Source organism: Adiantum capillus-veneris, chromosome 12 (genome assembly GCF_014529385.1).
Source record: "Adiantum capillus-veneris isolate H3 chromosome 12, ASM1452938v2, whole genome shotgun sequence".
NCBI classification, from domain to species: domain Eukaryota; kingdom Viridiplantae; phylum Streptophyta; class Polypodiopsida; order Polypodiales; family Pteridaceae; genus Adiantum; species Adiantum capillus-veneris.
The window spans coordinates 81,734,101-81,877,709 of record NC_140942.1 but is presented as its reverse complement, the minus strand read 5'-3'; the positions used below and the strand labels follow the sequence as shown (position 1 = coordinate 81,877,709).

At 42.5% G+C, this 143,609-nt stretch overlaps 2 protein-coding genes and 2 pseudogenes across 6 annotated transcripts; 1 reads left to right on the top strand and 3 right to left on the bottom strand.

Annotated features, from left to right (window-relative positions):
* The first annotated feature begins 31,564 nt into the window (after positions 1–31,564).
* PUB26 (plant U-box 26) lies at positions 31,565–33,759 on the top strand. Its single transcript, XM_086525360.1, has one exon. It carries the CDS (start codon positions 31,881–31,883, stop codon positions 33,210–33,212), a length of 1,332 nt encoding a protein of 443 aa, XP_086381486.1. The 5' UTR covers positions 31,565–31,880; the 3' UTR covers positions 33,213–33,759.
* Positions 33,760–71,897: 38,138 nt separating this feature from the next.
* TPR2 (Tetratricopeptide repeat (TPR)-like superfamily protein) lies at positions 71,898–125,899 on the bottom strand. 5 transcript variants are annotated; one of them, XR_015189844.1, is made up of 10 exons: positions 124,606–125,893; positions 124,100–124,220; positions 99,890–100,102; positions 95,464–95,655; positions 94,992–95,192; positions 94,814–94,894; positions 94,597–94,714; positions 72,965–73,138; positions 72,099–72,883; positions 71,911–72,026 (listed from the first exon to the last, which is right to left on the bottom strand). XR_015189844.1 is itself a non-coding variant. In XM_086525359.1 (8 exons), the coding sequence occupies exons 1-8, from the start codon at positions 124,202–124,204 to the stop codon at positions 83,023–83,025; spliced, it is 1,065 nt and encodes a 354-aa protein (XP_086381485.1). In that variant the 5' UTR covers positions 124,205–125,870; the 3' UTR covers positions 82,597–83,022. The 5 variants fall into 5 exon arrangements, 1 of the variants encoding a protein (XP_086381485.1); XR_015189845.1 differs by lacking the exon at positions 124,100–124,220 and having other exon boundaries at positions 71,906–72,026; positions 124,606–125,899; XR_015189843.1 differs by having other exon boundaries at positions 71,912–72,026; positions 124,100–125,891.
* A 2,915-nt stretch (positions 125,900–128,814) lies between these two features.
* Positions 128,815–129,984, bottom strand: LOC147446034 (brassinosteroid LRR receptor kinase BRL2-like; annotated as a pseudogene).
* Positions 129,985–134,071: 4,087 nt separating this feature from the next.
* LOC147446033 (uncharacterized) overlaps positions 134,072–143,609 on the bottom strand; it is a 15,242-nt pseudogene continuing 5,704 nt past the window's right edge.

Sequence of the window (143,609 nt, the reverse complement as noted above, 5' to 3'; positions counted from 1 at the left end):
CTTCATGTGTCTCCAAACAAGGAGTGGTTTACTTCTTATGTGACCACTAAAGATCATGTTCGGCTAGGCAATGGGCAGACATGTGAGATCTTAGGTGTTGGAGATGTTCAATTGAAGTTTCAGAATGGCTCTTCTTTCACGCTGAAGAATGTGAGACATGTTCCTGCAAAGACCTTGATCAGCACAGGTTTACTTGATGATGCTGGCTACGTCACCACTTTTGGACAGAACATGTGGAAGATATCCAAGGGTTCTATGACAGTAGCACATGGAGTAAAGTCTGGAGGACTTTACATGATTTATGTATCAAATGTCTCTAAAAATGTAATCAATGTAACCGAGCAGCCGAACGTTTCTTTGTGGCATAGCCGGTTAGGACATATGTCCAAGAAGGGAATGGAAATCTTGTCTCGTTCTGGTTATTTGCCTTGCTTTTCATTTAATGATTTTGAATTCTGTGAACATTGTCTGTATGGTAAGCAAACACAGCAGCCACATAAGCATAGAAGCAATAGAAGAGATACACAGTTGGCACTTGTTCATAGTGATTTGTGTGGACCTATGCCTAACCTATCTCTAGGGGGAGCTTCTTACTTTATGACATTTATAGATGATTACTCGAGGAAAGTATGGGTTTACTTTCTCAAGCACAAGGATGAAGCGTTTAGTGTTTTCAAAACGTTTGTGACACTTGTGGAGAATCAGAGTGGCAAGAAGCTTAAATGCTTACGCACTGACAATGGTGGAGAGTATGTTTCAAAGGCCTTTCGGGACTTTTGTGAGTCAAAAGGTATAAAACGTGAACTTACTGCTCCTTACAATCCTCCTCAAAATGGTGTTGCTGAGAGGATGAATAGGACCATACAAGAGAAGGTCAGAAGTATGTTGTCTAATGCACAGCTGCCAAATGGGTTTTGGGCTGAAGCTGTATCAACAGCTGTTCATCTTGTAAATATATCTCCTAGCAAGGTTTTGCAGAAGGATTCAGTGCCAGAGATGGTATGGTCAGGCAAAATGCCCTCATACAAGCATCTCAGAGTCTTTGGCTGTGAGGCATATACTCACGTTCCAAAGGAATTTAGGAACAAACTTGAGCCAAAGAGTAGAAAGTGCATCTTTCTAGGCTGTGGTAATTCTGGTGAGATGGGGTACAGACTTTGGGATCCCGAATCCAAAAAGGTTGTCCGCAGCAATGATGTTCACTTTAATGAATCCAAATATCATTCTAAACCAGAGAGGGTTGAGGAGATTAGAAGAGTTGTCTTCCAAGAAGATGGACCTGCACGTGCAAGACAAAATGTCAGGGCTCAAGAGGAGCAAGGACAGGATAGATTGGAACCACAGGTTGTGGCTGAGCCCGAGCCACCTATTGTGCGTAGATCTGGACGTGTCACGCGACCTCCTGATAGGTTTGTTCCATCTATGAACTATGTCATGTTGACTGATTGCAATGAGCCTTCATGTTACAAGGAAGCAGTGCAAATGAAGGACTACGGGAATTGGCAATTGGCCATGCAGTCAGAGATGACAGCTCTGCATAAAAACCAGACATGGAAGCTAGTTAAATTACCATGGGGCAAAAAGGATCTACCTTGTAAATGGGTTTACATGTATAAGATCACTGCTCATGATAGTCAGCCAAAGTACAAAGCAAGGCTTGTTGCCAAGGGCTTTAACCAAGAACAAGGCATTGACTTTGATGAAGTCTTCTCTCCGGTGGTCAAGATGACTACATTGAGAAGCTTTCTTGCATTGGTTGCCATATTAGATTTGGTGTTGCACCAAATGGATGTCAAGACAGCGTTCTTGCATGGTGATTTAGATGTGGAAATTTACATGCAGCAGCCAGAAGGGTTTGTTGAGAAAGGAAAGGAAGATTGGGTATGCCAATTGTTAAAGAGTCTTTATGGCTTAAAACAATCACCGAGGGCATGGTACCATAAATTCCACAAGTTTATGCTTTCTCAAGGCTACAAACGTAGTGAGTTCGATCACTGTCTATATACAAAGAAGGCTAAGGATGGCAGTTGGCTGATCCTTATTTTGTATGTGGATGACATGTTGATTGCTGGCAAGCACTTGGAAGAAATTTCAGCTTTGAAGTCAAAGATGGCAAAATCGTTTGACATGAAAGACATGGCTGAGGCAAGTCATATACTTGGTATGCGCATTGAGAGAGACAGATCAAAGAAGTTGATTGGTTATCTCAAATAGAGTATATTGACAAGGTTTTGCAACATTTCAATATGGAGAAGGGAAAGGCACTGAGTGTTGCATTGCCACCATATGTGAAACTTAGCAAACAAGATTGTTCTGTGTTTGAGGAAGAACAGGCTGAAATGGATAAGATTCCATATGCATCTGCAGTGGGTAGTTTGATGTATGCAATGATTGCTACTCGCCCAGACATTGCATTTGCAGTGGGAGTAGTAAGTCGATACATGTCAAACCCAGGCAAGAAACATTGGGAGGCAGTGAAAGGAATATTGAGATACCTGAAAGCTACAAAGAGTATGCGTATATGCTATGGGAGTCAGGAGCTAAGTGTAAAGGGTTTTACAGACTCAGATTATGCAGGTGACTTAGACAACCGAAGGTCTACGTCAGGGTATGTCTTTACATTGGCTGGTGGAGCAGTATCATGGCGTTCTAGATTATAAGATTGTGTTACTCAGTCTACTATAGAGGCTGAATATGTTGCAGCATCAGAGGCATGCAAAGAATTAATTTGGCTTAATCGACTAGTAACAGATTTGGGAATCAAAGAAGAGATGCCTGTGTTATATTGTGATAGTCAAAGTGCTATACAATTGGCTCGCAATCCAGTTTATCACTCAAAGACAAAGCATGTGGATGTGAAGTATCATTTCATCAGGGAAATGCTCGAGGATAAGCAACTTCAGCTTGTCAAAGTTCACACCACAGAAAATCCTTCTGATCTACTTACAAAAGGACTTCCCTCAGAGAGCTTTGCGCATTTTCGCAAGCAGATAGGTGTAGGGTAGTATATCACTTCTCTACATCTCTTGTATATTAGCTTGTATAGTAGCTTCTCTCACACTTAAAGTACCACATTGGACTTTAAGTGGGAGGTTGTTGGGGTATAAAGCCCAATGTGGTCGCCCAGGTAAGTGGGCGGGCCGCCAGGTATGTACACATATTCTTTTGTTAAAACCTAATAAGAACTCACTATGCTCTACACATTACAGTAGAGCGAGTTCACCATATCGTCGTGCTCTTCTTCTCGCACTCTCTCTCGCGTCGCACTTCCGCTCGTACTCCTTTACTTCCCTCTTCTTTGGTGCTCGACGATGTAGGTCTGGCTCAATTTGTTCACTGGGGGAGACCTTCTCTCCCACCCCCTTCTTGGGAGAAAACGAAGGTCAAGGCGTGTGGTTATTGTTTGGCAGAGAGCGTGTTCGTGGCAAGGGCCTGGTCTCTGTGACTCCATATGGCGCTTTCTGGAGTGTTTATGCGGATTTGATGGTTGTTGTTGCTGGGTTGCTTCTTCATCAGCTTCTCAGGGCGCCCTCTTGGGGTTCTTGGCTCATCTTTAGTGACTGTGGTTTTGATGTTCGTGGATCTACCCACGACAGTGCTGTTGGTTGGGGCATTGGCTCCAAGGGAGAAGTGGTTCGTCGGTGGCAGAGGTGGATCATTTCGTGGAAACCATTGGCTTGAGTTCCCTGTTGTATGCTGGTGCATGGCTCACCATAATAGCTTGGTGCTTTGATTTCTCTGAGCCTTTGTGGTGGATGGTGACCGTGTATCGCTTCGAGGTGATGGAGGTGCTTGACTTGACGTTGTTTCAAAGAAGAAGCCTTTTGCATCTCATTCCTCTAGATGGTAAACTCTCCGATCAGTGACAATGGCAATGCAAGAAATCAATGGCCAGTTCTGAATTTTACTCACTCACTTTGAAATTTAGCTTAGTTGCCGTTTTTCCAATAGTGTCTGTAAACTTTGTTTATAATTTCATTTGATTGAAAGCTAAGGTGTTTCTATTACAAAGTGCAATAGATTATTGTCGACGTATGCGTTGGGCTTGCTTACAACATAATCAAGGCAAGCTAGATCATACTCATAAGCTTTTCATGAAGGCATAAAAGAATATAGGGAAAATTACCAAAATTGGTTGATTGGTGAGCCCATTGGTGAAAATTTATGTATACATTCACATGATCTTCTCTATTTGGTAGGCTATATTTTCATGTTTTTCTTTGGGCAAAACTCACAATGGTGAGTGGATTATATTAACAGATTCAAAAAATTATATATTTTTGCGACGAGTCATGACCACTTCAATGGATCCTAGATACATTGGCTAATGAGGGAGCCACCCCTTGACCATAGATGAGCCCACACATTCACCTTTGCACGTCCGTTAATGCGGCCCCTAGGGTCCTATTCCACTCCTCTGAGTTCCTTTGCTTTCCAATGGCGATGATGGTTACCCTGCTTGCTTGGACTATCTCCGTGAACTTAGCTACCTCCAGGGAGTTCTCAAAGATCCAACCGTTCCTTGTCTTCCAAATGTGTTTAAAGTAGCAATACCTCATGATTTGTGTAGCAATGAGCAATTTTAATTAGCTGCATCATGATAAGTTGGATGGTTCTTGAACCCTTGACCTTAAGAGCACACAAATGTGCACATTCTCTTTCTTCCTCTTTCATTCTCTGTTGAATGGTCTACCACTACAAGTGCCTTCAAGAAGATGTTTATGATTGGGGTTGAGCGATTTCGATATGGACGGTAGCCGTTTTGCCAAAGAAAAATGTTGGGAAATGTGAACAACGATATAGGCCACGATAGGGAGAGGTGAAGGAGATGCTTGGTTTAGCTAAAATAGGAGGCCTTTAATACATGATTGCTCCAAATTAAAGGCATTGCAACCATTTGGAGCAACCACAATACATGGTCAAAGAAGGTCACATATCATAGAGCAACAACTACTAGATGTAGTCATTTGCCATGGACACAATCTTGGGAGATAAAACAAGCAAACAAGCATAATTCAGGCTATAGATTTTAAAAAATACAATTTCAGTTTTTTGTGACGAATTTAGAAAAGATATAACTTGAGAGATGACCAAGGGTAGAGGAGCCAATAAAATGATGGGTCTCGAAACTAAGACAAGGTTTGACTAAATCCATTATCTCTTTACTTGGTTGGCTTAAGCCCTTTTTATCAAATGAGACTAAATCCATCATCTCTTTAATTGGTTGGCTTAAGCCCTTTTTATCAAATGAGACTGAAGGCTACCCCACATAATTGAATTTAGCTGTGAACCACAAACAAGAATCTAATGCTGCCTATCAATTTCAATTGTGTGCAATGCTACCTGGTTTTCATGTCAGCCATGCTATAATCAACACAGTTTGGCTTGCTTTAATCAGTCCAATATGCTTATTAGGTCAGCTAGGTTTTCTTTAACCAACCAACTAATCAGTGCAACATACTTTATTTAGCATAGGAGATTTTTGCCATACAATATGTGCTGACTGGTGACGAGAATGCCTATAGATTGGTTATGCAATTAGGTTTGAGGATTGCAAGGAGCCTAAGATAGTAATCAAGTATGTGCTAGATGGAATTCTTTCAAGAGAACTTCTTTTGGATAGGCAGCTCACATGGTATTTTGTTATCATGCTTGATGAAGCACATGAAAGAAGAATACACACAAATGTGCAGTAGCCCTCTTGGGGCTACTGCAGGACAAGGAGGTGTTTAGGTGAATGAGCCATAGATCCGAGATATAAGGGCGGTAATAATTTTTAGTAGACAACAAGACGACCTTGTGTGATAAGTCACGAGCACACCATCGTGATCTGCAAGCAATGAAGTGGAGCCAAAACCATTGCTCATACGATTAGCCAAAAGGGATTCTTTTCATTTCCCCCCTCCTTCGCCTCCACCTCGAGCATGATAGTAATGACAACAGGATATTGGAGCCAGCTTTTTGAGACTCATAGTGCACAAACTACAAGGTTAATAGGCTAAAGGTCAGATTGGACATGCATGCAGAGAATATTATCTTGAGCTTAACATCAAATATAAGCTTCAAAACTCTTTCTGTACTACCACACACACGCACGCACGCATGCGCGCGCACACAATCTTGTAAGTGTCAGTGATTTTGTGCCCCTAAAGAGGTGACAAATCTAGGGAAGAAGCAATATTCGTTACACAAGTCATGCAAAGACATAAACAGCAAAGTGAGGAGTCAAAAGAAATAGATTTTTTCTCTTTTGACAGGATTAGAAGCCTATTCTTAGAAGAAGGGTTTGCACAAAGTTAGTAGGATACACATTGAGCATTAAAATAGTGGATTACTTAAAATAGATGAATATTTAGGGAGCATATTGGTGACCTTCACACTGGTCATAGTATTCACGATGAGATCGCTAATCAAAGGCTGTTAATGGAGAGAGATGTTGTGCTTGGCAGTTCTTTAATCAATATGGATGCTAAATGAGGTGCCCTTACTTGGCAATGCTTTGGTTGATATGTATGTCAAATGTGCCCCAAATGTGGTAGTCTTATCAAAGTAACTAAAGTTCTTGTGATGATCTTTCAATCCAAAATGGCATCTCTTGGAACATCTTGGTTGCAAGTATGCCCAACATGGCCATGGCAAGGTTATTTTAAACATATTTAGAAGGAAGACAAAGCATAGATACAAAGAGCACGATGAGGAGTCAAAAGCAACGAGGTTTTCTTTTCTAACTAGACTAAAGGCCTCTGCTCAAAATAAGGGTTTGTGCCAAGTTAGTAGGATACACATTGAGCTGGGCTATTTCAAAACGACACATATTTAGGGACTTTTAAGTAGTGGATCACTCTTAACAAAGTGAATAAACTACAATGCCATTACCAAGTAGCAATGTGCTGGAAATCCACCACCCAAGTTGAGAACATTTTGAAACTCCATAGAGTATAAGAATAAATCTTACATCAAGTTTTCCACCACAAAGTTAGTAGTAAAGTATTGCACAACATCACCTTTCATTGAGTATAGGGCCTAACCATTGATTATATCAAATTTAGAGTTTTTGGGATCAAGGATGGCCCACCCTCTGAAGTATTCTGCATGTCCCACGACTTTATCTATTTGTGAATTGATGCAACCTATTGATATGTCTAATGAAGATGAAGAAACATAATGGGGGATTTCCATCTTCTGTTCATCACCACTTGTCAAAGTCTCAATTCCTACATGCATAAGCCATTCTCTCTAGGAAAAATTTGCAACATCACCACCTTCCATACACATGTTATGCATCAATCTGAGGATCTTCACATGATTCCATAATTGCAATCGACAAAGTGTAGCATCAATAATATCGGCACACACTCCCTTGAACACCATTAGTAAGATTTGCTCGAAATCTCCCCCATGAAGAAACACCTTTCCACCAAATGGCTTTCTTGAGCACATGATATCTTGCAAAGACCTTTCCAAAGCCTCATAGGTGTATTGATGCATCATAGGAGCCTCATCCCACATAATCAACTTACATAGTCTAGGCAATTCAGCAAGTTGACCCTGAACAAGTATATTACATGTGATGCAACTATCCATCTTTGAGGGTATCTTGAACTTGGAATGTGTGGTATGTCCCATTTGTAGCAGCAACATTGAAATCAAAAGATGACATGGCCAATGCAACTTCTCCTTCTCCACGCATGTGTGATAACAAACAATTGTACAAATAAGTTTTTCTGGTCCCTGCAGGCCCATCTAAGAAAAAAATAGCCCCATCATCAATAGTCAATGCATGCAAAACTGTCTCAAAAGAAATCCTTTGATCTTCATTCAGAGTCCACTCCAATGCATGTGACATGGACAGCTCTTGCGTTGTATTAAGACATTGCTCTTGGAAACACAAGTTGTTTCCATGAGGCAACACAAGCGCTCATCAGGCATTGAAATTCCAGGATATTCATATAAACTTTGTTCAAATCGACTATGAATGTTATGTAGATTTTTTAATGCATACCCTGCAACAACCGGTGCACATCCATCCAAGGAGTCAATCTCAAATCCAACATGTGTCAATAATCCTCAGACAAAAAATGTTGAAATTTTTACCATAAGAGATGAGGGAAGGAGGGTTCACAAAATAACAAAATGGCCACAAAAAAAAGTCGCAACTGCAAGTCTGTATGTTTATTGCAAACTTCCTCCGTGTAGCCAAACCATTCCACGTCATCCTCCAAGATACCTCTTGCAATGCATGCTGCTTTGAATATTGGGAACAATATACCATTTACAAAATGTAGATCCTCAAATGATTTACATCCTTTACAAAAAGTCAAAGAAAATGGACATAATATGGTTCACCTGCAAAGGGCTACACAAAATACATCCACCCCATAGTGTCCCCATGACTTCTCTTTGTCCAATTTTTAGAACTTGAATTCCACGCCCACTTTTAAGAAAAATTAATGTAGAAAGTATTGTTTGCATCAAGATTTTCCAAGTTGCATGTGACCCACTCTATCAAAGTGGTCTTCTCTGTGCCCTCCCTTTACAAGACATCATTAAGGTTGTCATTATCTTGAATTATCACCATTTGACTAGTCAAAACATGCATGCTCAATCTCTAGACAACTTGTATGTCATTTTGCAAAGGGGATTCAATTTTTTTTCATTAAGCCTCAAACGCAGATACATAGCGGTGCTCCAAGTATATGTCTATATCGTCAATGTTCTCCCTCTTAACGATCTATACTAATGTTTGGAATCTTACAATTGCCTTATCATACCCCTTGTAGATGTACTTGTAGACATACTTGACGGCTGAATTTGTAGAACATACCTCAACATTGATATGTGCATTAGATAGTGTTGACAAAATAGGCACCACCCATTGATTATCAATAGTAGATCCCCTAACCTTTGCTGTAAAGCCATTTTTTTGTTACACATAATTAGGGCAACCATTATTATCCATGAAAAAATAGATGTGGATATTTTTGGATACATTGTTTATCAACCATGCAAGGAGATGAAGTACTGAACTCACCACATGGGCCATTAATGTTACAACATGTCATGCAACACTGGAAAGTGATTTTTATTTGGAAGCTCTCCACAAAACATCTTGTCATAGTCAAATATTGAATGGGGCTTACATTGAGGATCTAGAATCAATAGTGTATGAGAATGTGGCAAGCCTTTCTTTTGGAACTCCACGATAGACATGCAAGCCACCACTTTTCCAAAAAATATCTTTCTTCAAGGTGAACTTCATCATGCTTCAGTGTTTTAGGGACAAAATCTTGGCTGTTATGTCTGGTCGATAAGAGGAAACCTATTCTCAAAGAAATGCCTCATTTATTTCTGGTCATAGGGTTCCATGTGAATGTGATGAACATGTATGACCGATGATTTTTTTTGACCTGTCGTTCAAGGACTAAATCACACTAAGGCAAATGCACCATGCCAACCAAGATGCGTACACTTCTGCCCTCAAATGTCTACTGATTTTTACAAACCGATGCAATTCGACACTCAATGGCACAATATTTTGCCACAAAAGTAAGTACAATTCTGTATCAGCACAAACTTGTAGCCGATATGCATAGTGCTAGCACTCTGTGAGTGGCAGTATTGACTAACCAAGGCATTTAGAGGTCCATGCACATTAGCATAAGGAAGATTGATATGCCATCCATCTTCTTCCTATGGAAAGAGAAGAATATACGATAGTGGCATGTATAACTTGTGTAGATTCAAAATCCTATGCAATCTTCCATGTTGACAATGTATCACAATGTCTCAATGGCCAGTTGTTTGTACATCCCCTTGATTTGGCATAATCGCAACCACCTTGTTGCTAACAAGTATCAAACACTGCTTATAAAGTATTTCTATTCTTGCAAATTCTCATTTTGATCTCCACACCAGGGCTAGCATGCAACATTCTACCAACATTGTAGAAGGCATTCACATACGAATTACATGATTGCATCATCATTGACAATGCTTCAAGAGTGGACATATCCAAACCATCCAAGGTATTCATATGATTTTGAACCTCATGATCGATATCATATACATACGCCTGTGCAAATTTTGGCGCCCCTACTTCATGTGGTAGCAAAGTACCAATTTGATGGTACACACTGTCATGTACACAAAATCAATATCCCCCAAACCTACCTATCAATGTGTCATCAATGGTAGCTCTAAGAGATGTAAATGCCATCACATTGTTTTGACTCCTAATGTTTCTTCTGAAATACCTACTCAAAGCATCACTATTAGTGAGGAGTTATTGCGTAGCCTCTCCAATATATACATTGGTCCTACAAGAGGAAGGGGAACAGTTTCCCACCTTTGCAACAATATCTTCCATATTTGCATTCTTCATTTTGCACGGCCAAAAACTTGCATTGTAAACTTCATAGCAAGAGGACATGGTTGTTGTATGATCTGTAAGTAATGAGGCATGTGTCAGTGGTAGCATAAAAGGGTGAAGCCCTCATATACATGGGTAGTCATGTAGTATGCAAGCAATCCTCCAAGCCACGCCATGTCATGAACATACGGAGCCTACTCCTCACATTTTGAGGTCTATGAGAGGGCAAAAACGGCCCTCATGTCGATGAAACTATTCTCTTATGTCGAAGGTGCATTGCCTTGCCCATTGTTGATGATATCTTCTCGTCATATATCCAAACATGAAAGAGTATGATACTCATCCCTATCCTTGCATGACAATTTGTAGAGCGACTTGTGGAATAGTAACATCACCATGGAGACAACCTTCCACAAATACAGAGGGACTCCTACCATGACCATGGTCATTTTGTTGAGGATGACAAGGTATCTCTCTTGGAAACTTTATACCGTATGTTATATGGCAAATTGGCAATAATAGTCTTATGTAACCTTTTGACATAAACACACATGCAAGGAATGACTAAGAGATTTAGAAAGACAAAGGTACTTGTCCCTTATCTTCATAAATGCTTCGGCCAAGCAATAGAGAAAACACCAATTTCATAATAAGTGCATAAGTTTTTTTTATTTTATTTACTTCCAAATGTAAGCATAAAATACCCTCTATACGTCACAGTATTGATTGGAGTAGTGCATCCCAAAGAGGGAAGATAAGAGTGCACATGAACTCAAGGCTCATCAGATAGATCCTTTCTATAGCGTTAACAAACCTCTTCTTTCATGTGTATTTCCATTTCTTCTTTCAATAAGATATACTGATTCTAATATCCATGGGTTGAGTTAACTATAAAATAATAGCATTGGAGTTCAAGACTCTTGCGGATTTCAATACCTCTCCTCTCATGGGTTCTCTCTTTGATGCCAAAAATGGGTTTTTCATGGGTGCTTGCATGAAGAAGGGCAAGGAGCTTGAACATCCTAGGTGTGGTAGACTGGCTTTGCTAGTTTCCTCTCCCAATGTAGTGGACTAGCTCTCCCAATTCCCTCTCCAAATATTGTAGGTTGGTTCTCTCAATTGACACTTAAATAGTACACTTAGAGTTCAAGAATCATCAGAAAGTCTATTTGTCCTTATGACTATCAAAACCTCCCCTCTCAACGGGTCTTCCTATGGCGCTAGAAAATGTGCTTCTCATGGCTACATGCATGAAGAAGGGGAGGAAGCTTGAACAACCTTTCTATCACTCAAGTGTGATATATTGGTTATTATAGTGTCCTCCCTCAGTGTGAAAGACTGGCTCTCCCAATTCCATCTCCATTTTTATGACCATTTTCGTCTTAAATAGCGCAAGGTTTTTGCACAAACTATTTTACTCTCTCTCTCTCTCTCTCTCTCTCTCTCTCTCTCTCTCTCTCTCTCTCTCTCTCTCTCTCTGTGGCTCATAATGTTATGTTATGTGTGTGCCATGCAGTTTTTTTTGGGGATGCAAGGCTCATAATGTTTTTTTTTGTGTGCATTGTGTGGGTTTGTCTTTGGAATGCAACGGGATTTCTTTTTGTTGTATGCAATATTCATGCAGGTTTGTCGAAGATGAGTTCGCCCTTGTTTGCTTACTATTAAAGGCAGCCATTTTGGAGTTCAATTAAATTGTTTTGTTTTATTATGTGATAAACCCACTAAGTGTCAAGCTGCAAACTTCAATAAGATATAATTTTGAGATTTACCTCAAAATTCTAGATTTGAATGTGAGAAAACTTACAAAATTTAGAGAAGTCTAGCACAAAAACATTCAAATTTAGTCAATTTAGAGAGCACGACAGCATGATGCAACGTAGCGGTGGCACCCAAAGCAATTTTGGAAAGGTGTAGAGAGGTAGCTCATGGCTAAAAATAGGTGAGTGCAAGAGAGGGGGCGGGCGGGGGGAGGGGGCGGGCGGGGGGGATTATGATTGTGACAAGATCACCTTCAAAAAAATCTTAAGGCTTTCAAATGTAGTAACACCAATATATTGTGTAAAAACCTTCAAATATAGTAAATTTGCCTCAAATTTATCGTTCGTAAGTTTTCCTAAGTTTTTGGGAAAAGGTATTTTGTATTTGAGTGCTCGAAAAAACCTAGGTTTAGTGTAACCCCATCCACAAATTTTGAGACTTACCTCTAACTTTCTTATTTGAAGGTGAGAAAATCTACAAAGGTGGCCAAAAGTGGCTGTGTGTGTGTGTGTGTGTGAGAGAGAGAGAGAGAGAGAGAGAGAGAGAGAGAGGGAGGGGAAACGTTTTAGCAGTGTGACAAAATAGATCACTCTATAAAATATTTAAATGGGAAAATTACCAAAATAACCCTCTAATTTGAGGAAATTCCCAAATACCCCTCAAATTTCAAAAATTCCCAAAATACCCTTGTATCTATTTTGGTTGGATTGTTCAAGATTTTCTAATCTTCATTCGTTTTTGACAATTGAGATCCATTTTTGAGTGCTCGGCAGGTAATTTGTAACCAGTTACGATCGTAAAAAAGGCAATTATGTCTAAAAATAATGAAGCAATTCATCTCCAAAGCCAATGTAACCAACTCAAATTGTAGTTTTAGCATCTTGTACGATAGACAATCACTCTTCTTGTGACGACCTACAAAAAATTTTATTTTTCGAGAAATTTACTCTCACAACCAGGGGTATTTTGTGAATTTTGGAAAATTTGAAGGGCATTTTGGGAATTTATGACAAAATATCGGGGGTATTTTGGGAATTTTTGAAATTTGAGGGGTATTTTGGGAATTTCCTCAAATTAGAGGGGTATTTTGGTAATTTTCCCTATTTAAATTGTTGTAACATTGACACTTCGTATCCCAGTGCTTGAAAAAAAGACTAGGTTTAGTGTAATCCTAGTCCTACCTATTTCGGTCCACTCTCAATTCATTAATTAATTAAGCCTCTAGATTCTCACGGAATCTACCAACTCCAAAGGAAAGCACGTACTACTATCATCATCATTGGTGTAAGACCAGTGGGTAGACAGACATGCGAATAACCTCCCAACCATCCTATATATAGGCCCCTGGCCCTCTTCCATATATAGACCCCTTTACTGCATGTGTGTCCGGCACATTGCCCGGGTCGTGCCCATCTAGTCCTACCCTTGGCATGACATTACTCCCCCCTTGGATAAGCGTTTTCGTCCTCGAAAACACAAGTGGTGGTATCTTCATAAGAACACTAATGTTTTCCACCGTGGGATCCCTCATGGATCCAACGGTTCGTTGAATCGGAACCCGGTGCATTGGGAGGTTCAATGAAATCAAGAGTAACATCTTGATTTTCTACATCGTTGTCCCTGTGCAACCGTCTTGGTTAACCGGCTCATAATCAAAAGAGCGTGAAGGCTCCATTTAGAACTCACTTGAGAATGCTAAAAGAGTTATCACAACTAAGAGGTGTTTAAATGCATACCCAGGTTTCAGACTTTCTGAAGGTACTGGAATGTGCAATATAACCTCGGCTCATCTTTCCATGAAAGTACTATGCTGACATACTCATCTGCAGCAACCAAGTCCTTGACTTGTTGTGGTTTTTTGCCAGTAGCCAACCTCATCAAAACTGATGATTAAGGTTGATAACTTGAGAATAACAGGCAGAGACTAAAACTAGCCGTAACATGCATTTCATCATATGAAGCAAACTCCAAACCAGAAAGAAAACCGATCCAGTTGTTTTACTTCTTGCTAGCATATGCACTTAGCATATCCTTTAGCGTGGTTTACTACCGTATGCACTTTGCATATCCTTTAGTACTAAATAGAATTCTTGTAAGCTGCCCATCCTACGCGGGATGAATAGCAACAGTAAGAGTGAGGTGCTTTCCCCCAACCCCTTACAGACAGTCGCCCACGACTGACGACAAACTATGGCTCAATCATTGAGTATCCAGCCATATACTCGATATGGAATGGAAACAACCAACTAGGTTGAAAGCATATTAGAGTTTCAAGCAGTCAATCACGAACACCCATACTCAGCCATCACCTTGTATGGCAGGGTGTAAACTCATACTAAATCTGCAAGAGAGATTGCACTGGCAGTGCAAAAAATTGCAGAAACAATAATGTCCATGAATTTGCATGCCGCTCCGAATAAATTTGTGTTAAACACTAGGGCCCATAACACCTAGTGTGCATGCATTTAACACAAACATATCCGAACCGCAATTCCATGATGAGACTTTCCACGATACATACGTGAAAGTCTTGTAACAAATTTGGACCATAATAGAATGTGACAACCTGATCACACCTAGGTACCAACCATGAGACATTCTCATGAATATAGCATATTTTGCAACAAAAGTTGGATCAGAACAGAATGTGACAACCCAGTCACACCTTGGTACCAACCATGAGACATTCTCATGTACATAGCATACTTAGCCATATGTAGAAATGACCCTCCGTTAAAGTGGTTTCACAGCACTTGTAATCGTAACAAGTTTGTACTTAGTACCCGACAATTTCTGGCCACTGAAATTGCTCCTGATACTGTGTGCTCCAAAATGGTTGAACCAACGGATGCGACCAGTACCTAGGGACTTCGTCGCGACACATTGATAGAAATTTGGTGCCAGTGTCAGTCCCAGAGACTCATATTCTCCACATGTGGAATATGTCTTAAACAAGGATATCAAGAAAAGCGACATCCATCAAGTACGAGCTGGTACTTGTGTATGGAGGTAACTGCAAACACTCCGCGACAAGAGTGAGAGGGATCCTCATTATCATGCTCCACATTGGCTAAACTGAACTCCTTGAGTTCCTAGACCATGTTGTATCCCATGTGACAACATGTGCCAAATTGAACCGTACCACTAGGTTCATAACAGCATAATGTATAGTGGACACTACGGCCCAAAATACTTTGGTTCAATATGCCCTTCGCATGGCTCTGAAACAGTCAAGCGTGTTTGTACGATTTGAAAATACCAAGCAACATTGCACTGGAAACCTTGGGTGTTGCCTGCGCAATCCAACCCCTTTGGTTAACATCTACGTAGTCAAACCCCTTGGTAAGACCCTCTGTAGAAACTGCTCAACTAGCAGGTAACGGTTATCAACATAGTCAACCGTATAGAATCTACGTTGTCAAACCCCTTGGTAAGACACTGTGTAGAAATTGCTCAACTAGCAGGTAACGGTTATCAGCATAGTCAACCGTATACATAATGATTGGAATCAACCAAAAAAGTTGAATTTGTCCACTACCGCATGGTAGATTGCGAAATTCGTTCCTTGAAAGGCTAACTGGGAGAGATCAAACTGTGATAGTCAATGCCTATGGGGTGATGTAGCAGTCACCCTCCGGGTCGTACCCCAAAACAATATGTCCATAGACACTCCGTAGTGCTATAGAGAGAACAGGGAATCCACACAAGTGGACTGCCTAGCTCTGGTGGACAGCCATGCTGTCACAACTGATTGCTGCATCTATACTTCCTTGTAGAGATTAGCGGATGTGAGTTGAAGATTATCAAAAACTCAACTTGAGTGTCGCACTGAAAACATGTAGTGCAAAAATGATACCCTAAACATCCGTAATGACAAGACTCTTGCTTGTCCATTAACGTTGATGTGTACTCCCCTGGGTAGATCTGTTCAATCTGAAGAACAATCACCCAAAGAATGCCAATACTTGGGTCTTACCCTTGGCCTGACAGTGACTCTTAGCCTGTGTGGCTCATAGCCCTTGTGCCGTTGAAGACAAATTTGAGTAGCATCTTAGCCACGTGTTAGCTGAGAGTTAGAGCACCTTGGCTCAGGCCGAGTCACGAGCAAAACACATATCAAAAGCTTCTCAGAAGATTTTCATGTTTCCCTTCAAGAGAGAGAGAACGAGAGAAGAAGAGTATGCTGGGCTGAGGAACTTTCCTTAAGTTTTTAGAGTGTGTGCCCAAGCTGTGTGCTCTTACGCATCTTATGCCCGACTTGCAGCTTATCGTATAAGCATTCCACAATTTTTCGGTATGACTCATTCATTGAGAGAGATAACAGAAAAACACAACACATCTTGATCTACCTGCCTTGCAGGGTTGTGATTGTATGAAAATGACGTAGCATTGGCACTTTGCCTGTGAAATAAGTTCTAGATTTAGGTTCCTTTTAGTGCTGTTGGGTGTAGATAGCAACCAACCATCAGGTTCAACTATCCGTCACTTAGTCTGTCCTTGACAGAGTTGCGAGTGTGATAGCGGAAGCATAATGCATGAAGTCCATGCCACCTGCTTAGCATGCTTTGCATGCAAAAGCGTAAGCCCTTGGCTAATATGACGGTCTCAAGCGGAAGAACCAAAACCATAAGTGCCTTGCACAGTCTGCATTGGTAGTGGGACATCATAACGGGACATCACCACACCTAAAATGGGAACAAACTGCTGGTCATACCAGTTCCCCAAACTTGTGTGCCAATGCCCTTGATTCCAAATTAATGGCAGTATCTCGGCACAAGGGAGAAGCCGTGCTTCATGTAAAATTTCCAAAGCACTTTGCTTTGCACAATGACAATAATTGCCAAGTAAAGTGTAAACATGGAAAAAAAAAACAAGAAAAACTTAAACTTGGCTAACCTGGTAGTTGTTGCTGCAGCAACCAGTTGTCATGAGATTCCAAAGGGAAAGCTCGCGTAAAGGTGGCTCATAGCCAAATCTGCCGTGCGAGAGAGAGTGCTAATAGCCAACTGATGTGGCTGCAAATAGCATGACAAAAATAATTGACCTTGTCGAGAGATTACAACTGAAATTAGCCAGTTTAACTATGTCTGGCCTCCTTGCCAATAAATGCTATTAGCGACCGATGACATAGCAAAAAGAGTGGAGCTTGTCGATCATGCAGAAAATAGACCTTGTCTACTTGTAGATCTTTTGGAAAAATAGAATTATATGTGCGTGTGCGCATCTCATACATACTTGAGTCTAGGAATGATAGCCGTGATCAAACATAAGCGCCCAGCGCATACCATAGGTATCAAGCACATAAACAAATGTCAACTGTTTACCTCATTAAGCACACCTGCCGATGAAGGCTGCCGCCGTAAGAATTGAATGAGTTCCTAATGCGAATGGCCTTGCCCAATTCGCTACCCCAAACTTAGAGGTAGAAAAAGAAATGCAACAAACAGTCGGCCATGCCGATTAGCTTTATGTCCGCCAACAAATTGAGCAATAGGCCATGCCTTTGCAACAATTATAGTATCAAATTGGAACCTCAGACAAACATGTGTTAGCAAGGTACTCTCGAGAAGCCCTGCTTCTAATCAACATTTGATGTACGTAAGCCATGCTTGAGTCGGATGTACATCTAATCATTGGCCCTTGCCAACAACAAGTTGAACAAATTTTAAATGCATAATGGAACTGTCACAAGCCGTGCTTGTGCCTGGAGTGCCAAAAGCACGCACACGTTTGCTGCATACAAGAACTACACAGTATATGTTAATACTTGCTGAAACCAAATAAAAACGACTGCATATCTCAGCACAGGAATCATCTTGCCGAGGACCTAAGAGATGGCCTGGCCAATCTCCTCAAATCACTAGCAACATTGTTGTCGCTGTGATCTTTTCATCTAGGGTAAGACTCCACGCTTAGATCCTTTTCGAGGACATTTCCGAAGTCGTTTCGTGCAAACAAGCCAGGGTCGGACAGCCTGTTGTCCATCACGGATCCTTGACATGTCCTTGTTGGCTTCCATGCATGCTTTGGAGTTCCTGATGATCATTCGCCCTAGATGTGATTTGGTAGGTGTAGAAGAAGCCGTGCTTCTGATGCAAGCAATTTCAGAAATTTTCTTGCAGACCATCCTGGGCATGCTCGCAGAATTGGCCTTGCTTGAATGCCAACCTGTGACGTAATTTTCTGCACATAAAAAGTGCAGAAAACTCTGATGGGAAATCCGTCCAAATTGCCTCCCGAGGCCTTGCTTGATCTGAGCGCATCCAATTTCTGCAGATCCGTGGGACAATCTCCTTCAAATTTTGGGAGGGTTGTCCAAAATTGGGCATCCCTAGTGTAAACTCAAGCAAAAAAAACCATGGCGCAGCTCACAGACAACGCAAAACAAGACGTTGCAAGGGCGCTCTGCTTATCGACCTGCAGGTCCCTAGCCTATGACGGCTTTTGTAGATCAGGAAATTGCGCTCTTATTGAGCCCAGTTAACGGGATTTTCATGCAGGTCAAGTGTAGACCTTCCATCCCTACAAGGACCTGTTCCCGCTGATCGTCGTTCTCTGTCGAGCCCGCCTTGGGAAGGTTTATGATATCGAGAGCATGCAATCTTTCCCCGTGGTTCCTTAGCCATGCATGGCGCTCTTAGGGGTTTTCCTTATTGCCTTCGACGCTTCTTCCTCCTTTGCATGCCTTTGCATGCCTTCACGGACTCATCAAATCCACCATGGAAGATACTTCATGCTGCCCTCCGTGCCTTCTTCCCTCCTTAAGGCGAGAGATAGAGAGAGAGAGAGAGAGAGAGAGAGAGAGAGAGAGAGATCGAAGATCCATGGCCTCCATGCCCCCTTCTTCTTCCTCCCCCTTCTTCCCTGAGCTCTGATACCATTGTAAGACTAGCGGATAGACATACATGCGAATAACCTCCCAACCATCCTATATATAGGCCCCTGGCCCTCTTCCATATATAGACCCCTTTACTGCATGTGTGTCCGACACATTGCCCGGGTCATGCCCGTCTAGTCCTACCCTTGGCATGACAATTGGGGCTACTCCCTCTTCCGTCTGCCACACCATGTAGCATGTGCAACCCCACCTCCCCACCATCGACCTTACTCGCACGAACTGTGTGTCTTATCTCTCGATGTCTCTCTATGTGCTTAGTCAGGCATGGGACATGGCGTCTCTCTCTCCCTCTCCTTCTCTGCTGCCAAGTTTGCTCCCTCTCGCCGTTCGCTCCAAGAAAGACCTGTGTAACACAAAGCAGTTCTTTGTATGGTTCCAGGTTGACCGCACAAACAAACGGCTCTGTCTCCGTTTCTTTCGGCACCTCCCTGGTATGGCAAGACTACCATTCGCTCTTGTAGATAGCAGCTCTCTCAGTCACCTGCACCCGCGATATGCTCCTCGCTTAAGCATTCCTCACAGCGCATTGGGCAAGGCTTTCCTTCACACCAAATCATCACAATGACGTCTCTCTCCCCCTCCGCTTCGCCTTGAAACTCATAGACGTCGCCATCATTCGTCGTCCTTTGTTGGGTTTGCACAATCACCACCTTTCTCTTGCCCGTTTAAACTGGGAGCACTGAGTTGCTAAGTGCATCCCAAGAGGTGCTTGGCGATGGCATCCCTCCCTCTCAATGCACATAAGCTAATGGTCTACATCACGACATGCTTCCTTGCTCTGCCGCACATGCTCTTTGAGTTATCCGCTGCCTCGTTGGCATTCTCACATAGTTTTACACAATTACCTTTGGGTTATGCCACCTCCTTGCACCTGCTAATCGAATCACACACACACACAAAGGATATTGTTCCGACACCTGTTAGTCGCCTGTACTAACACGACCAGGCTCTGCCAACCAAACAAAAATATATCTATCCCCCCTGTTGGCCAAACCCCCCCCCCCCCCCTCTCTCTCTCTCTCCCCGTGTGGCACCTCCCCTCTTTTTCACAACCGAGAGATCCTCTTTTTCACAACCGAGAGATAAGAGCATCTCATAAGACACCTCTTAATGAGGCCCTTAAAAAAGATTGGCCTACAAATTTTGAGACTTGCCTCTAAATTCTAGATTTGAAGGTGAGAGGACATCTACAAAGATTATAGAATTTAGTGTAAAAACCTTCAAGTATAGTAAAGATTTACCTCTAGAACTTCTCTTATGTAGGTTTTCAAAGTTTTCTAGGAATTATTGTGTATACGAGTGCTACTCTAAAACCCGTGTTTAGTGTAATCCCACCTATAAAACTTGAGACTTACCTCCAAATTCTAATTTTAAGTTGAGATCACCTACAAAGTTTAGAGTAAAATAGTCTTCAAATATAGTAAATTTACCTCTAAAATATCTTGTACATAGATTTTCCAAGTTTTTTTGGGAATAAGTATTTTTTTTCCCAAGTTTTTTGGGGAAAAAACTCTAGGTTTAGTGTAGTCCAACCTACATTCTATATTTGAAGGTGGAAAAACCTACAAAGTTTAGAGAAATTTAGCGTCCAAACTTTCATACATGATAAATTTTCCTTTAAAATCTCGCAAATGAAGGTTTTCCAAGGTTTTGGAAAAAAGCGTAGTGTATCTAAGTGCTCGAAAAAAACTTAGGTTTAGTGTAATCCCACCTAAAAAGTTTGAGAATTACCTCTAAATTCTAATTTAAATGCAAAAAAACCCTACAAAGTTTAGAGAAAACTCAAATTTCTAGACTTAAAAGATGAGAAAACCTACAGAGGTGTAGAGAGGTAGCTTGTGGGAGGGGGAGGGAGAGAGAGAGAGAGAGAGAGAGAGAGAGAGAGAGAGATATTTTAGAATTGGGACAAAATAAGCCACCCGAAAAAGAATCTTAAAGCTTTAAAGTGTTGTAACATTGATATTTTGTTGAAACCACATGGGGAATGCCTCTAACGGGTAGAACGTGTCTTTGAGCAATCAAGAGACGTTGAACCCACCACTTTTGAACTCATAGGCTATGCATCTTCCAAATGAGCATCCTAATGCTTGAAAAAGGGTTAGGTTTAGTGTAATCTCACCTACAAATTTTGAGTTTTACCTCTGAAGTCTAAATTTGACGATAAGAACACCTACAAAGTTTAGAGAATTTAGTGTAAAAACCTTCAAATATAGTAAATATTTACATCTAGTATGTTGTCGCGATCTTGTGAGCAAGTCTTTTTGGAGGGTATATGCTCAGATACCGGGCAAAAGGTAAAGCAAAACGAGTGTCCCTGAGAAAATGGCGAAGATAGATCTGCGTGGCACGAGTTGAGTGAGACGACGTGATTTTTTTTTGCAGGGAGGGCGGCGCAGGGTCTTTTTTTTTAATTGTGTGTGGCTGCAGTTCAGTTGGCGACGCGGACACGAACTGCGCAGGAGGGACAGTTTCTCTCTCTCTCTCTCTCTCTCTCTCTCCTCTCTCTCTCTCTCTCTCTCTCTCTCTCTCTCATTTGGAGGGTGGTGCAGGCGGGGTGGCCCTGCGTTCGCGAGCCATGCGGGGAGGGACACACTCTCTCTCTCTCTCTCTCTCTCTCTCTCTCTCTCTCTCTCTCTCTCTCTCTCTCTCTCTCTCTCTCTGGTGTAGTGTCGCTGGTTGTGCGCAGGCAGGAGCTATTGGTGCGCTACCGGCTCACGCGTTAGACGTGGGGAGACGACGGAGCATCTCGCCCCAATGCATGCATGTTTGTCTTTTTGCCCGGGATGCAAGTCACGGCAGGGATGGTCGAGGTGGGCAGACAATAGCAAGAGGAAAACGGGGGGGGGGGGGGGGGGGGGGGGGGGGATGGTGCAGAGAGTGAGGTCGCGGTGTTGCAGAGGGTGAGGTTGCTGGCAGGAATCGGCGCCAATGACTTTTTATTTAACTTGGAAGATTCCCTGAAGGAATCGAATCAAGAAAATTAATGCGTTTAGTGACATTCGACCCAGTATCAGAACCTCTCATATGTGGGTTTCCAAAGTTTTCTTAGATTAGAAAAATTATTGTGTATACCTGTGCTCCTCTAAAACCTAGGTTTAGTGAAATCCCACCTACAAAATTTGAGACTTAACTCTAAATTCTAATTTGAAGGTGTGAAAGCCTGCAAAGTTTAGAGAAATTTAGTAAAAAAACCTTCAAATATAGTAAATTTGCCTCTAAAATTTATCGTACATTGATTTTCCAAGTTTTTTGGGAAAAAGTATTGTGTACTTAAGTGCTCAAGAAAAAATCTAGGTTTAGTGTAATCCCATCTACAATTTTTGATATTTACTTCTAAAATGTAGATTTCAAGGTGAGAAAATCTACAAAGTTCTGAGAAATTTAGTGTAAAAATCTTCAAATACGATAAACTTGCCTCTAAAATTTATCATATATAGGTTTTCCAAGTTCTAAGTTTGGGAAGAAAGCATTGTGTATCCAAGTGACTCTAAAAAGCATGATGTATCCAAGCATTGTCCCACTTGCAAAAACTCACTGATCCCACCTATAAATTTTCACACCTATTTGTAAATTCTATATTTGAAGGTGAGAAAACCTACAAATCTAATGTAAGAACCTTCAAATATAGTAAGTTTGCCTCTAAAATTTCTTGTATGAAGGTTTTCCAAGTTTCTGGGAAAAAACGTTGTGTATCGAAGTGCTCGAAAAAAACCTATGGTTAGTGTAATCCCACCTACAAATTTTGAGATTTATAAATTCTAATTTGAATGTGAGAAAACCTACCATAGTTTAGAGAAACCTCAGATTTCTAGATTTGAAGGTGAGAAAACCTACAAACTTTAGGAAAATTTAGTGTAAAAGCCTTCAAATATAGTAAATTTGCCTCTAACATTTCTCATACGTAGGTTTTCCATGTTTTTCAAAAAAAGCATCGCGTATGTGAGTGCTAAAAGAACTTAGATTTAGTTTAACCCCACCATCGTGTATCCGAGTGTTGAAAGAACTTCGATTAAGTTTAACCCCACCTAGAAACTTTGAGAGCAGTTCCTTGGATCATACCACCCTACATCTCTTTGATAACCTACACTAGGGACCCTATTAAAGGGCCCTTGCGATGTACATAGAGGGGAATCAGTGAAAGAGTGTGAGAAAGTTTGGCACCATGGATGTCTTGATTCCTAGAAAGGAATCGGGGAGACACTGCTACACACACACACAGACACACACACACACACACACACACATATTGCTACTTGCTCAAGGATGCATGCTATCCACATTTTTTTATGAAAAGCACAATGCAAAATAGGCATGTGATTGTACGCTATATCAAAAAGAAAAGAAAAAACAGAAGCCTAGGAAAAGTAACCATCAAACTTTTAGCAAGTAAATGAGAAGGAAGTACATGTACATATTGGAAGAGCTGGAAGATGTCCACAAAGTCTCTTAGCCCATTGTCAAAGGTATTTTCACCATTTTTACAATACTTTGGAAAACTTTTGGGCATGTTTGATGGAAAATTTTGGAACCTTGGAAGAAGTCTGTTATTAGCTGATCTTCTTTGATGACACTAGCATAGCTTTGTAGAACTTTGGTCATCAGAAAATGAGGACCTTGCTTTCAAATAGAAATGTGTGGACCCAATATCTAGAAGTTTCTCAGAGGGGAAGAGTATCAAGGCTTGATAAATTTTTGGAGCCACATTCTTAAAAAACTATGGCGTTGTTGCTGTCTCTCATTTGTCTCTTGCTAAATCGAAGTCGAGGTGGTGAGGATAAGGTCTTTCAGAGCAAAACCGCTCCAAAATGGTGTGGGAGGAAAGTTGATGACGAGGCTATGCCAGAGGAGAGCCGATGTTCTCTCTCCCTCCCTTACTCTATGTCAAAGCCATCGGAGGATGTGTTGGGCCAATGCCAGGGAATGTCACCAAGAAAAACACCAAAAACCAGGTAGTCAAGGCTGTATACGCATTGAAGAAGAGCCGATGCACTCTCTCTCCCTCCCTCACTCTATGCCAAAGCCACCGGATGGTGTGTCGAGCTTGAGAAGAGAGCTTTATTAAGCTTGGCTACCCAAATAAGTGACGAGGAAGGAACATCCTTCTCTCCCAACAATAGAACGTGTACGCCATTGGATTCAGACATCAAACTATTATGCTCATAGCTACAATTTAATGATGACCCTAGCCCATCTAACCACTCCCAACTAATCCATATGCATGACTTGGAAATTCAAGGACGTTTTATACTCTTGAATCTCGAGTAGTACATCCTTTACTTGTGTAACCCACACCTCGACATCATGGCCATTAATCATTGCTACCCTATAGTGGTGGGAACTAGGAGTCTGGGGAAAATTGAGCCGTTTCACTAACTTCGGTGTGTGTTAGTTCCACATTGAAAAAGCAAGAGGAGGACTTGAGAGGCCGTAATATAGCACTCATGCACCACTTTGATGTGTGTTACTTCCACATTGGAAAAGTGAGAGGAGGACTCGAGAGGTAGCAATTGCACCATGTGCACCACTTTCTCCTTACCTTGGTTGGCTGCCACATTGAGGCAGTAATACATCACTCATGTACTACTTGAGTGTGCTACTTCTATATTGGAAAATCAAGAGGACTCAAGAGGCATCAATTGCACCATGTGCACTGCTTTCTCCTTACCTTCGGCAATAGATTTTTCCTTGGGAAAATCTTTTTTTCCATGTCCACTCCCTTAACACTTGAAACATAGCTTTTCCTTCTTTGCTTTCTCAAACTCTTCACTTGGTAGATCGTCCCTAGGCCTCTTGGGCTTCTTGGATGCATCAGATACAACTATAATAAATTTTCTCCGCATCAGATGCAACTACTTTAAATTTTCTCTTAATATGCCCATGAGGTGTTCGTGCATTTGCATGTACAGTGTCCAGCACGTGTGTGTTATGCAATTCTTTTTCATTGGGATTGCCATGTATACGTGCCTGCACTATACCTTCCTCAAGTGTCTTGGGATCTTGGGATTTAACATGTTTCTTTAGCTCTAGTGTTAACCCACGGATAAACCTACACACTTGCTGAAAGGTTTCTAGAGCCTTTAGCTTGAGAATCATATCACAATAGTCTGAGATATACTCTAACAATGTTTTATGTTGATGCATAGAGTACTTGTCTCATGCATACCAATTTGTATCCACTTCAAATTCCTTTTTGAACACATCCTTGAAGACTGCCCAAGTTTGTGGTATGATGCCCTTCTCCTTGAGCGACATCCACCATTTATACGCCTTACCCTCTAGTGTTAGACTTGTTTTCAATGCCTTGACTGCATATGGAGTGTGTCTAAGATGGTGGATACCATCCATTTTCTCATGAATATATTCATAGTATCTTTGTTGTGCTCCTTTTCCTATCCTCAGAAAATTGGTGGCTTCGTATTCTTTAGCAAGTCATCCAGCTCTTTTTGAGAGAGAACCCCTCCAAATTGGAGTTTTGCTCCTACAGATTAGGGGTGCTCCCACCAGGTAGGGGTGTCACTGAAACTTTAGTCTACTCATTAACTTGGCACTTGGCCGATTGTTGCATGAATTACACAAGCATATCAAACATCTTAGTGACATTCACATTCAAATGTGCAAAATTAGACTCTAAAACATTCATACGTGTTTAGAGTGCTCTAAACTCTTGGATGTCAAGCGATGTTATCATCCAACCCATTTTTCGTACGGGCACTGTCATAAAATCTAATATCTAGCTTACCCAAATGATTTTCTCATATTAAACTGATCATTTAATATGGGAGAATAAATGGGAGCAAGAGTTAGAATAGAGACATGTGCTTCTAGACCTATCTCAGCAAGGGACCAAAAGGAGAGATGGTTGTATCTCAATACGGGTCCAAAAGGAGATGGTCTACCAAAGAGCAATGTGCAATAAGTGCTTCTAAACTTATCTCAACAGGGGACCAAAAGGAGAGATGGTTGCATCTCAATACGGGTCCAAAAGGAGGTAGTCTATCAAAGAGCAATGTGCAGCTAATGGAGCTTAAAAGACCTTAGGGTTAGCTTCATTAAAGACCTCCAATAGTTAGTGTTAAAAGTCCTTTGACGTCCTTTGACCTTAGGCAAGCTAGGGCTGAGCTTGAGGTGGGAACCCGACCTAAGATTGAGGTGCTTGTCATGCTTGATGACTAAGGTGCTTGAGGTGCTTGTCATGCTTAATGAGGAAGGTGCTTGCGAAGCTTCCAATGCATGGGGGGTAAGGTGCTTGAGTCAAAAAGAGACCCTACAAAGGAGGGGGAAAGCCCCAAAGTTAGGGGAATCTTTGACTTAGCCTCCCACTCACCCAAAGGGCACGCATTTTCTAAAGGGGCACATGGGACACATGTCAGACTCTCCCTGTGCTTAACCACATGGTGTGCTTGAATGCTATTGGTTGGGCTAAAGAGGGGTCCAATGAGCTTCTAGTGCCATCCAAAAAATATCTATATATTTTCAAGCTCTCTCTCTCTAAGGGGTAAGGAGGACACTTGTCCAAAGACTACCCATGTACTCGAAATGCATGTTGCATGTGGTTGGCTAGGGGGAGAGGGGTCCAATGAGCTTGAGGCATGAGAAAAAGGTAGAACTCACCCCAAGCAAGCAAGGGGTGTGCTGGGCGGGTATACACCACACACACATACACACTCATTTTGTAGATTCATTCTCACTTGGTGAAAGTGGAGTAACTCCACCTCCTTCTCCAAGCTTGTGAGAAGTGAGAGCCTACACTAACACTCTTGGCTATGGAATGCAAACCCAACCAAGAGCCATGGTTCAATGTTTAAACTTGCCATCTTCTCCATCTTCATTACTATGCTATTATGTATGCTAGCAAGAAGAGTGATGATAAGTGAGGAACTATTTCTTTCTCCTATGGAATGTTTCTTCTTCCTCTTCCCTACCCTCATTCCCTGCTAGCTCTCTCCACCTTCGAAGGTGTTTGGGGCCTTGGGACTGAGGCTTGGGATAGTAATGCTTTCTACAAAGTTTATGTTATGCTTGTGATGCATGAAGCTTTTTCCATCTTCATTGCATCACCTAGGTCACAAGGAACACAAAGATTGTATTGTACAAAGTCTCTCTTGATGGGAGAAACTAATACAAATGCCTATTGGAGAGGGGACCGGCTCCGTATGAATCCGGTCCTCAACTGTTGTCATGTTCTCTAAACTCTCTCTTGCAAAAGTATTGCTCATGCCAAGTTACCTAAGTACCATGTTTATGTTGCTACCATCAATTAAGTTCACCAGCTATGCTCACAAAGTAATCTCACAAAAGTGCTTCATCTAATTTCCTAATTCCGCTACTCTCAAAGTTCATAGGCCATTTCCATTACAGGCACCCTCCATGAGAGTGGCTGATCGCGGGTCAACAATAGGTGGAACTAGGGAAGGTAATTCAAAATCAATTGTATGTTGCATGTCAACATCCAAATCCATGGCGTAACGTGTTGTTCTAGCAAGAGAAAATAAGTACCTTGTGGTCAAAGTCGCCTGACAAAATCAAAGAGTAACCGACTATAAGCAACCACAAGAGAAATCTATTAGCCATGCTAAATCAAAGTCGTCAATTTATAATACAGTGCCAATGTCGATTTTGATTTCCAAAATTCATCATCCACACAAAAAAAACTTGTCGAATTTGCTTCTTACTTGAACTACAACGTTTGAAAACCGTCATCTTCCGTTCCTTGCTAGATAAGAAGTTGATAGATGCTCTACACCGCAACATGAATTGGGCGAAGATGAGTAGGAAATCTTGGATAATAATCAAAAGAATTTCAAGAGAAAACTTGCCAAAATTCTCAGGCCTCGCCAAAGCATTCTCAAACATCACAGAGATTGTACTCAAGTACCATCGTCATGCTAATACTTTTCGTTGAAGGAGCTTCTGCACTCAAGCTCATTGCTCAAGGTCAGACAGTTGGTGGGTGTGCACACACCCTTGGAATTTTAACAGTTGGGGTGGCCAACCTTTGGGGCACCTTAGTGTCTAAGCAATAGCCTCAAGCTATGGTGGGTGAAGAGCAGTAGTGCAGAAAAAAGAAACAAGCCTCATAACGGTCAACATATAGGTTGACGGCCGACGCTTAAGAAACGGAAAACACTCCTTGCAGTAGTGCGAATCTATCAAGCTGGTCTGCAGCGATTTGATGATGGTCGCCTTGGCCTCCCTGCCCCCACAAGCCCTCGTGCCCATGCCACTTCTCTGTTTATATTCTTCTTCTCCACGGTTTCTCACATGCAGCTTTACTAAGAATAGAGCACGCTCTACTTTGCTTAGAATAACTCTGATACCAATGTGAGACCAAGGATTCTGTAACCTACCTCACCTCCCATCCTCTTGCCCCTTATATAGGCAAACCCCCAAGCTCAGTTCAGACTGGCCCTTGGTCTCTAGACCCTTGGCTTGACACGTTGGGCATCCAACCTCTATTTTTCAAAAGTGATTGATGAGAGTTGAAAACATAGATTTTTTCTTGGGGATTCAAATTCAATCTCATATAATTGAGGCTATCTGTGTCCCTAATTTATGTGATATTCCCAAATAATTAGAATCATTTAAAATCCTACGCCGTTTGTGGAATCATGTCAAGAATTACATTTTTCTAGTGAACGAGGATGCTACACGTGTGTGTCATACCGATTTGATGAATTAAAAGGGTGGCTGGCTCGCAAGAGGAAGGTTTTGGAAGAGCGTATATTGTGTACATGCACCTCGAAAAGGCTTTGTATTATGGTTTCTCCCATCAAGAGAGACATTGTACAATACAATTCTTTGTGTTCCTTCAAGACTAGCTAGTGCAATGAAGATGAAAGCTTCATGCACTAAGCAAAACACTTAGCAAACACAACTTTAATTATCCCCGTTCTTAGACCCAAGACCTCACACACCTTCGAAGATGGTGAGAGCTAGCAGGGTATGAGAGTAGATTGAGAGGAAGAAGGAGTATCTTATGAGAAAGATGTACATCTCCTCACATAATCACTCATATGAGCATAGCTTTAGCTTAGTAATTAGCTTGATAGAGGAGATAAGCATGCATTGAAGCTTGGCTCTTGGTTGGATTTGCATCCACAAGCCAAGAGTGTGTCGATGTAGGTTTCTATCTCACAAGCTTGGAGTAGGTGATGAGCTCTCCATTAAAGCTTGGGAAGAGATACTCTTCTCTTTCTTCACACATGAGATTGTGTGAGTGTGTGTGTGATAATGCCTTGCAAAAATCAGCCCCCTCTCTCTCTCTTGAGCGAGCCCTCTTGCTAATTGCTCTTGCAGGCTCCCCATTGGACCTCCCCAAGTCAAGCCAATGGCTATTAAGCAGCATAAGTGATAGCCTTCTGACATGTGTCCCCCTTTCCCCTTTTGTGAGAGCTTTAGGTAATTTAATAATTAAACTAAACTCTCATTGGACCCCTTTGCCTCCTGGCCAATAGGAATCAGGCAAGCCATTGGGCTCCTGAATGCTCATTGGACCCCTTGGGAGATTGTCCAATAGTCTTCTAGGAGACTTAATTCTCATTGGTTCTTTTATTAAGTGTTTTTAAATTAATTAAATTAGATTTACTTTAGCCTAATTCTCATTGGTCCACCTCCAAGGCCATCCAATAGGAATTGGGCACACCTTGTGGGCATCTGGGCTAGGGAGATGACATGCGTCCCTAATTCCCTTTGTGTAAAGGGAGCCTGTGTGTGTGTGTGTGTGACTTTCTCTCTCATCCCCTAGAAGAAGGGCTCGCCCCCTTCCATGTAGGGATATGCAAAGACTTTTTAGTTACACACAAAGCATCCAATTTCCCCTAGGGTTGACCTTTGGACACAACCTTTGAATTTTGGAACCTTAGCATTTTGGAAGTCTTAATGGGCTTAACCTTAGGGTCTTTTTAGCCCATTGTTGCACATGGCTCTTTTGCAGATGCCCCCCCCTTTGGATCCCTATTTTCCCTCCTTTGGATCCCTACTATGGCCGGTCTGCTAGCTTAACCAATATTCTAGCTTTTTCTCCCCTGGCACTTCCCCACATTAAATGATCAATTTAATATGAGAAAATCATTTAGGAGAATTAGATATTGATTATTATGATATTATCTATAAGATTATAGATTAACCTTACCATCACAATCTAGAGAAGAGAGTCATAGAATTGAGAAATATAGCTATACCTTCTATTTGTGAATGCATGATTTGAAAACACACACACACACACACACACACACACACACACACATAGAGGACATGCATTTTTGGTGATTCAACCTCAAAACCTCTTGGTCAACATGGATTATTCCCAGATAGGCAAGCTAGGCAGGCATGTAAGTTTCAAACGCATGAATTGTAATACCTATAATTTGGGGTATTGTTCATTACTCTCTTAATATGCTCATATTGCACTAGCTCATTCATTCCATATTATTGAGGCTGAGTGCATTCTCATGCCACAAGGGCAATCATCTTGGCCACTAACTTTCAAGTCTCCTACTCTATAGCTCTAGCATTGCCCACAAGTAAACTAGGGCATCATCTTGGCCACTAACTTTCAAGTCTCCTACTAGATAGCTATAGCCTTGCCCACAAGTAAACGTAATTGGTGTCATGAGCAAGTAGTAGAAAGCTTTGGTGCATGGATGGTCACTGTTACTAGTTGGACTAATCTACAGGGATGGCTAAAAGTCTTTGTTTCTCCTTTCCCTTCTCTATCTATCCTTGAGACCCCCCCCCCCCCCCCCCCCCCCTCCCCCGCCCGAGCGCGACATGTGGATTGATGTATGGTCTAAGGTCTTTGTTTTCTTGGCTTTACAGTGTGGGGGGTGTCGTTGCTAGGCGTGGGGAGCTCGATTAATACCTTAAGAAAACAGCTTGTGAGGAAATCTCAAGCCATATAAAATTTTGGTTTTGGAAGGGTGGGTGAATAGCCCGTTACCTAAAAATTCATGCGAGGGATATGAAATATGAGCCACTGGCGACGTGGACGAATAGGAAGAAGCCAGGTGGCGGGGCATATTGCGTAGGCGGTCGCCGTCAAGTCGGCGTCAATACGGGGGGTCGCCGCCACGTCGTCGTCAAGAGGGTCGCCCGTGGGCGTCTGCCACGTGGACCCACCGCGCGCGTGGGGAGGTTTGAACGTGTTTTGGGAGTTTGTCAGTCAAAAGGGGATGTTTGACCAGGGGGTCGGTGTGGCAAGTGGCAGGGGCGTATTCCTTACGTGGACAAATCCGACAAGGCGCACGCGTGTGTGGTCTTCGTCTTCGTCTGCGTCTGGGGGGTCGTTGCGAGGTTGTGAGCCTTTTGTGCGTGCGAGGGACAGACGCCCCCAAAAATATAGCTTCTTTATTCTCTCACTACCCCCCCCCTCTCCTCGCTCTCTCTGTGTACTCATTTCTCTGCCTCTCACAATCTCTCTGCGCATATACATAGGCTCATTGTGCTTGCTCGCCCCAGCACTCTGCTGCATCTCTCGACCCCCCCCCGCCCCCCCCCCCCCCCCCCCCCCTTCTCTCTCTCTCCCCCCTCCCACACAAACACATCTTTTTCTTTGCCTTCCTTGTGCGATCTCTTTTGTAACACTCTTTCAACATGCTTCCTTCCTGATGGCCCTCCTCCTTTCATTGATTCCTCTCTCCCCCCCCCCTCTCTCTCTCTCTCTCTCACACACACACACACACACACCCACACACACCCACACACAAACGCAAGTTTGCTCTAACTGTACTGATCACCCATCCTCGTTGCAAGGAGAAGCAGGTACAATTTTCTCATTCTGTAAGCACAATACACCCTCTCTCTCTCTCTCTCTCTCTCTCTCTCTCTCTCTCTCTGCGCGCAGAGCCACCCAAGCAAATGCCTACACTCCGGCCCCTTACCCCCCTAAACCTCAATGTGCAAATTCCCCTGCACTTCAGGTGCCCCATATCTCTAGAATTGATGGAAGACCCTGTGATTCTCAGCACCGGGCAGACCTACGACCGCTCCAGCATCGAAAAATGGGTGGCCAGCGGGAATGTCACTTGCCCTGTCACCATGCAAAAACTGGATGATTTCACCCTCATCCCCAACCACACTCTCCGCCGCCTCATCCAAGAATGGTGCGTTGCAAACAGGTCTCGTGGCATCAAAAGGATACCCACACCGAAGCAACCGGCCGACCCGACCAAGATCCGCTTGCTCATGTCTGAAGCTGCCCCCACAGGCAGCGAGAATGAGCCTAGCCGCATTTTCGCCTTGCGCTCTTTAAGAAATCTGGCCAAAGAGGGGGAGAAAAACAGGGCACTTATGGTAGATGCAGGAGTTGTTTCTGTCGTGCTTGCAGCAATTTTCAATGATGTGTGCACATCTGATGATGGGGATGAGAAGCAGCATGTAATTAGTCGAGATGGGGATGACGATTCAAATGTGTGCGCGAAGAAACTCGATGTTTCCTGTGTTTGCAGCGATGTGGCCGAAGAGGGACTTGCAGCCATGGTTACTTTGCCTCTTAATGATGCAGACAGGCTCAATGTAATGCAGCCGAAGAAGTTATCATTTTTGTCGGCCGTGCTTCGCCAGGGAAGCAATGAGGCCCGCGTGAATGCTGGGGCCCTCATTGAGATGCTAAGTGATTCGAAGGAGCTCCAAGAGCTAAGAGTAGTGCTCGCTACAACAGATGGGATAATGGAAGGCCTTGTCAGGCTTTTGAAAGAGTTCAACACCGTGCGCTCAATGAAGGTGGGTATAAAGGCAATCTTCTCTCTGTGCTTGAGAAGGCAAGGGAAAGAGAGGGCGGTCGAAGCAGGGGCGCCGGCCGCATTGCTAGAGAAGCTGTCTCGCACGGAGAAGGGAGATACGGAGCGAGCTCTTGGTGCAATTGAGCTCCTATGTACGACAGAAGGGGGTTGTAGAGCAGTAGCAAGTCATGCTCTAGCAATCCCTGTTTTGGTGAAGGTGATTCTGAAGGTGTCGGAACGAGCGACGGAATATGCGGCAGGCTCTCTCCTTGCCATATGTAGCTTCTCAGAGAAATTACAGAAAGAGGCAGTGCAAGCAGGTATCATCAAAGAGTTGCTTCTCCTAATACAGAGTGATTGCACACACAGAGCCAAAACCAAGGCTATGAATCTGCTGAAGCTTTTAAGAGCGTCGTATGATCACCACATGATGCCAGAATATGGGCGGACTGATGTGGTTCCATTTTAGCCGAACTTCCTCTGCAGGTGGCGTAAGTGTGCCGTACATTTGCAATTGTCTGTATGGGAATGAGTGAGTTTGTATAGTGCGGTATCGGCATAGGAATGTTCTTACTGCTATTTCCATCGAAGAGCTTTTGACATTCAAATACACAATGGGTCTGGTATGAATGGCGAAGCATACGCGCATGTGCGGTTCAAGTAGACACCATTGTGTCTTCACCAACATGATACAAAGTGTGGGCATGCAATGCAGATGAGTGCATACTTGCACATACCATACACTGGTGTGTGTATGCTCTGTGTCTCAATGAAGCATGTATTCTTGCACTCCGCACAATTGCCTCATGGGCGCGATGCTGCAATTTGTTTCCCTCTTGGAAAATGATGCCTCTCTCATTGAGAGCTTTTGTACATTTGTTTTTTCCCAAATACAAAGCCTCTACTGAAGTTTTCTGAGGTTTTGGTTTGTACTTTGTAAACTCTGCAACCAAATTGGTGTGTGTATTAGTGAAATGAAGATGATAAGGATTTTATTTAAAAGAAGGTTCCATGGTGTTGGTGGTGTTGTCAATTGTACAATGTTTCTGTAAATATTGAAATCCTCTTTGCTGATGACATGAGTGTATGTCAAATCCTCTTGGTTCAATGTCATATTTGTGTGTACCTAGCACTATCTAGCATGTCAGGATCAAACAGCCGACGATTTTGGGATCTAGAGCAAGAAGGGACTGGTGCAAAGGTGATACGGTGCTTTGGATGGTCTCTGACACAATGTGTTTGATGGCAAGATTTGGTGGTTTGTCCAGTTGGTTATGAGGGGTGGATGTATTTGCTGTATTGGAGATGGGGGGTTGTCCAAATGGAGCACTCTGCTCCCTTCTAATTGCCTACTTTTTTGAGGAATGGGTGGTTTAAAAGAGGGATACAGTCCCCATTCGGAAGAGCGGTGAACTACAAGCCCCCCATTTTGTGTTTAGGTAGATGGAGCAGTATAGTAGTAGCACCATTTGTGTGTGCAGATTCTCATGTTTACGTACGCATGGTTGCTTGCATGAGCTAGCGAGGTTGCAGAGCTTGCTAGATTTACATTTTATTGTGTTTGTGGTGTATGTGTCCAGTGTGTGAAGGTAGCTCTTTGCTAAGCTTTGATGGAGGCACTGCCAAATGCTCAAAAGTGCAGAGACAAAACATGGTGGCTACGAGCTGTCAAACGGGTTTGAACCCAAGACCTTTGACACGAGGATATGTATCATAATAATAATAATAAAAAAAACATGGTGGCTACTTCAATATTGCACAGCACCAAAAAGGTGATTTGGCTGGGGAATGGAGGTGCCATATTTGGAGAGGGAGGCTTGGGCTTGGGCTTGGGCTTGGGGCTGAGGTGCCATACCCATACCCAAATCTCCTTGGGATTTGGCAAGCTGAGCTGGCTGCCAACTCAGAAATAGTCTCTTTTGGTAGTGGGACGGGGAATGTGTGGGTGTCCTACATGGTGGAATGCTATTGGTTGTCTGTGTGTCCTACATGGTCAAATGCTATTGGTTCATAGTAACTAATAACAATAATACCAGGGGTACGTACACACACACACACACTATGCAACCAAGTTGAACCAACCACAGAGAGAGAGAGAGAGAGAGAGAGAGAGAGAGAGAATCTTCTACAGTAGTAGCGTTTTGCAAGAGAGAGGATTGAGAGTGTGTGTGTGCGCAAGGCAAGCCCCAGGGTGCTACTATATGACAATGTGTGTGCTATATTCAGTCCAACCTCTAGAGAGAGAAAATTGTGTGTGTGCGCCTGTGGAGCTGGGGGTAAGCCATATGGGACCCGTCTGTGGGTAGTGAGTAGAGAGAGGTGGGGCGAGGATCTGTGTACTTTGGAAAATTTTGAAGACAGAGAGAGGATCTCTGAAATTTTGTACTTTGTGTTGCAGTTATGTGTGTGTGTCCCCATTTCCTTGAAGGCTGTTTGGCCTTTTCAACTTTCAACCAGTCTTCAAGCACTTTATTTAATACATATAATTCCTTATAACTTCTTAGCCTAGTTATAAAATCATTTTCTTCTTGTCCTGTTTTCCCTCACCTTCGTTGACCCAGTCAAATAATGCACCCCAATAATTTGACTGTACAATTATATTAAAAATAATAATTCATTTCATCTAAAAATTAATGTAACTTGACAAAAGTTCTTTAAAAAAAACAACACTATGTTTCAACATTTAAAGCACTAGGGAAAATATGTAACTTTCATGATGTGCCTTAATTTTTTAAAAAGTGAATTATATTTGAGGCACCAAAAAATTTGCCTTAATTTGAAAATTTGTTTTTGTTTTTATTTCTCTACAATAAAAAAATTTCACTTCAAACTACTAGTTTGTGTTTTTGTAATATTTTATATTGTGTGGAATTTATATAGAAATTTGCAATATTTGTGTTAAAATTGAATTATAAATCCAAGGAAAGAAATTGGTATTTTTCATTAAAGGTGGTAGTAGATTTTGGACAATTTTCCCAACTCATGTTTATTTGTCAAGTCTTCCTTTTTTTGGGACAGTTCCCAAGCATGTCAAACCTCAACCTCAAATTATGTTGACAGAAGTATCTTCTCTTATTTTAAACCCACCCCAAGCTCATGCTTTCCTTTCATGTTGTGACCAGGCTAGGGCAGTGTGTATACCAAGAGCAATTGTCCATGAGGCATGAGCTTTCCCCTTCAACTGAAAACACAACAGGCCTAGTAACACTACTTTATCCTTATGAATCATGATGGTATGTTTGTAGGCACTAGCTTACTTTTGCTACCGCCCGTTTCGCACATCAAAGACTAGATAGTGATGTGCAAATCACAAAATTGTGTGCGGGCGATGTGGTTAAGGCATGTATATGGGGAAGGCTAGATGGAGAGTTTGAGTCTTAGGTTGAAGGGGGAGGGCCGGCATTACTTATATACCCAAGATTACTTTGTCGTCAAATCTCCACCATAGATCTTGATGCGTATGATAACCACCCTTGATCCCACCCTTCATGCCCATGGAAGTTACCCTCTTGTTTTCCAATCAAGTATTCTTTTAGCCAAGTGTCCTACCCAATTTTTTGGTGTAATTTCTCCTTTCTTTTAACTCATTAAAATGCTTGCTACTTCCAAAACATCCTCTAAGTTTCCAAAGAATTATAAATCTCGAATATTTGATAAGTAAAGGCATCCGGCCAAAATTATCCTTGTTCCCAATTTCCAATATAAAATCTTGATTCTTATTTTCATGTTGGTTTTGTCGAACAACGGGCGATGACTAGGGCAGCCTTGTCTTTTACCTACACGTTAAAAAAAATGGTAAATCAACCAAAGTATATGGATTTCACACTAATTTTTCCTAGTTTTTGTAAGTTTACTACCTATAGGATTACATACTTTACTAGCATTACATACTTACCTAGTTTTTCTTTCTTAAAACATTAGCTCTGTGTGTGTGTGTGTGTGTGTGTGAGAGAGAGAGAGAGAGAGAGAGGGGGGGGAGAGAGTCAACTTTCTAACTTCTTGTGGCACTTCAAAAGCATTCGTAAGTTGTCTCAAGGATCCACTTTGGAGCTCAAGATTGCTCCATCTTTCAAGCAAGATGATGCTATAAGTGGACAAAGGCTTTTGATGATGGTTCTATATTTTCATTAGCCTCTCAAGTCTCTCTCTCTCTCTCTCTCTCTCTCTCTCTCACACACACACACACACACACACAATGCTACAATGACCTTCTCAAGTAATAATTATGTTGTTTTCCCAAAGTAAGGCAAGACAAGTTGATTCTAGAGGTTAGGTACTCATTTGGGTTACAACAATGATGAGAGCTACTCTTTAGCATCATTGCTCGCATGTGTCTTTGATCTTGCTCTTTGTGCATGTGTTGCCTATGGTGCTTGCCCTTTGATGGCTATTGTGATCATACCATTGTTTCTCCTCTCTTGTGATGCCACCTTTTGAAGTATGGCCTCACCTAGTGTCATGATCCGTAGTCATAGTTGAAGGTGTAAGACCCCAAATTTTGCTACTATAACACTACATTAAAACATTGCCCCAGCTTTTTGCCAAGTGTCTTTTGGTGACCTAAATGCTCTCTTGAACATCAAGATGTCATATTTTGGTTTCATCTAAACCAAACATAATTTGTAAACTAAAAAATGCATGCGCATATTGATTGAACTACAATAATTACAAAGACGGTGTACGTAGTGAAAAAATTCCCTAAAATATCATTTAGATGCCCTAAAAAGGGCATCTAAAAAATGCCAATGGAATGCAACTAAAAGCAAACATAGCTTGTTATGGATTCAAAGGAAATAGAGAGTTTTACAATCTTAAGCAAAGAGGTGGAATTTACAAAAAAAGAGAGAAAATAATAAGGTAAGAATGGTTCACTTACCCTTTTCATCTACTCTATTTTAGCCTTTTAATATTGATTAAAAAGTGTACTTGTTTTATAAATTCCTTAGCTTTCTGTATTGGTTCGTATTGTCTACTTTGTCTTTCATGCAACTGGTAGGTCCTTGATTCAACTAAATAGGACAAAAAGAAACATGGTTGGAGAATCACAATGCTATTGTGATGAACTACATTTGGCTTGCAATTGTGAGTAACATGATGAGTGAGAGGAGGTTCATGAAGGCTAGGCAACAATGCATTGATGGGTTCTCACAAAGTTCATGTTTGGATAGAGAAAATGTTCAGTTGCCAAGTTACATTCAACTATTCAAGGTGTCAAACATTTTTGCATTAGGAAAAGTTTGGACTCGAATTTGGGCCTTCTAAGAAATGCCATGTCAACATAGAAAGAGGTAATGGGAAATTTATTTTTTCTTTTTTCATACATGTTTTTAAAAACTTGAATATCTTTCTCATTACAAGGTACGTTTATTAAAAAACTAAAAAAGTAATTTAGTCATGATAACACTTAATTGTCTGTGGCCGCCACGTATTCAATGCCGAATATCTCAATCTTCTACATTTTTGAAAACTAAACTTTGCTTTCTCGGCTCATTCTCCCCCCCATTCCTCCCTGCGTGCTCTTGCGCCTAACTATTGAAACTTCTTTCCTCCATTGCCCTCACCTCCTCCTATAGATAGTTTCAATTAGTCATGTCTCAGTCCACTCTTATAGCTTCTCCACGAAGAAATTCTACAAGGAATCAGAGAGATGTATATCATATGCACATAGAGCTCTCATGAGAGTATGATCCCCTTTGTAAGAAAAACAAATTGAACACCATTTCAAAAGCTTCGAAGAAAAACTTTAGATCACACGGCATGAAAAATGTGGACCTTTGACTGGACGATAGAATGTATCCTAAGCATCCCATCACAAAATCCACTCCACATTTGAAGGATATAACTTGGCTACACCAAGCAGTTGGCCACAAGAAACGATGTTTTGCAGAGGCAGAGGCAGAGAGAGAGAGAGAGAGAGAGAGAGAGAGAGAGAGAGAGAGAGAGAGAGAGAGAGAGAGAGAGAGAGACATTGTATGCAAGGAAAATGTACGCTTACATCAAAAAGTCATGCAATACGTTCAGTAGGTTGAAGGCAGCAAGGAGAACATGAACGAGCTTACTCAACAACTCACAGAAAAAAAAACAGTGCTAGGTCTTCACCAAAGAAAAAGAAGACTAAGGGACATCAAGAACTTGAAGGTTGGTTCATGAGGAATCAAAAAGAGAGGGCAAGCCATCAAGTAAGTGTATCTATGTGTCTATCCTTCGTAGGTTTATATTCGTAAACTTTCAGACAGATACCTACATTTGATATGTATGCCCAGATCTTTGCTTCACCCCGACAAGGAAGTGGAATGCAGCACAACCTCCTCGGCACCTTACGGCCTCATATTGAATCGCAAAAACGTCACTGGCCTCTTGGATGACAAGCGCTATGGTAAGATCGTTTCCAAGAACCTTGTTAACCTTTTAAAGGAGAACCAACTATAGGCACGGGATGTTCAATCAATTTTGGATGAATATGGAATATCCAACAAGGGATACGCTCCAATTTACAAGAATGTGGTGTCATTTGTAGTTTTTATTTTATTAAAAAAGGGTTTAGCATCCTAACTCCTTGTATGCAAGTCTGTGCGGACACATGTTAAAAATATTCATAGAGCACACCTAGCTTCCAAACCCTTTCTCTATGAAGAAAACAAGATGGGAAGTTAACAAGGAGGTGCTGAAAACTATGGGTAGTCCTTTTCACATTGATTCGACATGCAGATTGTTGAAGGGAAGGAAATGGTATATGACAAGTATAACAATATTTTTTATGATCTCATCACTTTGCAAACATACATTGTACAGTTGTTCGATGTTACTCTCGAAGAGTGCAATGGTGTCCTGAAGTTCTTCATCAAGCCAGATGAGTGCGAGCTTGTAAAGGAGACGAAGGTTGAGCGAGTCACAATCACACTCATGAACAGAGCTCTGGATAGAAGCATTGGTCCAGATGATCCCATAAACTTTAGTGTACAATCTGAGAACAACATTTTCCTTCTTGCAACCTTCAAGGTGAGCTAACGTTATATTGAAGCTCAATCAACATTATGATTTACTTGTATGCTTCAGAATGCGCATTCCAAAAAGCTTGAAATTATCTTACCAAGTGCTAGATGAGAACTTTGATATATTATTGAATTGGGTTTTACATCAAACTAAAATCCCCAAAAATTATAAGCCAACAAAGAAATGAAAAGAAGCTGGATGTGGAGAGCATGGGCTCCTACACAATGGAGTGGTAGAGATAGCGGGAGAAGACCTTGAAATGCATGTACAACGTTTTGAAAGGAGAAACAAACAAAAGCCCTTGCTTATGTTGCATGGGAGGGGTTCACATCCTGGACAAACCATATTAAAGAAGAGCGTCGGATAGGCATCTTCGCGACCCCAATTTTTGAGCCATTTTTGATATCCCACTTTTCAGAGTGCACAAATGCACACTGCATGCACTTTGTAGGATAATAGAAAAACTAATGTTTCTCTACATCTGTTGTGCTTCGACCACTTGACCTCTCTCTGCTAAGCAAAGGACAATCTCAGCTTTGGAGACAATCTTCTCAAAGATAAGTTTGCACGGAGAACATGTTAAGATAGAGCAGGATGAAAAGAGGTCTAAGAATGGCCGGGATGTTCCAAAGAAGTTGTCTATTAGTGATGTGAAAGCTCGAATCTTCCTATCAATGCCTACGATTGGAAGATAATGCAAAAGCCATAGTGCACAAGAAAGGCAAGCATTGAGATGCATTATGCGGAAAAATTTGCACAATGTTGTAGTTGATCATGCAAACAATGGTGCAGCAAGTACTTGCAAGGCGAAGGTATAGAAAACCTTGGATGTAATATTCAAGTTTTGTGAATTGAACTCATGGACTGAAGCCAACTATGTGAATTTTCAAAAAGCTATGGAAGCATTCCATAAGTGCGTGGACAAATCAACATATCACTCACTACATAGTAATGCACTTGGTTTGATGATATGCTAATCTTTTGAATTGCAAATATGTATCCTTGTAATGTTTGTGCTTGTTATGTGTACAACACATTATTTGTAATCACATGCCTTGGTTTGCAAGGGAATATGGGAGGTTGGGTATCTGATCTACACATAGCATGGACAAAACCCACTATCAAACACGTACTGGATATTTCAACCACACTCGGCATAGAGGGTATGTAGACAAAGCCAATCGCATAAAGGAGCTACATCAATGGACGTATCAAAAACTTATGTATAGGTCACATCGCAAGGAACAAGTCAAAGACACTTAGATTGGCCATGCATTGAGATTAGCTAAAAAAATACAAAGGAGGGAGATATGGACGTTAGCCTCTGTGGCAATACGCCATGCAAATTGGAAGCTATAGAAACAACACGAGGGAAGAGTTTGGACAATATCATTGCAATTTGTTCCATAACTCCATACACAAACCTTAATCTATCTACAATACTTTATGAAATTTAAACTTAAATGATGGTTGCAACAAATTAAAATACTTTGCAAGATTTTGGTACAAAATTAATCTGACTTTGATGCATAAAATAATTTTTTTTTGACTATTTCTAGTCATTAAGGAAATTAACAAAATACTATGGCCTCTTGTCCTTATCTGAAGGGCCCTCCTCCTTGTATCTTGGTCTTTTTGAGCAACGTATTTCATCATCAATATCTATCGTGAGCACGTTAAGGCGGGCAATCTAGTCTCTGTCATGGATGCTTGAGAGTCATTCGTTGCCTGCATCATCGCCTACATCATCACTAGAAAGCCCTAGAAGAATCTAGAAGGATCTAGAAGATTCTAGAAGTTTCTAGAAACATGGAGAAGATTTCGAAAGAATCTAGAAGTTTCTGGAAAGCTCTAGAAATTTGAAGAAGGATCTAGAAGGTTCTAGAAGAACTAGAAGGATCAAGAAGCTTCTAGAAGCTTGGAGAAGATTCCGGAAGAATCTAGAAGTTTCTCGAAAGCTCTAGAAAGTTGAAGAAGGATCTAGAAGGTTCTCGAAGGACTAGAAGGATCAAGAAGGTTCTAGAAGATTCTAACCTCCTCAAGAAGAACCTAGAAAGTTCTAACCTCCTCAAGTAACCTCCTCAAGCACTAGTATAAATAGGGGTCTTGGGCCACAAGCCCCTCAGTCTTGCCAACACCAATTTTAAGGCTCCTATGAGGAAAGCCCTCTTCTAGTTCTTGTCTTATGTTCAAGTCTTGCCCTTGCAATCAAGCCTTGTCTTGTACTAAATTCATGTAATCCAAGTCTTGTATCTACCTCTCTTAATAAAGTATTAAGTCTTGTAATCAATATTAAGCTTATCATCAAATCCAAGTTCTTGTACATTGTGAGCGCCTCCTCTTTCTCTCTTCTAGCTCTATACGGGCTCATAACAGTTTGGCACGACTACCATCTCTTAATCTTCTCAAGCCATCATGGAGCCGACGATGGAAGGTGTCATCAACGCATTGCAAAGCATCTAGGCTCAGTCACAAGAACTTCGCGAGAGTAACGCTCAACTTCAAGCAGGGCAACCCCTAATCTTGGGACCGGTGTTGCAAAATCTTCAACGTCAAATTCAAGAGCTTCAAGAGACAAGCACACATCAAGCACAAGCTGCAAGATCTAGCTATTCTCAACAACATAAGAAGGAGCCGAAGGTCAGCATGCCTGAAAAATTTGATGGGACTAGATCAAAGTTTAGAGGTTTTCTCCAACAAGTGTGTCTCTTCATTCGAATGCAACGAGAGCGTTATCCAGATGATGCCTCTCAAGTAGGCCTTATTGGGACCCTCCTCTCGGGTACGGCTCTCTCCTAGTTTGCTCCCTTACTTGAAAAAGAATCTCTTCTTCTTCATGACTTTGAAGCTTTTGTGTGGGAGTTCTCTGCAACCTTTGGGGATACTGATAGAGCAAGCGTTGCTGAAACCGAACTTAGAAATCTCCGCCAAGGATCAAGACCTGCATCTGTCTATGCATTTGAATTTCAATAGCTCACTTGTGATTTGACTTGGCATGAGGAATATTTCATTAGCCAATTTTTGTGGGGATTAAAGGATGATGTAAAAGATCTTTTATTGACTATGCCAAAGGTTCACACACTAAACGAGTTCGTCTCTCAAGCAATAGAATGTGATAATCGACTATTCGAGAGGAGACAAGAGAGGCGTCTTGGGGCACCATTGCGACCCCAAACAGAAGTGACACATAATGGCTACACACCTCAACAGGGCCACGAATCAAGCATTGAGCACAGTTTCAACCTCTCTCAGCTCAGGAGAAGCAAAGGCGACGCATTAATGGCTTATGTATGTATTGTGGAGAGTAGGGGCACATAGTTCAACAGTGTCCAAGGAAGAGAAGGATGAAGGTTCATGGTGCAATGGCCTCAACGTGTTCGGAAAACACGGACGTCCAACCCCAATATAGACCCACCGGTTGGACGAAAGACAAGCAAAAAAATGTCTCTTTCTTCCCGCTGATTCCACTTCAAGTTTTATGCTACCAGTCAAGATCCATATGCCGGGTAGGCACATGGATTGTGAAGCATTACTAGATTCAGGCGCAACGGCGTGCTTCATGGACAAAGAATTTGCAAAAGAACAAGGCATACCACTTGTGGAGAAGTCTAATCCAGCAATTGTAGAAGTCATTGATGGTCATCCCCTCGCTTCAGGGGATGTCAGGTATGAAACTCGCCCATAGAAGTAACATTGCAGGAGCATGTTTCAAAAATAGCGTTCAATATTACAAAGCCCAAGCAGTCCAACTGTTATTGGGCTACCGTGTCTTGAATTACATAATCCTGACATCGATTGGAGGGCTCGGAGAATTGAACCATGAAAAATTCAAAAGAAGAATGGAAGGCATAATAGGCCTATATATCTTGGAGCCAAGGTCTTCATGCGTACAACCAAAAAGTATCCAACTTTCTTGATATTTGCAACACCAACCGACACGTCGACAACAAAAATCATGGAGGCATTGCCACGTCAATATCAAGATTACAATGATGTTTTTGAGAAGAAGAATGCAGACCTCTTACCGGAGCATCGACCCTATGATTGTGCTATAGAGCGTCAGGAGGGAACCCAACCCCTTTTTGGCCCAATATACAAGCTATCTCAAGATGAATTGGTAGAATTACGAAAAAATATTGATGAGAATCTTGCTAAGGGGTTCATACAACATTCAAAGTCCCCAGCAGGAGCTCCAATACTCTTTGTAAAAAAGAAGGACGGAACTCTCCGGATGTGCGTGGATTATAGGGGCCTAAACAAGATCATCGTCAAGAATCGCTATCCCCTTCCCTTGATCCCAGAGCTTCTTGAGCGCCTTGGCAAGGCAAGAATATTTACAAAAATAGATCTTCGTGGTGCTTATAACCTAGTCAGAATCAAAGAAGGGGATGAATGGAAGATAGCCTTTCGAACAAGGTATGGCCACTTTGAATATACCGTCATGCCATTTGGTCTCACAAATGCCCCAGCTGTTTTTGGATTATTTTGTGATAATATATTTGGATGATATCTTGATATTTTCCAAGGATCAAGAAGAGCATGAGCACCATGTACGATTAGTACTTGAAAAGCTTCGTGCATCAATGGTGGAATTTCTTGGTTATGTAATTTTTGAAAAGGGAATCTCCATGGATCCAAAGAAGGTTCAAACCATCCTTGATTGGGAGACACCCACCTCGGTAAGAGATGTTCAATGTTTCCTCGGATTTGCAAAGTTTTATCGTATCTTTAAACAGGGATACTCCAAGGTGGTTACAACACTCACAAGGTTGACAGGCCATAATAAGTTTGTCTGGGACTCAGAGGCCGCGAAAGCATTCCATACTCTCAAGCAAGCTTTCACGACCGCACCCATTCTAATTCACGTAGATCCTACAAAGCCTTTCATCCTAGAAACAAACGCTTTAGATTTTGCCCTTGGCACTATTCTATCCCAAGTAGGAGAGGATGGTCGAGTACATCCAATGGCTTTTCATTCTTGCAAGTTCTCAGCTGCAGAAATCAATCATGAAATCCATGACAAAGAGCTCTTAGCAATCATCGACTCCTTCGACACTTGGCATCACCTACTTGAAGGAGCTCCTCATAAGATCATTGTCTATGCAGATCACAAGAATTTGGAATACTTCATGACATCCCACGTCTTGAATCGTCGCCAAGCCAGGTGGAGTGGCATCCTATCAAGGTTTGATTTTCTTATCTCTTATAGACCTGGCCGTCAACAAGCTAAGCCAGATGCCTTATCAAGAAGATCCTACCTTGCACCTAGAGAAGGCGATGCAGCATTTGATCAACAAGAGTCAGTGATTTTGAAACCTGAGCAGCTTAAGCTAAACACCACCATGAGCCAAGCTCCTGAAGATTCTACTTTTCTTTCTAAGGTGAAAACGCAAATTGCCGAAGACCCACTTGCTCAGAATATTAGACAACAACTACAAGGACAAGAGGTTAATGAGGACTTTCAAGAAATTGATGGACTAATTTACTGTAAGGGTCTTCTCTATATTCTGCCAGGACCAACACGCTTGGAGGTACTTCAGCCAACGACATGATCTTTCATCAGCAGGGCATTTTGGGGTTAATGAGACAATTGAGCTTCTCTCCCGTGACTTTTGGTGGCCTCAAATGTGGAAGCTTGTCAAGGAGTATGTAGGCACTTGTGACACTTGCAATAGATCAAAGGCCCCTCGTCATCATCCTCATGGGTTACTCCATCCCTTGCCCATTCCAACCAAACCATGGTCATCCATCTCCATGGATTTCATTGTAGAGCTACCCTTGTCACAAGGATTTGACTCCATTTTAGTGGTCGTGGATCGGTTTACAAAAATGGCACACTTCATTCCAACCACTTAAAACCATCACCAGCGAAGGTACGACCAAACTCTTTCTATAACATATCTATCGTTATCACGGATTACCGGATGACATAGTTTCTGATCGAGGCCCACAATTCATCTCTAGCTTTTGGAAAAGCTTATTCAAGCTACTCGGAGTACAAATCAACCTCTCCTCAACCAATCACCCACAAAGTGATGGACAAACAGAGAGAGTAAATCAAGTTTTGGAATAGTATCTCCGCTTTACTATCAATTATCACCAGGATAATTGAGTCAAGCTCCTACCGCTAGCAAAATTCTTCTATAATAACAATTTTCATGCCTCCACCCGTCACACTCCATTCTTTGCTAATTATGGTCAACATCCCAAACAGGATATTCACAGACATTATCAAGTGAAGAATCCAGCTGCTATTCATCTTACAAAACAATTATCTGCAATTCACAAAGAACTTACAATTCATATCAAAGAAGCTCAATCCAAGTATAAGGAAAGTGCAGATCTCCATCGCATGCAGCATCCAGGATACAAAGAAGGGGATAAGGTGTGGCTTCTCCGACGTGATTTGCGTTCATCTCGTCCCTGTCAAAAGCTTGACTATCGAAGGCTTGGCCCGTTTAAAATTATCCGTCAAGTCAATCCAGTCACCTATTGACTCCGATTGCCCTCATCCATGAAAATCCATCCGGTCTTTCATGTCTCAGTCCTAGAACCTTGTCACACATCTAAGATCCCAGGAAGATCCCTACAACCACCTCCTCCGGTTGAGATTCAAGGACATGACGAATATGAGGTCGAGAAAGTCCTAGATTCTTGAGTTTCACGTGGCAGGTTTCAGTACTTGGTGCATTGGAACGGCTATGATGTTAGTGAACGAACCTGAGAACCAGCACACAATCTACAACATGCATCTCTCAAAGTCCAAGAGTTCCATCAACAACATCCATGGAAGCCCAACTCAAGGAACACCACAGCTCCTCGTGGAACTCATCGCTAAAGGAGGGGGTAATGTCATGGATGCTTGAGAGTTAGTCGTCGCTGCCTGCATCATCGCCTATGTCATCACCTAAATCATCACTAGAAGGCTCTAGAAGATTCTAGAAGTTTCTAGAAACATGGAGAAGATTTCGAAAGAATCTAGAAGTTTCTAGAAAGCTCTAGAAATTTGAAGAAGGATCTAGAAGGTTCTAGAAGAACTAGAAGGATCAAGAAGCTTCTAGAAGCTTGGAGAAGATTCCGGAAGAATCTAGAAGTTTCTCGAAAGCTCTAGAAAGTTGAAGAAGGATCTAGAAGGTTCTCGAAGGACTAGAAGGATCAAGAAGGTTCTAGAAGATTCTAACCTCCTCAAGAAGAACCTAGAAAGTTCTAACCTCCTCAATCACTAGTATAAATAGGGGTCTTGGGCCACAAGCCCCTCAGTCTTGCCAACACTAGTTGTGAGGCTCCTATGAGGAAATCCCTCTTCTAGTTCTTGTCTTATGTTCAAGTCTTGCCCTTGCAATCAAGCCTTGTCTTGTACTCAAGTCATGTAATCCAATTCTTGTATCTAGCTCTCTTAATAAAGTATTAAGTCTTGTAATCAATATTAAGCTTATCATCAAATCCAAGTTCTTGTACATTGTGAGCACCTCCTCTTGCTCTCTTCTAGCTCTATACGTGCTCATAACAGTCTCCTCATTTGCCTCAAACTACAGGGCCTCTTCTATAAGTTGAAGGACTGGCTGCTTATGTTCGAGCAAATCATGTTTTTCGTATTGTACCAACAACTGATGTGGGTATGTGATCCCATCACTACTACAGTTTGCACGAATACCGACACCAGTACCGACGAAAATAAACTAGTTATAAAAAACCCGATCGTCCATACCATCACATCGGTATGGGCATCGATATACAGGGCATCGGTATATGCACTAGAATATAATATGTGTATACCGATATCCATATCGACGTTTATATTGACGCTCATACTGGCGTTTATATGGATATACCGACGCCAAAATTTGTAAAAGTTCTTGAGCAGAGAGGGCTAGTACCTGGTGTTGCATGTACCAAAGCAATCCTCTCTACTCAAAGGAGAGAGTACAAAAGCAATCGTACTCCACCTTTGTTTTGCTTGAAAAGTCCACAGATGTGTGAGAACATATTGACCATGATGAGATCCACAACACATAACCATAACAATACTTGCAAAACATAATCATCATGTAAATCGTAAAATATAACCATAATTGAATTTTGAAACCATAACTATAACCTTAAGCATAACCATAATCATACCCTCAAGAACTGAATACTAAAATTATAATCAAATTCTGAAACCATAACCATGAACTCAAACCATATTTCTAACCAAATTTCAAAAACATAACCATAACCTCAAACCATATTTCTAACCGAATTCTGAAACCATAACTGTAACCTCAAACCATAACCATAAATGAATATTGAAACCATAACCATAATGGAATTCTGAAACGATAACCATAAGCATGACCATAACCTCAAACAATAACCATAACCAAGTTTTGAAACTATGACCATAACCTCAAACCATAACTATAACCTCAAACCATAACCATAATCAAATTTTAAAACCATAACCATAACCATAACCTCAAACCATAACCATAACCAAATTTTGAAACTATAACCATAACCTTAAACATAACCATAATCAAAATGGACATAACCATAAACATAATCAAAACTTAACCATAGTCGAATTCTAAAACCATAACCTTAAACAGAACCATAATCAAAACAGACATAGCCATAAACATAACAACTATTGTTTAAAAGTCTATATGAATCAAAACATAAATAGCTATACATCAACATGTATAAATGAAAATATATACATCGATCAAACTGATCAAGATAATGCCTCCCAGTTGACGTCCTCTCCCTCATCCTGGAGTTGTAGAAGAAGAGGTGATAGTCCATGCTTGAATCTATATTTCTCCTTTCTATCCATCGCAGGACGCTTCATATAGCAAGTTTTTGTAATATAAATACTTAACCATAAGATAAACAATTGAAAAACATATGTATATATTCTATTTAAATAGTGTATGCCACTTACAAACTCATGTCAAAGGGTCTCATAGCCTCCACTCTCAAGATTAGAAGATCCTACAGACTCCAGGCATGCTCTAGTTGCATCTCACTGCTGTTGGAACTTGTTTGAATGCTCATGCTACTCTCGAGCGATCCCTACCTACTCCTTTGTGTCCAACCATACCGCCTTTGGCTCATCGGATTTGTATTTGTCTCATGCTTTAGATCAATGATATGACATCTTCGCAATAGCCACTGCCGTGATCTAATCATTGTAGACTGTATCGTATTTCTCTGTTGGCCTGTACTCTTTATGAATGGCATAAATGATTTAATTCTTTTTCTCTGCATCTTGATAACTGGGGTCACATCGTGGGTCTTGTACACCTTTCTAGAATGAAACTCATGTGATCTCCAAGGTGTACGTGGTGTACCCGTTGGTGTACTATCTACTGAAGAAAGAGGTGGAGGCTCTCTTGGTCATGAAGAAGCATCGACAGCACCACTACCATAACAACCACCATCACCACCTGAACGATGAGATTTGCATCGTCTCGAAGAGGAACAAGAAAGCGCAATCTCCGATGTAGATCGATCAGTTGGTGTAATTGGGACAATGGTCTGAGGTGTGACGTCACCAATCGATATGATTGGAATGCTGGTCTGAGGGGTTGGAGCAGCTATAGCTAGTCTAGAAGGACATGCTGTCCAAAACTACTATGCCATCGCACACTGCTCTGGTGAAAACTCTAAGAAGAAATTCTGCATCTCCTCCGGCGACATGCTAGTTGGAGTAATTGGAAAATTGAAACTTGGAGAGTATGGCTCCTCATCATCTGCCATGGGTGCAAAAATTGATTCGACAACATATATACACTATGTTAGTTCACTTAACCATAAATAAAGATCTCAATCAACACAAATAAACTACAAATCACTAGGAATTCATTATTGGGCAGTAATTAAAATCCATTAATCAAAAGTAGACATTACAAGAGAGTTCTTAACAAAAATCCCTAGTCAATCTCTCATCTTCTATGAGAGCTGATGCACCAAAGATCTCTATCTCTATGTGAACTTCTGCATCTTCATCTCATCAAACTCCACGGCTATATCCATCTTTGCATCTATCTCAGTATCTGATCGCTTATCTTTAGGTTTGGGCACCCGCTCAAGAAGAGCACCGACTTCAAGCTCAGGCTTCTAATCCCGATCACTAGTAATTCGTGCACAAAAGTCAGGTGTCTCTTCGTTCTCAACCTCCAATCCTTCGCAGACTTGTTTACTTCGTGGAGCAACTTGGACGACACAGAGCCAACGCGGTTTACTCAAATCTTCTTCGTCTTTTTCCTTCCACAATGGATCTATAATAAACACAACATGTTCACAATTATGTGAAAGAACAAAAATATTCCAATCTTCCGTCCACACTAGAGTTGACTTGAATCAGTGTAATCCTATCTTTGTGCAAAGTTGTATTGGGACCACTAGTAACAACCTTGAACCACTTCACATCAAAAATGAAAATATCAAGAATTTTGAAGCCAATTTTCAAGACGTCTTGGATATAGCCAAACTATTCAAGCTGGCCAGTCTGTGTATTGTCATCCCTGGCACTACTCCGAAGCTTGTCCTGACAGCACTGTTGAAGGTGACCCTTTGTTCGTCTATCCGTTGCACTCTGAAGTGTCACCCACGTGACCACAAATCTCCTTATTTGTGATACTAGTGGTACATAAAACAATTTGAGACTCGCATTTCATATACTTCATGTGCTTTTTTAAAAAAGTAGATACAATACATACATTCCAATCGCATCCCCTCAACATCTCCTCTTCCTCTTCAGTAATAAATGCTCCATTTTTCTTTGCCTCCGAGATTGTTACATCGAGCAAGGGTCAAGTACCAAAGTCTGACATTTTTTGAAGGTGATCTAGAAAGGGAAGATTTCTAGTGATAATGATTGCACTTGGATCACATCCAATCATCCAAACATTGTTGCTTTTTCACTTCATATGCTGTCTATGTTGTCTCTCATGATCTCTTTTCATAAGATCCAACGCACTAACTCCCTAATCTTGTAAATTGCGTTTCTCATGTTATCTATCAAGCAGTTTTTGATGGAAATTAATAAGATATACTATAAAAATTTGTGTCAATCATGAGACTTAAGACCACTTGGTTTGTCTGTCATCTTTAGTAAAAGTTGTTTTCAAGCATTGGGTGGTCCCAGTAAAAGTTTTGAATGTAGATATGAATTTCTTTACTTGGTGCTCCTTTGCCTTTCTCAGCACCCATGGAGGTTTTTGAATATCATAATTTACATTGGGTTTAAGAAGAGCCTTGCGATCCCTTTTTTGAGTAATGGTCTTCCACAGGATCTCCCCCACATTTTTACAAATATGCATTGGATCAAGCAAATGATTGATAAGCAAGTCACTCCAATATGTAAGGTCGTGAAAAATAGAGAGTCTTTTCATCCTAGGTGGCATAAACCCTCCTGATTCTTGTCACATGTTCTTCCAGTCACTCACCTTCAATGGGTGCATTTATATGGGTTTCAAGGTACTTACTTGAACACTCACCGAAACGTGGCCAATTGTGCATGGTTCACATGAGAATGCCTTGCACATAGGCACATCGTCGACCGATCGGTTGGGATATGTCAACCACATTAATCCTTGTCCACAAGATTTGAAGCTCTTCTATAACTGGTGCCAGATAAAAATCCATGTTCTTTACCTTGTACTTCCCTGGAACAATCAGTGACAATAGCAGATGGATGTTCTTGATAGCCAACCATGGTGGAAGATTATAGTTCACCTAGCAAATAGGCCATGTGCTCCATGAGGGACTCCGAATAAAAATGGGTATACTCAGCCCATTGCCAAACCAAAACAAACACAATGAGGTTCTTCTTTGAATGCAAGCCATCATTCCTCTATGTGCTTCCATGCAAGAGAATCAACAAACACCTGCATCACATCATCTGTTGATCTAGTGTTTTGATGCCATGTCATCAAAGTTGCTATGGACTTGCACCTAAATATACTCTTTATCCTTAGAATGATTATTGTAAAATCTTTACACGGATAAATTTCCCTTGTGTGTTCTCTCTATACCTATTCAATCCGCATTTGGGACATTGTTCCAAATACTACTCATTTTAAAAGAGTACACAATCATTAAGACATGCATGTATTTTATTATAATCCATCCCCAAGTTCGTAAGAAACTGTTTGGTGGCGGGTGGGGTAGGGGGACATGTGATTGCCTTCTGGCAAAATCTGCTCGTTGCGAAATCTGTCAAAACCATTTAAACAATTTAAGAAAGAACTTTAGCTTTTCAAGTAAATTAGTATTACATATTTATATTTACCTGAAAAGCTCTACAACACTCGTGTCAAACCACCCATAAATAGATTGTAGATTAAGCATTGCCAAAGCTGTACGAAGAACAAAAATTTTAGTACCACTAAAAAGCAGCATATGGGCAAGCCTTTTCATCACCACTCCTTCTGCTTAGTCATTCTCATGCCGTCATTGTGGACGGGTGGTTGAGGTTGAGAGGTAGCATTGCCTTGACTGCTGGCGCTTTCTCTAGCTTGGTGTTCAATCATGGGATCAATGTCGAAGAATACATCCAACATCTGTTCCATCTCAACTGCTTGAAAAGTAGCATCGATGGTTGATGGGGTAGAGTCCATCGGTAGTGTTTCATTTGATGTTCGCTTCCTTTGTTGAGTCCGTGTTGAGATTGGAGCTATATCGATATCCAAGATTTAACCGGCTCTCTCTTGACAATGAGATTGATAACGCAGATCTTGTAGCTACTCTACATGAAAAAGGCCTTTGTTGCGTATATGTTGTTCAAAGATATTTTTTTCTTGAAAGATTTGATGCTTACATAGCATACAAGGGCATGCCATCCTATCGTCCATAACTTATCTAAAGATTGCAAAACAAATTAAAAAGTAATAGTAAGTGCACACGCACAACTTGATTGTTATTAGAGCGTATAACATGAGCTTACAGATAAATGTGAACAAAAGGTCCACTAGCCCTAAGCAGACCATAAATGTCTTGGCACGGGTAACCATGATGGCCAAACCAAAAGCCACTAGCCCTAATTGTCCAAACCATAAGCGTCTTGGAACGGCTAATCCTAATTAGCCAAACCATTCGCCGATAGCCCTAATCGGCCAAACTGACAACGTCGTTGCATGACCAGTACTAATTAGCCAAACCAAAAGAAGATAATAATGTAACTCAATTACCTCACAATCTCTAGCCATGCTCGATCCCCGCACACCTCGGTCTAGAGGTGTACGAAAATCAAGACCGCCAGATAATACTTTTATCATTATTGGTCAATGCCTACGTTCATGGGTGCAACATAAGTACACACCCACGTCTACATGAAAGCCTATGTAGATTGGGAAAAAACCCTAATCTTAAAACTCTTATCGATCAACACGGCCATATATTAGCAGCCAAACCAAAAGCCGCCAACCCTAAGCAGACTCCAATGGCCAAACGCTACACTAATCCAATTTGGAGCAGCTAAACCTAAGCGACTTTACATGGCATACCCTAACGTTCCAAATATAGCGATCTATTAAGCGGCCAAACCAAAAGTCCCTAATCCTAAGCCGCTAACCCTTAGTGGCTAGCCTTAAGTAGACTGAAATGGCCAAACAATGCCCATCCAATGTAGAGTGGCTTAACCTAAGCGGCTTTACACAACGTACCGTAACCGTCAAAATGGCTAGTCCTAAACAGACTAAAATGACCAAACGCTACACTAATCCAATTTGGAGCAGCCAAACGTAAGCGGCTTTACACGATGTACCCTAACTCTCCAAATACGGCCATCTATTTAACTACCTCACAATCTCTAGCCATGCTCGATCCCCGCATACCTCGGTCTAGAGGTGCACGAAGATCAAGACCAGCGAGAATACTTTTGTCTTTATTGGTCAATGCCTCTATCATAGGTGTGACATAAATACATACCCACGTCTACATGACAATGCATGTAGCTCGAGGATAAACCCTAATACATAATAGTCTATCCTAAAACTCTTATCGGATCAAACCGTTTGAACATGGTCATCTATTACCTAACCCTTAGCGGTTAGCCCTAAGCGGCTAGCTCTAAGCAGACTGAAATGGCCAAATGTTTTCCTAATTCCATTTAGTGTGGCTTAACCTAAGCAGTTTTACACAACGTATCCTAACCGTCCAAACATGGTGCACCATCTATTAGCGATCAGAACAAAAACTGCTAACCCTAAGCGGCTAGCCCTAAGGAGACTGAAATGGCCAAACGCTACACTAATCTGATTTGGAGCAACCAAACCTAAGGGGCTTTACACGATGTACCTTAACGCTCCAAATACGACGATCTATTAGTGGCCAAACCAAAAGTTGCTAATCCTAAGCTGCTAACTCTAAGCCGCCAACCCTTAGCGGCTAGCCGTAAGAAAGGTAAAATGGACAAATACTAATCCCCTAATCCAATTCGGAGAGGTTTACCTAACCAACTTTACACAATGTATCCTAACCGTTCAAACACGATGCACAATCTATTAGCGACCAAATAAAAAGCCGCTAATCCTAAGCGGCTAGCCCTAGGCAGACGGCAGAGTGAAACAGCTAAACGCTACACTAATCCAATTTGGATTGGCCAAACCTAAGCAGCTTTACACGGTGTACCTTAACGTCTAAATTAATACGACCATTTATGAGCGGCCAAACCAAAAGCTGCTAACCCTAAGCGAATAGCCCTAAGCAAATTGAAATGGTTAAATGCTACCCTGATCCGATTTGAAGTGGCCTAACCTAAGCGGCTTTACACAACCTACCTTAATGTCTAAACATTGCAATTTATTAGCGGCCAACAAACACTAAGTCGCTAACCCCAAGCGAGTAGCCCTGAGCGGATTGAAATAGCAAAACACTGCCCTAATCCAATTTGGAGTAGCCTAACCTAAGCGTCTTTACACGATCTACCTTAACTGTCCAAATGTCACCATCTATTAGCGGCCAAACACTAAGCCGCTAACTCTAAGCGGCTAGCATTAGGGAATTTTGGAGGTCATTTGGAGGGCCTTATTGAGGAGAGAGAAAAGGAGGCGCATCCAATGGACAACAAGCCAACGCAATGTAGAAATAGGAAGAACTAAATCAAAAAATGCAAAAGAAAGAGAAGAAACATGAGGTAAAACCTCGTTTTTATGGCATTTAAGGTATCTATATGTGGGCCCAGGGTCTGAATGTAGTTAAGGTACTGAAACACAGCTAAGATAATGTATCATACTCCCGTCACCAAAATCTCTTGCTCCATTAACCAAGCGTTCAACATTGAATTTCCCTCCATTGGAAGCAAGTTCATGCTTTCTTCTACCACTTAGAAAGAGCCATGGTTTCTTCTTCTTCTTCTTCCCAGCCTAATAGCTCTAGGGGTTGTTGTGATCTCACCCCAGCTAGCCTTGCCATTAGTCTCCCAAGAAGGCCAAGTAGCACCATAAGCTCCATCACTATCTCAAACTCCATCAATATAGATAGTCAATGATAACAACAGACAACATACAAGGGTTCCATCAATATAGATAGTCAATGATAACAACAGACAACATACAAAGGTTCTTGGGTTCTTATGCAACCAAGAAGGAGGAAAAGATCCTCCTTCTTGGTTGCATAAGAACAGCAAATCTATTTTGTTTAGCATGGGAAGCACGAGTGCTAGATTTCAAAGTGGACGTGGGCAAGGAAACTGTTAAGGAGGTTTTGGTACAACATGTCTATGGTCACTCCGATGTGATTACTAATGGCGCAGATGTCTCATTGGCTTATCATCCTTGATGCAACTGTAAGTGTGTTCATAGCCTTCCATTTATATTCTTTGTTTTAGACCTTGCTGTTCTCTTTTTTTTTTCTTATTTTTGAAGAGGTAGAACTATATTATTAGAGGTAGATCAAGTTCTCATAAGTTCTAAATTCTATTCAGTAGTTAGACTAGGTGGTCTATTACATTTTGCTATTGCAATTGCAGATGTCTATCCATCATACGAGTAATGGGAGCCAGTGGAGTGTATTATAGATCTCATCTCTGTAATCCACATTGACATTGGTGTTTTACAGTATGATGGAAGAACTAGCAAGAGTCTTGAAGATGAGGGAATTTTCTTCTACAAGCATTTCTACCAGCTCAACCAAAAAATCAGAAAGGTACTCTGGTTAAACTCCCTCTCCCTTCCAATTGGAGCTGTATTGATTGGCCAGTCCCGGACACCATAGTGTGTGAAGCTCTCAGAAGCAAGCTGTTTAGGGATGTGCAGAGGTCCCTATGAAATTCAGTGCCCACTAAATTGGTAACGACTGCTAATTTTTGTCCTATAAGTTTAGTTGTGGAACTATTTCACACCTGCCACATACATGTTGCAAAGATATTGCTAAAATGTAAATCTCTAGATGCTTGCTTCTATGACAAGCTTCTTGATAGAGGGTGGTATGTTAATGAGGTGGACGGAATATAGTGCGAGGTTACCCTGGACACTTTGGTGGCCAAGTACATAATCAACACACAGTCCCTTCTCATCTCCTTCTGGTACCAGCGCTCTCAAATTGTTGCAGGCTAATTTAAGTATATTCCTATTGATCAAGTGTGGGCAGGCCTGGAGAACAATGGTGTCATAGATGTGGAGGTATTCGACAAAGAGCTCAACCTTGTGACAGTGGTCACAATAAGAGAGCAATGCAACCTTTTGCAACTTTGACACGACATCATGGACGAGACTGCAGAGAACAAGCCCTTGCAGTTCTACTTCTTAATTGGTGGACGCAAAGTAATGCAACGAAGGGAAAAAGAGATTTTCTATGGAGAACTAACTGGACGAATCCAAATCGTACCAATGTAACTTGAATGAATCTATATTCATGACTTCCATTCCAGCGTTGCAATTTAAATCTTTTGTTTCAATTGTGAGATGATTCCCACATTTTGGTTATATCTTTATTTTAATTGTAAGATGAAACCGTCTCACTACCTTTGTCCCTCTGTTAGGTGGAAGTGTGATTACTATATATTTTGAACAATATATGGAGAGTTTGATGTATAATCTCTCTCTCTCTCTCTCTCTCTCTCTCTCTCTCTCTCTCTCTCTCACACACACACACACACACACACACACACACACACACACACACACACACACACACACACACACACACACACATTTCCATGGCACCACATTGAGAAGTACAAAGAATCACATTAACGTAGATAGTTAGCATTTCGGAGAGTATTTGTAAGTACAAATTTTGAAACAGTCAATGGGCTGAAATACAAATAATGGAGATTAGAGATCAAAATGTCCTCCAGATAAAAGATGCTCATGACCTTCAAATGAGGGTGGGGAGAGAGTGGTGCCTGATGGATTTAGCAAGACCTTAAGGGATGTGTCATCTATCAACACAGTGTTGATATCATCATATGGGACATGGATTTGGAAAAAAGGTTTATAGTATAGGAATACATTTGGTTTGGTAGAGTGGGAGTGTCCGTCAATGAAAACACTCCTTCTGCAAATACAAAAAATCAAATTGCGAACGTTCGATTCTTACTACATTGCAAACCATATTTACAAGGGGATGGAGGTTTCTTTGCAGCATAGAGGACCATATCGCAACCCAGAACCTTGGAAGTAGAAACTGTATAAATTCCTTGGTTCTCGGAAACACAATAGCTCTACAATCACCTATCTTAAAGATGTGCATGTTGTCAACTTTTGCGTGGGGATCATACGGCTCCCGAAACAACAACAACAATCCATTGACGTCCAAAATAATTAGTCTCTGCAAACATTTTGCAAAACAAATAAGTAGCTAGACAATAGGTTGACTTTCATATTTTTTTACAGCGGTTTTTACCGAAACAATCATGTCAATGTCTAGCAAAGATCCATACTAGGTTTGCCTATTATCGAGGTTGTCTTGTCCAGTGTTGACATCCTCAAGCTTCTTCTCTTGTTCTTCTATTGTTTGAGACTCTTGTGTCTCCAGTGTTGAGGGCTCCATTGCACATGAATTAGTTTCTAATTTTTTATAATTTGTTTGTTTGTCAGGCATAAATGACTCTTGATTTTCAAGCTCAACAAGTGGAATTGTGGCAGAGGTATGCTCTGCTTGAGGGTTAGAGTGTTCTTTCTCAGTCCCTCCCTCTGCATAAACTTCTCCTTCTGAAACCCTCCAAGCGTAGAGGGAGTTTCAACATTTATTTCTTCTTTAGCCCCTTGATCTGTGTCATCTTGCTCCTATGTGGGCGTCCCCTCATTTGAAATTTTCTCCTTGTCAAACTCTCCCTTTGCAGCATTTCTCTTGTCAGAAGTTCATCCCTCCTCTTGCTCGTGTCCTTTCTCAGCTCTCCTTATGAAATCTGTTTATTGTTGTCTCTCATCAGTCATTGTTAATTGTACAATGTGGTCATCCAATAGGGTTTGTTTTGCATCCATGCTCACGGGATGCAAAATTGCAAGCAGATGCTTGATTAGGATGGCATGGTATTGGTGCAAATACTCTACGGTGTACTTCTCCAATGCACTTTGCAAAAGACAAAACAAAAACAAAAAGGAACTGAGACACATTTTTGTCCAAACTGTCACAATGTTATAGTAATGTTGTGCAAAATGCATACCTTTGATATGAATGGCTTTAGTGCAAAAAAGCTCTGCAATATATACTCAACATGGAGGAGGCACCTCCATCCACATGAGTTTTCATCCATTTGTGAAGGCACCGTGACTTCCTTAATTTTTGACCTATATAGCTCTAGATTTCCGCATAGCCTTCCATATACGTGCAACACTCTTTTTAGGCATCTGCAAGCAGGCGGAGTTGGTATGAACCCAACACAATAACTATCTGCATGCTTTATCCAAAATAAAACCATAATTCTCAATACTCACAGTCTTAATTTTGGATGCGTTCCTCAAATTGAGTTTGCTCTCATATGGAAAAATTATGGTTGTTACTTGCAGCATTGGACAATGGGCATCCACTTCTCAAATGTGCCGATAGGGGTGTTTTTATTCTGAGAAAGACAAAAATTTGGGAATTCAAGATATATATTTCTACATGGCTTTGTGCAGATAGCTGGCTCTTGATCAAACTACAAGACAATTACTGGTTGTTAGTCTCTAGCCTCAAGGCTGAATAAAAATATGTTGAAGCTAGTGAAAGCATCTTACTTTTGGAAGATATATCCAATTGAATCTATGATTTGAGCATCTGGATCCCACAATTTATTGATATCCGGAGAATCTAATGCAAGTCTTCTTATACCATCTTCTAGCTGTATATCTACTATTAATCCTTCCTCCATAGATGATAATATTTTGTTGTTGATGATATCAATTTTATGTGTAACAATGTGGCAGCTGTCAATCTCTTCTTCTATAGCATTTGCTACCTTTTTCTTTTCTTTCTGTTTATTCATCTCCTATGCACGCCAATTTTCCTGCTTCAGCCTTGGCCCTGGTATTCACATCGTTGGTGACTTCTACAATCTTTACCGCCTCTAGCTTTGATGGAGGAATAAGAAAAATTTCCTTCATTTTATTGTCTATAAATTCATTGGGCCGGAGCAGCTTATCATACCTCCACCTTAATCTTTTGAAAGTTTCATTGTCCTTGTCCATAATCGTTACCCTGTGTGCATGTGCTACAACAATTGTTTTGTCATTGAAATATTCTAGCAAAAAATATTATGTTGCCTCTTGTAGTGCCAACAATGCAACAAGTTTCCACCTCATGGTCCCAAAACATGCTTCCTCACATGTCGGCCTGACTAGTCTTTGGAATGGAAGCTTTGGTACTAGAAGCTCAATACATTTTTTATTTCCTTGAATAGCTTAATGTGTCTTTGTAGCCTCTTCATCCTTGGAGCTTTCAAGATTTTCATGGGCTTTCTTGGTCTCTTCTTTTTACTAGAAGATCTTCCCTTTGTTTTAGAAGCCAAACCTAGTCATTTGCCTGCCTTTCTCGCAGCCACCTTTGTTATTTCCATTTAGCAGTCACCAATCTCTCTCTCTCTCTCTCTCTCTCTCTCTCTCTCTCTCTCTCTCTCTCTCTCTCCCTCCGAAAGTGGCATTATGGTGCGTGGGGGTGATTTAGCGAAAGATAGATTGATGAAGTTTGCAGGCTGTGTCTTCTTCTTCTTCTTCTTCTTCCTCTCTCTCTCTCTCTCTCTCTCTCTCTCTCTCTCTCTCTCTCTCTCTCTCCTCCCCTCCCCTCCCCTCCCCGAAAGTGGCATTATGGTGCGCGGGGGCGATTTAGCGAAAGATAGATTGATGAAGTATGAGGGTTGTGTCTTCTTCTTCTTCTTCTCTCTCTCTCTCTCTCTCTCTCTCTCTCTCTCTCTCTCTCTCTCTCCCCCCCCCCCCCCCCCCCCCCCCCCCCCCTCCCTAAAAGTGGCATTATCGTGCGCTGGGGCGATTTAGCGAAAGATAGATTGATGAAGTATGCGGGTTGTGTCTTCTTCTTCTTCTTCTCTCTCTCTCTCTCTCTCTCTCTCTCTCTCTCTCTCTCTCTCTCTCTCTCTCTCTCTCTCTCTCTCTCTCTCTCAAGTGCTACAATAAGCATGCTAACGAATATCGTACAACCCATTCAGTGTGAAAGTGACCTCTCATTCAAAATTATACGGTGCAATAAATGGCCACTAGTTAATTTTAGCCGCTTGACATGTGTAAAGCATGTAGTTATTTTTCATGCATGGTGACAACGATACTATGAACGATGAGAGAGAGAGAGAGAGAGAGAGAGAGAGAGAGAGAGAGAGAGAGAGAGAGAGAGAGAGAGAGAGAGAGAGAGAGAGAGAGAGAGAGGGAGGTACGCAGAAATAGAGAGTAGAGAGTGAAGGTTTGAAGTGTGCCTAAGTTCCCAGTGAGGTTTTCATCTTGGAAAGGCTGCCATGCCAAGCCCAAGAAAAGGTAACACCTACTATTGTTTATTTCTTATTGGCACAATTTAATGTAAGTTTTGAGATAGATAGATAGAGAGAGAGAGAGAGAGAGAGAGAGAGAGAGAGAGAGAGAGAGAGAGAGAGAGAGAGAGAGATGATAGTAATACTTGTCTTATGCGCGTGCCAACTGGGGTTATTGGTCCATCGATTGTCGTTCGCGCACCATAAAGCACAAAATAGATATGGAGGGGGGTAGGCACTCAAATAAGAGGAGATGAACCGCTTTAAAATGCCAACATGAATCATGAGATCAAATTGTCAGAGAGAGAGAGAGAGAGAGAGAGAGAGAGAGAGAGAGAGAGAGAGAGAGAGAGAGAGAGAGAGAGAGAGAGAGAGAGAAACTTTGTTTGTTGTCCTATGGCACGCATATATGTAGTATCAATCTACCAATTGTTCTTCACGCACCGTGGAGCATATAAGGGTAGCAAAAAATGGAGATAGAGGAGTTGAAACTCAAATAAAATGAGTCACTCTAGCGCCTCTATAAAATGCAACATGACCTATGAGACCAATCTATCAGAGAGAGAGAGAGAGAGAGAGAGAGAGAGAGAGAGAGAGAGAGAGAGAGAGAGAGACCAACAGCTTGCAATTTAGGAGAAATGTGTTATAATATATATAAAAAACATTCAAATGCTAGTGTGTCCTAATACTTACCTATTATTACATGTATTATATTTTTCTTAGGATTAAGATCTCACAGAATGAAGAGGCAGAAGGTCGATCCAGAAATTGTCTTAGGTGAATAGGAAGCAAAAGGGAGACCACCTTAGTTTCTGCGAGGTTCTTTAAAGAGAGATGTGGACTTTGCTCAGGCCAAAGATATATTTCTTAGAGATGATGTTATGGGGACAGAGGACCCCCCCAGTGACTCAGAAGTATCAGAACATGAAGAAGTGCGTATAAGCCAGAAGCTTCAAGTGACTACACCAAAAAGAGAAACATTGATCTTTCTTCTGCCTGTGAGCCAACTACAAAATGTAAGGAGGGGGTGGATGGGGTTGAAAATCCTGCGTGTGTGGATAAAAGACTCTTTGGATTTGCAATATTTGCAAGAGCTGCTAAAATGTTCGACAAGATCTCTTCTATCTTTAATGCCCCATTCATTTTGGATGACCTTATAGCTGAGCACAATAATTTTCTCAAGTCTGAAAGAGTCAGGTTTGAGCTTGAGGACCAGAGCAGGGTGGTTCTTGCTTACATGGTGGTGGTGCACTAAAAGATTGTGATTCCACAAGACGATCATACAAGAAGTACCATCAGCTGCCTATCATCTATAGACCCTCATGGTGTCATATCCACCAACGAGATTGTAAGCTAATTAAAGAATCCTTTGGGTTCCTTCTATTCTTAAATTCTCTATTTGCTAGTCTATTGCAAGATCCTTCAAAAGTAATGGATGAGGAGGCTCTACCACCCGATGAACAAGATGATGAGGACATGGAGTCCAAGGAGCTTCCCAATATTGAGGAGGATATTAATCTTGAGGTAGAGGCTAAAGAGATGCAACGAAGCAAAATACTTACAGTTAAAACATCTGACATCAAACTAACTTTAGATATGTCTGGCTTTCATGAGAAGCAAGCCACATTGATGCTTCCTGGACTGCCAGAGTTCAAATTTGGTGAGAGATCATACATTTTCCTCCATGACATTCAAAGTATATTTTCTTTAAGGGAGGACTTTGCACTTGCCACCATCTCCAAATTTCAAGAGGGGAGGAGTGGATTTGTATATGAAGACAATAGTGATGACAAAGCCACGAAAAACTCTAGTAACCCAATGGAGTGCCTCAAATTGTGCTTTGACAAGGCAAAAAAGTATAGAGAGACACTCCCAGATGAGGCTACCTTCCAAGCTATCAGAAACAATCCTAGGCCATCAACCAATACTCAAGAAGAAGAGGACTGGTTTACACATCCCACACAAGGGTCCACGAGGTCAGTGGACCTATGGAAGGATGACTTATATATGCAAGATGAGAGCTACATGGTAGTCCCTCTCCCCAAACCCAAAAATTCTAGTTGTCACTGTCTTTCTCTAACTCATCCTTTTATGTACAGTCATGGATTACTGTAAAAGGATGACTTCCTTTGCCATCGAAAAGAGAGTATCGTGGAAGGGATGCAACACTTAAACAATACCATGTCAGACCCTGCAAGGCACCCATACTTGCATGTGTAGACCTACCTATAGTGGAAACGGAGGCCGAAATGAGCCCAAATCAGAAATCTAAGCAGACTGAGCTCTAAGAGCTCACCCAAAATATTTGTCGACATGCGAACGCTCGCCAAACCTCACTGTAATCGAAGAAAGTGAGCAGGCGTGTGCTGGAGTAGCTGGCGACTAAGCCTGGGAGGATGCAACCTGCTCTGATACCAATTGTTGGAATTAGGGTTGCAGAGAAACGCACACAGCTTGATGGAATGCCCCAATAGGGAAGTACTGCAACATTTACCCTCAAGATGATCTCACGCTTCCTAGGTAGACCAATGCTACCACAAAATGCAGACAAAGTTATCCTCGTCTCGACAAAGGTTTTGCAATAGAATGTTTTGAATATTGTCCGAGGTATATTGATGGTCGTGCAGCTTATTATTACACATACACAACAATGGCACTCACTATGGGGAACCAAAACCCAAATGAGCTCTTATATTATGGCAAACATTTAATGATCCGATACGAGGGTAATGTGACAAAAGATATCCACTATATGTCATCAAGTTGAGAGACTTTTGACTTGTATTGTATCTTTTATCTCATTAGGCATCTCTTGTACATATTGTGACCTAAAATCAAAATCTCTTGATCCACCTATGGTTAACATATTGCATTGTCTCTCTCCACTTTCTTTGGCCTTCACGAGCACTGGACTTGTTGAATGCCTTTACTCGTTTCATTTTCCTTTGTTGCAAATTCCTAATTGCTTGTGCTGTTGCCGAGCAGTCCAATACATGTTTTTGCTGTAGCTGGTGAATAATTCTATGGTAAAACCACTGAAACAACTCTTTCAAATTGTTTGCCTTATCTCGAGAGCCATCATGTTATGTGTGTTTGAAATATGCATTCCTGGCCATATAATGAGACTTTTCCAAGCCTTGGGTGTTCCATATGCTTGGGTTTCCATACTTTTGAATGAAGTATGGTAAGTGATTGAAAATGATGTGCCTGCAAAACAAGTTGTCAAAAATTTTAAACAACCTTTTAGCCCTTATCATTTAAAACGTGCTTTAACAATACCATGTAATGAGTAATCTGAGTTTTAGTCCATGCTGTCCTAAATACTTTCTTTAGTAGCTGAAGGTTCTCCTTAAACTTGTTTAGATCATTTTGTGTCCACTCATCTTTGTCACACATCTGAAATAGCACATCGATGGAACACCACACTTCACCCTTGGCATTGCGAGTTGTGGGTTCCTGGGCCTTCACTGCCATATGGAGATTTTTCCATTGCTGAAACTCAATTTTGCTGACATAAGTGGACTGATGTATCCTTCCACCCTTGGTTAGCTTCTTATCTTTCACGCCTGTTGGTTTTGATAAAAAACGACGTGCCTTGACCCCACCAATAGATGGTTTGCAAGATACATCTTTATCATTGGCTGACTTTTTTCGTCCCGCTGGATTTTCACATTGCCCCCATGGAGACCCATCTCTGACAAAACCACTTCAAGCGCCTCTACTGCAACCTTCTGTTATTTTTAGTTCTTGATTTTCCAAGCAAATCCAATGTATAGATACACCAACTTCTCCACAATTCTATGCATTGTACAAATGTGGACATTGACAAGTTAAAGAGATTATATTGAAACGGTCAGACACTAAGTTTAAGCGGACTGAAACATGTAGCTAGTCAATCCCAAGCGGCAAGTTCTAAACTAATTGAAATGGCCAAACCCTAACACTTTAACCTAATTAGCGTTTAGGTCTAAATGGATTAAAATGGTCAAACGTATTAAACGAACTAAGTTTTAATTTAAGCATGAATAAAGTAACAAAGTTTTTTGTTTAAGTATAAAATGATTTAAACCAAATTGAATTAACTTATGAATGATTCTTTTTCAAACTTATTCCTATTATCAAAATTTATTATTATTTTTTCAAAATGATAATATTCAATCAAAATTTAAAAATAACAAATATAATATTATTGTTTTATTTTTTTCTTATTTAATATATTTTTTTACATTTTTGTGTGTGTGCGTGCGCGTAGTGTATTAAATTATGTGCATGTGTATGTGTGTGTATGCAAAAAAAGAAAGTGATTGTGCACTCACAAGCGGCCTAAGTGAGCACAGTCGCTAGAGAAGATGCTAGTGCACAAATTCTACAAACACACACGCAGATAAAAATCAAAAACCCGACCATAAATGTAGGAAATAGTCTCGCCTTCTTGTTGCTGATGAGTGTATTAGTGCAGATCCAAAGCTCGGTAAGTTCCCTTACAGAAAATATGAAGCAAGGGAGAAGGGGAGGGAAAGAAGCTCTTTGAAAAAATGGGGTGAAATCGGAGAAGAAAGCCCGTGGTTCCGTTTTTGCAGATGGCATCGGTGCAAGTGTCGATATGCGTGTCAGTATACGCGTTGGTAAGCCCGTTAATGTAGGCGTCAATATGTCCATCAATAATTCAAAATTTATTTATTTATTGAATTGCATCTCCCTCCAAATTTAGCAATGCATATATATTGACTTCCGCCAATGATATCGATAATTTGGCGTCGATAATGAAGCCATCTCTTGTAGTGCACAAGCTAGACCATATGAAAAATGTGTTAAAAAAATAAATCTCAATGGGAGACCCACAGTAGAGATAGTCTATCAAAGAGCAATGTGAACCCAATGAAGCTCTAAATGGCCTTAGGGTAAGCTTCATTAAGCCTCCAAAGTATGGTGCTAAAGTCCATTGGGCCCAGGATCAATGGGAAAGACTAATACCAACTCTTGATATTTTAGCAATTGATATTGGGAGAGCTATGTGGTGGCCACAGCCAGGAGGATCGCATCCATTTGTTAAGTTTGTGCCTCGAGAAATCGGATGTTGTAGCCCTTTTACGAGCACCAAATGCAGAACATTTAAACAATGCTATCACAAAAGAGGTGATGCAAAAGTATTCAAATCTTGTGAGCGATGTTGATGTACAGAAGGCTTGTGATGAAGTTGGAATTAATACTAACGGATACATTGCCTTATATGGTCTCCTTAAGGATGCTTTAAGGGAAGAGGAATTACTGAGAATGTTTTTCATATACCACTTAAGGTCAATCTTGCTAAGAAGGCCTCGAACGAAGACGTGTACTTTTGAATAGGAGGCTATTTGCACATAGAGGAGATAATGCCTTCATCCATCTTTAGCAAGCAGTCCAAAGGAGTTAAGAAACGTACCAAAGCAAGCGTAGGTGTAGACAGGGTGGACAAGGGATTTCCTTACTCAATGTCAAATAATATTTTTGTTGATTTGAGAAGGCTTCAAATGGCAATGATATATTTTTATGGTGTACCACCTAATGGTGAGGCTACAGTAATGTAGTCTTTTTTTTCAACTATGGTTTTCCTTATGTTATTTTGGACATTTTTTAGTGCTAGGCTCAAAGTTGGTCTTTGTGCTCAAGCTAGACGAGTGTTAGATTGTGAAGAAACGAAGATTAGAAAGGATAAGTATTACTCTCATGAACGAGGCATTATTTCATGCAAAACATACAGCTATGACGAGGATTGTGCACCATCTTTCAGTGTGTAGTCGGAGAAAGAAATTTGGTGGCTTGGTGCTATTGAGGCTCCCAAGGAGACCCATGGAGTGCTTGCTTGGTTTTTTGAACACATTTCATGGATAACAGATGTCATTAAAGCACAGCTAGTTGGGGAAAAATTCCAAGTAGATGGCATAGGGGAGTTTGAAGTTGACTGACACTTAGGTGGCAATTTGAAAACAATCAAGTGCATTCTACGGTGCAAACAAGGGGCAGGAGCTAGGACAAAACAAACTGCAAAGAAGAATCCCATGACCATTGAGACGTGCAGAAAACAAAAGATGTGTGCAAATCGACAACCTGAAGAGCTAGTTGACCCAGATCGAACACAGACGGACACGTCTGATGAATGTCCCCCGTGGGAAGGGCAGGACATCCCACTCAACCATAGGGTGGGCGGAAAGACATTGCCATGCCAAATGGGCCCGATGCTACCTGCCCAGGTTGTCCCACTATGGCCAGCAAGTCACTGCCAAGAGGAATGGGTGCCATGCCTTCTCATCAACCCAACAATGATAAGCGTAGCGGTGAAGATGAGGATCATATGATCCAGATGAAAATGCCCCCCAGCCACCTCCCAAGCGCCGTTGAAAGTCAAAATTCTACAGGAAGCCGCAAAGAGCAAAGCCACAAGGAGCTCAGAGGCCCCCACAACGCCGACCTCAAAAAACACGACGATTTTGTCGAGCGTTTGCTGAGATTCGGCTTACTAGAAGACAGCATACCTGCTTATTAGGAAAGCACCTTTTGCACGGACATGTAAAGAAGTGCTACAAAGCTATAGCATAGAGCTTCGGATATCTGCAATTGCCCTCGAATCAATTCAGGAGGCTGCAGAGGCTTATTTGGTCAGTCTCTTTGAAGACACATTCTTATGTGTTGTCCATGCCAAGCGTGTAACAATCATGGCCAAGGACATGCAACTTACACGTCGCCTAAGGCAGGACTGATACCTCTGATGTCAAAACCTTTTTTTGTAACTAACTTTTGTATTGGAATCAATTTACTTGGAAACCCTTGTACTAAATTCAAGTTTTCTTGAGAACTCAATGTATTTTCACTTTGCGACAAATACAATCCGTCTCTTTTTGTCTCTCCATGTTACCTTAATGTCCAATTTTAATGTCTATTTGTCTACATTTATTTTGTTAAATGGTTGAAGGTGAGATGCTAATCAGCTGTACAAAACGCTAATCAACTGGCAACCAAAGCTAAATAGTTTTTTTGTTTGGCTTGAAATTGTCCATTAGGTAAATTTTTTGTTTTGTATTTGCCAAAAACTTGCAAAGCTTGACAAATTTGTGTTGTCCACAAGACAACGAGAATTGGCCAGACAGCAGTCTTGCAGGGCCTAATCTCGATGCCTTGTGGACACATTGAAAATTGCATGAAATGTCAGTTTCAGGGCACAACTAGTACCAAAAAGGCTATTATATGCAATTTTTTGGACAAAGTTTTTTCATTGTACAAAATCAACTTTCAAACAGTTTGCCTTGTCACTGAACATGAAAAAAACAGTAAATTGGACTTTGCAACAATCATGGAGAAGAGAGATAATTTTCATTTAAAAGCTTGTACATCTGGTTCAACAATCTTTTGACAAGAGGCGCTTTGCAACCTCTCTACGATGTTCTATAGCGTTGGGTAGAATGGATGTAAGTACAGAAGTAGCTATAGCTTAGGCACTGTCAACCCCCAGGGCTTGACAAAGAGCTATGTGTGTCATGACCTTGTCACAAAAGCCAGTGCCAAAAGTGGCAATTGCAAGTAATTTTTTCACAAGAATATTTACATGGATTGTTTGAGGGATGGTGGCTAAACATAGGAGTTTACTTGCGGCCTTAAGCACCCACAAAACAAAATGGCCATTCGGGGAGAAATCCTTGTGTATGATGCACACATCTTGCATTGGTAGTTTGCCGATGTAGTGTGCTAGGGCTGCTTGAGACCCAAACACCATGCGCTCTTCCCCCTTCCGGCTTAGCCCAAAGGTCCATGTCCAAAACATCCTGCAAAATTGTAATTAACCAAAAGCAAAGAAGAAAGGTTGAATTATCAATGTAGAAGATACTTAGTACTACCTCTTGTTGCTTATCCTCATCATCCATTGTTGGTGTGGCTTCAAGGTTGATAGAGAATTTACTCTTATCAACCTTGCAGGGGCTCTGCAAACCAGGCGAATTGGGGCGGATTGGAGTTTGTTTGGCAACAACTTTGGCTTGTGTGGCAACGACCCCCTCGTCCATGACTTTGCTCTGCTCTGCAGCAAGAATATCCGCTGTCACTAGTGCAATTGTGTCAGCAACAGAGTCCCTCATTGGAAGCAGCTTGTCATCTAGAGCTTCTCGTGTAGGATCAAGGGGGAACTCCATCTTGGTGCATATGAGGCTAAGACACTCATCTAGTCCGACACCAAAAGCCTTTTCAAGATCATGTAAGAATAAATACTCCTCATCTTCTATAACTACGCTGTTGAGACGGCTAATCTCCACTTCCGGAATTGCAAGAGGGTCACGGCACTCGGGGTCGGGCACCTCGGAGGTGTCAACAATCTGCTCTCTCGCTGCAACTGCTTCTTCCAAGCCATGGGGATATTCGGCAACTTGCAGTCTTCGCTCACTTTGGACATCTATAGGCACAGCCTTGGGATATTTATGATCTGCCAGCACCCTGCCCACTGCCAAGATCTCCATCTTCTCCAAAGAGGGCTCCTCATTGACGAGGAAGAAGAGAGTGGCAATATTGGACAAGGAAGATTGTCCAATTTTGCGCTTCTTGAAGGAGTCTGCAACTTCCTTTGTAACTTGACGGAAGTGGTTCGCCTCTTTTGCAATCGCTTCAAAGTGAGCTAGTCTCTTTGAAAACGTTGTCGCCCTTGTGGATGTAGTAAAGCAGATCACATGGCAACCACAGCATGGCGTTGTCTTCAAAGTTCACAACATACTTGAGTATATGCGCATGCATATACTCTATGATGTCGTGAAAAGTGTCATTATGGAGTTGCATGGTTTTTTGTAAGTCCACTGTGCGGCTAAAGAAGCCGTGAATATCATTGTGTCCAACATAATCGGTGTCCTCTAAGAAAAGAAGAAACCATGAAAGGGAGGTGTGTGTCTCTTCCGACGCTGCTGCTGCTGCGTGGGAGGAGGATGCGCTAGCATGTGCTTCCATGGCTCTCTCTCCCTGTGTGTGTGTGTGTGTGTGTGTGTGTGTCTTCTCTCTGTCTCTCTCAAGTGTTGACAGAAAAATAAGAAGCCCACTCCCCTTTATATACCCCCTCCCCCCCACTGCAGAAAAAGACACTATCCCAAAGCTCTTTGATATACATACAAACACACATGCGTGCGCACACAAACACCCAAACAAAATCTAAAAAACTTAATCAACGAAGGTGATACTATAATGACAAAAAAGTTTTGAATTTTCATTAAATAGAAGGCTTTACAACAAGGCATTAGAGCCGGTTACATTGATCTATCAGATCAACTTAAAGACAGTACGCCGCCAACCCTCCACTCCTCTTGCACTTTCATGGCTGCCTCCATCTGCCTACCAATCTGAAACAACAAAAATGCGTTTTAATAAGACTAACAATTGGCACATGTAAACAACATATAAACTAAACTGACCTTTTGCCGATTGAGACGAAAGTAAGCATCTTTGATTTCTTTGTAGCCCAAGGTAAACAAGCGTTCCTGTATGTTGGTGAGTGTGCAGTGTTCACTGACTTGCACAATCTTAGAAACACCATTTGACAAAGTAACGGGCATGTCAAATGTCACAAAATTAGCAACACTGATTGTAAGGGTATCCACTTTCCACTCTTACACATCCAACACTCATAGTGAAAACGTAAGTACAAAGTAGTGCGCACTTTCAAATATCGTATCCCTATACCAAAAGTGTCACCTTATACTTGTATTTATCTCCTTGGTGCACTCTCTCAACCATTCCCCAATTATCTCCAAATACCAATTTTAGTGCTTCATACATGACATTCTTGCTACAAAATTTAGTAGGTGTGACACAGAATGGCAATGTCTTGAACATGTGTACAAAAACATGCACGGGGCAGCACCAACAAAGCCCTACTGATCTAGAAGCCTTCCCAAATTTTAATGAGGAGCAAATATTGGAAAGCATCTTCTCCTTCACTGAGAAAAGTGACCACGCATCGGGTTGTGGCCATTCCGGACTCAGTTATGAAGGTTTGTCAACAGCAATGATCTTACCATATCCATACTTCAAGGCCAGCACTACATACGTGTGTGAGTAGAAGAAGATTCTGTGTTGCAGCAAAATCGAAGGTGGCGAGTTGGGAAGCATCATAACACCAATGTCCACATGAGAGAGTTGAAGGTTCCTGTGAAACTCTTGATTGGTTGTTCCTCAACAAGGTCGGATGGGAATATATCTATGACAACACCAAAAACTATTAAATAAAAAACAAATAACAAGCGTTTACAATCAGCAATCACAATGTTTTACAACTTACAATGTATTGGGAAATCTCTTGAGCTTCCATTTCTCAAGCACATGAAACGCCAAGAGAACACGTGTTGAACAATGGCCATTGTGTCATTGACTCTATGGTTTTTGAAACCAAGAAGTCTCCCCTTCCAATGTTCGTCAAGGTTGCCACGGTTTCGAACTCGATGAAGCCCAATAACTGCAGATTGCATGAAGATCCAAGATCCTTTAGAAAACACATGCGGCACACATTCCCATCAGAATCCCTAGTGTTATGCAAGCAAACCGCCTCTTTCTCATCCTTTGGCTTCCTTGAAGTGGAGGAGGTTGACATAGTAGCACCAGAAGAAGAAGAGTTGTGGTGTTAGAGAGAGAGGCATGTTGTTTCAGGAATGAAATGAGAAGGAATGGTTGAATGGGAAACAAAGGGGCGAAGAAGTAGTTCAAATGGATGGTGTGGATGCAAGGGAAGACAGGTTGTGCAGGTATGGAAACCTTCCATTTGTGATGCAACTATGGAAACCTTCCATTTGTGATGCAACTATGGAAAGCTTGGCAGGAGGGGAAGAAGTGGTTAATGGGGAGCAAGGGGAGAAGAAGTAGTTCAAAGGGATGGTGTGGATGAAAGGGGGAGACAAGTGATACAGCTATGAAAAGCTTCCTCATGTGTTGCAGCTATGGAAAGCTTGGAGACAGAAGGAGAAAGAGAAGAGGGAAGAGGTAGAATAGAGGGTATTGCTGAGAAATACAGATTTTGGTCAAAGAAAATAGTTTTTTGACATGTATTTGGTTAGGAGAGCTTTTGGAGAGTGAAAAGTGAGATTTAGAGATTTTTTTAAAAAGTTGAAATTTTAGGATTACTATATAGGCACCCCCCCACTGCAGAAAAAGACACTATCCCAAAGCTCTTTGATATACATACAAACACACATGCGTGCGCACACAAACACCCAAACAAAATCTAAAAAACTTAATCAACGAAGGTGATACTATAATGACAAAAAAGTTTTGAATTTTCATTAAATAGAAGGCTTTACAACAAGGCATTAGAGCCGGTTACATTGATCTATCAGATCAACTTAAAGACAGTACGCCGCCAACCCTCCACTCCTCTTGCACTTTCATGGCTGCCTCCATCTGCCTACCAATCTGAAACAACAAAAATGCGTTTTAATAAGACTAACAATTGGCACATGTAAACAACATATAAACTAAACTGACCTTTTGCCGATTGAGACGAAAGTAAGCATCTTTGATTTCTTTGTAGCCCAAGGTAAACAAGCGTTCCTGTATGTTGGTGAGTGTGCAGTGTTCACTGACTTGCACAATCTTAGAAACACCATTTGACAAAGTAACGGGCATGTCAAATGTCACAAAATTAGCAACACTGATTGTAAGGGTATCCACTTTCCACTCTTACACATCCAACACTCATAGTGAAAACGTAAGTACAAAGTAGTGCGCACTTTCAAATATCGTATCCCTATACCAAAAGTGTCACCTTATACTTGTATTTATCTCCTTGGTGCACTCTCTCAACCATTCCCCAATTATCTCCAAATACCAATTTTAGTGCTTCATACATGACATTCTTGCTACAAAATTTAGTAGGTGTGACACAGAATGGAAATGTCTTGAACATGTGTACAAAAACATGCACGGGGCAGCACCAACAAAGCCCTACTGATCTAGAAGCCTTCCCAAATTTTAATGAGGAGCAAATATTGGAAAGCATCTTCTCCTTCACTGAGAAAAGTGACCACGCATCGGGTTGTGGCCATTCCGGACTCAGTTATGAAGGTTTGTCAACAGCAATGATCTTACCATATCCATACTTCAAGGCCAGCACTACATACGTGTGTGAGTAGAAGAAGATTCTGTGTTGCAGCAAAATCGAAGGTGGCGAGTTGGGAAGCATCATAACACCAATGTCCACATGAGAGAGTTGAAGGTTCCTGTGAAACTCTTGATTGGTTGTTCCTCAACAAGGTCGGATGGGAATATATCTATGACAACACCAAAAACTATTAAATAAAAAACAAATAACAAGCGTTTACAATCAGCAATCACAATGTTTTACAACTTACAATGTATTGGGAAATCTCTTGAGCTTCCATTTCTCAAGCACATGAAACGCCAAGAGAACACGTGTTGAACAATGGCCATTGTGTCATTGACTCTATGGTTTTTGAAACCAAGAAGTCTCCCCTTCCAATGTTCGTCAAGGTTGCCACGGTTTCGAACTCGATGAAGCCCAATAACTGCAGATTGCATGAAGATCCAAGATCCTTTAGAAAACACATGCGGCACACATTCCCATCAGAATCCCTAGTGTTATGCAAGCAAACCGCCTCTTTCTCATCCTTTGGCTTCCTTGAAGTGGAGGAGGTTGACATAGTAGCACCAGAAGAAGAAGAGTTGTGGTGTTAGAGAGAGAGGCATGTTGTTTCAGGAATGAAATGAGAAGGAATGGTTGAATGGGAAACAAAGGGGCGAAGAAGTAGTTCAAATGGATGGTGTGGATGCAAGGGAAGACAGGTTGTGCAGGTATGGAAACCTTCCATTTGTGATGCAACTATGGAAACCTTCCATTTGTGATGCAACTATGGAAAGCTTGGCAGGAGGGGAAGAAGTGGTTAATGGGGAGCAAGGGGAGAAGAAGTAGTTCAAAGGGATGGTGTGGATGAAAGGGGGAGACAAGTGATACAGCTATGAAAAGCTTCCTCATGTGTTGCAGCTATGGAAAGCTTGGAGACAGAAGGAGAAAGAGAAGAGGGAAGAGGTAGAATAGAGGGTATTGCTGAGAAATACAGATTTTGGTCAAAGAAAATAGTTTTTTGACATGTATTTGGTTAGGAGAGCTTTTGGAGAGTGAAAAGTGAGATTTAGAGATTTTTTTAAAAAGTTGAAATTTTAGGATTACTATATAGGCACCCATGAAAATGGACGGAACCCCTCCCTCCCCCCCCCCCCCCCCCCCCCCCCCCCCCCCCCCCCCCCTTCTCTCTCTTTCTAGGGGACAAAGCTATAATGAGGAGAACAAATAAACCCCCACTCCCCCTACTACCCTACCTTTTGAGAGGGTATAGCTGTGACCACCACCCTCTTCCTATTGGTCCATGCTTAATCACCCCTTAAGCTAAAAGGCCCTTTTGGGGTTTTCATATTTTTCTTAATGATTGATGCTCACTTCGATCAATTGGTCAACACCCTTGCTTTGGATGGTAATGCTAAAGAAAAGCACAAGGAAAACTTCAAAATCCAAAGCGACAAAAAGAAAGCTAGAGATGACTCTTGCAATGGTTTTGTTTCGAGCACTCGATACATCAACAAAGAGTACAAATATTTTTTTCCCTCTCAGTGTCATAGGTTTATTATGGTTGTCTTTTGTCAACACAATCATCATATATTTTTTTGTCAAAGCCTTGTTTAAGATTATCAATTGTCGATTATTGTCATGCATAAATTTTGTAAAGGGTTATAGACTGTTGTCTCAATTCTCATGAGGTTATTGGGTAAACCAAAACCCAAGGTTTGGCGATGAACCAAAAACTCCATAAATTGGTAGCTTAACAGTAGCACCAGGTTATGGGTATACCAAAACCCTTGGTTGTGAAAGAACCTAAAACTCACGGTTGACGAGTACACCAAAAACTCGAGGTATCATGAGGGTGATGTATCTAGTTCGGGCTTGAGGGGGGGATTGTTGGGTTTCCAAGCCCTAGTCCAGTTTGATGTCAGCCGGTGGGAACATGCTCTTATGTAGCATGCAGTACAACCTTAGTTAGAAGTGGAGTTTTTTCATGGAAACCTTTTTGTTTTATCTATCATATAAGGCTTTTCATAAATAATACAATACATAGCGTGGTCTTTCTGTCTGTCTCTCTCTCTCTCTCTCTCTCTCTCTCTCTCTCTCTCTCTCTCTCTCTCTCTTTGCACCTGCACGTCCCTAAGCATCCATGGCTACACCTCGCTGGTATCCACCATAGCTCCGCAACTTATTAGGAGTAACACAAAGAAATGACGACTTCCTGGGTGGATGTTATCAGGAAGACTCAACAAAAAGCGAACAAGGCCGAGAAATGGATCAAGGTTGCCAAGAAAGGAAAAGGAAAGAAAACAACCCCCACACCCACCATCATTAACTTGACACCAGAAGAGGAGCAAAGGAGACGGTGCTTGCCTTAGATGTGAGAATTGTGGCCTTAAAGACAAAGATAATGTGGACGAAGAGGTAAAAGAACTCATGACTATGATGGGGGTTAATGAGCCAAGGCATAAGAGAGCTTGGAGAGTGGGAAATAAGAAAAGTGAAAGCAATGGGGAGACTTCGAAGGAAAGGGCACTTATCCTTCGTTTCCCCTCCATGGAAGTGAAGGACTTTTTGAAGAAGAGACCCAACTCTTAAGAAGACGAGCATCTTTCTTGGAGATGACCTCACGCTCTCGCAGATTGCTCACATACAAGAAGTAATGCTGGATATTAGAGCGGCAAGGAAAAAAGTTAAGATTGACTTTTACCAAGATGGAAGGGTGGTGATATTGGAGCGACACTCCGCATGACGGTGCAAGACCTATGAGACCACACTAAAGATGGCAACAGGGAATTGTAATGCGTCACTTTGTCTTGACGTAGGGGCATTTGAAGACGGCTTTATGGAGAGAGACATCGTCTTTCTCAGAGACATGCCAAGCACCAAGCACTAGGCCCTAAAACACCTTATGCCACACGTGACTAGATATAGATGGGAGACAGGTTGTCAAATAGAGACGAGATCAGAGCAGAGGGTCAAGTTATTCAGAGAGGAGTTAAAGCCACTTCTTCACATTGTTTGGAGAGATGATGAGGCCAGATACATGTGGGTGAGATTGAGAGGTGAGACATGCATATTCTTGTACATTGCTATATGTTTATCTCAATCTCAAGCTGGTGGGAAGATGTCCGTATCTAGCCAATGGCACACTGTAACCCATGAGATAGATGTGTATCCATATAGCTAGGTCGAATCACATACCCATCCCCTATGAGTTGAAGAAGATGCTCTTTATAGAAAGCCATCTTCGTACTCATCTCCAATGTCGACTCTATCCATGTCCTCCCGGTGTCCAACTGGTCATGTCCAAGCAAATGAGTTAAGTAATATCCACCCGCGTAAGAGTCGACGAGGGTGTATCAAGGGAGTACTGGAAGGGGGTAAGTTGTCCATGTAGAAGCCATGTATCTGGAACCATGATGACATATGTCCATACCAGCATGATGTGTCCCCCTGTTAAACTAACTACCACGAGGAGTTAAGGGACAATCTAACATATCTATCTCTGGTAGTGTCCCATAAGTTGTGCATAAAGGAGACTGATTTGGTAAGTGCCTCTATCTCCGGCCCGGGGGGGGGGTGCTAGCTTCGCTCTAATGATCTCATATGGTACGGAGGCCTTGGCTCTAATCAGCCGAGAGATCATAGATACCAAGGGCCTCTCCATACCACCCATCCTGACCTACATAAGGTCCCCAAACGTGAACCCTATAGAGCATAGCTGAAGCTACCAAGGTATCAAAGAGCTAGAGCTTTGTTCGGGGTTCCTAGAATTAACACACCCACGACCGCATACGCTCAGGTCAATCTAGCCTCTATTGCTCTTTTCAAAGAACCATTGGTCCCAGTGAAGACTACTCCAAGACAAGTGTATGCATCTATGTAAGCAAAACTATGTAATGCATCCAAATACCCTCCAGTGAGTCATATCAACACAATACCATCAACATATAGCAACAATGGAGTCCATGTCCTTGCCATCTAGCCTCTATTGCTCTTTTCAAAGAACCATTGGTCCTAGTGAAGACTACTCCAAGACAAGTGTATGCATCTATGTATGCAAAACTATGTAATGCATCCAAATACCCTCCAGTGAGTCATATCAACACAATATCATCAACATATAGCAACAATGGAGTCCATGTCCTTGCCATCTAGGCACCTCTGTCACCCTCTTTGTTAATGTAATCAGAGACCTCATCTACATATATACCAAATAGAGCAGGGGACAATGGACAACATTGTTTCACTCCAATAGTGGAGTGTACTAAATCAAATATCCCCTCAGAAGTGCATATATGTCCCACCACTGATTTGTATCAAGCCCATCTCCTGTAGTCTGCGCATCAATCTGGCTCTGGGAACCATGTCAAATGCTTTTTGGAAATCCATAAAGCTACAATAAATATGTCTCCCTTGTGCCCCACTCTCCTCGATGATGGTTTTGAGTGTCTGAAATAGTCAAGAGTGAAGAAGCCTTTTCTAAAATTGGCATGTCCCACTACCCGCACGCCCTCGCTCTTTGCGCATCTGTTGAGCTGTTGCTCAAGGATAGATGTATACAATCGTGACAATATCTGTCCAATCATAATAGTATAGTAGTTGCTAGGCTCCGCAAGATCACTTGCCTTGAAGATATGCACAATAGTAGACAGTCTCCAAATCTCAGGTAGACCCTCCCACATTTTACGATTGAGCAGAATTGCAAGAACCTTTGCCAGCATATTTGTAGCATGTATAAAGAGCTCTACTACTAGACCCTCATGATCATATGCCCTTCTGTTTATCATCTTGTGAATGGCCGTCTTTACCACCTCAGTGGTAAAGAAGGTACATGTAGATGGGCATGGCTCAGAAGGATCCGAAAGGGGGTTCTATCTAGGGACCGTATATAAGGATGCTGCATATTGGCCCCATACATTAGGGGAAGTAATCAATGGGGGAGGGGAGTGTTCATGAAAGAGACGCCGTGCCTCTCTCTCGAGTCTCTGCTCAAGAACAACTCATATAAGTCTCGCTCCATCCGAGCTAGGAACACTCGCTTCTTCCGTCCCACAAGGCACCAGAAGGCTATCCGAGACTATCTGTGATCGATGAAGGAGAAGCTCCCTCTGAAGGTGTGCTCTCATCTCTTTACATTCCTCATCATACAAACTATTCTAAGGCATGCTCTCAAGACAACACCTCTGATCAAGCTTAGTGTATGGGTATGCCTTTGTTGCTACATCATGCAATGTCTCAATCAATAAAGTGGTGAGCTCCTCCAATGAGAGTCCTCACCTAGCCGTTGTACATAGACTACCATAGATCTCCTTTGTATAGAAAGGGTCAGTCTCTGGTGTAAATGTATAGCAGGTATGTGTCCTCCTTCATGACACCTGAGTTGTATTGAAAGGAGACTGAAAGTGTCAAAAGAGCATGAATGCAAGGGATGAAGCTCGATTGTGCCATGACATAATTCACTGTGCTGGCCCCATACCTATGTGGGAAGCAAGTAATTCAAAGGGATACTAGCAGCCACCACGATATGCCGCCTATGCCATGCAGAGCCAGAGACGGAGATGCATTATATATCGGTGCACAATGTACTGCGAGATACGGGGTCCCTTTCGCTTTGAATCCTTCTCCAAAGTCATGAGCTATCAGGACTACAGATGCCTTAGACTGTATCTACTTGAGTTACACAAGCACACAGACAGTTCACTGAGGCGATTTGGAGAGAGGCAACCCCAAAGACAGATTACCAATTTCTTCACACCAGACACTGGACAGATAGAGGAGCAACCACCACTGCAAAGCTTAGCTCATACTCACACCCATGATACTCTCATTGACCGAGCATTGGAGCTAGGGAGATCAAGACGCCCTCGACTAAGGACATGAGCTTCACAATATCGACGAAGGCTGCAGAGCAGAGGATTCAAGCCATACTTTCTCAACATCCAAAGTACAAATGGGTATAGACTCATGACCCATTGTATTACCCTCTTGTACTTGTATCAGTGATCACACATACCCCACATTGTTTCGGCTAGTGGCACTCCTAGTTTCATTTTAGAATCTCTTTCTTGTACCTAAACATGGTATCAGATTCACCAGCTTGTAATGATTTGGTCTCATAGGTCATTTTGGCCACTTGTAGGCGTTAATATATCATTTCATCTCTCTCTATGTATATATATATATATATATATACATACATACATACATACATACATACATACATAGATATATACATACACACACACACACACACACACACACACACACACACATATATATATATATATATATATATATATATATAGAGAGAGAGAGAGAGAGAGAGAGAAATGAAATGTTATATTAACGTCTTCAAAAGGCCAGAGTGACCTATGAGACCAAACTGATACAAAAGTGGTGAATCTGTTACAATGTCTGAAAAGTGTTAAAGTGTGAAAATAAATGCGAAAAACTAAATACAAAGTATTAGATAAACTTCTTAGGAGCATTCTGGGTGTCTGGCTAGAATGCTTCTAATCCTTTGTTGTAGTCTCCTCCGGTGAAGTGTGCTTCTGCATCTCGGTCGTGGTCGTCTCGATTTCCTAAGCTCGATCGCCCTGTCAATGAGGGTGCCTTTGGTCTGAATGTGGGTACTCCTTTGTGCTCGCTGCTGGCCTCTTGCTTCTCCTTCCATTCCTGCTTCTCTCGATCCGAAGAAATCTGTGATCTGCCTTTGAGGCTGTAGTGCTCTTTGTCTTCTCTTCAGATTATCCCTGTGCCGATGTAGTTCCAGTAGGTACAGGCCTAAGCACCTTTGATCCTGGTATTGCATGACTCTATCTAGAGGTCCAAAGGCTTCTTTAAATAGGCAATGGAAACGCCCGCGTATCTCATAGTATACGGTGCAATGACATATGTAGTGTAATTCTGTCTCCGGCTCCATTCCGCATAACTTGCAAATTCTGCTCTCATGTGGGATTCCCCTGAATCTGCCAAATTCAATTTCCAGCTGGTGTGAGGATGTACGAATCTGACCAATAGCACATCTCAAACCATGAGACAGGTGGGTATCCATGTAGCTCTGGCGAATCACAAAACCATCTTCAGATATCTGTAGGAAGTTTTCTTTGTAGTCGTCCATCTTCGTGCCCAATTCTTGTGTAGGGTCTACCCATGTCCTCTTAGTGTCCAACTGTATAAGATCCTGGCGGATGATTTTATTAATCTCCGTTCGTGTGATTGCCAGTGATGGAGCCTCAAGAGAGTATTGGAAGGGGGGTAATCTTTCCGTACTGAACCCGTGTCTCTGAAACCACGAGGACAGTTACGCATACCAGCATGATGTATCTCCCTTCGTTGCTAATTGTCGAGAGGATGCGAGGGCCAATCTAGTATATCGGCAATTATTTGTATCCCATAAACCGTGTATAAAGGACTCTGATCTGGTAAGATCTTCAATTTCTATCGGACGGACAGCTAGTTCCGCTCGGGTAATCACGTGTGGTACGAAGGCCTTAGCTCTAATCATTCGGGAAATCATAGATACCAAAGGTCTCTCCATTGACGTCCAATTATCTTGATCCACAGATGGTCCCCAAATCTGGACCCCATAAAGCATAGCCAAAGCCACCACAGTATCAAAGAGCCAAAGTTTTGTTCGTGGTTCTTGAAACTGCACTTGTGAACACATCCTCTCCAACCCTCCCAAGGCCGCAGAGGCTCAAGACAATCTAGCATCCGCTGCTTTCTTAAGAGTAAACTTTGGTCCTGTAAATACCACACCAAGGTATGCGTATGCATCTGTGTACTCTACTATATCCTGGCCATATGCAAATGTAGCTACCGATCTCCTAACCCACTGCGGTGTGGTGTTAAACACCATAACTTTGGTTTTACCCAAATTTACCGACAGTCCGCTGTCTTCCGCGAATTTATGTAATGCATCTAACTGCCTCTGCATTCCATCTGGTGATTCTGCTATCAATACAATATCATCTGCATACAACAACAAAGGGATCCATGACCCTGCAAGTTGAGCACCTCTGTCACCCGCTCTATCAATGTAATTTGATACCTCATCTATATACATACCAAATAAAGTAGGGGACACTGGGCATCCCTGCTTCACTCCAACGGTGGAATGAACAATGTCAGAATGCCCTTCTGGAGTACGTACATAACCAGTTACTGACCCGTATAAGGCCATGATCCCCCAGATAATCTCTTTGGGGACCCCTAACTCTTGCATTCTGCGCATCAATCTGGCCCTTGGTACTGTATCAAAAGCTTTCCGAAAATCCACAAAGCAACAATACATCCTTCTCCCGCTTGCTCTTCCTTCCTCAATAATGGTTCTGAGCATAAGAATATGATCTAAAGTGGAATAACCCCTCCTGAATCCAGCTTGTCCTGTTGCCCTTGTGCCCTCATTCTCTGCCCATCTACTCAATTTTTGTTCCAGAATGGATGCGTACAGTCTGGTCAATGTGTGACCCACCATAATGGTACGGTAGTTCCCGAGTATCATAGGATCCCCTGATTTGAAAATAGGTACGATAGTAGATAATTTCTAAGATTCAGGGAATCCTTCACACATGACCCGATTAAACAGACGAGCAAGGACTTCTGAAAGTAGATCCCTTGCATGGATCAGATGTTCTGCTACTAAACCCTCATGATCATATGCTCTTCTTGTCTTTATCTTATCAATGGCTTTTTCCACCATTTCCATCGTAAAGAAAGTACTAGTAGCAAGGCATGGCTCGAGCGGATCTGGTAATGGAGGCTGTCCAGATACCGTATATAATGATGTTACATATTGACCCCAAATCTCAGGAGAAGTAATTGTCGGAGGCGATGAGTGCTCGTGAAATAAACGCCAAGCCTCATGTGAGTCCTAACTCAAGAAGAGCTGATATAAATCCTTCTCCAGTTTGGCTAAAAATGCCCTTTTCTTGCGACGTACTATACGCCGAAGAGCAATCCGAGACTGCTTATATGTGATAATCCCAAGTGTAAGCTCTTTCTCGACACGCGTTCTCGTCTCTCTGCATTCCTCGTCGTACTAACTGTTTTGAGGCATGTTCCCAGATCCTCTCTTCTGATCAGGCTGAGTATGTGGGTATGCCTCTTGTGCTGCTCCATTTAGTATCTCTATTAGCTGAGAAGTAATCTCCTCTACAGTATATACTGGCTCAGCTGCCCACATCCTGTTATAGATCTTTTCCACATAGACTGAATCAGTCTCTAGCGCGAAAGTATATCTTGTGTGTGTCTTCTTCCTATTGTACTTGAGAGGCATTGCATTGGAAGGAGATTGATAAGGTCAAGAGAGCATGATCCACTGCAATCCCAACCGGTCTGGGTCCCACCTTAAAGTCCTCGATACTAGAAATAAAGCTTGGTGAAGTCATGACATAATCCACTGTACTGGCCCCATGCCTGTGCGGGAAGCATGTGAACGTAGCTTAGCAAAAACGCGGACCATAGAAGAGAAGATGGGTTCTTGTAAAGAATAATTTCAAATATTCACGGCCACATTTTTGTAGTAAAACATCGAAACGTTGCAGTAGCAACTGCCTCCGGCATTGCTAGCAAACACAAGTGCTTCCCATTTTCTTTCTTTTTTGCAAAACTTATGATTTTTTATGATGGCAGACATCATCACACTATCAATTGTCTGTCCCTCACAAATCTGTTTTTATACATAAAACTTAACCACTTTTGGGCAAATTAAACTCTAAATTAAAGATGTGCCTTGAATTCTAAACAGCTGCATACAAGATACTATATTTTGTCACTACAAATTGTAACATAGTCACCACAAGTCATCGACCATCGCAAACAAGATTCAGTTTCCCATCCACATCAACCCTAGCATGAAACGGTACTCCAATATAACATGCTACAAGACTTCACACGATGTCAACCATGGACTTTGACTTTTTCTTAATTTGGCCATCTTGCAAGCCTGCAAGAAAAGATTGCACAGACGCTACACGAGTTGCACACATGGAAAGCAGTACACTAGCAGCATCTCTACTTTGTATGAATGCACAAGCTAATACAACATGATGCTGGTAAAAAAACGTTGAAAAGGCATACAACCTCTCTATGTACTAGGACTCTTGCTTGGCAAGTTGTAGTCGTATGTAAGGTATCACTATTCACATAACAATCATTCGTCGAGAGTGTTTCTTGCAGGCCTTTCAATGGCCTGCCAAGCTACAGTTGAACCCTAGCAGACATTAACTCTTAGATGCTGTTCTTTGAGACTTCTGAACTTTCCAACTTACTGCATACCTTGAGCTCAAGAAAGCTCAACCAGACAAAAGATCCTACGCTGAACTTTCACCAGTGTCCAGAAAGAAACTCTTCATAAAAATCGGAGCCCTTCGATAGAACATAAAACACTGCACAACCACTCAATGGATGAGAAGCAAGAATACAGCTTGCTGATGCTCAATATTGCCAGAGTATATTTAGCACATAGATAGACAAGAAACTGACCAGGTATTCCAGGAATAACATGGTCTTTTCTCGCAAGTACATCGTGCAGTGAGGATTTCTCCAAGACTTGTATCCACTGTTGGGCATCATTGTCTGCACACATACCTTCTAAGTTAGATCTGTTCAATTTGTTGCATAAGCCTTAGAATAAAGAATGCCGTAAGGAAGCAATCGTGTACTGCCCTTTTTTGGGGGGGGGGCTACAGATTAACTCTGTGCTTTTGTTTTCTTTTCAGGCTTTTGAGCAGCCAAGCCCTTTATTTGAAGGGTTTTAATTGCATCCGAGAAAGAAAGGTTACAGCGACATCTGACAAAACCATATACACATGTCCATATCCTCCAGGTGTCATAGACAACAACCAGTGTCGGATGTACATGGGGAAGTCCTAATTAGTAATGGATAGATCCTCAGGGGGAGGGAGGGAGGGAGGGAATGGAAGTCCACGTTTAAAAGCCCAAAAGGATATTTCTGTGGTGGGTAAATACAAGATCTCAACACAATCTATCAGCTTGCTCATCTTCATTGGTTGGAAGACTGGTTGGAAAAATTCAATGAGCTGTGTCTGATCTGATCTATCACACTCCCTCTCTAGCGCACTCACTCTCGATGCTTATACATCTCTATGCAAAGGACGTAGGCGTTTTGTCATCATGAGTCATCATGAGTGATAACCAACTGGTGTAAGGTACCTGGCCCATATGCCTCTTTAGCATGTACATCTCTGAGAGGAACCAACCGAAGCGTCCAAGGATGTTTCCGTACGTACGTACGGTCTCGTTCCGTACCGTACGATTCCGTACGTACCCCCAAAAAACAAAAAAAAACAAAAACCTCGGAAAAAAAAAAATCGCCGACGGTGCCTATTCCCTGTGGTCGGGCGAGGCCTTTAATAAGTCTACCTATCCTATACTGGTTATTATCACAACAGAGAACCAGAGAGTAGAACAGAGTCTCTGCACAATGTCTGCACAGAGACCAAGGAAGGATTTTCCGCCACCGATAAGGTTCTTTCTCCCTCCCTCCCTCCCTCCCTTTGTGTTTGGAGTCTACAAGGAGGCACTCTAGAGTCCTGACCTCGCGAAAGATTGTAAGTTTTGTATTCAACTTTGAAGTGTGCATTAATTGTGTTGCAGAGTTATCTAACGGTTACTTAACTTGTGGGGTGATTTTAAGTGTTTTTTGAAAGTTGTGGCTATGTTGAAGTATTGTGCAGTGTTTTTAAACTAGATAGGTTGTATATATATTTGAAATTCTTTGTATTTTTATCTTTTAAAAAATATACTACGAATTTTACGTACCTTATGGCCCAATCCATACGGTACAATGTACAGTACGTACCGAACACGTACCGAATACTACGTACCTTACAACCTTGGAAGCGTCTCTGCTCCTCCAAACAAGATCGGCGGCAATCTGCCTTGGTAGTGGGGTACATATATATTCAGATTGCCCCTCCATCTCCACCTCCTCTCTACATAATTGCACAACCCGCCTCTCATGCAATGCTTGATGTCCTACTAGTCTCAAACTCCAACGGTTAGGATGATTTTTCATTTTTTTGAGCAGAGAAAAGAATTTGTCCTTAAATCCACAAGCTTCAATTTACAATTTTTGGCCTTTTACAGCAGGCCTTAGCAAAAGGTGAGATAGACGAACACCATGAGTCGTTTGTACTCGAGTTTTGTTATAACTAGCGGGCCTACCTTTACATGTGATGCGTTGAAAGCCTCCTAAGGCTTCACCTTTTTTTTCGAAGATTATAACCAAACTAAGAAAAAATCATGGTTTTTCTAGTCTCTAAATTTTATTTCGCAGGTAAAAACAAAAATCTAGCACGTGCATTGTGTGGACATTGATACATCCATGTAGCACAGTCTTTAGATATACCTATCAAGAGCCAGCATAAAGAAACGATCTTTAGGAAAGATGGGAACGATCTTTAGGAAAGATGGCACTAGGTGTCACCTCTTTGTGTCTGTCTAAGCTACCCTCTAGGCTCTCTAACCCCTCCTCAAAATCAATCCCGCGTCCTCTCTAACAGCATAAACTTACACCATATTTAAAGAACGACAAAAGGAGGGGGGGGGGCTCAAAAAGCAGCCCCCTCTTAAAAGTTACGAAGTTTTTTTAACTAAATTGAGAGAGAGAAATGAAATGAAATGTTATATTAACGTCTTCAAAAGGCCAAAATGACCTATGAGACCAATCAGTTACAAAATAGTGAATCTAATACCATGTCTGGGTACAAAAGAACTAGAAAAGAACTAGAAGTGGAACAAAATACTACTACTACTACTACAATCTAAAACTACGTGGGTGTAGCAGCTGATACAATAGGTACCCGGTAAACTGGATGTAACAGTGTGTGAAACAAAGATGGAAGAAATGGTGAGGATCCATCCTCATCTGCACTCTGGATGTCGAGAGAGTATGGCTCGAATCTTCTGTTGTAGTCTCCGTCGATGCTGTGTAGCTCCTCTCCTCAGTCGCGGTCGTCTGTATCTCTGTAGCTCCAATGCTCGGTCGATGAGAGTGCCAGTAGTGGTCGAATGAGTGTGGGACGAGCTCTGCAGTGGTGGCTGCTCCTCTGGCTGTCCCATATCTAGTGAAAAGAAATCTGTAATGTGTCTCTGGGACTGCCTCTCTCTAGCTCTCCCCAGTAAAGTGTCTCTACACCTGTGTAACTCAAGTAGATATAGTCCAAGACATCTCTGATCCTCATAACTCATGACCCTAGATAGAGGACCAAAACCCTCTCTGAATAAGCAGTGGAAACGCCCCCGTATCTCATAGAACACTGTGCAATGACATATGTAGTGCAACTCTGTCTCTGGCTCTCTCTGGCATTATCGGCATATCCTGCTGTCTGCTGGTATCCCTCTGAATCTACCAGTCTCTATCTTGAGCTGATGTGAGGATGTGCGTATCTGACCAATGGCACAACGCAAACCATGAGACATATGTGTGTCCATGTAGCTGGGTCGAATCACAAACCCATCTCCTGTGAGGTGGAGAAGATGCTCTCTATAGAAAGCCATCTTCGTGCTCAACTCCTGAGGCGGCTCTATCCATGTCCTCCTGGTGTCGAGCTGGATCAGGTCCTGACGAATGAGTCTAGTGATCTCCACCCGTGTAAGAGACAGCGAGGGTGCCTGAAGAGAATACTGGAAAGGGGGCAACTTGTCCATGGTGAAGCCATGCGTCTGAAACCATGAAGTCATCTGTGCATACCAGCATGAAGTGTCCCCCTGTAGAGCTAACTGTCTGGAAGACTCAAGGGCCAGTCTAGCATATCTGTCTCTAGTAGTATCCCATAGGCTGTGCACAAAGGACATTGATCTGGTAAGCGCCTCAATCTCCATGGGGGAGGCAGCTAGCTCTGCTCGAATGATCGCGTGAGGTACGGAGGCCTTGGCTCTAATCAATCGGGAGATCATAGATACCAAGGGCCTCTCCATACGTCTCCAACCATCCTGGCCTACAGAAGGTCCCCATACTTGTACCCCATACATCATAGCTGAGGCTACTAAAGTATCAAAGAGCCATAACTTTGTCCAAGGTTCCTGGAACTGAACCTGCGAACACATCCTCTCCAAGCCTCCCAAGGCCGCATAAGCTCTGGTCAGTCTAGTCTCTGCTGCTCTCCCCAAAGAAAACCTCGGCCCAGTGAAGACTATCCCAAGGTAAGTGTATGCATCTGTATACTCCACAATCTCTTGACCATACGTGAAGGTCGGTGCCGATCTCCTGATCCACTGCGGTGTGGTGTTAAACACCATGACCTGGGTTTTACCAAGGTTTACAGACAATCCACTATCCTCTGCAAAACTGTGTAATGCATCCAACTGTCGCTGCATACCCTTTGGTGAGTCAGAGATCAAGACAATATCATCAGCATATAACAACAATGGGATCCACGTCCCTGCCAGCTGGGCACCTCTATCACCCTCTCTGTCAATGTAATCAGACACCTCATCAACATACATACCAAATAGAGTAGGAGACAAAGGGCAACCCTGTTTCACCCCGATAGTGGAGTGAACTAAGTCAGATATCCCCTCTGGGGTGCGTACATGTCCCATCACTGATCTGTATAAAGCCATAATCCCCCAAATCAACACTGTGGGCACCCCCATCTCCTGCAGTCTGCGCATCAGTCGAGCTCTCGGTACCATGTCAAATGCTTTGCGGAAATCCACAAAGCTACAATAAATCCGTCTCCCATGTGACCTGCCCTCCTCAATGATAGCTCTGAGTGTCAGAATATGGTCAAGAGTGGAGAAACCCCTCCTGAAACCTGCCTGTCCCTTTGCCCGTACACCCTCACCCTCTGCCCAGTTACTCAACTACTGCTCAATAATGGATGCATACAATCGTGCCAGTGTGTGTCCAACCATAATAGTGCGGTAATTTCCAGGCTCTGTAGGATCACCTGCCTTGAATATAGGCACAATAGTAGACAACCTCCAAGTCTCAGGTAATCCCTCACACATGGCACGATTGAACAACACTGCAAGAACCTCCATCAGCATATCCCTAGCATGTATAAAGTGCTCCGCTACTAGACCGTCATGATCGTAAGCCCTCCTGGTCCTCATCCTGTCAATGGCTCTCTTTACCATCTCAGTGGTAAAGAAGGTGCTCGTAGGTGGACATGGCTCTGTAGGATCTGGAAGGGGATCCTGCCCAGGAACCGTATATAACGATGTCGCATACTGGCCCCACACATCAGGAGAAGTAATCACTGGGGGAGGGGAGTGCTCATGGAAGAGTCGCCATGCCTCGCCTGAGTCTCTACTCAAGAACAACTGATACAAGTCTCGCTCCATCTGGGCCAGGTAAGCTCGTTTCTTCTTTCGCACAAGGCGCCGGAAAGCAATCTGCGACTGTCTGTAGGTGATGACTCCTAAATGAAGATCCCTCTGAAGTTGGGCTCTCATCTCTCTGCACTCCTCATCATACCAACTATTCTGGGGCATGCTCCCAGAATGTCGCCTCCGATCCGGTTGAGTGTGTGGGTATGCCTCTGATGCTGCATCATGTAGTGTCTCAGTCAGTAAAGTAGTGCACTCCTCTACTGAGAGGCCTGGAGCAACTGTGCATAGACGATCCCAGATCGCCTCTGTATAAACCGAGTCAGTCTCTGGTGTAAATGTATAACGGGTGTGTGACCTGCCTCCTGATTTCTGGGCTGTACTAAACTGAAAAGATACGGACAGTGTCAAGAGAGCATGATCCACTGCTACGCCCACTGGTCTGGCTCCCACTGTGAAATCCTGAATACAAGGAATAAAGCTCGGTTGTGTCATAACATAGTCCACTGTACTGGCCCCATGTCTGTGTGGAAAGCATGTGAAGCCTGTTGCTCCAGGAAACCGCTGTAAGCCATTAAGTATGGCTAGCCCATGTGTAGTCGTCATCTCCGTGAGGTATCTCCCATACTCAGTTTGCTCTCTGTCATGTGAGCATCTGTCAAACCCCAGCTCACCCACATCCAACTCTCTAAGCATCTCATCTAAAGTGTCGTAGAAGACTGTCTGACAGTTGCCCGTTCGAGCATTGAAGTCTCCTGGGAGGATGATATCACCATCCCTAGAAAACTCCCATATATCATCATCTAGAATTGAGAAAGGCGACTGCCCTCTGGATACAGCATATACTGACGTACTGGGGGGGAAGTAACATATAGCAATATATAGAAATCGACCTGTGCCAGCTCTCAGCCTCACCCACATGTATCTAGCCTGATCATCTCTCCGTACAATATGTAGTAGTGGTTGTAGCTCCTCCCTAAACAACACTGCTACTCCTCCTGAACCTCTACTCCCATGCTCAGATCTCGTGACTGTTCTGTGGGCTGTCTCCCATTTGTATCCCACCACATGTGGCAACAGTTGGCCAGGGGCCTGGTGAGTCTCTGAAAAGAAAACAATGTCCTTGTCTCTGAAACTGTCCTCAAAGGCACCAACATCCAACCTCATAGACCCATTACAATTCCAAGTCGCCATCCTCAATGTGGTCCCATAGGTCTCGCACCGTCATGTAGAGCGCCGCTCTACAATCACCACCCGACCATCTCTGTAAAAGGCCATCTTCCCCTTCTCCCTTGCCGCTTGAATCTCGGGCATTACTTCTCTCATATGCGCAAGTTGTGAGAGAGTGAGGTCATCGCCTAAGAAAATACATGTCTTCTTGAGAGTAGGTCTCTTCCTCAAGAATTCCTTCTTCTCTTCCAATGAAGGGAAGCGTAGTATGAGAGCTCTTTTCTTTGAAGATTCTCCAGGGCCCTCACTCTTCTTGCCCACTCTCCATGCCTTTGTGTGTGAAGGCTTCTCCACCCCCATCATTGATGTGAGGCTTGTGACCTCTTTTTCCACATTGTTTATGTCCTTGAGGCCGGTTACCCTCACATGTAGAGCCCGCATCCTCCTTCTTTGTTCCTCTTCGAGGGTCATGTTGATAAGAGTGGGTGTACAAGGAGCTTCCTTACCTTTCCCTTTCTTGGCAACCTCAATCCATTTTTCGGCCTCCTCTACTTTCTTTTGCGTTTCGGATATGACCGCGGCCCATGACTTCTTCTCCTCATTGATGTTGTCAATTTCTTCCCTCAAAGAGGGCTGAAATTCCCCCTCTTCAAGCCCATTTTTTGACCGTGTTTCCAACACTTCTTTGTGGAGGTCCAAAATGCTATTCTCCAACGTGGCGATCTTGTTGAGAAGATGATCCTTCTCGTCCTTCCACCTCTTCTCCTTTTCTTCATTTTCTCGGAGGAAAACGGTCTTCGCGTTCCTCCAATCTTCCATCTCTTTTCTCCATGCTTTCATTTCCAATTCAATGATGGAAATTCGTTTGGAGTGAAGCATATATTTGAGTTTGCTTGTTGCCATAGGTGAGGTTGGGGATGACATGAGAGAGAGAGAGAGAGAGAGAGAGAGAGAGAGAGAGAGTTTTACCGTAGAAAAACTCTTAGATGGGGGTCTACTGACACCGGCCGTGCACATAGTTATCTTGCCTAGAAAGGAGGAAGGCTTGGAGATTATTGATCTAGAGATACAGAGCGACATATTTGTTGCTAAATGGTCTATTTTCTTATTTTTCTGAGTAATTTCTATTTGTTGAAATTAAGATATTTAAATGTGTACACTTGAATTGTAAAAGTTAGGAACTGTAGACCTACTGGAATTGATAAAAGCCATCAGGAATGGACAACTCTGATGTGTCATATAATGGGTGACATTAAGCATCTCGAAGGAGTTATACCATTAGTTCAATGGGAGAGAATGGGAAGTGGGTATTCCTCATGCATCACATGATGACGAGAGCATCGGATAGGGAATATTCCATTGATCTAGAAGGAAATACGAACTGGAAAAAGGAAAACGTGTAAAGACTCACACACAAGAATAAAGATGGATTCTGAGAAGCTTTTCTTTAGAAAAACCAAAATCTTTTGAAGTGCTTTCCGGGAAAGCAGATGCTTTCCCACGAGGAATCTATGTTTACATAGCATCTATGCTTGAGAATTGCATCCAGGGACGGCAGGGAAGTGTTATGTGGCATCAGTTTTCAACACACTGAGTTTTTATTGAGTTTTTAACAGGTTCGCATACTCTTAATAAGTGACCGGCCGCCCACTTAATAAGTGGCAGCCAAGTAAGAAAATTAACGCAAGACTTATTTGAAAAAATCAGCACTGCCCTGATAGCTGAAAATTGACGTGGGATCTCTCTCTCCTCTCTCCAAATCTGCCACCAGCTCTCTCTCTCTCCTCTCCTACTATTTCGGTGCTACCTGCTCCAGCTATTGTTGCAGGATTCTCACCGGCTATTCCTTCTGCCTCCCAGTGTCTATAAAAGCAACTAAGCGCCCCCTCTCTCAGCCCAGTTTTGCCAGCGCTAGCAGCAAGGGTACTTGCTGTCAAGATTGTGCAAGTGAACGCGTGAAGCCAGCATGCGAAGGTCGCTTTTCCACACTTGGAGCAATAGGTACAGATTGTGGATACGCTCCTCCATTCTTTACCTCTCATTTCTCATGTGCAGGCTAAGCGTGAGTTATGACGAGGAGCTCAAGCGGCTTTCTTTTATGCCACTCAAGTGACGTAGGATCTCAAGACCCCAAAACAATATTCATGTTTGTTTAAGAAGTATAAGCATCTTTTCTTGCAGGATGATCTTGCACCCCGTCGACTCCCGAGCGCCCGGAGGATCATCGCATTGAACTCATGGAGGGAGTACAGCAATCAGTAAGACTCTCTATTGTCTGAAAAAGTCTCAAGAAGCAGAGTTAGGGCGGCAACTCACCGAGTTAGTGACCAAAGGATTCATACGCCCTAGTGTAAGTCCTTTTGCTACTCCTTTTTTTTGTCCGCAAGAAAAATGGGTCTTCTTGTTTGTGTGTAGATTACAAGGCACTCAAGATGACCGTTCAAGAACAAGTTTCCGATGCCTCGCATTGAGTATATCCTTGATAGGCTCAATGGCACGAAGGTTTTTAGCAAGGTCGATCTCAAAAGTGGGTACCATCAGGTAAGGGTATTCAAGTGCGACATGACCGCTTTCCGCACGGAGCGGGGGCAATGGCAGTATGTTGTTATGCCCTTTGGATTGACAGGTGTTGTGGGTACGTTCGACCGTCTCATGGTAGGTTGTTTTGGTGACATAATTGGTATATATGTGTTTATTTTCTAGATGACATTCTGATTTTTTTGCATCATGGGGACAACATGAACGAGATGTAGAAAGGATGTTAGCTAGTGTAGATGAGTGTCAGTTGTACATTGCAGCTAAGAAGTCGGAATTTTTTCTAATTGAAGTTATTTATCTAGGCTATATCATTTCTGCAGACGGTGTCAGGTTGGACCCCGCAAAGGTAGAACAGGTTCCTGATTGAGATTTGCCCAAAACAACCTATGATGTGCGTTCTTTTTTAGGTATATGTCAGGCATATAGTTCGCATATAAAGAATTTTGCACGCATTCCTACACCAATGACTAATGTTTTGAAAGGGGTAAAAACTTGTCGTCAACGCGTTGTTTTGTCCAAGGCATCCCTTGAGGCTTTTAAAGCTCTCAAGGTCGGGTGACTCAAGCTCCGTATCTCATCCTTGCCTTTTGGGACGATCCCTTTGAGGTATGGACAAATGCAAGCAACGTCTCCATAGGAGTTGTGCTGCACAGCATGGCCATCCAATTGCATTTCTTAGTAGAAAGTTCAACAGTGCTGAAAAGAATTATTATGTGTACGATAAGGAACTTCTCTCTGTCAATCATTCTCTCAAGCATTGGAACCATTTTTTGTATAGTAGAGAGTTTACTGTTCGTACAGATCATCAAGCCCTCAAGTGGCTCCAGTCTATGCCTAGTGCACATTGGAGTGGTCGCTAGGCACGGTGGTCTCAGTTTTTTGAGCAATTTGGTGGTTTGATTGAATATGTTCTTGGTAAAGATAACCCTGTTGCAGATGCGTTAAGTCGCAAAGAACATATCTTGGCTCTTGAGTCAACTAGCATCCGTTTCAACCACAAATGGCTTGCTAGGATCCAGGATATGCAATATCAGCGTAGTAGTCACCAAGTGCTTTAGAGTCTGAAATCTCTCATCGAGACGCTCATTCCAAACAATACAGGGATTACCTTTACGGCAGTGAGGACCCAAAGTCTTCGGTCCTTTCACTCCTCCTTTTAAAAGTTGTGTAAGCGGAGCGGTAACTTTAGAGTAATCCTTGATAAATTTGCGAAAGAATCCTGTAAGGCCTAAAAATGACTTTACTTGGCGCACATTCTTTAGAATGGGCCAATTTCACACTTTATCCAGTTTTTCAAGGTCAACGCGAGTTAATGATATGACCCAAATACAAAAGCTCTTTCTTAAAAAATTCGCACTTCGAAGCCTTAGCATAAAGCTTTGTCGGTTCTCGGTACCTCGAGAACAACATGTATATGCGCCAAATGCTCAGACAAACTCCGACTGTAAATGAAGATGTCAACGAGAAATACAACAACAAAGTTGCCTAGAAACCGCCTCAGCACATCATTCATCATCTGCTGAAATGTAACTGGAGCATTGATCAAACCAAAAGGCAAGACCAAAAATTCATGGTGACCATTCCAGTGATTCGTAATTGGTGATAGCCTGATCACAGGTATATCTTCGTAAAATACAATGCTCCAAAGAGTCGTATTTTGATTCATATCTAGTGATAGCCTAATCACAGGTCTATCTACCCAGACATTGTATTAGATCCACCAAGATTGTATCAGTTTGGTCTCACAGGTCATTTTGGCCTTTTGAAGACGTTTAATATAACATAACATTTCATTTCATTTCATTTTTCTCTCTCTCTCTCTCTCTCTCTCTCTCTCTCTCTCTCTCTCTCTCTCTCTCTTTGTCTCGCTTGTGCTTCGCAAAGAGGAAGAGAGCAAAGAAAGTTCAAATAAAATACTATATGCTGAGAAATTCACCGATTTTCATTGAAAATCAGAAAAATCAATAAAAAACGTCCGATTTTCAGCATTCCCATCTGTGAAGTTGCTGAATTTTATCAAAAAACAGCAAAAGGACGCTAATTTTCACTTGGAAACATGCTTATGAGAAGAAAAACAAACAATTTCAGCGCTTAATCATTACAAATTAAGCGAAATTGAGGTTATCCAACTCGAACGGACCCATAGGTGTGCATGTGGTCCTTGCAGCCAAGTCGGCTCTGATACCATGAAACGAACACTCGGAGAGGACCTCCCGGCTACATGGACCGCCTATAGACACGCATCGGATGAACCACCCGACCATAGCCACCATCCAATATCACACCTGTGCTGGGACCAACGTCCGACGTAGGCGTCCACCTGTAAGACCGAGCATCCCATACCACCCGGCCTCACCTCCTCGAGGTGACCTCGCGCACTCCTAGCCTCACAAGCTAACCACTGGCACTCTGCCAGTGGGGGTCAATAACTACAAATGAGACCTTGGCCTCCCTTTTAAAATAGTGGCACACTGGCCGGGTTCACACTACGTACGCCCGGACACCGGACGCCCATCCCGAAGGTGTCTTAGACTAGATCCCCTCTCTTGTGAGTGGGACATAACACCCCTATGAACTTTTCTTGTCTAAAGCCTCGGGCATCTCTAAAGTATACAAAAGTTATCATGCCCCGTTTGCCCTCAATCAAAAAAAGTGTGCGTGTGTTGTGGTGATGGTGTGGTGTGGTGGTCGGGTGTGTTTTGGGGGCCAAGGGGGCGGGGGGGGGGGGGGGGGGGGGGGGGGGGGGGCGCGCTTTTGTAAGCTAGGCATTCAGGAATGCATGTGCATGTGGAAATGGGCACGCAGGTGTGAGTCCTGCATATGCCTGCCTACACTCTATTGAGCTTGATCAAAAACAAACTTGTGTATGGAAATGTAGTTTAAATGCCTTACCTATCTGATCATTGTCATTGTTCACATCCTCATAATTATTTAGCTCGTCAGGAACGTTCTTTCCCTCCAACAAGTAGCCTAACAATTGCATTTTAGACAGCTTGGGGCCCATGTTAGCCTGTCATGAGATAAATACACCTAAAGATTAGAAACTGCAGCGATGGTTTTTTCAAGAGGATGGTCAGGTTGGCTAGATTATCACAAAAGACAAAGCCACCTTGTAGAATAGTTGAGCTTTTCCTCGTGTATAATCCTGTCTGCTATCCCAATGTGGGGCTGTTGTATCTGGACCAAAGATGTTGCCAATTTTGTCAAGAGCCACAAAACCTATATTCTTTGACTCATAGCAAGTCCATAAACTTCACAGGCTCATTGACAGAGCTTTTGCAGGATATAACATCTAGATGGGAAGAGAAGGAATCGAATTCACAAAAATCCTCGACAAAATCACTTGCCATAGACTCCGGGTACAGGAACAGGACCGGCCAGTGTAATAATTTGCTGTCATCTAGCCAAGGCTTTCGACCATTTACATGTTCTCTAAAAGCTGGCTTACCAACTGACACACCTCTATCAGCAATTACAGAAGACAGCACCTTCAAAGCAGACAAATAAGAAAGGGTTAAACAAGCACTACTTTGTAAGAAGCATTTCTTCAGAAATTTCACAGAAATGCATGTGTATGACATGGGTCTTGCATGCCAGCAGTATGACTTTTGATGCCTTATGCATGGGAAAGCCTCGATACAAATGTGTGAAAGGGAGACCAAGGTTTTTTGAGAGGGGAGAAGGGGGGCGTTTTTTTTTTTTCCGGGGGGGGGGGGGGGGGGGGGGGGGGGGGCGCGGAGAGAGAGAGAAATAGAGAACCTCAGCCTTTGCAACCTCTGAGGCTATCCGCTCTTCAAAAACTGCAGATTCCTTCAATTTGTTTTCAATCACAATTCTTAATTTTGAAAGCTCCACATTGTTGGGCTCTTGATCTAGTCCAAGTGAGCAAAGCCGCATTGCCTCTGACAAAGACTCAAGACCAAGCCCTGCCTTTGCTCCCCGAAAATAGGCCTGAAGAAAGTATTCATGTCAGTGGCTAAGTAGCACCAAAACAATGCCTTTGCCTACATCTTTGGCAAGGAGCCCTTTACATGCAACTTAAAAGCTAAAGCCATCAAATACCAATGAAACAAAAAAAAAAAAGTGAAAGTGGTGAAGATCTTCTAGTCCCTCCTCCCCCTTGCACACATGACATGACAAGCCAAACACGCACCTAAAGCAACAGAAGGGATAGGCCTCTGACTCAACTCCCAACCAACTTGCCCAACCCCGAGCTTGGGAGCCTATAGCTACTGCAGCCTAGTGCCTCACCTCAAGGACTGGTGTCCCATACCACCAGCCCATGCCCTAGCTTGGGTGCCCAGGCAAGCAAGCACTACCAAGGGTCTATAATCCAAACGTGTTGATCACACAAGATAGGTGACAAATGAGCCAAAGGTCCCATTAATAGAACTCCATAACCACCATAGCTGAAGTGCTTGGTTCACACTGGCCAAACATTGCTTAGGGACCCATCCTGATGTCTAGGAACGTAACAGTTCCTCCCTTAAATTTAAGTGTTGTCCTCAGCAATTTCCTTGTGAATAATCCTTGAAATCGACTCTTCGACAACCTCACTCACTCCCAAGTCGTAGCGGACTGAGGTCAAAATGAAGGGTAAGATAGTCCAAAAATACTTGGTCAAGTTCAAGAACTATCTTCCTCTTGATGCAAAGTGGATGGAGGGGGACTTAATTGTTAGAGCCACTTGGTAGATACTCCTCAGTTGTTAGAGCTTTACCTTGAGGCTTTTGGTTTCGTTGCAACCATTTCACAAGCGCGCGTTGATCCATCAATCGAGTCTGGTGCAATGTGTCTTGTACAAGAGGGAAGCCACTCCACTCCTTTGTCACAAATCAACACAAATTGACACTTGAGTCAAACCATTTTGTTTGACATGTTTGGGGGTCCTAATGTGCTGATTCTACTCTGCCTGGTGAGAGCTACACGATATGTATAAACCTTCTAACATGATATGCGATGTAACATGTTATGGTTGAAATTCTAATGCGTGCTTGAATTGTTCAAACAGATCATATTTACTCTCTCAAATTGTATGTTACACTTGAGTATATATGAGGTGGAATGTCTGCAGCATTGTACCTCTATTCACCGATAGGGGTGATATTGATGGTTATAACAATGTACTCAATGCATCGAGACTCTTTGAGAGGTCAGCAATGCCTAGATGTGATGGCTAAATGATTCATTGCGATCACATTTTGAGACTGACGTCTCGACGCAAACTAAGATGTGAATGCAATCGTTGATTGTAGTAGTGCATGCTGTGTGATTGTATTTCCTTTTGTGTGATGGTCAAGGGCATGTGTGCATGGAGTCGATGTCTACTGAATCCTAAAATTCTGTTTGTTTTGCAGGCATAAATGAGGGCAAGTATAAGGGGGGGTATGTCACAACTCACAGCTTGATAACATGGCATGACCCTGCCTAGACCACAAGAGAAGAGGAAGAGCTGTGGCGGACCTGAGACTAACCGGAAGAGCCAACTCAGGTCCAAGTCGGAACACGCGGTAAATGCGGAATGAATCACCGCGGGGTGATGATGTGGCACTATGGCATGCCGATGTGGCTGTACGGCGTGTTGATGATGTGGAAAGGCTGGACATTGGGAGCTTTTTGGTGCAGTTATGAAAGGAGTTGATGTTTTGGCTTTTTGGGTCACCAATTTAATAAGCCAAGGGATTCTCGGGCAATATGTAGACCAGGGTTTTAGTTCCTATAAAGTGTGCCTTGAGGGGTTCTTTTTCACTGGGTTTTTTTTCACTCAGCAAATTTGGCAAGTGGGCTCTCTCTCAAGCAATTGTAAACTGCAAGAGTTCAATCAATAAAGAAGTACCGCAAGGGGCGCCTACCTTAGCGGCCAATCTGAGTTGAGAACTACACCCCACTATGTCTAGTAGCCAGTATTCAGCTCTCTTTTACGTTCAAGTATTTAATGTTTTTGGTTCAGTTCGTATGTTGCTGTCAGACTTAACGCCTTGTCAGGTCACTTGCCAATTACAACTATGACAGCATTGAATTGCCAATGTGTGCCTGTATAGTCCAAACCCATCCCAATCACACCATTCAATTGCCAACGAGTGCCCATATAGTTAGAATTTGTCCCAAGTAAAACTCAACAGTGGTATAGTTTCATACCCATAAGAAGAAAGTAGACTCCCATTCCAGAGGGTATGTCCAGTTGTATAAAATTCTTACCGAAAAATTATTTAGCACAGATGAATCACGTCTATAATGTACAAAAAGGTTTCCTTACTAAAATAAAGAATCATCTATCATAGTCAAGCAGCCTACAAGCCAAGCATCACACACCAAGAGAAGGGAAGTTCATGTTACCTCCATCCATCAAAAGAGGAAAACAATGATTAGTCAGCTCTTGGTATTGCAAGTGTCAAAGGAGCCCCCACATGTTATAGACATCATCCAAGAGCATTTATCTTTAGCCCGTTTTATCAAATTTCATTCACTTATTTCAAAGACAATCAAAGCCTAACACTTTTAAATGATTAGATTCATATTGTATTGAAAGTTTCTTTTGAAAGCCTCTTGATGACAAGCAACGTCACGTTCGACTTGCTTTAGCTTCACACTTTCAAGTACTTTATTGCCTCAATCTAGCTCCCATTTCCTAGTGCAAAGCCAGAGCCCTTTCTTTCATATATGTTTAAGTATACAAGAGTGTGTGTGCACGCGCCCTTTCCCAAGCACCATACTCATTGAGACAGTAGGCCCAATGAGTATAGGCCTACTGCTCCATCAAATTGATGAGAGTATACATATCAAATTTGATCCAAGTGACTCTTTTACAAGTAAAGATATGCCTAATATTGTAGTTATGCAAATAATTTGCCAAAATCTTCATGGTCCTATTAATTAAATTGAAAACTTTTCCCCAAAATAGTTTTCAATGTTTCTTACTTCAATTGAAGTTTCTTTGGCTTTGTTAGCCAAATAGTCAAAATGTTGAGAACCAGAAATGTTTCTCTGAACATTGTGCTCGAGTTGGTGTTTCTTTGGCTTTGTTAGACAGATAGTCAAAGTATTGAGAGCAAGTAGACAACTCTTCATCATGGTAGAGATCTTATGATGAACAATTCTGTAAGAAAAAATAGAAGAAAAAGTGAAAGCAATAAGTTAAATATCAAGGGAGAGTCATAGGATACTTTCATCCTAGCAGTCAAGTGGTATGGGTTACACCACGGCTAAAACGTTAACAACACACTATTTAGCTCAAAAGGCTTGAAAGAAGTACTAAGCAAGTAGTTTTTGCAAGAGGTATTAGGGCCATGTGCAAAAACCCCACCAGGGGGGCCTATATTGCTATATATGCCCTTGGCTAAGGGAATAGGAACTATACTCTCTTGGCAAAAGCCCTGGTGGATAAAGTGTATTCTCGTATGAAACTATCATACACCATCATAAAGAACAAACACTCTGTTTGAGATTTCCAATAGGTCCCTCGAAGACAAAGTGTATGTACAGGCTACAGCATGCTTACCTAGAAATCTATAAGTAAAAATGTAATCACATCCATAATGTAAAAAGAGGTTTCATTACTAACGTAAAGAATCAGCAGTCTACAAGCTCAGCATCCCAAACCAAGAAAAGAGAAGTTCCTGTTACCTGCATCCATCAACAAAGACAAACCCATAATTGGTCCATTGTTGGTATTGCAGGCATCAAAGGAACCCCCACATGTTATAGATGTCACCCAAGAGTTTTTATCCTGAGCAATGTAAACCCATAATCCTAAACCCTTCAATTTTTACATAAGTCAAGCTCTTGCCAAGGCCAAAGGCAATAAAAGTATGTCTACCCATAATATTACCACTAGTCCATTTTTCCACTAACAAACACGGTAAAATCTTTTCCACACGGTTTCCCTATTTTCAGCTAAGCCCACCTACATCATGTAGAGCTCAAAGGAATGGGATCAGTAGCTAAGAATATTTCCCAATTCAGTCTTCCCTAGAAACCTTCGATAAGGCACATTTACAGGCCGCACACTAAGCAAATGGCAAACATAAATTTTCTGATACATCTTGGAGCTGAACATGCTTCATGACAAAGGCCATAACTGAACCACACAAAAATTATTTGTTTCAAAATCGAAAGTATTTACCACCTTTCAATGCCAGTCACAAGGATGGCCATAGAGGGAGAACATATACCTCAGCAAACATACCTTAACATTTGCTTTATTTACTTGTATCGCCTGCTGAGCATCGTCAAGGGCATGCCGATTGTTGCCAAGAAGTAGGTGAACGTGAGCTCTATTGGCATATAGAATAGATGAATTCACCGCATCCATGCTCTTCTGTTGAAGAGCTCTTGTGTAACAGTCTAGTGCATCCTTGTAATATTTCTTACCCATCTTTACATACTCGTTTCCTTTCTCCTGTTGAACATCCAATGGTTGGCACAATCTATAAGAAAGCATGTGACCAAGTTCAAATTCTAGCAGTTCATTATACAAATACCTGAATCTGTGCATACAAGAAATCACTGCCCGAGTGAATGCATGTGCTCATTGTGCGTGTGAGTAGGTGGGTCCAGATTCATCTAAAAAGGAAAGTGCAAGTTATAGGCTCATGGTAGTTATCCACAAGGCAATATAACCATCATTTGATCACACAAAGTATGGACTAAATACTCCACCATCCCCACTAACAATTTCAATTCCCATAGTGGGTATCAATCCAGGTCTTGATATGTGCACCTTAGTTCTAATACCCCACATGCACACATAGGCCATGAACACACAAGGTCTGCATACCGAGTATCTGTCATGATTCATCAGATACAAGGAAGACTCGGCCATAATGAAGCCTAGTACTAGACTTTAAAGAACTAACCAACAAAAGATAGTTGATAGGGCAAATGGTTGCAACGAATTAGTAATAGATGTGCATAAAGAATAACACAAGATAAAAAATAAAAAATCAATGGGATGAGAATTGGTTTTCTACAGTTTGATCTTCTATGCATGTTAGATCAAAAACTAGAAATATTCTGCTCATATATCAGAAAATGATGGCACACATGATTAATGTACTTATTGAAAGCATGAAACAATAAAACTCTTTGAAGATACTTAAAATCATTTAAGTTGAGGCATAAAGTGCTTACGAAGCATGATAGTTATCTATTGTCTCCATGCTTAGCAGCCATTATTTTAAATAAAAACCTGAAAATTTCAACTATCATGGGCAAATACTAAATTTATTTATATATTTTTACTTGATAGACCAATCTTAGTGCATTTTTCTTTACAACCTGATGTATCGGTCAGCCTCATCACACCTTCTTATCGACAGTAAGAGATACTTTAACTGCCTCACTAAGTAGCCAGAAAAACAAAATCCTTATACTAAGGCAGGGGTTGGACGTGACACAATTATTGTCACAAGAGACACCAAATAATGCCAAACTAGCATCTTATAAAGTATCTCTACAGGCTAAAACAAATATGAAGCACAAGTGTTTTCAAATGAAAGACTATCTTGATGCTAAAGCATAAAAGAAAAGAAACAAAAAAGTTGAGATGTTGGCAGGTAAGACTAACGCAATAATATGCTAAGGGTCTTTATACACTAAATCATAAGAGCTAGACCTCTCAATTCAAAAAACAAACCAGATTTTCTGAGCCTAAATATGTGACAGTTTCCATAATAGAAGCAAATCTCTCTATTTATCGCATCCATCTACATGGGAAGTGTTTTGCCTAACATTGGCATCAGTGCAGTTCGCATCATTGCATGAACAATACGAAAAAATCTGCACACAAGAAACATCGCTCCTCGTAAAGCTCGAGACAGTTCTTCTCCGGCAAGTGGTCTCTACACTCTAATTTTGCAATCAACATTCAGTTTCGTTAATGTTTGTCTCTTAGGTTGTTTGGTTTGCACATTCTCACCTATTTGGAGTACAACCAGCCAGTTTATAGACTATCAGTTAGCACTGCTAGCATAATTGGTGTGAAGCAAGGCTTACCTCTAGCCCCGACCCTAGAATTGCTAGCACGGTTGGTGTGAATCAAGGTTGCTCTATCCCCAACCCTTTTGGCTCATATGCAGATGAGGTATATAGAGTAGAGCAGGTGTTGAGGTGAGATGCTGGCATACAGGTCCACATTATGCTCCTTGAGGGCACACAAGAAGAGGTCTTTGATTCATATGTATATCTGGGGATCACTAGTCGAGCAGGGAGGTTCTCCTGTTGTAAGAGTCTCACGGCCATTTGACACCAACATCCATGCTTGAGAGACAGTGTCCTTAGGCACACTTCCAAAAGCCATGCACAGAGTGATGGCTCTTTTTCACTTTAGTTTCACCAGCATTGACGTAAGGCAGCCACGCTTATTGACACTCTCATGGAGCAAATTAGAGAGACGTGAAGTTTTGTTGTTGTCACGCATGATTTTGCAGAAAACACTCAGTACCACAAAATATATTGAGGGCAGGGTTTGAGATGCCACCTATGGCAATGCAAGCCCTCTTCTAGATCATATGACAGACTCCCGAGGCTTGCTTAGGAGGCCTCCCAACAGCAGGCAGAGTCAAGTGGCAAAAGAAATATGAGATGCATCAATGACAAGGTGGGTACAAGATTATACTTGCACCATCGATAGATTACCTCCCCACTCAGTATGATTTGAATGCCCCACACATCTCCCTTACTCGGAAATTCGGGTAGAATTGGTAAATTTGGCACAAAACATTAATCAAGGGCGAGAGCTGAATTTGGACCAACAAACCCAAGCGCCACCTCAACTTGAACTCTGGACCATGACATTCCAAGCCATGTGTCCTAACCGCAAAGCTCACATGTGCTTTCTTGATTCACACAAAGTGGAGTTTGAATGAGGGGGGCATATAACCTCAGGCTATAAAATTCAGAGTGGGATTAGCACATTTGGGGTGGAAGATCAACGGCTCTTGCTTAGCTTGCACCACAAATTTTATTACCTACCCTTAATCCCATCCAACCCATGCTCCTGTCATTTAGACTTAATGGTTGGTTGCCCAACCTCACTCACGTAAACCCATAACGAGGTGAAGCTTCACCTTGGCATTCTAAAACATTTAAAATCAAGTCGTGTACCTATAAAGGCCTGTGAAATGAAAGGATCCATTGACAAACTAAAACCCAAAGAAGATTTCAACTGTTCAAATGAAAAGAAAGGTACAATCAAAGCAAGAAATAATAAAAATTTGAATGTCCGCCTAACTCTCTCCTCCTCTAAGGCTTGTTTTAGCAAGACAAAAAACCTTTCGGGCTATCATGGGTTTTATAAGTTTTGGACTATTAATAATCCTCTCCGGTTAGTTCACGTGACATGATACACATTTGGAAAAGTGACGACCCCGGGGGACCAAGCTATCTAGCTATCCACAAAAGACTCAATTATGAGGCTAAATCACTCATCTCCTCTACAATACGTCATTGTCACTGAAATCACTTTGCATAGTATAAATGTGGAGATTGCTATAACCGGCCTGTACACAGTAGAGGGTGGTACTAATTCAATCACCTGTTAACATTACACAGAGCACTGTGAAGAAAAGAGAACACAATTCCCAGATTCCGTCCAGCGACTAGAATGTCACTGCGCACATAAGACCGACACCCTGTAGGCCCCAAACACTGGTGCCCCTTTCGGTCATTCTTTATTCAATTATAAGTTGACGATCCGAACACTTAGACCAAGCTTTCACAAAGCTGTCCAAACCTGGCGAGGGCTGAAAACGCAGGTTTCTGACCTGACCTTGGCAACACAACGACGCAAAAACCCCTGTAGGTCAAAAGTATCTGTCTAAGACGGATTACCTCCCAATTTAGAAGCTTTCTGTTGAGCTGTCACAGAAATTCAATGTGCTGTAATTCTCTGTTTTTCCACTGTCAGGTGCCCAAAACCTTGTACACGCATCGCTCTGTCACAAAGTGATGATGTGGCAGACAGCAAAAACCCTAATTTCTGCCAGAAACCCTAAAATTCCTACAAACCCTAATTTTTGCTAGAAACCCTGATTTCCGAAAATCGCGGAGGCTGGAAAAAAAAAATTGAAACGATGAGCAACGCGAATTTTGCTTAGACTCTCTAAGAGAGAGAGAGAATTGATGCTTTTTATTTTAAAAGCTTTTGGGGCTCTGCTTTTGGGCATCCCTTGTATCTTTAAATAAGTGGTGAGGGCTTCACTTCTCAGAGCATCTGGACGTAGAGTCTGAGAGTGAAACCCTAGCCACTCTCTTGTACTTTGATCTGATTAATATAAAAAGAAATACCGAAAGGGGTGCCAGTCTTTGGGGCCAATATCTCTAGGCACGGAACTCCGCCGGACCAGTGTACATCTGTTGTGATATGTGACTTGTTTTGAAGTGGTTATTTGGTGCTGTCGCGGTTGATTCTTGACTTGGAGTGTCCAAGTCTGTTACAGTGGTATCAAAGCACGGCCGATTTCTCTTCTACGGGAAATCCGATCCCTGAATTTTTTTTCCGCGGCACCTATGGCTTCAGGCAATGATCAATCGACTCCCTCTGCATCTGGAAATGCGGGCAGGGATCACAACGAAGATTCTGGCACGGAGTATGGCCCGCCTAGGCCTACTCAGGCAGAGCAGCAAGAGATGGAGCGTCGTCAATTGATTGGCAATGCAACAAAGATGATGCTCAATTTTGCCAAGGACCCGAAGATGGCAAAATATATGAACCAGACCTCTTTGGAAGAGGTACAGACGGAGTGGCAGAGAACCACAACACCACTCCCGAAACCCACTCTCAAGAAACCTTTTGCCTCCAAGAAATATACGGAGAAGGAACTGGAGAACGTGGTTGATGCACGGATTCCTCAGCTTTTCGACGTGCAAAAGAAAGACAAAAAGCACGGCAAAAAGCAGAAGAAAGGCACTGACTTCTGGGGATATTTGGATCGTCGGTTGACATTTGACAAGGCAAAGAAACAGAAGAAGCGTGTTCGATTTGAAGGAGTACCCAGTAATTCTTCTTCTTCTTCTTCTGAAAGTTCTTCTAGCTCCTCGGATTCGAGCGAAGAAGACAGAAAAGGTAAAAAGCGAAGCAAGAAAGAAAGCTTCGGAAAGGGCAAGAAAAAGACAAAGAAGGCTACATCTCGCCCAAAGACTGACAGTTCTACTGAGGACTCGTCTACAGACAGCTCAGATTCCGATGACGGAAACTTTTATGCGAACAAGAAGAATTTTTTTACAAAGCTAACCAGTATGACTTTCTCGAAGATAAAAGCAAGAAAGTCCGAGAGTTTAAGGAAGGTGGCCACTCGATCAAGTTTGATACTTTTTCAGGATACTCGGATGCTTCGAAGGCTTTGTCTTTTATACAACAGTTTGACATCGCTTTCGCGGGAGAACGCTATTCAGAGCACTCCAAGATTCGGAGAGCTACCTCTTACTTTAAGGGGAATGCTCGTACTTGGTGGTCCACTCTTCTTTTTAAACAAGACTGCGCCAGTTAAATGGCTGAAATTTAAGAAGCTTTTTATTTCTTCTTGGTTGACGCAAGAATATGAACGAGATATATGAGCTGCTTGGAACCATCTTCGGATGACCAAGAAAGATACAATCAATGCTTATTGTGAAAGATTTTGGAGCTCTTTTCTACCCGCCTCTTCATTCAAGAAGATCTCGTTCAGAGAACAGATTGAGCGGTTTACCTTGGGTCTACCTACAGAGATCCGAGATCACTGCTTGGAACAGAAGTCAGCTTCTATTCAGGAGTTGATGACTCATGCGAAGCAGGGCTTTGCCATTCACTCTGACAGTCTGACCTACCTCACAGATAAGGCCATGACACAACGAGCCGAACAGACTTCTGGGAATGAAAGTAGAAAGAAAAAGAGCAACCCAGAGAAGAAGGATGCACGACCCAAGCTTACTCCTCAGGAGAAAGCTCACTTCATCAGAGAGGGGAAGTGCTTTGGATACAAGGAACATGGACATATCTCCGCGAAGTGCCCTAAAAAGGCACAGAAAGAACAGAATGATAAAGATGTGTCACGTGACACATCCCAACCCTAAGTGTCCGTGGACAAGCTACACCACAGCAGGGTTCAGTCAGTCCAGTCAGTTTAGATTAGCAGTGATCTGGCACTTTCGTGAGTCTATTCGTAGACCGTGCATGCCCAGTCACTTAGCATAGATGCATATCCTCCGGTTGCACACAGCATGATCATCGGAATTCCCATCAGAATCCATTAGCATCAGTTAGGGGAATTTTCCAGTGCATTTAGCCTATTTTCCTATTTATTGGTATTTTCACTTATTATTTTTAAGTGACTTTCCAACAAAAGTAAGTAGGGCAATTTTGCTAAGTTAATATATAAGCAAACCCAAGTTAGCACTTTCTGGCAGAAGAGGCAGCAGGAGCTTCCCGCTCAACAGGCAACTTCTCAACAGTACCCCCCCGCAGCACCATCGCCACAGGGCTCCCTTCCCTTGGCGTTTCCAGGACCTGCCATCGCCATCCCTCAACCCTCAGGCTAGACTTGCCTGATCGCCACCAGTGTTTTCAGCCACTACTAACGACAGCCAACAGTCCCTAAGAGCAGCGTTTTCACCTTCAAGGGCAGCGGCACCCAGATCCCATTATCGCTAGCTTTGCTTGAGATTTACTAGTGGTTTCAGCCATTAAAAACGCACCCTGGACTGCAGCACATCAGCGTTTGTACAGCAGGTTTTTTCAGCAAGGAAAACGCAGCCTTTGCTAGGGTTTTTCAGCAGATACATCAGCGTTTTGCCCTTATCATTTCAGCCCTACAAAACAGTCATTTTCAGCCTTAAGACAGCAGTAGAAAACAGTCATTTTCAGCCTTGAAACAGCCCCAGAAATTCAGCATCAAGAAGATCTCAGATTTCAGCCCAAGCCGTCGTCGTCACCATCGTCGTCGTAGGCATAGTCCCATTGCATCAGTCCATTGCATACGCATTGTACACCTTTGTGCAATCAAGACATAGACCACTCTCGCCGACGAGAGTGGGGCCTTCGAAGGAGGGTTTTACAACCTCTCGGGTGTCGTATCTCTGCTCTCTCCTTCTCTCAGTCTCAATCATTTGCACGCACAATCCATTCACTTTGTTCGTGATCATAGCACTCTCCATAAGACGGAAAGCTCTCTCTTTCCCTAAAGAACTAAAAGGAACCTTGAGCAATAAAGATCACTAATCTTGAGAAAATACAACATTCACTCCGTTGCACCTTACATTGGTATCAGAGCTTTAGAAGTGTTCTGCATTACTCAAGGAAAGAACCACAAGAATTTTTTTGCTTCTTGTGATCGCACGAACCCAAGTTTACTTAGGCGTGGCAATTCCTAATCGTGTTTTGTTGAAGAGTGACAGGAATCCCAAGAAAGAAGGGCTTGTCCAGCCTCCCCTTGTGTCTCTTTTCACTCATTGAGAGCGGACCGTGCACTTAGCGGCCGGCCAATCTACGTGAGGTGGGAAAAAGCAACCTTGGTGTGAGCGCAAGGCCGCCAAGGGGTGCGCCCGCAGAAAAGGGTAGAACTTGGGTGAAGAGAAGATCCTTCTCCAACGCCATTTGCAAGCGAAAGGAAACCTCAAGAACCTCAAGAACCCAAGACCCTCAAGACTCAAGAACCTCAAGAACCCTGGATTCTCACGAATCAAGGACCTCAAGAACCAAGTTCCTCGTGAACTTGAGAACCCAAGACCCCCAAGAACCCACAAGAACCCACGACTTCAAAATGATCATCACTCGAAGCGGAATGGATACTTCGCTTGGAGGTGATGAGAATGAGAGAGGCGAAGAAGAATTTTCCCCACCAGGAGGTTTTTCCGACCCTCCCCCTTCCCCATCTACGTCAAGGATTGCACTAACTCCTATGGAGGCTTTGAACCAGATGCTTATGGAAAGGAAGTTAGAACGCAAAGCAAGAAATGCAGAAAGAATGACAGAATTTGATCGTGAATGCAAAGAAAGAAAAGCAGAAATGGATCGCAGGCACGCAAAAGACAAAGCAGAAAGAAAAGCAATACAAGAACAAAGCGACCGACAAAACAAAGAGTTTTGGCGACTCTATTCTCAAGTTCAGGCACAGATGCAAGAGATTTGGGGAAAAGAGACTCTCTCAGTCTCTTCTTCTCCAAAGCATGATACACAGGATTTGCATGATTGTGTGAAGCATGATGATGATTTGATTGACAATGATAAGCATGATGATTTGAATGACAAAGATAACCATGATGATTTGAATGATATTGCTAAGCATGATGATTTGCATGATCAAGATGTGATTTCTCACAAGCATGATGAGTTGCATGAAGATGAAGTGATTGTTCACAAGGATGATGTGTTAGTGGATGCTTTTTCTAGCGAAGCTAACCTCGTTGTAGATTCGATCAATCACCAAGAATCGATCTTGGCTTTCGAGTCGAGGTCCACAGATCCCCCACAAGAAGATTCGATAGATCCCGAAGAAGCGATCTTGGCTCTCGAGCTTTGGTCCAAAGAACCCTCACAGGAAGTATTATGTGTTCGCATGATTGATACGCACTCATTGTTTGAGTGTTTCATTCGTGACGGTTTCCTATATTTTAGTCAGCATCGTTATGTGATCCCTTTTATTAGGCATGACATATTGTATGTTGAGCACGTTTCTCTCATGAATGAGCACGATTGTATGCGAATTTTTCATGAAAAGTTGAAAAGTTTGTATGTAAGGAAGTCGCATTCCGTGTTTCTTCCTTGGCATGACACAGTTTACGAAAGAGCACATGATTGTATGAGCACCAAGCATGGGCATTTCCATTGTGATTTGCCACAGTTGATTGATTTCGATCACACAGAAAAGATTCGACCTCATTGTTTGCATGTGTTTGATGAACGGGTTGTCACTCCGTCTATTTGTTCATCAACATTGCATGCACAGTCTTTAGAGAAGACAAGATTTTTTTCCTTCACTTTACATGGAATGGGTATGTTCATGGTTTTGTGTTGGAGATTGTTTCAGGAATTTTCAGCCATGGAGATTCTTGAAGACGAAAGAAGCAGGACTCCAGACGAAGTTGAAGCAAGAACGGAGATTCAGAAGACTTTGAGTCGCTTTCGGCGCGGCCCAAAGAAGCAAGCGTTGCAGACCTTTATGAAGTTCAAGTACCGCACGACCCACACATCAGAGTGGGCCGGTGAAGAGTCCCTTCCAAAATTCCAGATGCTGTTGGCGATCTCCCTCAACGCCATACAGTTCGGTACCAATACCTCACTTTGAAAAGGAGGGATGTCACGTGACACATCCCAACCCTAAGTGTCCGTGGACAAGCTACACCACAGCAGAGTTCAGTCAGTCCAGTCAGTTTAGATTAGCAGTGATCTGGCACTTTTGTGAGTCTATTCGTAGACCGTGCATGCCCAATCACTTAGCATAGATGCATATCCTCCGGTTGCACACAACATGATCATCGGAATTCCCATCAGAATCCATTAGCATCAGTTAGGGGAATTTTCCAGTGCATTTAGCCTATTTTCCTATTTATTGGTATTTTCACTTATTATTTTTAAGTGACTTTCCAACAAAAGTAAGTAGGGCAATTTTGCTAAGTTAATATATAAGCAAACCCAAGTTAGCACTTTCTGGCAAAAGAGGCAGCAGGAGCTTCCCACTCAACAGGCAACTTCTCAACAGTACCCCCCCGCAGCACCATCGCCACAGGGCTCCCTTCCCTTGGCGTTTCCAGGACTGCCATCGCCATCCCTCAACCCTCAGGCCTGGCGTTTCCATTATCCACTGGCAGCAGCCCCCAAGAACCACTAACGCTAGACTTGCCTGATCTCCACCAGTGTTTTCAGCCACTACTAACGACAGCCAACAGTCCCTAAGAGCAGCGTTTTCACCTTCAAGGGCAGCAGCACCCAGATCCCATTATCGCTAGCTTTGCTTGAGATTTACCAGTGGTTTCAGCCATTAAAAACACACCCTGGACTGCAGCACATCAGCGTTTGTACAGCAGGTTTTTTCAGCAAGGAAAACGCAGCCTTTGCTAGAGTTTTTCAGCAGATACATCAGTGTTTTGCCCTTATCATTTCAGCCCGACAAAACAGCCATTTTCAGCCTTAAGACAGCAGTAGAAAATAGTCATTTTCAGCCTTGAAACAGCCCCAGAAATTCAGCATCAAGAAGATCTTAGATTTCAGCCCAAGCCGTCGTTGTCACCATCGTCGTCATCGGCATAGTCCCATTGCATCAGTCCATTGCATACGCATTGTACACCTTTGTGCAATCAAGACATAGACCACTGTCGCCGACGAGAGTGGGGCCTTCGGAGGAGGGTTTTACAACCTCTCGGGTGTCATATCTCTTCTCTCTCCTTCTCTCAGTCTCATTCATTTGCACGCACAATCCATTCACTTTGTTCGTGATCATAGCACTCTCCATAAGACGGAAAGCTCTCTCTTTCCCTAAAGAACTAAAAGGAACCTTGAGCAATAAAGATCACTAATCTTGAGAAAATACAACATTTATTCCGCTGCACCTAACAAGATGACGACAGGCCTGAGAGTTCGAGAGCAGCTGAGGAACGTGGCAGAAAAGGCTGATAGAAAAACAGAACTGGTACCACATGTCGTGGAACCTGCACCGAATCTAATGAAATGAAAGTACAAACTTTTCTGCTTTTGGGGCAAAGTGAAGGATCGGGAAGCTCTTTTGAAGGAGCCAAGGCCAACTTTGTTTCACTTGGAATTGGCAGCTCGATTTGGAAATTACGCCTGACAGACTGACGTCACAGGCGAAGGTAGTTCGACTAGCACCCGGATGGGATGTTGCCATTACATCGAGCATTGGCAAACTTCGTTTGCAATGACAGGGGTGTTCAGGGCACGCGAGTGACATTCTACTCAGGATCCCTTGGTACCACAAGAACTACGCCGTGATTGACTACGGGCCGAGAAAGCGACTTTGATAAATGAAGGGCTTAGAGATTGTACTTGATGAACTTCAGTTTCTTACTCATTCTTTTGGGAGAGAACTGAACGATGGATAAAGGTTCAATATGTTTTGACCTGATCAAAAGAACGCCAAGATTTTTCTCCACATTCATGCCGATTGCTTTTCAGAGGGCCTGAAGATCAAACCATTGATCTGATACCTGGAAGCACGCCACCGAATCGGCCACCTTACCGTGTGAGCCGAGTACAGAATGAAAAGATTATGAACCCAATGAAAGACCTCTTGGAAAAGGGTCTTGTCCACCCTAGTACTTCACCGTATTGCTCTCCAGTGTTGTTGGTTTTGAAGAAAGACGGATCTTGGAGAATGTGCATCGATTATAGCGCTCTCAACGAAATCACCATCAAGAACAGATTTCCGATTCCTAGGATCGATGATATACTCGACAGGTTACAGGGATCCTCGTGCTTTAGCAGGATTGACTTGAAGAGTGGATATCATCAGATCAGGATAGCGCCGGGAGACGTCTACAAGATAGCTTTTCGGACGACTTTTGGGTTATTTGAGTTTTTGGTGATGCCTTTTGGCTTAACCAATGCTCCTGCGACATTTAACCGGATGATGGATAGGATTTTTCGAGAGTACAGGCTATTTGTTGGCACTTTCTTTGACGACATCATTGTTTTCTCCAAGAATGAGGCAGAACACAGAGATCATCTGCTTCAAGTCTTGCAGGCATTACGAGATCACACGTTAGTGATTAATGCAAAGAAAAGTGAATTTTTCCTACTAGAGATACACTTTTTGGGACACATTGTGTCAGCAGCAGGAGTGCAAATGGACCCGGCCAAGATAGAGAGTATCCGCGATTGGCCCGATTTGAGGAATGTCCATGAAGTTAGAAGCTTCTTGGGACCGTGTTCGTACTACAGGCGGTTCATACGAAAGTTTGCAGAGGTTGCTTCCCCTTTGCATACCTTGACACAGAAAGGAGTACCTTTTTCGTGGGGACCCACAGAGGTGACTGCCTTTCAGACATTGAAAGAGAAATTGACTACAGGACCAGATTTGACTTTGCCGGACTTGCAGAAGTCATTTGAAGCATTTTGTGATGCTTGTGGTCGTAGTCTGGGTGCGGTCTTGATGCAAGAAGGCCATGTCATTGCTTACGAGAGCCGATTGTTCTCTAGGCCGGAGATGACAGCACAGATATATGAGAAAGAGCTTTTGGCAATGATCCATGCTCTTACTCAGTGGCGGCACTACCTACTCGGAGCGGATTTTACTGTCTTTACAGACCATCAGGGTTTGCGCTACTTCTTGTCACAGAAGCAGCTTTCGGAAAAGCAGATGCGGTGGGTGAACATCTTGTCACAGTTTCACTTCCAGATTGTCCATGTGCAGGGACAGAAGAATGTGGTGGCAGATGCTTTGTCTCGGAAACCGTTGTTCTGGCTATTTCCGCGATACATCATAGGAGCTTCGAGTATATGGTCGATCAGTATGCCACAGATACAAATTTTGCAGATATTTTCACACGGATACGGGATGGGGAGACAGTAGCTGGATACTCCCTTCGAGAAGGCTACTTGATGAAAAAGACAATGTTGTGCGTTACACAGCCGTTGAGGAAAAAGGTTATGACTGAATGCCACTGTCCACCTTTTACGGGTCACCGCGGCATTGCTACCACCATGAAAGGGGTAGAGAGATACTTCTTTTGGCCGTGACTCAAAAAGGACGTGGAAGAGTTGTGCGCAGTATGCCAGAAGGTCAAGTTTGACAGGCATAAGGCACAGGGATTGTTACACCCTTTACCCATACCCATGTCATTGCTTACGAGAGCCGATTGTTCTCTAGGCCGGAGATGATAGCACAGATATATGAGAAAGAGCTTTTGGCAGTGATCCATGCTCTTACTCAGTGGCGGCACTACCTACTCGGAGCGGATTTTACTGTCTTTACAGACCATCAGGGTTTGCGCTACTTGTCACAGAAGCAGCTTTCGGAAAAGCAGATGCAGTGGGCGCACATCTTGTCACAGTTTCACTTCCAGATTGTCCATGTGCAGGGACAGAAGAATGTGGTGGCAGATGCTTTGTCTCGGAAACCGTTGTTCTGGCTATTTCCGCGATACATCATAGGAGCTTCGAGTATATGGTCGATCAGTATGCCACAGATACAAATTTTGCAGATATTTTCACACGGATACGGGATGGGGAGACAGTAGCTGGATACTCCCTTCGGGAAGGCTACTTGATGAAAAAGACTATGTTGTGCGTTACACAGCCGTTGAGGAAAAAGGTTATGACTGAATGCCACTGTCCACCTTTTACGGGTCACCGTGGCATTGCTACCACCATGAAAGGGGTAGAGAGATACTTCTTTTGGCCGTGACTCAAAAAGGACGTGGAAGAGTTGTGCGCAGTATGCCAGAAGGTCAAGTTGGACCGGCATAAGGCACAGGGATTGTTACACCCTTTACCCATACCCACCCGCCCCTGGGAAAGTATTGAAATGGATTTCATTTTTGATCTCCCGATTACACAGAATGATCACGATGATTTTCCGATTACATGGCACGTCTGGGACGATTGTCTCCGACAGAGACCCCAGATTTATGAGTTTGTTTTGGAAGGCAATTTGGGAGAACATTGGCACGCGGTTGCAGTTCTCGTCATCGTTTCACTTGCACACTGACGGGCAAAGATTGCCAATTCAGTGATTTCAGATTTATTGAAGTCTTGTATCTCGGATCAGAAGACTCAATGGGAAAAGAACTTACCTTTGGTGGAATTTGCCTACAATAACACGATACACTCTTCGACGGGGAAGACGCCATGTGAGATTGTTGAAAGTGCTACGAAGGTCCATCCTTCCTGAGCACGAAAGATTAGATATTTGAAGCGGATGAATATTCGCGAGATTTAGATACGTCTTTTGCCAAGGTTCGCGAGGGTTTGCAGAAATCTCAAGAACGACAGAAAAAGGCAGCGAATCGCCATCGTCGCGACTTGAAACTGAAGGAGGATGATTGGGTGCTCTTACGTTTTGAGAAGGCACGCCTATGAAAGAAAAAGGGAAAGGAGAGGCTTCTTCCAAAGCTTAGTATGCGATACTACGGACCTTTCCAGATAACTGAAAAGATAAATGATGTCTCCTTCCGATTGAAACTGCCAGATACTTGGAGGATTCACAATGCATTGCATGTGAGTCTCTTGAAACCTGTTAAGGGTGATGTGCCTGATGATGGGGAGCCTGATGAGCAACCCGCAGTGGACGAAAACGAGGAGACCCTTGTTCCTGAACAGATTTTGGCACATACGGATACGAAGAAAGGTAAAGTCCGAAGGCGGTTCTTGGTTAAGTTCAAGAACGTTCCTGCATTTGATGCGAAGTGGATGGAGGAGGAGGACCTAGCAGATACTCCTCGGATTGTGAAACTTTACCTCGATGCTTTTGGTTTAGCATAGTCTACTCCAAATGGAACCCAGAATTCAGCTTGGCCGGAGATCTGGTGCAGTGGGATGCACGAGGGGAGTCACTCCACTCCTTTGTCGACAGATGCCTTGATTTTGATACTAAAGTCACTGATGTCTCTTTGAGCTTCAGGGATACTGAGAGCTGACAGTATTCTGCTGGATGACTTTATGAAATGGAATTCCTGATAATGATACTGATTTGTTCTTGACTTCTTGTGAGTGCAAGAACTGATAGACGAAATGACTGCAGCATTTTGGTCTGATTGATCTCGAATAGACATGGTTGCAATAGGGGTTAGTCAATCGGACATCGATGAGGTCCCGATTGGACCTAGATGTGATTGCTAGCTACATTGCCGATAAATCATGGTCTAAGATCCGAATGAATGTTGAATGTCATGTGATGTCCTGTGATGTCTGGTGATGTCCTGTGATGTCGTGTGATGTGACTGTCGATTTTGTACATGTGCTAGATGTGTGTTCTTGGTACGTAGGTACTAACAATCAGTGTCTGCTAAGACGGTTTATGGATTTTGTCGGTTTTGCAGGCGTAATCGCGGTCGATTACAATGCTTTCAAGAGGGGGGTATGTCACAAAGTGATGACGTGGCGAACAGCAAAAACCCTAATTTCTGCCAAAAACCCTAAAATTCTTGCAAACCCTAATTTCTGCCAAAAACCCTAATTTTCGGAAATCGCGGAGGCGAGGGAAAAAAAAATTGAAACGATGAGCGACGCAAATTTTGCTTTTTTTTATTTTAAAAAAAAGAGAAAAGACTCTCTAAGAGAGAGAGAGAGAGAACTAATGCTTTTTATTTTAAAAGCTTTTGGGACTCTGCTTTTGGGCATCCCTTGTATCTTTAAATAAGTGGTGAGGGCTTCGCTTCTCAGAGCATCTGGACGCAGAGTCTGAGAGTAACACCCTAGCCACTCTCTTGTACTTTGATCTGATTAATATAAAAAGAAATACCGAAAGGGGCGCCAGTCCTTGGGGCCAATATCTCTAGGCACGGAACTCCGCAAGACCAGTGTACATCTATTGTGATCTGTGACTTGTTTTGAAGTGGTTATTTGGTGCTGTCGCGGTTGATTCTTGACTTGGAGTGTCCAAGTCTGTTACAGGCTCCCCTGGTGTTCCCTTGCAGTTTAGGTGCGCAACCTTAAACCTGCAGAAAAACACAGCAGGCTGTAATTCTCTGTTTTGGATCGTTTTTAGCGGAGCGAACACGCCTATGTGTGTCTCAAGGGCTCCCGCACGCAATGGAACAGTTCCCCTGTAAATTGGACAAGTTTTCACGCGAGAAAACTCTCCAAATTCGCCATCTTTTGCGATGGAACTGCGCGTATCTGTGAAGGATTAGCAATTAGCTAATCCGGTTCCATCCGGTTCCTGTTCAGAAGGCTCTTGCCTTGGCAAACGCACATAAAACCCTCAAAACTGTACATATTCATCTGAGTAGCCCAACTAGTGGGGCATTACCATATGTGCAAAAGGGAGAGAGAGATGCACAAGAGCAAATCATTGCGCTACATGAGACAAAGGAGAAGGCAAGCTTTCCATTAAAGTTGTGAACATGCACCCACTACTCACACACACACTATAAGTCACTTATGAAGCAAGAATCAGCCGCCAGTTCAAAATGGACGCCCCCTTTTGCTGAGGTGTGACTCTCCTTCTGCCAAGTGTCCAGCTTGTCCCTCTGAGTTGATTCCCTAGTTCCCACCAATTTATAAAGTTGTAAGTGACTTTTCGAGTGGCCCAAATTTCATTTGGTGCACACAGGCTTCCATACTCATCAGAATCCAGTGCTAGCTGGCCCGACCACTGACCGACCTAGACTCCCGATGTGAGAAACCTGTTCGGCCACAATCGTTTCACACTGGTCATGCAATGTCTACTTGCACCTTTTCAAGGGTTTCAAGGAAAACAAGTAAAAATAAAATAAATAAAAATATGTAGTACATAATTAGAGAAGGCAACACGAAAAATACACCTCCTGGTGACACACCCCACCCTTGAAATACTGCAAGCGACCTTGCTTGAATGCCAATAATACATGCGGATATCTCCTAATATCACATATATTCTATGATGGGAATCCAAGATATACATGCTTCCGAAAATGTAGTGTTGGACAATTAAACAATCCCACCAACCTGGCTACCACATATATATCAAGCATAGAAGTCTCCTGGTGTACTCTCAAGCACAAACTTCTCTAGCCAAATTCTGTATAGAAAGAGTAGATACAATCGCTTAACTACTCCTTTGAGCATCATAAACCATGCTCTTACCTTGCTCCAAAGGGCTACATCAAGTCATTGTGGGTTCCATTTGCAAAGCTCAAGATACAATTGCAATAGCTGAGGTGAATCTACCAATTCAGACTCTTCCATCCATTTGGCATTCAACGATGGATAGTTCTTGAACTTCACCAAATAGCATCTTGCAACCTTTCCTCTTACCTTCCTTTCTTTATGCGCCAATATCTGTTCAAGAACAAGAATCTCATCCAATTCTTCCACTTCGGGCTGCTTCTCATCAAGCATATTCTCTGGCACATCGCCAACAAAGGGCCTTAGAAGGCTGACATGAAAAGCATTATGTATTTTCCAGCCTTCTGGTAGCTTCAACCTGTAAGTTACACCGCTGATCTTTTCTGAAATCTAAAAAGGACCATAATATCGTATGTTGAGCTTAGGAAAGAAACGTTCCTTGCCTTTCCTTTTCCTTGACCTGGCCTTTTCAAAGCGCAATAGTACCCAATCACCAAGTGAAAATACAAGTTCACGACGGTGACGATCAACAGCTTTCTTTTTCTTGGCTTCTCGAGAGCAATCTTTATCTTCCTGTATGTTTCATCCATATCTTGCACATACTTGTCTGCCTCAAATATCTTGTCCTTGGTTTGCAAAATGGGTGGGATTTTCTTCCCTCCTTCCACTATCTCAAATGGTACCTTACCTGTTGACATATACACAATGTCATAGTAAGCATATTCAACCAATGGGGGATGGTGTTCCCAAGTTGCCTTGTGCTTAGACACATAACATTTGAGCAGATCTAGGACAGTAGAATTTGCCTCTTCTGATTTTCCATCAATTTGTGGATGAAATGAAGATGAGAACTTTAGCGTAGTGCCCATGTTCTCAAACAATGCCTTCCAGAAAAAACTCGTCATACGTGGATCCCTATTACTAACAATTGACGGAGGCATCCCGTGATATTTAAAGATATTGCTCATGAATATCTTGACCATGTGTTATGGCTTTATCTTCTTCCTAACAGGAATGAAATGGGTCTGTTTACTGAACCTACAAATGATAGTCCAAATCTCATCATTGCATGTTTGCGTTCTTGGAAGATCAAACATAAAGTCCATCCCTATGCTTTCCCATGGCCTATCGGGGATCGGCCATGGCTGCAACAATCCCAGCTACTTTTGCCTGTCAAATTTGACTTTTTGGCATACTAAGCATGATCTTACAAATGTGTCAACATCTTGAGGCAAAGCTGGCCAGTAGAAAAATGCCTCGACCTCTTTCATTGTTGTATCAATTTCACGATGCCCAGCATATGGTGGAGCAACAGGACTTTCCATCAAAACCTTTGGCCGTAACTGTTTAGTAACGCATAACTTTCCATGCATCATGAGAAAGTCATTCTTAAGCATATAGTGCTCATGATGTTGCCCATCAACAAGCTGCTCATAGATCCTTGCAAAATCTGAATCTTCAGCATATTGTGTCTTCATTTCGTCTAGTTCACAATAGTATGGAATTGACACTGCTAAAATTTGGGGCTTTCGTGACAACGCGTCAACCACTGCGTTCTTCTTTACTTGCACATGCACAATCGGAAAATGAAACATTGACGAAGATGTTTGCCCATCGCATGTGTTTCTCAGACAACTCTGTTTGTGCGAGAAAATATCGCAAGGTTTGATGATCTGTTTGGACAACAAAATCAGCCCCTAGCAAATAGTGTTTCCAACTAGTGAGCATAAATTACTACCAGCAATTCTTTCTCATAAACTTGCAAGTTTCTTTCCGTCTTCAAAAGAATTCTGCTCTCGTATGCGACTATTCGGCCATTCTGCATTAGAATTGCACCAAGATTGTGGCCGCATGCATCACATTGAACCACAAAAGGTTTCGAAAGATCTGGCAAAATGAATATCGGATCTGAAGTCAGCTTCTCTTTCAAGTGTTGTAAGGCTAAAATTTCCTTGGTTGTCCACTTGAAAGTAACTCCTTTCCCTTGCAGTGCATAGAGTGGAGAAGCAATCTCATCAAAATTTCGGATGAACCTCCTATAATAGGAACATAAGCCTAGAAAGCTTCGAATGTCATGTACAGACTTCAAGTCTGGCCATGACCTAATTGCTTCCACTTTGGCGGGATCCATGCGTACCCCATCCTTTGAAACAATGTGCCCAAGGAAGTGAATCTCTTCCAAAAAGAATTCACTCTTCTTCACATTAATGAGTAGCCTGTTCTTGCGTAACTCATTGAAAACTGTGGTCAAGTGATCCCTATGCTCCTCTCCAGACTTTAAGTAAACAATTATGTCATCAAAGAAGGTTTCCACGAAGTTTCTATGTGGTCTAAATATTATGTCCATCATTCTATTAAACATGGCAGGAGCATTTGTGAGACCGAATGGCATGACAAGAAACTCATAGAGACCAAATGTAGTCTTATGGACATCTTCTAGCCTAATGCGTATCTGGTGGTACCCACTCTTTAGGTCTACCCTTGTAAACAATGACGCTCCCTCAAGCCGATCAAGAATGTCACCTATCCTCAATATGGGGAACTTGTTCTTGATGGTATTTTTATTCAAGGTGCGAGAGTCAATGCACATCTCCTCTGCATAAATGCCCAACTTTGATGCCAATTCTGGTGATATGAAATTTGCACGGGCTCCTGGATCAAAGAAAACCAATTATGTCAGGTCTCTAACTTTGCTCCAAGCTTTGCACAGTTCTGTGGCATCTATGTTTGGTTGGTCACCAACCAAATCTGGAATCTGGGACGAGTCCTGCACTAGGCTTTGGCTTCTTCCCTTTATGCTCTACTTGTCGTCCTTATCCTGTGACTTCTTCTGTGGGCATTCATTAGCAAAATGTCCCTCCTCTTCACAAATGTAGCATTTCTTGGCCTCAGAGCTTTCTTTTCTTCAAAAGATTTGCCAGAAAAATGCATTTTTAGTCCTTGTCCTCGCCCATAAGAAGATTTAAACTGCTTCTTGGACGTGTCAGCTTCATCAGTGGAGGGTTTCTTTGTGGGAGGCACAGAAGTCTTTGTTGTAGCATTACCCTTGGCTAAAAACTGCTTACCCTAGGACCCTTTCTTTTGGCTATTAAATCCATCGGAAAATCTTCCTTCGACAGATTGCTGGCCACTCTCGCATTCTCAATCAACCACGCCATATTTATGACAATAGTCTTTGTGCAGTAGTCTCTGATTTTCTTGGGCAATCCAGAACAATACTTCTCAATCTGTTCTGACAATGGCACAAACCTATAGGAGGTTACCGGCAATAGTGCGGCCCAATATTGTTTATTGTACTCTTCCAGATTCGCACACTGTTTAGCATTCAACTCGTGCCATTCGGTCATCACATCCACTTCAAGAGTGTTTGTAAGCCATGCAGGTGCAAAAAGCTATTTGAATTGGACCCACGTTGTTGGGGCTTGACCCTGGTTCAACAATGCGGTCCACCATTGAAGCGCATTCCCTTTCAAGAAAGTGGCAACCTTACGTATCTTCAGAGATTCTGTGAAGTTTCCTCCAGCATAAGCTGCATCGAACTGTTGTATGAAGATCAAAGCCCTCAATTTATCCTCAGTTCCCATGAAAGTCTCAAACTTCACTCCCTGCCCACCTTCCTTGTAATCTTTAGGTTGACTCAAAGGAGTCACATTGTCATAAACAGGTGCCTGCAAAAGTGGTGCTCCACGATTGTCCATTCCAACACTCCCAGCACCTGTTTTACCTGTCATATCTGCATTTTGGGCGGATGGCTTCGGAAAACCAACCATACCAATTGTGTTTCAGGCACTCTAAATTGACCATTGGCACCCTGAAAACTTGGTTGGACACCCATGTTCCCGTACATAGGGTTACCCATGCCTGTTTGCATTGTCCTAAACACATTCCCTGGCATATAACCTGGGGAAGGTCCAACCATAGCTTGAAACACTAAACCACCTCCAAAATAACAAGGGTATGAAGTAGGTAAGGGAAATGTTTGACGCATTACTCCCTTGACCATTCACAAATGGTTCCTGTCCAGCTAAAGCAAATTGCCTTGGACCATTAGACACCGCTGGTTGCTCAACCACAAGGGCTTTCTCTCGAGCATCACGAGTCCTCTGCACATTGGAAATCTCCTTTTCCTGCAATGACTCGGTCATGCCCTATGTTGGAGGCTAAAAACCTTGTGTCGGAGCCTGAAATGTTTGTGTAGAAGCCTGTAAGAACTCCTGCATCCTTGGGTTGCTAGCCAACTGCTGAAGCATTTCCATGCAACAACGCAGTTGAGCTCTAATCTGTTAAAGTTTAGGCATCTCAAGTAAACTGCCCAATGTAATCCCATTATTTAGTTTGCCTTTTAGGTATTTATTTTACTTATTTGTCAAAGTCTTGTGTAGGGCAATTTACTGGGATTGCTATATAAGCAACCCCTTGCCTCCATTGTATACACATTCAGTTATTCATTGCCAAGGTTGATCGGTTCAAGAGACTCTCTCTCTCGCTCTCTTTCTCTCTCTCTCATGCTCACTTCCCTTGGTCTCTACGCTTCCGCATCGTTGACTTTGACATGGTATCAGAGCTTGGTGTAGCTCGGTGAACGAAGCCCTTGGCGTGGAGGAGCGGTCTTGAAGATGATAAGAAGAACCCACTGATCGCCGGCCTACAACCTTCCCATACCTGCTATAGCGTTTTAAAACGCAGCCCAAAAGGCGTCCCTCTACACTCGCCCCCCCCCCCCCCCCGCCGTGGGATGCTGTGCGTTTCAAAACGCTGATAGCGTTGCCCGCTTCCACCTTCCCTCTCGACAGCGTTTTAGATCGCTGCGCTCGGCAGTTCCTCCCCTCCTCTGCACGTTTTGAAACGCCACCTGATTCATGATCAACTATCAACTATGAAGAGTGCACTGATGAGTACCCAGTTAGCTGCTTTGGTTCTCACAAAGTTGCCTCAAAAGTATGAACAGTGGCTAGGACACTACGGCTACAAGTCACGAAGGAAAAGCTGGAATTTGATGATCTCAGCTCTTTTCTCACTAAGGAAGAAGCCGTGTTGGTAACTCAAGGCAAAATTCAGATTTCTGAGACAGTGGAAGCACATGGTGAAGCACTTGCTGCTTCGGATTCCAAAAAGAGGACACACATCACTACCACATATACATGTGGTAGTGATGTGTGTGAACACACTAGGACCGTCGAGGCATTTTTTCCCTCTCTAGGAGGTTTTTTCCCCCCGTGCATTGTATATACGCCCATCACTCTAGGGCTATCTATCTTTCCGTTGCACACTAAGTAATACACTCTCTATTGTGTGCCTTGAGCTTCCTTCGTCTTCTCCAAGCTCTGTGTGTTTTCCTGCAACCCTGATTCCAACAATTTGTATCAGAGCAAGTGCCATTCTCCTATATAAGACCTCAAGGCCAAGGTTGAAAGCTCATCCCTCCTTCAAGCTCTCAACACCAAGCCTCAAGGCTCACATGCTCCAGCCTCTCCCTCAAGCCTCAAGTCTCTCTCAAGTCTCTCCTTCTCCCTTGGGCCTCATGGCTCAAGCTTGAAGCTCAAAGCTCTCTCTCTCCCTCATTCTCCCTCTCTCCATATCTCCATCTCTCCCTCTCCCTCATTCTCCCTCTCTCCATATCTCCATCTCTCCCTCTCCCTCAAGCCTCAAGAGTCAAGGCTCTCTGCCTCAAGGCTTTAAGCCTCAAGGCTCAAGGCTCAAGGCTCAAGCTTCAAGCTCCATTTGGCATTTCTCCCTCACTCTCCTTCTTTTGCTCAATGTTCAAGTTTCAAGCTCCACGCCGCCACCTCTCTCTCTCTCTCTCTCTCTCTCTCTCTCTCTCTCTCTCTCTCTCACGTGCATGGAAGTGCAAACTATTCGAAAGGCAATCCGACACAACAAAAATCCACGCTCACCTCCTTAAGCTAGAGGGACAACAAGTAGCAATATGCAAGGAGGTGAACAAGAAGTTGTGAAGGTATTTGAAGCCAAGGATGCCGCCATCAAAGCCAACAAACTAGATAAAGAAGCGGCCAAGCCGAAGCGCCCCTCCATTCATAGCATTGTTGCCTATTCCAAAGGGGAGATGTATTTTGCCCACTCCCATGACGCTACATGACACAGGAAAATCAACGGATGTCCTTGAGGAAGAGTGAGCCTCCGCCATAGAGACCATTGGAGCGAATATTGTGAACAGTGATAGATCTAGTCACCGATGGAGAGGCATCAAACAAGGCAACCAGAGCTATTTTAGAAGGCATTTATCCTCACATCACGATGTCCTTTTGCATGGCACGTTGCCTTGGAAACCTACCCACTTTGTTGCTAATGTGGTATTTGCTTTCGATTGCATAAATGGAATGTACACACATGCAATACCTAAAACGCACACTATACTGACTCGAATGGGGAATGTCACCGCGGTAACTCTTCAAAATGAAGCACCTCAAGGGCTGACTTGATGCACCTTTGGATCCGTCTTGATGTGGGGTTGCAGATGGCCACCAAGGGGTAAATCTGGGGCTGAATTGCACTCCCAATGTGAGAGGAATGAAGGGTTGATGGCTGGCTGCACAAATGCAGATCTAAATACAAAATGCAGCAGATCTGACGCGTTAAGCAGGGCTGAAAACGCAGCTGATGATGGAACAGATGATGAACTGTGATGGGATGCGGCGAGGGAATGGCCGAGAAGAGGCTTGATGGGCTGCCAAAAGGTCTGGCTGCAGCACGGCAGCAAACGAGAGGCTTTTCCGGCGAAGAAGATGAGCCAAAACTCCAAGGCTACAGGATTGATCCGGCGATGTGCTTGCAAAACGCCAAGGCATTGCTAAAAGCAAAAATGCTAGCCTGATCAGAAAAAATGCTATGCATGCTCCTTCTTTTATACTGAATTTTTAAGTGCCAAGTTGGGAAAATGTGCCAAGGTCAAGAAAATGCGAAAATTTGCGCATATGTGAGTTTCACGCGATAACCCACTGATCGGTGAACCATTTGATGAAAGAACTAGACCAACACGTTCCTCTAGCCTAGACCTACATGCACGTCATGTTAGATGCCCACCGAAGTGTAATAACATCTGTCAAAACCCATGTACAAACCATTTATGCAAGAGGGTTCCAAAACTAGAAAACCTAATCTAATGGACTCATCCGGGCATGCAAGTCTTGCAAGCAGGCTCACAAAATTGGCAGTACTAATCCTTTTAGGATTCTAGACACTCCTATCTAGAGATATGTACAGAATTGGCTCTAGATGTCATGTCCACATGGCACACAAAGCCATGTGCACGTGACAATTACAAAAGACCCCATCAGCCGTACAGCCACCCATTCCCCCTCTTTACCCCACCCCATCCCCGAAACACCCAAAGCGTGGGCTTTCCTGGTTGCCAAATTCTCTTAAAACAAAACCACCTGGACATCCACTCTGCTGTCACACTGACGTTCTGTGGTTGTTGCGATAGTAGTGCGAGTAAAATCTGAATGTTTCATGCAGGATTTTAAACATTGTTTTTGTGAGCTCATTGTGGCCTCAGAGAGGGACTTGGCTAATGCAGGTGATTCCAGGGCCAAAGTTAAGCTGAACGCACAGAAAGGAGGGCATAAGAGAGACAGTTTCACATGCAGCTTGCAATAAGCTCTATGGACTAGCATAGGTATGGCCGGAAACCTTAATCCATGGAAACCGGCAGCCTAAAGCTGATGAACAGGAGAAACGAACCTTGAGCTCGATTGCAGCAGACTCTCGTAAAGCGGAAAGGGCGTCGAGGTCGGCCTGTGCTTCTGGCGCTACGTGCACTGCATTGGGCTCCAGCCACAGCGCCATGACGATCGCGTTCCAACTTTCGACGTTGAAAAGAGTGAATGAAAGTAATAATTTCAAACAAGTGATAAAAGAGAATTCATTACAATTTTAAAGGTCTTCAAAAGAGCTTGCTTTAATAAAACCTCTCTCTCTCTCTCTCTCTCTCTCTCTATAACCCTAGATCTCTTCCTTCCACAGGTCTGCCCCCAGGCAATGGGCAGCCCGGGGTGGGGGGGAGGCTGGGGGCGCGTTAAGGCATAGCCTTGCCCTTCCTATCTCTCAAACTTGGTGCGAGCTCCGCAAGCAGGTCCGAAACGACCTTGCCTGACACCGCTTGCACGCTTGCCTAGCAGCCATGTGCGCCCGGCAGTAGGTCCATAACAGCATGCTCGACAGTAACTACATGAGTGAGCAGGTCCAACCTTAGTAAGTGCTAGTTCTGTTGAGCAGCAAGCCCGAAAACCCTCCCGACATTCCCTGCGCAACCTGCTCAGCAGGTCCGACCCTAGGTGGTTATACTGGAGCCTATGCCTCAGCACGATAGCCGAGTTTCATTAGTGGATGCCCATTCAGTTAGTGGAACCCGTCAGAGAAAACACAAGCTTATGACAAGCAACCGTTTCAGGACGATGTCCACCCCAGGCACGCCAGCTCCCCCTTTGCGTAGCAGCTTTCTTGCAGTGGCAGTAGCACCCAAGAAGTATCCACTCACCCATCAAGAAGCAAGAATCTAGGCCCTTGAGGCACACAGATTCAGGAGCTCATTGGGGAAAATGTTGCTCTCAAGCAACGCCTACAGAAGCTTGAGAATGCAAAAGAAACAGAGTCACAGAGAGCTAGCAGAGAGTCTAGCTCTCGTAGTGAAAGCATGAGAGTCGAAACATCCCTCAACGAATCCGTGTCGACGGTCCAAAAGGAACTCTATGAAGTAACCCATGGCATCACAAAGAAAATTGACATCGAGCTACACGCGGCTCTTCAGGAACGCCAACTACAAGAATCCCTTGGTCTCAAAGTTAGGATCGGGGGACTCCCATCACCATGGTGTACCGGCAAGGATACTCTCGAAGAAACGATCTTCAAGCTCAATGATATTTTTCAACCAGTCACCATCGAACCCAACAGGTCTCTTAGATCGACGACACAAGCAAACGCTTGCCAGCCGAGCAATGCACCTTTACTCTTAAGGACATGGGGAGTGTTTGAGATCGTTCCGTCAATCTCGCCTCCTCAAGGGAACGAAGCTCTGGATTGTCGAGGGATTGACGACAAACCAACTCAAACTCAAAGCAAGCAAACTTAAAAAGATGCACGACGCTCGCAAACAAGGCAAATGGACAGTCTATCGAAATGGACGGGCTATCATCCAAGATTTTCGAACTCCGAAGAAGATCCCATCGCAATCGGCTGAAGATATCTCTTAGGTTTATCTTTTATGTTTCTTTTTAGCTCTCTTTATTCTCGTCTTATGTCAACTGGCTAGTGCATCCCTAAATATGATTTCCCAAAAGCTAAAATTTACCATCCAATCTATACCCTACCCAAATGAGTTGTATCAATCATATGAGGGAGCCACTTTGTAATGTTTTATTTGGTCCCATAGGTCATATTTGACCTCCGAGGACGATAATCAAATCTATATATCTATCTCTCAAAATTAAGTCCCCAACTCCCCTCCTGTCATAAAAGATAGCAAAACTAGTTATCCTTGTTTCCTCTTTCATAAGAGGCTTGAGTTCAAGACTTGTCGAATAGATCTTTGAGGTCTCTTGAGATTGGTGCTATGATGTTCAAAGTTTTCTTCTTCTTCTTCTTCTGCTCTCTCTCTCTCTCTCTCTCTCTCTCTCTCTCTCTCTCTATATATATATATATATATATATATATATATATATATATATATAGGACCACATACATTCACATACACACTAGGACGATCTCGCTACAAATGTTGAAAGCAACCCAATAGGAGCAATCGACACTTTGAAAAGTGGCTAGAGTTGGCTTCTAGAGGACGTATTGTTGCCTCCATATCCAACATTTTCGTGCACTCAGATCGATAAAGACTCCCACAGAATTGGTGCTCGTGAAATGCATTGCGCTATCTTGTTGATTGAGTTGACTCGTGGACCAGAGAGAAGGTCCAAGTCTCTATGTAAGCTGCCAACTAGATCGATCGCATTGCTTGCTTTTCTCTATGAAGGTCCCCGCTTGAGAACTTGGATGTTATCCTCCTCGACTCTACTACTGTTCAAAATCACCATCTCAACGGTATTTATTACATGGCCCTTCTTCAATGCCAGTGCAAACACTATCGTTGTTGGTTGCTCTTCTGATTATGAGGCAAGCAAAGTAGTGGAATGAATATATCCTTATGTGGGTGATAAAATCTAACTCTAGCTTTGATGGCAATAACATTTTTTAGTAGTGAAAAATGCTTGCCACAATGGAGTTACTACTAAATATGTTGTAGTTTCGTTGCACTCCACTATGTTGTGCTTCATCCATGGAGGACTTTCTACTATATCAGCACTAACAACAACCTCCACATCAATCAAAATGCTCCAGAGCAATTGAGGAATGTCAAATTATGCTAGTGTACTTGTAAATGTTGCAGCATATACATCACAGCTGGCACTTTGATACATGCTTGAAAGCAATCACAATAGCCTTTGTGCAATGGAAATAGTAGTATACAACGGATTTGTCTCACTTTTATATGTACTATAGTGCAACCCACTCATTACTTTTGCAAAATAGAGATTACTCTTTAGTTTGTTTGGCCTTTGTCATCGTCAGGTCCCTCCCTTGCATTGCTTGCAGACACAAAGCTTGAGCTTATCTCTCAGATGGCGTGACAAGTCATTGTTGTTGCGCATGATATTGAAGAGCATGCTAGCAATGAGTCATGAAGATAGTGAACCTAGAGGTAGCAAATCCTAGCCGTGCATTCAGGTAAATACTAGAAAATGTTAATATTGCAAAAGCAAAGCTATACGATAATTCTACCAAACAAATCAAGGCGCAAGGACGGTGACATAGCTGCTTTAGCAGAGGGGAGGGGGACTACAAATCATCAATAAGACACTTCTGTGGAAATCCTATTTCATTTGTTAGTGAGCGTTTTGGATGATGCTTGTGGTTGCCCTGTCAAGTCCCATATAGCATGGCCATGCTATATATTGTCGAACACAAAATGGAGTGCATGCAGGAGAAAACGTAGCAGGTAAGAGCGAGAGGTACTTAGTGTTGTCCGCATACAGTGGAGAAGTAGCAACGAGGAGCTCACAAGCGGTCATGACGTTGTGCTTGATTGTTGCCTGTGAGCTCGACAACTCACATCGATGGGACTCACTAGAGGTGGAGGTGCTTCTCAATGTGAGCTTGGGCACCCCAATTTCACCCCGCACAGCTAGGTAGTCTCGGGCTAGTTGTTAGTCGATTGATTCACATGACCTCCCCTCGGAGGTCTGCAAGAGGGCAACTCGTAGAGCCACCTCGCTCCATACTTCTCTCTTTCCCTCTATACCATTGCTATGTAAGTTGCAGCTCTTAGCGACGCAGTACCAACAAAAATCCTCACAAACAATGAGGCGAAATGCGCATTCCCAAATATCATATCAAGGCCCAAGGGAAATCATTTTTAGAGATTGGGAGGCAAAACAAGCTATATTCGCCATCATCAGAGACATTTGAACTTCGAAGAGTGATGGTATCTCCAATGGTAGACTTGTGAGCCTATCTCTCTCTGCGGTAAAGTAAGGGCGGTAGGATCTTGGAATACGTGAAGTTTTGTTGGGATTCAATGATGTAAATATGCTTTCCATTATTCAATGCAAATGTGAATATATTGGCTTGTTTTGGTAATGAGCATCTCTTATCTTTTCTAACCAATGAAAAATTTGTGCATTTTTAAAAAATAACCTCCCTTTTCTATTAGCAAAAAGGGAAGGCATCACTAAGGCCTCACCCCTTTGGGATAGGCCAAAAAAAATTTATGTCTAGTAGACTAGGCCTGCCAATGAAAAGGGTACACTCAAACCAAGGTAGCTTCAGCAAAAATTAAAAAATAAATAAAATCAATGAGCTTAAGGTTTATTTCTCGCAAAAGCTAACCTCAATGTACACTCAAACCAAAGATTGATGAGTTGATAAAGCAACACATTGGTTGATGATTCAACAAATCAAGGCTGATGAGAAAAACATGTTTGTTTAATGTTCTCTATTGGAGTTTACAATGTTCCAGATCAAGTATATGTTGCGAGCATGTATAATTCAATGTGATGCCAAGAATCATTAAAAAGCCAATTCTTTGGCAAAAGAATGGTGACGAGTTTTGATCTCTGTTTTGCAAGTGTCTGCATGGGTAGACCATATTAACTAGTTTATGGCTTGAAAACAAAATAACAAATTATGCATCATATAAACATATCTGACAACTTGTTAAACAAAATGTTGCTAATAAAGTTTTTACACGAAGTTATTTGTAGCAACAATACTCATCAACATGCGCTTATTTTGACAATTAAGCACCAACATGCTGGATGTATATTTGAGTTCCTACATGATTGCTATCATCACATTGTAACAGTAACTCCCTTGGGCATAGAGACTATGGACGGTCACATCATGGGTCACTTAGAAAGAATGTCTAAAACATAATCACATGTGATCTTCATGTAGTGCAAGATTTCACATTGATTGTCCCCATGATTTACTTGCAGAAACCATGGATCCAGTGCCTTAAATGTACTCCTCTCATTCACAAGCTACCTTATCCAACTTACTAGATTTGCATCTTACAAAAATTCCTTGTCTGTAGGTCGCTTCCCAGTGAGGAGCTCTAGCAAGATCACCCCAAAGGAGATGTCCTCTTTGAAAGCGCACCAAAGCTTTGGTATTGATTTGGAGGCACATAGCTAGGTTCCTTTGCCAATGTGCTTGCACTTAGGTGACTGTGGTGTACTTATTAGAGCTGCCATGCCAAAGTCAAACACTCTACTTTGTCAAGCAACACATTGTTGAACTTTATGTCCTTGTGGATTATATAGGGTTGCCACTCTTGATATGGAAATCACAACCCTCGAGCTGCCCTGCACGCAATTTGCTTTTGGTGTTGCCATGCCAGCCTCTATTCTATTCCCTCATTTGAATGCAGCTTATCATAACAAAGTGATTATGACTGATGCGTGTTCCACTTGCACCACCGCTATTGCATTTTATTACCATATACATGTGGTAGTGATGTGTGTGAACACACTTAGGACTGTCGGGGCACTTTTTCTCTCACTGGGAGGTTTTTTCCCCCGTGCATTGTATATACGCCCATCATTCTAGGGCTATCTATCTTTCCATTGCACACTAAGTAATACACTCTTTGTTGTGTGCCTTGAGCTTCCTTTGTCTTCTCCAAGTTGTGTGTGTTTTCCTACAACCCTAAACCCAACAATTGGTATCAAAGCAGGTTGCATCCTCCCGGGTTTAGTAGCCAGCATCACACGCCTGCTCACTTTCTCCGATTTCTATGAGCTTTGGCAAGCGTTTGCAAGTCGACAAATATTTTGGGTAAGCTTGTAGAGCTTGGTCTGCTCATATTTTTTATTTACGCTCATTTCGGCCTCCAATTCCAATACAAGCAGTATTGCGCAGGCTATTTCGTCATTTTGTGCAAAATTTTTATCAGTGTCATTTTTTGCATAATAGGTCCTTACAGTCTTCTATGGTTTGCTCCATATAGCACGTGGTCTCCTGTTTCATTTCTCCTCTTTTCAGGTAGTTTTCACATCAGGTGCAGCATTCGCCATGGCAGACAACAACACAGATGTGTTCAAGATGTTTGCTGCTGAGGACAGATTGGATAAGGACAATTACCCTATGTGGGCTTACATGATGCAACATGTCCTTGTGTCAAAGGGCGTTTGAAACATCGTGCAGGGCATTGATGTATGTCCTGGTTTTGAGGATGTAGGCGATGTTGAGAATATTGCAGGTCTTGCTGCAAGGATTGCTGTTGTTAAGAGTTGTTTTGCCTACGGTAGAACAAGCTCGTTGGGATGTAGAAGATGCACAGGCCCATGCATTGATTGCGTTGTCTGTGAAGCACAATATTACTCCTCACATTCGTCCAACAAATTTTGCAAAACAGGCTCGGGATATTCTAGCTGGTCTTTATGGAAGTCGCAATGAGGCAAATATTGCATTGCTGCTTAAAGAGCTGGAGTCGAATGCTATGCACGAGGAAGATGATATGGACACTTTCCTTGCTGGTGTCAAGGATATCAATGAGCAACTTATTTTTGCAGGTGAAGTCATTTCAGACAGTTCCCTCGTGTAGACTGTTCTTGATGCCTTACCAGATTCTTACCAGACTTTTGCTAGTACTTGGAGACTTATGACCCAAGGAAATCCTGAAGTTGTCAAGTTTGATGCATTATGCACATTGTTGTTGTAAGAGTCACCTTCTAAAAAAGAGAGGAATAGACAGCGTGCAGTTGAACAGGCCTTTATTGCTGCTCAAAGAAAGGGTCGTAACAACAATGCAGCCACTTCTCATAGTTCTTCTATGAGTGGAAAATCACATGTTCCTAATGCTTCTGCTGGCAATTTGTCTGAAAATTTTGGTGATAAGGAAAAAAGGAGATGCCTTGCCACTATTGTAAAGCTAATGATCATTTGATCAAGCAGTGTCCTAAGTTGAAGGCCAAAGAGGCTGGTTCCACTACTAATGTTGGTTCCACTACATTGAGTCTTCTGTGAAAGGAGATTGTGATGTTGATGTTGATGTAGAATGGGCTTTTAGTGCAGAGTATACCTATAATCATGTTTTCCATGATGCATGCATGTCAGTTGCTGTAGATTCACATGTGTGGTATTTTGATAGTGGTGCTACAAAGCACATTACCTCACATCTTGATTTGTTCACCTCTCTTGAGTCTGTCCCTCATGGAAATTCAGTTACTTGTGCCAACAATGGCTCTTATTCGATTCAAGGAGCTGGGAAGATTGTGCTTACTGCTGCAAAAGGCAGTTCTTTCACACGTTGATGTAGTGTATGTACCTGGGATCAAGAAGATCTTTTTTTTTTTTGTATCTGCACTTGGTAGACTTGGTCTTATAGTCAAATTTATGGGTGACAGATGTATTGTACATGATCTCAGTTTGGTGATGAAATTGTTGCATTTGGCATTTTATGCCATGGGTTGTATAAGCTTACTTTGGATGACAAGTGTGGGTAGAAATTTGCAAATGCAGTTGTGGATTCAAAGGCTATTTCAAATGCAAAACTTTGGCATGCACGTTTTGGTCATCTGAATTTTTCCAGTTTTTTGTGTTTGCAGAAATCTGATATGGTTGCTTCTATGCCGCCTCTTGAAGCACCTGCCAAACATGTTTGTGAAGGCTATATTTTGGGTAAGATGCAATGTTCTAAGTTTCCAAAGGATGGTTCAGTTAGGGCCACATGCAGGTTACAACTTGTGCATAGTGACGTTTGTGGGCCCATGCAAACTCCATTCTTGGGCAATTACCTTTTCTTCGTGACTTTTATTGTTGATTACTCTAGGCATGCATGGGTATATCCACTTAAAGCGAAGTCCGAAGTATTTATGTGCTTCAAACAATTTCTGGCTATGGCTGAAAATGTGTCAAATTGTACTATGGACACCCTCTGTTCCGATCAAGGGGGGAGTATATGTCTCATGAAGTTAATGCATTTATGGCTAGTCGTGGGATAAAACACCAATGTACAATGCCTTATACGCCTCAGCAAAATGGTGTTGCTGCGAGGAAAAATAGGTCACTTATGAAAATGGGATGATGTATGGTCAAAAGTCAAGATTTTCGCATTCGTTTTCGCTTGAGGCCATCATGTGTGCCACTTATGTACTTAACAGGTGTCCTACAAAATCTTTGCAGTCTATGACTCCATATGAAGCATGGCATGATAGAAAGCCTTCTATTGAGCACATGTGTGTTTTTGATTGTTTGGCATATGCTTTGGTGCCACAAACACATCACAAGAAATTAGATGATAAAGTTGTCAAATGTATTTTTGTTGGTTATATACTGAAAGTAAAGGTTACAGGTTGTATCATCCGCAAACAAAGTGTATTCTCGTTTCATGGGACATTGTTTTTGTGGAAGATTCTAGCCATCCCTTACTGTCATGTACTAGAGATAGTAATGTAAGGTCACATGACATTTATGACACTTTGTTGCCTCTTCAATGGTGAAAGTTCAAATGTAAATTCCAACTAGGCAATTGACTTGTTTCAAAGGCTTATGCACAGTAAAAAGGCATAGATTATGAAGAGACTTTTGCTCCCACTTGTCGTATGACTACTGTGCATTGGCAGCTCATTTTGGTTGGAATGTAAATCAATCAGATATTATTATTGCTTTCTTGAATGGTGACATATTTGAGGAAGCTTATGTAGCACAACCTCGCGGTTTTGTCAAGACGGGATAAAGCGTGCATATGTAAGAAAGCTTTGTATGGGTTGAAGCAATCTCCTCGTGCTTGGTATGGCAAGGCTGACGTTCATTTGGTCAAACGAGGCTTCCATAATAGTCCAACAAAAAGCACATTGTATGTAAAGCGTGAGGGTGATGTACTTCTCATTGTGGTTCTTTATGTGGGTGATTTGCTGATCACTGGACCAAATGAAAGACATATTGTTGAATTTAAGGCTGATTTGAATGCTACTTTCAAGATGAAAGATTTGGGGATGCTGCATCATTACTTGGGTAGACAATTTAAGCAGTGTGATGGTGGTATTGCCTTGTGTCAAAAAAGTTACATAGAGACATTGCTATGTAAGTTTGAACTTGAGGGTTGCAAACCTATTGCCACTCCCATGAAAACAAGTTTGAAATTGAGTCTTCATGATGTTGGTGATCCTATTGATGTCACTCTTTACCAATTTGTTGCTGGCTACCTCATTTATGTATGCAACACGTGGCTAGATATTCAGTTTGCAGTCTCATAGGTCAGCAGATTTATGCATAGCCCAGGGTCTAAGCATTGGCAATCTGTCAAGAGGATTTTCTGCTACTTGAGTGACACTTTCCATCTTGGCTTGTTTTATCCCAAGGGGGGAGCATTTTCTCCAGACTTACATGCTTTTTTGGACTCTAATAGTTGGGCTGGTTGTTTTGACAAGCGAGTGTCCACAAGTGGTTTTTGTTTCATGCTTGGAAGCTCATGCATATCATGGTTGAGCAAGAAGCAACCTACTGTGGACATGGCAGTCTTCAAAGGTACGGTTGATAGCGTATGGCTCAGACGCCTTATGGTTGATTTGGGTGTTGGATAGGACACTGCCAACACTATCTACATTGACAGTCAGAGCACATTGGCAATTGCAAGGAACCCAGTTTTTCATGCTCGCACAAAGCACATTGAGGTGCATTACCACTATGTCAGGGAGAGTCTCTCATCAGAAGCGATCATCTTGGCTTATGTGCCAACACAGGACAACCTTGCAAAGCTTTTCACAAAGGCATTGTCTCGTGATAAGTTTGAAGCTTTCCGCAAAGCTTTGGGCTTACTCCCCTTTGTGGACTGATCATGTCCTCAAGGCATGGCACTTCCCTTTACTCTTTGTGCCAGCTCTCGTTCTCGGCATCACTCCTAGGGGGGGATTTGTTATACATGTGGTAGTGATGTGTGTGAACACACTTAGGACCGTCGGGGCACTTTTTCCCTCACTAAGAGGTTTTCCCCCCCGTGCATTGCATATACGCCCATCATTCTAGGGCTATCTATCTTTCCATTGCACACTAAGTAATACACTCTGTTGCGTTCCTTGAGCTCCCTTTGTCTTCTCCAAGCTGTGTGTGTTTTCCTACAACCCTAAATCCAACACATCTTTCAAATGTCTTGTTATCTTCTTATGCATTGGCACAAGGTGGCAAGGGTTCAGTACATAGAATTAGGTTGTGTTCAAATCTGGCCAAAGAAGCAATGCTCAGCTACACAACTAAAGGGATTGCACTAGAGAAATAGTTGTTAGATGCATCAATTTGAACCAAAATGGAGCAATTGAAAAGTGGCCAAAGGCCTCCTTCAAGCCTGTTATAAGCCCATGTCAAGAACTCCTATGGTTTTGAGATGCATTAGACTCACGAGGATGGCACCGACCAACAAGTTGTGCCCCACACTCAATATCCTTAGGGTAGTGAGATACTTGATATCTTCGGTTATGTTGCCCTCCAGTTTATTGTAGGAGAGGTCCAATACCTATATGCTACTAAAGTATGGATCATCATTTAAGAGGTCTCCTGCATAAAGTCTAGAGGAGTGACATGAATTCATCAATTGAGATGGGGTGAGAGCTTTTTGAGTTACACTTGAAAAATCCAATAAAGTCCCCAGTCCTCTACAACCACTGCCTTGATTTTGCATGAAGCAAACACTTGACCATGGAGGCAATCTTCTAGTTGTTAACCGATGATGGAGACCCTTGGGGTGATGTGATTACAAGTCATGCAGTGGAGTCAGCACCAAGCGAATAGGAGGCTTGGTGACTGCGCAACGCCCCCCATCGATTGGTGCTAACCTTGGTGTTAATGTCATTACAAGCGACAATGAAGTCAGCATCGGGCAAATAGGAGGCTTGGTGTGACTGCCCAACACTCCCCATCGCTTGGTGCTAACCTTGGCAAATGGACGTCGGCGCAGTTAACATCCACATATATCACATTTGTTTTAAGTCATGGGCCGGGCTTGTCGGTCCTATAGGTGTGTAAGCGATCCCCGATGAGAGGCGCACCACTGATCTTATTTTTACAGTATTTTTGCAACGACCAGCCATTGTGGGCGCCCATGTGTGAATGGGTCAGATTGTTATAATAGGTCTATTTTGACCTAAATTCCTCATTCTTTGAGGTGCATGGTAAGAAGTGCTCTTGCTCCTTCTCTATCTTCTTCTCCTTCGTGTACTCACACGTGCGTGCGTGTGTGTGTGTGTGTATGCTTGAGAGAGAGAGAGAGAGAGAGAGAGAGAGAGAGAGAGAGAGAGAGAGAGAGAGAGAGAGAGAGAGAGAGAGAGAGATTGAGCATTGCGGGGGCGAGATAGTGAGCGATAGAGAGAGAGAGAGAGAGAGAGAGAGAGAGAGAGAGAGAGAGAGAGAGAGAGAGAGAGAGAGAGAGAGAGAGAGAGAGAGAGAGAGAGAGAGAGAGAGATTGAGCATTGCAGGGGTGAGGCAGTTGAGCACGGTGGTGGTGGTAGCTCCTTCTTCTTTGCGGCACAGGATCCTTCACGACGGAAGCATTGAGCGGTGAGTGACACACCATTGCCCCTTTGAGCTTGCTAGGACTGTCTAGTTGTGTGCTTACAGCCATTCGTGGCTCGCACATGGGGTTTTGGCAAGTTGCCAGCGTGCAACACGTGTTGTAAAGCGCACATTTTTAGCTCCGTTGTCGGGGATTGCCTTGCACTAAGCTTGAGGAGTACTCAGTGCTACCTCAGGAAGCCATTCACTTTTGCTATTTTTGGTTTTTTGCTGAGTTATGTTAGATCTGGTAAGTGGATGGAATGTGCAGGTGTTAGCAGGTTTTTGTTAGCTCTGTTAAGTGCTATAAATACATGTTTTGTCAGATCTGCTAAGTGTTGCAATGTGCAGGTGTTATGAGATCTGTTAGTTAGTGTTTAGATTTGTAATGTGCAGTGGACAGTGAGCAGTAGACAGTGTGAAAGTTGACTGTCTGTTAGTGTGTAGTTTACTATGTTAGGCAGTTTGTGAACAGAGATGATTAGTGTTAATTAGCTCTATGAGTTGTAGGCAAGTTAGATAGAGCTGCTAGGGACAGCTGTGTGAGCGCGTGAGCTCGACGCCCACGTGCAGCATTATCCACAAAGTTTTTTTTTAAAACATAAATTTTTTTCCAAAAAAAGTCTCTTGAAAATCTGAAACCAAAAAGAAAATTTAAAAACAAAAAACAAGATTAAAAACATCTTATTATAAAAGGAAGGATTGAGATCATTCCCCGAGCCCCGCCCAGAGCTCGAGCCCGAGCCCAAGCCCAGGCCTCAGTCCTTAGTCAAATGATATAGTATAGACACTACTGATAAAGACTAGAACCTCAAGTGAAGGGAGGGCATGTGGGACAAGTTCCTCAAATCCTCCAACATCCCCTTCAAACTCACCCTTTGACTTACTAATTCTAGCCGTCGACTAGGAAATTTTTCTTTTTTGGATTTAGAAGGCTTTACATAACCGAATCGGGGGTTGTAAAGCATGACATGATCCTCTAGCCAAGATGCTCGTTTTGAGCTATCACATGCCATATTTCGTGGCTTGGTTAGAAAACAGGACAAAAAATAACAAAAAAATTGGGTCTATGTTGGTCATGAATGGTGAATTTACTTCCCCAATCCCCTTCATTTATATCACTAGCTCCATGTTCGGAGCGAGTGGCTCTACTAAAAGTCTCCTTCAAGCAGCTAAACACCCTCTGCCCGGACCGTGGGCCCATGGCATGCATTTCTTGGCTGAATCATTGGGATTAGGCATCGGGTAACCTTCCATGACGTCGTAGTCAAAGGAAGAGTCACTAGACGCAATATGTGGGTCGTGAGTTGTACTACCTTGGGTTCCCATTGTGGGCCTAGAGCCTAATATGGAGGAATAATGAGTGCTCGCTCAAATGGAGACACTCTCTATGTGATCGTCCTGTAGCACAAGACCAGAGCGTAGGTGCATGTGACCTCAACACTCTAGAAGTGTTGGTAAGTGCCCGTGAAGGCCGATCACCTAGTCTTTTAGGTGTTTACAACCCCATACTCCCGAAGAGTGTTTATGTGAATACTCCATTCATTACTGCACCCCCTGACTCTTCAGAGCTATTCCCCTCCGAGGTTTTATTACATGATGGTAGAAGCCTTGTCGAAGTGCAAGAGGTTGAGCAATACATCATTGTGGCTAGGAAAAAGGAAATTGAGATCCTACACAAGGTAGAGCAATGAAGAGAGTTAAAAACAAAGGCCCCTATTTCAACATCCATTCTAGGCGAGCAATTGAGTGCTCTTGAATTAGCAACCACTAAGGGTCAACCCATAGAGAGCCACATTACATCTAGTTCAAAGGACACCCCTAGCACCTCAATCCTAGATGGAGCATTTCTAAATGAAGACTAGGAGTATGAACTAAAAAAGGAGACTTTAACCGACCTATACATAGGTCACACCTATCATGTGGGTTGGTTAGATGTCCTACAATCCACATTGAGTGCTACTAGCGTAGAAGATCAACAACAAAGAGTTTGTGATGTCATCCATAGGGTTATGAGCTAGAGAGGCAGAACAAAGGGATCCACGTGCCTTCAACGGGTCTCATGAGATTCTTGGATACAGGGAAGGCTAAGCAACCAATTTTATCACAAATGGAGACTCCCTCGGTAAGCCCGATGGATCCTCCATATGTTGTTTTTCCAGGGGTCTCAGTACAATTTGAGACCACAAGTGACAGCTTTACCTTTCCAAGTTTAGATCATCTTTCTCTTGATGACAGCACGGCTACCGTGCCTACCCCAACAATGTGTATGACAAAAAACACGCCATGGACCTCATTCATTAGTAAAGCACCACTACATGGTGGCCCAATGCCTACAACAGTACCTACAAGTGTGTATCAATCATATGCACCTATGGACCCTCGTGCTCATGTAGCTCCTACCCCTCCCATTGTTTCAACAACTTATGCTCCACAGCCACAACATCCAGGCTCTTATTTCAATGGGACCATACCAGCTAGCATTATCATGTCACATCCGACGTTTGCTATGCCTAGTGCCACACATATGAACTTTGGGCCACCACATGGCATAACCTCGTACCCAACTTGGAACCCAAGGGCTGCATATACGCCAAACCCAATGCCAACACCCATTCCACATGCAGTCCTGAGAGCACCTATCCCCACTATACCTGCTCACTTAGGTGACTTGGCAACATTTTCTCAAGCTATCGGTCGATCTATTACTGAAAATATGCGTAACACGCCTGATAGAGAGCCTAGAAGTAAGGCAGTACAAATAGCCAAGCTCACACAAAACTTAAGTGGAGACAGGGACGTGAGAAAGCATATCGAAGTATTTGAACAAATATGCGATTCCCTAGGAGAGCACAATGACCTACATAAGAGTAATGCTTTAAGCCTGACCTTGAGTGGGAAGGCTAGGGATTGGTACAGAACCCTAAGGGTGGAAGAAAAAATGATTTACCCTACTCTTAGGAGACTGTTTTGAAAGAGTACATACGAGAGGGATTACTTTGGGGTGTAGCATCTCAGCTCCAGAAATTTCAACGAGAGGAAGGAGAGTCCGTGAGAGACTTTATTAGTCGCTTGAAGAATTAGAATTCTCGTTGTAATCCAAATGAGTGCTTCAATAATAACCAATTGCTCGATAGATTCATTAGTGGATTATGACATGAGGATATCTACAATGGCCTAGTCATTAGAGGAATCACTAGTTAGGAAGCAGTCACCACAAATGTGATCCAATTGGAGGACAATTTAATGACTCAAGGAGAAAGAGTGTCTGTTGAGCCTAAATCTACTAGCTCGCAAGCATCGGGGCATGAGCCAATGACCATAAAGCCTATTGCTAAAGAGCCAAAGATATCTGAGATGACTTTAGCAGACCTCACCAAGGCCATTCAACAAAGTCTTAGAAACAATAGTGCTCCACACAACAACCATATGTATCCAAGAAGGGAGCAACAATGGTGCTCAGTTTGCTATGATCCGCATAGTACTAGTGAATGGCCTATGTGTAGAGTAAAATTTAATGGGAATTGCAATGCATGTGGAAGATATGGTCATCAAGCCAAGTATTGTATAGTATTTAAACGTGTGATGGCCAATAGACCAACCTTAGCATGGACGGACACACCTTGAGTGCTTGCATTGATATCGGTCCCACCTCTTGAACAAACGCCACAACACATGGTCCCTAGGGCCCAAAATGTTGTGCAAACAACACCCTTACCACCTACAGTGCTAGGACCGCAACCACCACATCCGAGAATCACTTCTGTGAATCAAGTGGGTTGTGAGTCATCTATTGTTGGTTTCAAAGGCTGTGAGGAAGATATAGACCCTAATATTGCCTATGGAATTGATGCACTTGAAGAAAGTCCACAATAGTACATGGAGGACTATTGGAGACAAGTCAAACCTGTCTATCAAGTAGCTGCTCTTGCAACAAGAGGCCAAAATATCAATTTCACTGCCAAGAGACCACCTCTTCAATGCTATGAGTGTGGAGGTCCACATCGTGTAGCCGAGTGTCCTATTAGACTACAAAATAATGCCACACTAATGCAAATCAATCAAGCGAGTATATCTGCAATGCCAATACTCATGTGTAGTCGATGTGGCATAGATCATTTGTATGTCCACTGTCCTAATAATCCGAATGCGCCAAAGATCACGCCATTGAACTTAATTGAGGTTACTGAAGAGCCAACACAAAGTACGCATGTGGTGCCAGTAAATGTACTCACACAATCGATGTTCCAAAACCAAAATTTTATTCTCGAAGAAAGAGACACGTCATCAACTACCCAAAATCAAGAAGAAGACGAAAACATGAAGAAAGAGATCACAAAAAGCAGCGAAGTCAAACCCCCGTTCAAAGACCAACTTAGGTACTTGTGACAACCCTGTATATATGAATGACACTGAAGAGGATTCTGATTTAGGTGAAACCATGGAGACGAAAACGACCACTAGGAAATAAACAAACAAGGAAGATCATCATGAGCCACAATGGCTAGGACCCAAGGAACCCACAAAGAAGATAGGAACTTATCCAAACCCTACAGAGGAGATCGAACGAGTCAAGCAATTAATGAGTTTGGTAGAAGAGACCCAAGGGGATCTAGAGCCAGCACCTAGGCAGATCTAGATTACAAACACATTGTTCCCTAAGCAAAAGCAACCTCAAAAAGTCCATAGACCACCAACCATACCAAGTGTCATCCAAGAAGTAAGTCATGGGAAAGTGGGCGTACTCCCTTCTTGTTGGAAAGAATGTTTATAGAGGGATTACCCGACCCTATCAAAGAAATGGAGATCCCATCTTCCCCATGTCAAGGGACTGAAGCCCAAAAAGTATCGTTAAATATTGCCAATTTGATGGATTTCATGGCTTTAGAAGTTAGAACCACCATCATGTCCAAACTATATGGAGACCCCGAGCTATTCTTAGCTCTTCGAGCTTTCCTCAATGGAGAACTGAGGCTACCACAATTTTCATAGATGATTGGACCTAGGGAGGTGCCAATAGAGGAGGAGGAACACTTAGATCCAACCTAGATTAAAACTCTGTTATTCAAGTTGGGATAATACTTTGAAGGCAATGAATCCAATGCAACCATAGAAATCACTACCAAGGGATTGACTATGAAGGGAATCCTTGATGGTGGTGCTGGGGTTAGCATTGTGACTAAAAATTGTTGGGAAACTATGGGAAGACCTCACCTTGGGACTACAAACATAGTGGTAAAAATGCTATTGTTAAACCTATTAGGATGCTAGAAGATCTCAAGATTAAGGTCTTTGGACACAAAATCAGGTATACCTTCATTTTTATGGATTTTTCCAAGCACATTATGTCATCTAAGATGATCTTAGGACGTCTTTTCATGAGGGAAGAAAAAATGGTGCATGACTAGTCTAAAAACCATGTCTACTTGTAGTTCCAAGACTCTGTCATTCGAGTGGATCTCGTAACTGGTCGAGCACATCCTCTAGGAAACACATTTATAATTGATCATAGATCTGACACCACAATTCATTCGGCCCCATTGCACTATTGCTACACGTGTAAAATGGACACTAATGTTGGGGAAGATATTCCCTATATGGATGTTCTATCTGGGATGATTGAGTCTGACAATGTGAATTGGGTCCACCTAGCAGCAACCATAGACACTTGGGAAAATAGGGGGACGACCTGGGTAACACTTGAGGGGATGAAATGCTACCACTCGTACCTTTAAATATGATAGGAGCAATGCATATAGCTTTTGATCAGCTACAAGATGAAGGCTTGACTGACATTGGAACTAGTAGCGTCTCAAAAGACTATGGCCCACACGATTTGGAGTCAGAATCATCAATTGAAGTAGACACTGAGGAAGAAGAATCTGAGTTAAATCTTGGTGCAAATGTGGGGACAAACCATTCAGGGCCCAGTGGTACCCGAGATGACAATCTATTCGGGGAGGAGAAGACACAAGTAGCGATTCATCTAGTGACTCTTCACTAGAGATCGGCCATAATTGAAAATTAGACAAGAAGAGTAAGATATATAAGAGGCAACAATATCAAGCAAATGTGCATGCTAGAATAAATAAAAAGGAATCTACTGCAAAATGGCTTAATTATATAGGGGCATGTGATGCTCATCGGAAGTTGGTAGATAAATGGGGTGAATACCTTCATAGTGTCATGTGGTGCAGTTCACAACCCATTGACATTGCACATCTAGAAGCTACAGAAAAGACAAAGATAAGCCGTACTGTAAGGAGACAACAAAATCAAGAGTTAGATCAACAACAAAAGGAAGCGGAAGAGAAATCACAGTCCAGAGAGCCACAAGACCCCACAGATTTACACCTTGCACTTGATCATTTCAAATCCTACACCACGGAGGAGTATAAGGTTGTGTATACAAAGGCCCAAAGAAAACCTATCAATGGAAGCAATGGAGTCTATGATGGTCCCTCAATAGTTAAGGAAATAGAGTTAGCAGAGCCAAGTGAGGAGTCCAAACCCGTTTTCATTGCCCAAGATTTGATAGAGACTGAGGAATATGTATTCAAGGAGCTTCTCAAGGAATTCAAGGATATATTTTCTTGGACATATCATGATATGAAAGGTGTTCCACCTTTCGTGGTGCAACACACAATCCCCATGAATAGCATGGCTAAACCAATCCAGCAACGACCCTACCCAATGAATCCTAAGTATGCAAATTTTGGTCAAGAAGTGATTGAAAAGCTTGTTGAATGCGGATTCATATACCCTATTGAACACTTTGAATGAGTGTCTCCAATAGTTATTGTGCCAAAAAAGAATGGGAAACTCAAAGTGTGTGTGGATCTCAAGAACGTCAATGTTGCCACTAGGAGGGACCATTACCCCTTGCCATATTCGGAACATGTGCTGGAAAGAGTTGCAGGAAAGAAATCTTATAGCTTTTTAGATGGGCACTCTGGCTACAATCAAATCACGATTGCTCTAGAGGACTAGGCTAAAATTGCTTTTATAACCGAATTTGGAGTGTTCGCATTTCATGTTATGGCTTTTGGCTTAACCAATGTCCATGCTACCTTCCAAAGATTAATAAACACTGCTTTTAGAGAATATTTGAGGGAGTTTTGCGAAACTTTCTTAGATGAACTTTGTGTTTATTCCTCTTGGAAGGAACATCTATCGTGTTTACGAAAAGTGTTTGAAAAGTGCAGATTGTATTGCATCTCATTAAACCCTTTCAAATGCCAATTTTGGGTGAAACATGGAGTCATTTTAGGATATATAGTGTCCAAAAATGGAATTTCCACCGATGAGAGCCATTTCCAATTTGCCACCGTCTAAAAACTATAAAGAAATTCAAAGGTTCATGGGCCATGTTGGTTATTACCAGCGGTTTATTATAAACTTCGCCGAGATAGCTCGCCCATTGTACAAACTTCTTGTCGAGTTCCACTAGACTGCGGAGTGTGACCATGCTTATGAGTTATTAAAAAAGACCTTAAACAAGTGCTCCCATTCTACAAATGCCTGATTGGAATGTAATTTTCCATGTGCATATTGATTCATCGAACTTTGCTATTGGATGTGTTCTAGCTCAACCAGGAGAACTTAAATTGGACTACCCCATTAGCTTTGCAAGTCGTCAATTAAATGATGCTAAGAGAAACTACACCACTATAGAGTGAGAAGGTTTAGCTATGATTTACGCAAGTGAAGAAATTTTGCTATTACATTGTTGCTAGCAAATTTGTTTTCTATGTGGATCATCAAGCATTGTTGTATCTAGTAAATAAACCTTGTTCCATGGGAAGAATTACACGATGGTTGTTAATTATTCTTGAGTTTGATTTTATCGTTGTGGTGAGACCTGGTAAAAGACATGTCATGGCATATCATTTGTTTTGCATACCCAATGGTGAAGCCCCTACTGGAATCGATGATGAATTTCCCGATACTTTCCTATTCCTAGTCGAGACCATGCATGAATGGAGTGAGAAGATTGTGAACTTTTTAGTTAATGGTTTTCCACCAAAGAGCTTCGTAAAGATATAACTCAAAAACTGTTAATAGAATGTGAACCTTATTCTCTAATTGTAGGAACTCTCTACAAGCTAGGGAAGGACGACATTCTTAGATGTTGTGCTCACAAGGATGAGTATTT

Excerpts from the sequence above, each read along its gene's own strand:
- PUB26 (XM_086525360.1), top strand. The coding sequence starts at position 31,881 with ATGCCTACACTCCGGCCCCTTACCCCCCTAAACCTCAATGTGCAAATT.
- TPR2 (XM_086525359.1), bottom strand. The coding sequence starts at position 124,204 with ATGGCGCTGTGGCTGGAGCCCAATGCAGTGCACGTAGCGCCAGAAGCA. Across the intron at positions 95,193-95,463 it reads CAGAGGTTGCAAAGGCTGAG|GTGCTGTCTTCTGTAATTGC; the intron begins GTTCTCTATTTC and ends TCTGCTTTGAAG. Across the intron at positions 94,715-94,813 it reads AAGCTCAACTATTCTACAAG|GCTAACATGGGCCCCAAGCT; the intron begins GTGGCTTTGTCT and ends ATCTCATGACAG.